The sequence below is a fragment of the Callospermophilus lateralis genome, unplaced genomic scaffold (assembly GCF_048772815.1).
Source record: "Callospermophilus lateralis isolate mCalLat2 unplaced genomic scaffold, mCalLat2.hap1 Scaffold_83, whole genome shotgun sequence".
NCBI lineage: Eukaryota > Metazoa > Chordata > Mammalia > Rodentia > Sciuridae > Callospermophilus > Callospermophilus lateralis.
In genome coordinates, this window is record NW_027516368.1 from 5417270 (window position 1) to 5561448 (window position 144179).

General features: G+C 41.6%; 1 protein-coding gene, 1 non-coding gene and 1 pseudogene across 2 annotated transcripts; 1 reads left to right on the plus strand and 2 right to left on the minus strand.

Moving 5' to 3' along the window:
* The first annotated feature begins 1959 nt into the window (after positions 1-1959).
* On the plus strand, positions 1960-62837 carry LOC143389358 (ankyrin repeat domain-containing protein 50-like). The gene is made up of 4 exons (XM_077108482.1): positions 1960-1965; positions 2008-2552; positions 62319-62487; positions 62766-62837. Exons 1-4 carry the CDS (start codon positions 1960-1962, stop codon positions 62835-62837), a joined length of 792 nt encoding a protein of 263 aa, XP_076964597.1.
* LOC143641061 (small nucleolar RNA U13) lies at positions 60340-60443 on the minus strand. The gene has a single exon (XR_013155223.1). It is a non-coding gene; the product is annotated as a small nucleolar RNA U13 (small nucleolar RNA).
* Positions 62838-89094: 26257 nt separating the features above from the next.
* Positions 89095-128109, minus strand: LOC143641047 (WAS/WASL-interacting protein family member 3-like; annotated as a pseudogene).
* Between the last annotated feature and the right edge of the window lie 16070 nt (positions 128110-144179).

Here is a 144179-nt window from a genome sequence, read left to right on the forward strand (position 1 = left end):
CGGCAGAGGCGGGACCTCGAGGGCGGGCGGGGCCTGGGCGGGCGAAGAAAGGGCGGGGCGGGGCCTAGGGGCGGAGCTTCCGTGGCCCGGCGGAGCAGGAGGATACCAGCTGCCCGAGACAGTCACTGCCCTGGTGGCGGTGGTGGCGGCCGCTGGTAGTTGGCGGTGAGGAGCTGCACGGCCCGGGCTTCTGGGGCAGTGGAGCTGGCCATTGTCGGGAGCCAACATGCGGATTTGCAGCTGGGAGCGCACCCCAGGCCGGCAGAGGAGGCGGCTGCAGCCGGATCCCGGAACTCTGCTTGGCGGTGTGTCGCGCAGCCAGTGCCTGGGGCGGTGGCGGCTGGAGCGAGGCCCTCCCTTGGTCGGCAGCGCGCGGCTGCGGCAGGGCTGGCGGTGACCCGCCTCCCTTTCGCGCCACCTCCGCTCTGGCGCACCCCGCGCCGCGGGCCAAGAGGGTTGGGGGCTCCGCGCTGGACGCCGGCTGCGGCCCTCAAAGGGGCTGTAAGGACCTCGCACCCTCCGGCGGACACACCCCAGGGGCGGGGCGGGCGGCGGCGGGCGTGCCTGACAGGGGGACCGCGGTGCAGGGTGCGGTCTCTGCCAGGCGGCCAGCCGCGGCGGCCCGCGCGTCAGACCCGGACCCTTTGGTCTCCTGGCCGAGCCTGACTTGGGCTGCCCCGCCGGTGCAGCTGCCCCACCCCCGTGCTCGGGAGGAGTTCCCCGCTGCGCGGAGGGGGAGGTGGCGTCGGACCCCGTCCTGCGCTTCACCCTTGGTGCAGCGTGGGGAAGGAGTCACTCTGTAGTGTGTTTGATTCATCATTCATGGAAGGGATCCTCGTTTTCCCTTTTCTGTTAACCAGTTCCCATCCAGCCGCAACCCTGGTGTTCTTTTTCTATATTTTTTCCCAACAAAGAGGTGCGGGAGTCCAGTCGCCCCTGACTGCCGTGCAGGGCCGGCTGAGAGCGCTTCCTTGGAGGCGCTGTTCCACGAAGCTAGCCTCAGAGTCTTCTGGCCAAAATGAAGGGTGTCACTCCATCAAGTGCGTCAAGTCTCTTTCTCTCCCTTTCTAGGGTGAAAAGGTTTCAAAAATCGATATTAAATTATTAAAATCTGGCTGCTTAAGAATTACAGCCATAGAAGAAAATAATGCAAAAGGGAAATAGAACGAGTATCTTTGAGGGGTAAGTGTCCCAACTTCTTGAAAGTGCCAGAGATGAGGTGTATGGATTTTTGAGATTGATGGGTGAACTGTAAATAAGCTTTTACTATATGGCATTTTGCACTAAGATATTTTTGTTTGTTTCGTTTTAGTTACTTATGGAAATTGTGGATTTCCTGGACATCTTAAGACCCAGGAACCCGTTTATTAAGAATCTGCTGTCTTGAAAAATGCATTTTATGAATGCTTTGGATTAAGAAGGTGTAAACAGTGGTTTGTCATGTCTGCCACATAAGAGATAATCTGAATCAGTTCCCTTGCAGTTACCCAGATGCCTAAAACTGGCAAGAACTAGTACTTGGAGTGGTCATCCTTCAACAGGAAATACAGAGCTACCTATGTACTATATAAATGCTATCTCTTTGGTGACGTTTAAGATAGTGGACAGCTTTTCTACATCTGATTTTCATACACACAATTAACACTGGAATTTGGAGAAGCATTGGTTATGTATTGAAAGACTGAGTTTTCTCTTTTTGAGTTTTCCATATTTATTATTTCATCTGTATGCTTTAAATCTCCACAGTCACATAAACTCCAGACATAACAATGGAGCTATATGACCCATCAAGATATACAAAAACTATTGGCAAGCTTTGGAACCAGTTGTTTTTGCATCTGTTCACAATTAATATATTCTCTGCTAATCAAGAATATGGAAGCAACTACAGTCATGCACATTGTATTGATAAATTGTGACTGTTGAATTTTTCTGTAACTGGTTGCTTTTGTCATTCAAATGCAAGTTATGTCCAAATGGATATAAAGACTATGTTGGTGTACCTAGCTCCTAGCCAGTGTGGAAGATAGAAAACCTATTATAACTAATCCTTGGGAAGAAAAAGTCTGCAAAATGGCCCAAACGAGTTTACTGCTCAGGAAGCAGTTTTACTGTAGGGAGTGGGTTTTCCACAAGCTTCAGCATTGCCTCCAGGAGAAATCCAGCTGCTGCAGTAGTGCTGTCAACACACCTTCGCTTGTGATGAATTCTGGGAATAACCCTGGTGCTGTCTCAGGAAAGGCAGCTGCCTGGGGTGTGTTGTTGGTAGGAGGGCCTGGTAGTGGCAAGACAGCCCTGTGTACTGAACTCTTATGGCCAAGTTCACCTACAAGCTTGCAGAGAGGTTTACATCACCAGGCTTTGGCCTTTCATTTCTGCAAAGCCCAGGACTCTGATACTTTGTGTGTTGGAGGGTTCGTTAGAGGTCTGGTTGCCCAGATATGCTACAGTGGACTACTCCAAGGATATGAGGACAAACTACGAGATCCAGACATTCAAAGCCGCGTACAGCCTGGGGAATGTGAGAGGAACCCAGCAGAAGCATCCAAAAGGTAACAGCAAAGAATGTCATAGTGTTTTGGTTTCTGTGCAACAATTAGTGATTTTTAGCTAGTTTGTTTTTTTTTTTTTTTTTGAGGTACTTTTACTAGTTCTGTGCAGTTGGGCTTAATCTGTGGTTGTGAGTACAACTGTTTATTTTAGTATGGGAAGAAACAGAACTTTGTAATGCACAGTATATAGATTAAAAGTAAGTCTTAACTATTGTAGTTTAATAACAGAATGTTCCGTTTCTAACAGTAACTGTCAGTGGTAAGAGGAGTCTGTTCTTATGATAAAGAAGAACAGTTAGCTGCCTGGAAACCAGGCCTCATTTTCAGGGAGGATGAACTATCTATACTGTGAGCTGAAGTAGAAGAACTCTCAGTGTAGAAGCCAGTACCTTTTGTTTATAGTATATTATTTTTTACATGAAAATTTCTCCTTAAAAGGCATTATAGGCATTGAGAATCTGAAGAAAATTTGCTAATGTGTTTTTGGGATTATTTCCATATTAACTTATTGAAAAGTTGAATTATAAGTTTATGTGATATTTATAACGTAGTGAAAATTTTGGGATTATTTTAGTGCTTTTAGTGAGTGGTGCAGAGAACATTTCCCCCCCTAATTTTAGTTAAGCATTTGTTCATGGTGAGTGGACTGATCTAAGCAATTTGCTTTTTGAAGTGACTGCAGATTCAAAATCTGCTCAAGAAAACATAATTTCTTGAGAATATGATTTTTGCCTGTCACTTCCTTAGTCATTGTGAAAGTGGCAATTGGTTATTGTGTGCTGGCTGTTGACTCCCTTCTACTTGAATGACTCATTTTGCCACACAGCTTTTTCTCCCCATATTAACTAGGCTTTAGCAGGTAAAAGTTTGTGCCCCAAGGATTATGGAACACTGTGCACTGGAGGTTTGTATGAGTGTGTCTCCTGGACGATTGGAACAGTTTTAAGTAGCTCTGAAAAGGGGGATGCTTGTTTTTATGGTCTCCTCAAATCTAGTGTCATGAAATCTATAAAGTTTGAAGGCATATTGATAATATTTAGTAATTATAGCAAACAGTATGTTGGTCATTGTTCTAAGAGTTTTATAAATATTAAACCATTTCATCTTCATAATGTTCTGTGAGGTCATTCCCATTTACGTATGAGGAAACTGAGGGGTGGAAAGTGAAGTAAACTGTCCAAGCTAGTTAAATGGCATTTGAAGTATCTCTCTCCATATTTGTAATAATAGGTTTCTTTTAAGGACTTGATAAAAAGAGGAGTGATGTAGAAGTTGGTGTGCAGTGAAGTTGGAGAGTGAGGGCTGGTTCACAGTGTGGCTAAGAATGAGGAATGATAGCGTAGAACTGAACGTTGTAGGGGTTATTAAACTCACAGATGTTAGGGTCTGTAAACAAGTCAGAATGGCGCCTGGCATTTTGCAGAGGGAATGGTTTGTGAAGTAATGCCAGAGAACCATTAAGTGTGGAGATTCCTTATTGGTTGACTGCTGTATCTAGTTTATGTTAATTAAGATATGCTGTGTGGAATGTATATATACCCCTCCTGTCCTACAATAAATGGCTCCTGCTCCTGCTGTATCAATGTACACAAGTTGTTCATCACCCCCCGGTTATTTTACTGCAGCCGAACTGCGGCACACAGAGTTTTGCTTTTGAGAAGTATAGGACTCTTGGGGCCTTTTAATCTGTCAGTGCAGTCCAGTGGAAGTCAGGATGCATCTTTTGGTCATCAGAATCAGGCTTAAAACTGTTACATCATTCACCAGTCTATGAGGATGCCTGAGTTAATGCTTGTGGCACGGATGGGAGATGGCAGGTGTGATGGAGCGGGTCCATTCTGCAGTCACTGTGATTGAGCCAGTGAGGGAGTCTTGAAAATGAAAATTTCCCTTTTAGGAGACAATGATCTCTACACAAAAACATCTTTTATTACTTTTTCTCAAGATAACCATCAATAGTGAAGGCCTGAGTTTTAATCTCTTTGTCATCAGTAAGTTCATGAACTATTTGGATGACACCTAAAACAATTACTTTCAAAGAATTCAAGAATACCCTAATTAATTAAAATTATATAATTTTGTAATTTATTGGAATGCATATATAAATTTCTAACACCTAAATGTTTAAAATCCTGATAACTATATATTTTTGATGTTGTAATACTTAAGCATACCTCTCACTATAGAATCATTGATTTTTCTAAAAGAAATTTTTCTCTTACTCAGTTGTTCCTCATATTTTCTTTTTCTTGTGTAATTTACAGTTATTATCTAATCGAAGGAAGAAAGAAGCATTTAGAGCTATGTGTGAAAACCGCACCAGCACTGCTTTTCTGATTGACAGTAGGTGCTATTCTTGATAGTGGGTGCTAATCACTTTGTCTTTCCATTCTATATTTCCTGTGTCTACACTTGCTTGCCCTTTTACCACATTAACCAGTAAGAATTTCCTCACTGGATGCTGCCCCTCCATCCTGGATTTCTCACCCTCCAGAATGGAGAACTGAATAAACCTCTCTTGTTTATAAATTCCACATTCCCTGATATTTTGTTGCAGAAGCAGAAAATTGACTAAGTCAACTTACTTCTTCAATAGGTCCTTCAAGGAATTTTAATAGGAACATATTCTATCAGGGCATGTATAGTTGTAATTTAATAGCCAGACAGTGGGACAGAGGACCATTGTTTTCAAGGAGTTGTGGTATTTTGATGGAGATAGAAGTAGCTATGTGATGAGATGAAATATAAGCAAAGATACACAAAATCTTTTTTTCACTTTAAACAAAAACAAAATCCAAAACCAGCTTTTATATTGTTATTTTCTTAACATTTAAAATCTGATAATGTTGATAGTTCCACATAGTCATGTGAAACAATTTATTAGTAGTGAGAAATTGATAAAGAAAAAACCCTTATTCTCAGATATACTAAGCTGGGGGAACTTTCAAAGAAGTGATTTAGTAATAGATGCTTTTTTAGCCACTTACTTTTTTTTCAGTTTTTCTTTCTATTTTTCCCTGTATTTTACTCTTAATACTAGGTGAAACACATAATATTGTATGCTGACTTCTTACATGCAATGATATGACTGTGTATTAACATTAAGTACCAACTTGCAGAGTTCCATTTTCCTGAATAACAAAGAGAGGTAAAAGGAATTTCATATTAATCTAGTTCCATACTGTCATGTTCCCTTCTGACTTGGCACAGTATGTCATTTCTTAGATTTAGTTGTCATGAATTTTTTTTTAATATCAATTATTTTTTTAAAATATTTTTAGTTGTAGATGGACATAATTTTATTTTATTTATTTACCTTTTTGTGGTGCTGTGGATCAAACCCAGTCCCTCATATGTGCTAGGTGAGTGCTCTACCACTGAGCCCCAGCCCAAATATTCTTTTAGTTGTTGATGGACCTTTATTTGTTTATATGCAATGCTGAGAATCGAACCCAGGGCCTCACACATGCTAGGCACGTGCTCTACCACTGAGCCACAACTCTAACCCTAATATCATTAATTCTTAACCGAAAATATTGAGAGCAAATGCTGTGTGTTTTTAAGAACAGTTCATAAAAAATTTCATACAATATTATGTGTTTCACCTAGTATTAAGAGTAAAATATAAGGAAAAATAGAAAAACTGAAGAAAAAGTAAATGGCTAAAAAGCATCTCGTACTAAATCAGGTGAGCTGTGTTAGGTTGATTTCTGTGGGAGATCCAGCAGTGAGCAGAGTAGGCAGAGTCCTACCTTCATGGAGCTTGAATTCGTATTTCTGTAGAGCGAAAATAGCTAAGGTAAATAAGACACATTAATTTCTGTTGTTGCTTTTTCATTGTATTTTTAACTAATTTTGGAGTTTGATGATTTTTCCAGTTCTGTTGTTAGTGGAACACGATCACGTTCTTGGACTGGCTTCTTCCATTCCTGCCCCTTCCACTTCTGTTAGGGCCTTGTGTGTCTTGTTGGACGGCCCTTGTCTAGAGTTGGCTTAGAGGGGAGCCCCCTGGTGACCTGGGACTGCAAGACGCCTTCCAGTATCCAGGACCTGGGGAGGGGCTGGAGGGTGCCTGAAGGCTGGGTCTGGTTGGAGCTCCGGGTGAACCTACTCTTGGGCCTTGAACCCTGGCGTCTTCGTGGGAGATGTCTGGCACAGAGCTGGAACTCCCGATCCTCACCCTGGTCATGTCAGAGCCTGTGTTCATTTCAGGCCAACATCTGCAGGACCAGGAGTGAGTCTTCTGTGTGTGGCATGGCTTCCTGGGTTGCCCTGTGGAGTAGGAAGAAAGAGTGTCTCCAGGGCACACCATATGAAGCATAGACAGAATGAAACTGTGATGACAATTTAAGATCAGTTGTCTAGGTTTTGAGAGTTCAGCAGGAAACTCGAGTCCATGGTGGAAGGCAACGTGGCTTGGTAGGACAAGATGGCAAACTGGGAGACCACCCTGACACTTGTTGTTGTGTCAAATAAGAGTCCCTCAATGATGGACTGTTCTTTCCCAGCTTTTTATCTGTTTCTGTAGCATTGATGGTTCTTCACTTTTCTCTCTCTCGACTTCTACCTTCTGTCCTCGCACCCCTTCTGTTAGGCATATGTTGTATCTCGTACCCCTTCTGTTAGGCATATGCTTCTTTATGACATCATTTCTGATGAATTTTTTATATGGACCCTCGTGCTTTGTGCGGCACTTTACATACCATAATGCCAGCTGTCCTCTGAGGGAGAGCAGCACACAATGCTGCTGCCCACCTAGACTGTCGCAGCCTAGCTGAAAGAATGCTCAAACTCTTCATGTGCGCAGCTGTCTTACTTCATGAAGCAGTGCTGTGCTGCTGAGAACATTCTCAAGCATCCTTTTAAACCTGTACTAGGAGTAAAGGAGGGAGAGGTGCTGCAGCCCACTTGCTGGGGGCCAGGTTGCTGGACCGTGGGGTGTGCATTTTCATCTTCCACTCTGCGACATGCCTCCAACTGCCCTTGGAACGTCTGTCCATTTATGGGCTTGTAGTAGTGCGTATTGAATTTTCATTTTCCACTAGGCCACCAGCTTTTGCTTTGTTGTCAGGTTCTGTGTGTTGTGAATTTCTGTTCTGTTTGTGTTGTAATCAGGATAGTAGTGAATGCATCCAGAATCCCTAATGCCTAATAATTATGTTCTTTAGTTCTCTTATGGAATTTTCATTGCTGATTTTTGTAGCTTCCATTTGTTGTTGGAATTCTCCATCTTTCACCCTTTTATATACATCTATTTTCTCCAATATTTTAATCACAGTTATTTTAACCTCTGGGTATTTTCTCAGCCTATATTAATTATCTTTTTTCTCTAGATTACTAATCTCCTATTCTTTGCCTTTTCCTATCTAACAATTTTTTAATTGTATGTCAGATGGTGATAGATGATCATGGTGGCAGAGAAGGCTTTCCCTCTCCCTGCTTGGCCAGGCTGGTGAGGAACTGGTGCAGGTGAGAGCAAGCTGGACTGGGGTCCTTGCTGACCTTGGAAAGGCCTCTGCTTCCTGTCTGTGCTTGGCGTAGTTTGGCTGGTCAGCTCTGCTCAGCTCCGAGGACTTGTTAATTCACTTCCCTGGGAGATGTTAATGTGTGGTGCTTTTGGCCTTGATTCCTTACACATCCTGGAGTTTTGTGTTTAAAGCAAGCATTCTGGCTTAGCAGAATTCTTCTCTCACATGCCGCCAGTGGAGCCCTCAAGGTGGCTTTAGACACACCTGGCCTGGTCTCTCAGGCTTCTAAGCACAGCCCACAGTTTAGCAAAGTCCCTTAGGGAAAATGAACCTTGTGTTCAGGACCCATCACACATGCACTCTGCTCCTTAAAAGGGACACACTGACTCCTACAAACCTTGCTGTCTTTGCTCCCTTGGTAGAATCCCTTAAGGCAGCCCAGTCACAATTCTTAGTATGCACCTGTAGAATTACACGTGTCCCCAAATCAACAAATGACCCCTGAGAAGAAACCAGCAGTCACTTTGTTCCTCACTTTGAAAGAGCTCCTGCTCTGGAGTTCCAGTTCATCTCATTTTCTTGCTTTAGCAACCCCCTCATGTTGGTAAAAATACAGTTGTCATTTTTCTCTCTCAGTTGCCAGTTGCTACAGGGGAGGTTGGTGCTGGGGCCTACTGTGCTTCACCCTGCAGAAGGCCCTTGACTTTCCTTGTTTTACTGGATTTATGCCTCTGCTCATTATGTTATTTCCTTTTTAAAAAGTCAATTTTGCCCCTGCCCTTATTTCTCTGAGCAATACAATTGCATGTTTTAAGCCCTTAGCAATTTTCTGAGTTACTTTAGCTTAGACGCGAGTACACGCTTCTGGGTTTGCTGCCTTCTGCTGAGTGCTGAGTTTCATTCCCCCTCTTGGAACTCTGTTATTCTTACTCCAGGGGTTATTGATCACCTTACCATTCTGTCCCCAGGGTGACCGACTATGAGGGCTGCAAATGGGAAGGTCAAGTTCCTCCTGCAAGCTGCTGACTTCTAGATTCAATATTGACTTGAAGTGGTTACTTGCTGTCTCCACTGCGGCTAGCTCTGTGTGCTCCACTGAGCATACTCCCCACATTTTTAATTTTATCTTTTTTTATTGTTGTATTGGCCCAGCCCGTGTCCCAGCTCTGGTTTCAGCCAGTGAGTCCTAGTCTGGAGGCTGGGGACTCCTAGTTCCTTCACTCCCACCAGCAAGCACCCAGGTACCACCGCAGGCTTTGGGGCAAGCAAGGCTTAACGAATGTGGTTTTTCTGTTTCTGACTCTTCTTCTCTTTGGTTATATCTTTCTTTATGTTTTCATGTTCCATATCTCTGGGCTATGTTTTAGCAAGGACTACACAGTTCAAAAAATGTGAAAGTTGGGCTGGGGATGTGGGATAGCACGCTCGCCTGGCATGCGTGCGGCCCGGGTTCGATCCTCAGCACCACATACAAACAAAGACGTTGTGTCCACCGATAACTAAAAAATGAATATTAAAATTCTCTCTCTCTCTCTCTCTCTCTCTCTCAAAAAATGTGAAAGTATTGTAGTCACTAGGCAGAAATTCAGGGACACATATTATCCCACATTTTGGGCAAACTTTTTCCTGATTTTAATTTTCAAGTACATTTACTAGGTTTTTTTGGTTTTTCTTTTAAACTAATAGGTAATATTCCATCCCAAACTGGTTGAAAGTACTAATGATACTTCTTTTTCTTCTTCTTTTTCCACATGCTTTAGATAATGATTGGGGTAACTTTGTTTCTAAGAAAAGAAGATAGAATCTAAGTTTGTTTTCCAAGAGAATACATGATATATTGATTGAAAATTACTAGTACTTTAATTTTTCTGCTTTACTCTCATCTTCTGTAGGAACTTAATTTTTAAAGTCTGGGTTTTTTAGACAATTTAACAATTTGTTAATGAAGAGATGGTCAATGATTTCAGAAAGTACTCAGTGCTCAGAACTGCTTTTTAGAGCAAGCAGACCTCATGCTCTGGGCAAGTACTCTGCCACTGAGCCCCCTGCACAGCCCCTAGATTTATACTGTTTTGATGCTAAATTTCACCAGATGATAATGGCATTTCAGCTCCAATATTCAAAATAGATAATATGCTAATGCTACTTGGTGTCAGTAAACTTTCACTATAACAAACGTCTGAGCTAATCAACTTTGAAAAGATTTACTTTAGCTCACAGTTTTAGAGGCTCCAGTCCCTGATGAGGTGAACCCATTGCCTTTAGGCCTCGGGTGGGACTGGTGGCAAAGTAGAAGGACTCTTCTCATGGCCTGGTGGTGAAAGAGGACGAGGAAAGGGCAAGGGTTCCACTGTCTCATTCAAAGCCCCCCTTCGTGACCTGAAGACCTCCAAGTAGGTCCCACCTTTTAAGGTTCTGTTACTTCCCAGTAACAACAAGTTGGGGACCTGATGTTTATCACATAGGCCTTTATGGGACATTTATCCAAAACATAGCCTAAGTGTAATCTGATTTTTAAAACTTCTTAAAATCAAGGTAATTGATGATGAATGTAGAAAAAAGTATTGATACTTTAAACAGTGTCTTATCTGAGGGTACTTTGGGTGGGTGCACCTTGGTGACTTTGCAGTAACTAGCATGCAGCAACAAGATGAAACCTGCAACAGCAATCTTTGTGTATTGAAGGCACATTCTGATAAATCACAGAAGATCATTGCTGACACCTTCTTGCTCTGTCCTCATAAGGTAGCAAAAGGATGAGCCAGCTTCTGAGATCTTCTTTACAGGGGCACTAATATCCCATTCCTGAGGGCTGTGCCCCTCTACCCACTCACTGCCTAGAGACCACCCCTGACACGTTGGAGGCTAGGATTAAATCTGTGAATCTTGGGAGGAATGCAGAAATTTGGACCATAGCTAGATGGTTGTTTATGTTCAAGTTTTAGGTGTGTTTGAAGGAGAAAATGAATTAGCATATACACCAAATATATTTGATTTATGAGACAAATACCTTTCATTCCTGTAACCATCACATCCAAGGAGAAAGCCACTGATTAAAAACAGCTGCCAGTTGTATCACTCCTTAGACATACTTTTCAGGGTTTGAATATGATTCCCTGTGTTTATTACTTGAGAATTTTGGTTCTTTATCCACTTTTGGAAGTAGAGCAGCTTGAAATAATACACTGCTTTCAAGTAGATCAGTAATTTTGGTTTGCTATTATTGTATTCAAAATTTTCTCTTCTGTCCCCATTTTATTTCACCAGATGCACACAGTTTTTCAGATAAAATCTATTTTTCCTTCTTACTGCACTATTTAGGAGACTTAGGAAGGGGTAAACAATCACATGACAAATCAAAATCTTTGTATATTTAGAGCAGAATGAGAAATCGCTCCTAAAAACTGTGTTTCAGTAACATTCCATGATTATTGCATCAATATTGCTTTGCTCATAGGCCAGGGAAATAACTGGAATTTTAGCATTCAGGGAGTTAAAGTTTGAAGTATTCTTCTCACTTTTAGAATCACTGGAAGGCACAGTGTGTGTGTGTGCATGCAGGAAACTTGAGGAGTTCTGAGTCCCAAGTGCAGTGCAGTGGGAGAGTTACCTTCCTGTTCAGAGTGTGAGTCCCAGAACCTTTCTCTGCTCCTTTCCATCTGGCTTGTTCTCCTGTCTGAGTCCTGTCTGGTTGCTCCTCCTCGCATTCCTACATCGTGTTCTCCCAAGTCCATAACAAAGAAATGCCTTGTGTTGAGTCAGTGCATTTTGGTGCTATTATTAACAAACATGATTGAAGAGTTTATCTCAGAAAACATGCTGGAGACACACATTTGCTTAGGGTGTGTGGTCTTCAGTGAATTCTTTCTATCTGTATTTCTTTATTGCTTTCACATTCTCTCTCAAAGATCAATGAATTTAATGAAATATAACTTTGCCTTCGATTGAAAATGAGTTCTCTGGTACTATTATTTGAACAAAAATAGTGGACCTAACAGCATTCGAGGATTGGGGAAATGTTGGGAGCCTATGGCAGTTAGTTAAACTGTGACCTTCAATTGAAAAAGTGTTTAAAGAAGTAATGCTGTTTATTTCAAATAGCTGCAAATATTTTTAGTTTTTTTGTATTGTCCAACTTTTTTAGAATTTTTAAATCATTTACTTTGTGTTTTTAGAGGACAAACCCAGAGCCTCACATGGTAGGCCAGGGCTGTACTGAGCCACATTTTGTTCAAGTTTTATTTATCAATATCTATTATTTTTAACTTTTTAGTTGGAAATACATGGTTTGGGGAAATGCTCTTGCTGGCATGAAATAGAACTATTATTGATATTAAAAAATCAGACTTTTCTCAGAAGGTGCACTTCCCTCGATATTACAGTGGGCCAGAGCCAGTGATGGTGAGGTGGTGTGTGGAGGGAGCTCTGCCTTTGAGATTTTTATGGTGACACGCTGACGTACTCACCAGGAGCATGACAGCTAAGGAACTGTGTGACCCCTGCACTCGGAATTGGAATACCGGGTCAGTACAGGATTGTTTCTTTAGAGCACCTCTGAAGTCTAAAGAAAATATTGAGTCCCCAGTATTCCTCTGAAGTGACCACACTAGGTTTTGCCATATTTGAAAAGTAGACCCTTTTCCTAATGATGACACATTTTTTGTTTTGTTTGTTTTTGTGTAGGTTTAGCAGATCTCTGGAGAGCAGTTTAGTTTGTTTCTTCCTAGAACCCAAACCAAAAAGTCACACAGTGGGCCATATTCAGTCCTTGGACACAGTGAAGTGGGGGCAGCACTGCAAAGATGGTAGGAAGCAAAATGGATGCGTTGTGGGTACAAGATACAGAGTGTGCCTAAAAAAGTCCAAGTATGTCAGGAATTTAAGAAAGTAACTAATGTAAGGGAAAAATTTTATAGGAGGTCCTATATTAGAGTTCTCCTGAGAAACCACTAACAAATAGATTTATTATAAGGAATTAGCTGACAGTTATGGAAGGTTAGAAGTTCCAGCTTCTGTCATTAGCAGGCTACAGACCTGGAAAACCAACAGATAGTTCCAATCTGAATTCAGAGGCCTGAGAATCCACAGAGCTGGTAGTTGAAGTGTTAGTCTGAAAGTCAGCATTCTCTAAACCCAAGAAGGACTGAGTTTTTTGAGTCTGAAGACAGGAAAGGCTGGTATCCCATCTCAGGCATCAGGTGGCCACATCAGCTCTCTCTTCTAGGCAGGGCTTCAACTCCCCCCACAAGAGGGGAGCAGTCTGCTCACTGGTCCACTGATTCAGAAACACCCTCATTGACATGCCCAGAGCAATGTTTGACAAGTGCCTGAGCACCCCCCGGCCCAGCCAGATTAACACATGAAATTAACTAAAACAGCTCCCTTGGAGCTGAGTGTGAGCCAGCAATGAACTGTTGAATTTACTTTTAAAAATGTGACACTGGAACGAATGAGCACTGTTCTGGATATCAACACTAAAATAAACCTACTTGTTCATTAATTCAGTCAGTAAGTATTTATCGATCCTCACTTTTTTCAGGGTCCTTTGCTAACTGCTAAAAATCTAATGGTCAGTGATATGTAGGTGGCTCCTTCTTCCCCAGTTCCTTGGTTCCTTAGTTAATTACAGTCGTGATGGACCTTGATGCCTGTTCTAGCAGTACAGATGTTGAGATTCTTACCTGGTAGCTTTAGAGCAGTGTGTCTCAAAGACCTGCGTGGTAAGTGACACCTGGGCTGAGCTCCAGGGAGTGGAGAAGAGGGGTGAACACTGTAGCAGGGAGCAGACAGCTGGGCAGGTCCTACATGTGAAGGGCTCTGTCCCCAGAGCCAGGAGCTCTCCAAGGAGGTGAGTGTGCTCACCAAGAGCTGATGGCTGGTCCTGTCCTAGAAGACAGAGACACAGGGTTTTGACTCAGTGTGCTACTAGGAGCAGATGGCACCTTCCATGGAAATGAGCTGGTCTAAGAGCATTGGAACCTCCAGATACCAACTGAGAAGAAGACATCCCATTAACAAGTTTCTTTTCTAAATGAATTGCTCAGTGGTATACAAATTAAGGATAACGTCAGCCCCTGAGTTCTGACTCGGCTGACTTCTTGCTGCTCCGCAGGGAGCTGCAGGTTTTGTTTTTTCAGAGACAGATTAACAGTAGTAAATTATCAGTTTTATTTGCATTCAGTGAAATTGAATCTGAAAATCTCTGTGGAATACACTTCTGTAAGTTTGACAGATACACAGTCATGAATCCTCCCCAGTGATGATACAGAGCAGCTGTCACCCCCACATTCCCATTTGTTTGTCTTTTGTAGAACCCTGCCCTCATGCCAACCTTTGGAACCACTGACCTGTCCTTATAATTTTGTTTGTCTATGTGTCATATACATGTAGTCTTACATGCAGTCTTCTGAATGTGGGTCCTTTCATTTACAGAATGCATTTAAGATTCATCCATGTTGTATGAAGTATTGGTTTTTTTCCTTTAATGACAGAGTGGCCTTCTCTTGTATGGATACTTAGTTTGTTTACCCATTCACCAGCAGAAGAAAATCTGGGTTGTTCCAAGTTTGGAGGATTATAAATAAAGCTACTATTAGCACTTATGTACATTTGTATGTGTGAGTGTGTGTGGCTGCAAGTTTCAGTTAGTAATACCAGGAAGGGGCATTGCTGAGCCCTGATAGGTGCATGTTAGGAATCTCTAACCTCACAAGTGATTGTGCAGGTGGAGGTGGCTGTGTGCACGCTCTATAGTGGCCCAGATCCTTGATGTTTTCAGGATTCATTCAGCTCAGAGAGTCTATGGTATCTCCTGGTAGTTTTGATTTGAATTTCCCTAATTATAAATTTCCCTAATTAATTAATAATGTTGAACATTTTTATGTTTAAAGATGTAACACTGGAATGAATGAGCACTGTTCTGGATATCAAGTATAAAGTAAACCTAATCTGCCTCTGAAAAACCAAACCTTCAGCTTACTGTGTAGCAAGGAGTCAGCCTCCTCAGAACTCAGGGGAGTGACACTGTCCTTAATTTGTGTAGCACTGAGCGTTCTATGACACCCCTGTATCTTTTCTGAAGTGTCTGTTTCAGTCTTCTTCCTATTTCAAAAAAAGTAGTTTTTTTATTATTGTTTGAGGGTTCTTCATGTATTCTGAATATAAGTCTTCAATCTGAAATATATTCTGTCAGTCTTTTGTTTAACTTTTTATTCTATCAGTGTCAGAAAGTTAATTTTGATACAGATAAAAGTTTTCAATTTATTTTTCTTTTGTGGATCCTACTTTTGGGGTAGGGTCTAAAAACTGTTTACCTAACTCAAAATCACAAAATGATTTTCCTAGATGCTTTAGAGTTCAACACTGAAGGCTTTGATCCATTTTGAGCTGATTTTTGTATGAAGGGTGAGATATGGATCCAGGTTCATCTTTTTTTTTTTTTTTTTTTTTGCATCTGGACATCCAGTTCTTATCATTTGTGGAAAAAACTTCTCCTTATTCAATTGACTACCTTTGCAGCTTTGTATAACATGAGCTTCCTGTGTTAATGCTGACCTATCTCTACAGTCTCTGTGTGTATCTATAGCATATACCAGGCTGTCTTGATCACACTAGATTTATCATACACCTCAAAAATGGGTAGTATACATTCGTCAACTTTGGTCCTCTTTTGCAATAATTTTTATCATTTTAGATTTTTATGATTGCTTGTTGAAAGCAGAATGTGTTATGGAAACAATTGAGGTAGAAGTAAGTCATTCTTGTACCTGCAGGTGAGCCCCTCGTGTTTTCCTGTGGGGCCTTCAGTGTGGGGAGGAAGGGGGAGGTAGGCGATTTGAGGCTTGGTATGGTTGCCGGCTGCCCCTCGGATGATACCTTGTGCGTGGCGTGGGGTGGATTTCCAGGGGGTTTTACTCCTTCTCTGTCTCCTAGCTGCTCTCAAACACTTCTTTCCTCACACCTCCCCTTAGTGCGGTGGTGGAGGGGGGGGCTTCTTTCCCAGCAAGCCAACATTGTACCATTTGTTCTTGAGGGTGGGTGGACTTGGCAGTCCTCCCCACTCCCTTGCTGTGGGCTGCCCCCTATTTGATGGTTCCCTGGGGCAGTAGTGTTTTTCTTCCCCCTTCCCCCTAAGGCTTTTCCCTGGGGTGTGGGTGGGGAAGAGTCTGAGGAGGAATCTCCTTCCCAGTGCTTCCCAGCCAGGACTGTTGCTGTTTAACCAATGAAGACACAGATGAAGCCCGTGGGGTCCCTGGAGAAGGTCAGATGGAGGATTCGAACCCTGCGCCTCCCTTTTATCCGAGGCCCCCGGGGCTCCACTCTGCTCTTCCTCCTCCAGTCTGTACCTCCCCCGATTGCTGTGGTTTCTGCCCCTACGACAAGTGCTGGCTTCTCTGCAGTTGGGTTTTTTTCTGGATTTTGGGCTTCAGGGTGGCCCTGTGACCACAGCGCTCTGATAGATTCAAAAAAGTCTTGAACTTGTGACTTGTCTAGCTTGCTTTGCTGTGAAGCCAGGAGGAACGTCTTTCTAGTTCCCCATACCTGAGGAGGTGACCCAGAGTGTGTGTGGAAACCTGTAGTTCCACAGTGACAGTTTGAACTCCGAGAAGATCATTGTCCTGTCCATCTGAATATGTATCATCTATTAGTATATTCCTTATAATTTATTTCCAGCAGCTTTTGAAAAGCTAATCAGCCGCTTTTTAAAAGGCAGTAAGTAAATTCATCATATCAAGAAAAAAAGAGCAATGAATGTATTTCCTTTCAGAATCTCCCTCTGTGCTTTCGGCTGCTTCAGTCTGGAGTCGCAAGGCACCTATGGGCTGGTCAGCACTCAGACTCAAGGCAGGGAACATCTAACTCAAGCACTTGAAATTGAATGAAAGAAAATATTAAGAATGTAAGGCTGGATATTAATGAAACTAAGAAATGAAAGATACTTAATAAGATATATTCAAAGTAATGAGCTGCTTAATAAGATATTTAATAAGATATATACAAATTCATAAGCTCCATTAAAAGATATTGGATGATATATATATATATTAAGTCAGACCCATTAACATATTGCTGCTGTTAAATATGTTGATTGATATTTTTGTCTCAGTTTGATAACCTACACTGTTGCATTATTTCAAATGGAATATTATATGTATCACACAAACACATATCAACATGTAAAAATCTGTTCTAGACTTTCTAAATTATTCATTATTCATGAATGTGTACTTTGGAGGAGTTTTCTTTTTATAGATTATAAAATATAATTGAATAGAAATGTGGATCTTGTGTTACTTGGTCTAAGTTTTCCCAAATAGATGACTTTGAAATAATGAGAGGGACCTGAACATGGGAATTCTGAGTTTACTAAAGTTTTCATTGAAGGCTTTTTTTTTATTTTTGGGTACCTGGGATTGAACTCAGGGGCACTGGACCACCGAGCCACACCCCCTGCCCTATGTTGTATTTTTTTAGAGAGAGGTCTCACCAAGTTGAGAAGCATTTGGCTGTTCCGGAGGCTGGCTCTGAACTCAGGATCCTCCTGCCTCATCCTTCTAAGCCTCTGGAATCATAGGTGTGTGCCCCCGCACCTGGCACTTACCTAATGCTTTAAAATATTAAAGTAGCATCTTCTCTACTCAGTGCCTTTCATACATGATGCAGATCTACGGTGTCAGTGATTTGTGAAGACCGTTTTGAGCACTGGGAACCTGCCAGTGTACAGCATTGGTTCTCTAGAACCCTCAGGGTCAGGTCCACACTTCATTGAAAAGCTCACAAAGCCCAGTATTTACTCTTTTCCACAGTTCTTTCTTTCACACTTTGCTCAAGGGTATTTCTCCAAGCCCATGCAACTGCTGTTGCCTTAACTAGGTTTTCTTCTCCCTTCCTGTGGGCCCCGACCCTTGACCCTTGCTCTTCCTCCTCACCCCCTCCTGACTTTGACCTCAACAGCCTCAACCTCCACACCCAGTTCCCCTGACCTCGTCCCACACCTATTAGATTTGTAACTTGAAACTTACTTTATGTCATTTTTTTTCTTTAAACTATGTGCATCAAAAGAGCATGTCTGCAACTCCAGCTACCTGGGGAGCCAAGGTAGGAAGGTCATGAGATCAGGTTAGAGCTCAGTGGAGAGCACTCTACTAGCATGCGCAAAGCCCTGGATTCCATCCCCAGTACCACAAAAAATTTACAAGAGCGGGTCAGGACTGAGGCAGTTTTGGTCTTCAGCACACACCCAGAGCTTGGCATGATGCTCACAGTAGGTCCTAAGTCATGATGTTTTGGCAATTTGGGATGGGAGACACATAACTTCAATACCCTGTGCTCATTGATATGATAAACAGTGATAGAATTGCTAACATAGAAAATTAGAGTTGATCATTTCTTATTGACACATTAGTAAGTGCAATGGAAGAAGACTCACTAATGCCATGACAGCATTTAATAAAGATTTGACCATAGAAAGAGACTCAACCTTGAAGACCAAGGAGAAGCCAGGTACATGAGAGAAGGGGTGTGCAGACCAGGCACAGGAGGCTGGGGCAGCTGTCTGGTAAGGATTACCAGGGGAAAGCCACGCATGGCTGGAGTCCCTGGGGAAGGGTGAGTGGCACAATAGAAACTCCCTGGAGGGGACATGGAGGCTGGTGGGCCACCCTGGTAGCTCAGGGGAGAGAGAGTAGGAGTCTGGCACCTAGGCTGTATGTTAGCTATTCTTTATTATGACCACCTCAGTGTGAACCCATGGTGAAGTCATTGTTTCTCACATATTTAGAAGATTCATGAACTGCTTCATCAACCTATTGCATCCAAGGACCCCAGTGAACAGGTACTGTCCTCATGGAGCCCACAGCCTGGGAGGACAGGTCAGTCTGCCAAGGGAGAGTCCAGGTGCATTTAACTCTAGTTCCTCCCACTGAAGTCACAAACCTCAAAGTGCCTTGCAGGGTGAGGTATGGGCTGCAGTTTAATGGGTAAATGCCGCAGTCTGGCTGCAGCAAAATAACCTGGGGGTGACGAGGAACTTGTATAGATTGATACAGCAGGAGTGGGAGCCTTTTATTGTAGGACAGGAGGGGTATTTATACATTCCACACAGCTTATCTAATTAACATAAACTAGATATAGCAGTCAACCAATAAGGAATCTCCACACTTAATGGCTCACTGGCATTACTTTACAAACCACTCCCTCTGGCAAAATGCAAGGCACCATCCAGACTTGTTTACAGACTCTAACAGGTAAATATACCCATATTCACTGCATACAAATTTTAATTTACTACAGTCGAGACTGTAAACAAGTAATTTTGCAAATCCTGGGACAAATATTTAGGGATGTGAGTTCACTCCAGTGTGTTGTTTCAAGCCCTTTTCACTATATTCAGCATCCAGCTGGTAACTGGCTGCATGCTGCTTTTTCCCCACCTGTGGTGAAGTTCAAGTCAATGAGCCACAATGAATATGGCTCAGATGTCCACTCTCAGCACTGTGACAGGTGCTGCAGGGAGTCCAAAGGTGTCTCTGTTCTTTGGGATTTGAGCACATGGAGTGGTCACAAGCATGAGCAGTGAAAGCAATAAAACACAGGACAGGGGAAGGAAAGGGAGGAGGGCCATCAAAACATGTCAATCTGGGCAGGGTCATCAGAGAAAGGGCCTGGTCAGTCAACAAGGTGGTCAGTCAAGGCCTGTGTGCCCTTGAGAGGCTCTGGAACGTTGGTCTTAGGGATTGATTTCAGGGATGGAGAGCGGGCAGTAATGCTGAGGAGTCACTGGAGAAATACTCAAAACCTGCAGGCTCACGGGGGACAGTGACCAATACTGCACAGTGATAGGAACACTGTCTTGGCCAACAGGACTGGCGAGGACACAGGGAATCTTAAAATCATGATATTTACAAACTGTGGGTTATTAAAAGCCTCAAAGCCACAAGAATAAAGGTCCTCCCCTGTGTTGGTGGCATGGATTCTGACTCATGGCCCTGTCTGGCGCCCTTGCGAGGCACCTAGGCATGAGTTGGCTTCAGCAGGAAAGTCAGGACTCCTCTGGGGAGGAAGATAGGCCTCAGGGAAAGTGCCCATTTTCTCACCTGCCGTTGATGCTCTGTTCCTCTATTCCTCTGGGGTTCTGTTCACTGATGTGCAATCCCAGGCCCACGAGGATGAGGTGCAGAGACCCCATGGACAGCAGGGTCTGGGGCAGGACTTGGGCTCAGGTCAGGACTCCACCGTTTAGGTAGACTGTCAACCTGTGCATCCTGAGTGTGACTTTCTGTCCCTGCCCTGACTGACCACAGGCAGATCTGGATCAAGCCTTCTCACTGAGGGACCTTCGCAGCTTTCCTTTCACCCCGCAGTGCTGGGCTGTCCTCTCTCACAGGCCCCTTCTGGACACTGTGCTGCTCTCTAGATTCATGACCCTGGCAGGACCACGGAGGTTTCTTCTCACTGTGATTCCATCACATCCATCAGCTGTCACCATGTTCACTGATCAGCATTCACAGGCACATGGGCACACACACCTGTCATCCCAGGTTCTTGGGAGCCTGAGGCAGGAGGATTTCAAGCTGGAGTCCAGCCTGGGCAACTCAGTGAGACCCTGTGTCAAAGTGAAACTTAAAAAAAGGGAAAGAAATTTGATAAAATAATAAATGGGCACATTATTGTGCCAAGTGTTTGGGGGATTTGGGTGGTTTGATTTTGAGAGGAGAAAAGAACCCTTTTTTACTAAGAGGGATTAAAAAGGTCAAGTTTTCCAAAATGTGTAAGTGGAGAAGCCTTTGGCTCAGGAGCTATGCTGGAGACACACAAGCTTACTGTCCAACCTTTATTACCTGATGGAATATGACTTGCCAAGAATCGATTTGACCTGCATCACTTCTTCTTTGAATGAAGAGCTTGTCAAGTGAAGGAACTTCCATTAACAGAGTTCTAGGCTCCAGGGGAGGATCCAGCTGTTGGGATCAGGTGAAAAGGAAAATAGTCGTTTGTAATGCAAAGAAAAAACAATGTACTTATCTATGTGTGCCCTTGGGTAGACGGGAACAAGTGACTTCAGAGGTGTCAGTGAATGTTTTTTCAGCCATATTCTCAGTTGCAATGGAGCAATACATTAACAAAATTGAGTCCCTCTGTATATTTATGTTATTTCTTAATTTGAGAGAAAGTAGAAGTGTATTCATATTCAGCTGTAAATCTTGTTTTGCAGTGAAACACTGGGAGTGGGATACAAAAACTTCAGTTTTAGAATAAACACATCACTTTACCTAGTTCAGTTGTTTTCCTTTTCATTTTTCCACCTGCATAGCAACATAGCTTATTAAAAAGGAAAATGTTTACCTGACATGCTGGCACACGCCTGTGATCCCAGTGGCTCAGGAGGCTGAGGCAGGAGGATCACAAGTTCAAAGCCAGCCTCAGCATTTAGTAAGATTCTGTCTCAAAATAAAAATAAACAAAAAAGCAAATAAATAAATAAATAAATAAATGTATGTCAGAGAGATGTTGCTCAGGGGTGGAGCCCTCTTGCCACTCTCCAACCTTCAGCCCCCCAGTTCAATTCCCAGGACCAATGGGAAAAAAAAGAAAGAAAAAGCACTGTTTGTTTTTACAATGTGGAGAGCTGGGCTATATTCACTTATATTCACTAGCTATAGTTAGTTAGCAGGAAGGTGTCACATTTGATTTATACATTTCCTGTTGGTAGTTTCCAGAAGACTTTAACCCTTGCTATTAGTTTGATGAATATTCATTTAGGATCTGCTCTGTGTTAGGCTTCTTTCGGGAGATCGGGGATATAATAGTGAGCACAAACCATTGTTATTTCCAGCCTCTCTTAAAACTTGCTTCTTCTTTGGTTACTTTTCTGAATCTTCTTGTTCATTCTCCCCCCACCCCCTACCTTCCCTGTCTTCCCTCCTGGGCTAGATATGATGCAGGATTTCTCAAAGCCCTCTCCCTGAACTCCCTCTGCCTCGCCCTCCACTTTCCACCACCTCATGGCCCTGCAACATTGCACATTTACATCAGTCCCTCTTCAGTCCTCTCCTCTCCTAGGCCTTGTGGTCTGCCATGCACTGGAAATTCAACTTGGAAGTTTAGCTCTCAAAACAAACACACTGTCTACTGACATATCCAATTAGTAAAAATCATTTCAATAAATTATGATGAACGTATGATAAGAAAAAGAAAGAGAATACTTTAAGAAAACACTGGGATGGAACCTAAACTGGACTGTGTAAAGGAGTCACTATGGAAGTGATGTGAAGTTGTGACATGAAGGTTCACTTAACATTAGTTAGACACAGTTCAGTGGTCTGAAGGCCATGTTCCAAGAAGAAAGAAAAGTACATGCAAATGCCCTGGGGTGGGGAATGTGCACTCTGAGTCATAGAAGAAAGAGCAGGAGGAAAAGATTAACATTAAACAGAGACATGAGGTGGGAGGAAAAGGGAGAGAAAAGGGAAATTTCATGGAAATTGAAGGAGACCCTCATTGTTACACAAAATTACATATAAGAGGTTGTGAGGGGAATAGGAAAAGAAAACAAGGAGAGAAATGAATTACAGTAGATGGGGTAGAGAGAGAAGATGGGAGGGGAGGGAGGGGGGATAGTAGAGGATAGGAAAGGTAGCACAATTCAACAGTTACTATTATGGCATTATGTAAAAAGGTGGATGTGTAACTGATGTGATTCTGCAATCTGTATTTGGGGTAAAAATGGGAGTTCATAACCCACTTGAATCTAATGTATGAAATATGATATGTCAAGAGCTTTGTAATGTTTTGAACAACCAATAAAATAAAAAAAATAAAAATTAAAAATAAAAATTAAAAAAAGAAAGAGCAGTGTGTGGGCTCTGGGAGGAGAGAAGTGAGACAAGACCCTGGAGAATCCACCTGGGTGTGAGCAGGGAGCTTCGGAAGTCAGTCACAAGTGTCGCTTCTTATCCTGAGAAGCCATTTTCAGCAAGCTGTTCACTTCACCTCATCTGTGTCCTCAGCAACCTTCTACCTAAACAGAGCCAAGGCCAGGTAGAGGCTAGGGCATCGTGGCCTTGGCAGTTCAGCACTGAGCTATGGTTCTGGGCAGATGGTTGGCAGCGAGGTTGGAGTTGCACGCGTGGCCTTGGGCTGATAGCAGTGGTACTTCTCAGTTGGACAGAGGTGGGGAGGAGGACGGAGGGGACAAAGATGGTGTCCAGGTTTCTGCCTTAAGCAGTCAAGTGAGTGGCCAGTCAGGGCATTAGAAGAGTGGCCATTCCAGGAGACAAGGATGGCTTGGGTCTGTTGAGTGCATATTGCTGTGAGGCTCTCAGTGGAAACGCCCAGCAGGCAGATGGTTATGAGCTCTGGAGCCAAGAGAGTAGTCTTGCTTTGTGGCTCTGAGTGTAGTATTCATCAAGTAGCCTTGAGTGTAGACATGTCATTCACAGATTAAACAGGGTCACCGTAAGCTCAGAACCTCGATTCTGTCCTTGGACCCCTCCCTCTTTCTTCCTGTTTTCATGTCAATCAATTATCTAGTCTTGTCAGTTTTCTCTCTGTGTTCTTTCTTTCTTTTATTTATTTTTTTGGGGTACTGGGTTGAACTCAGAGGCCCTCCACCACTGAGCCACACCCTGCACTATTTCGTATTTTATTTAGAGACAGGGTCTCACTGAGTTCCTTAGTGCCTCGCCATTGCTGAGACTGGCTTTGAACTCATCATCCTCTAGTCTCAGCCTCCCAAGTTGCGAGGATTAGGATCATAGGCATGTGCCACTGCTCCTGGATCTGTGTTCTTTCTTATTCATGTCACCGTTCCTAGTTCCAGTAGTTTTACTGGGTTCTTGTTACTTTTCACCAGAACTATTTCATACTTGAGGGTCATGGGACTGGTTTCCAGAAGATTCATCAACTAGTGCAGGGAGCCAGGAGGGCTATGCCCATTAGCACTATCATTTGTCCGAGAGTCTTGGCCTTGGGGAAAGAAGGAAGGGAGACACCCCTGGGATTTAAGACACAGAACAGGGAGGTGGAAAATCAATATTTGATTAAACTGCTCAGGGAGACATCAGGATTGCCCTTGCATACAGGCAGTCTAGGACATTTTCCTTTTCCTCTTAGCTGCTATTATTCACCAAATGACATTTTTTTCTACCACTCTGCTCTCCATACCTTCAGCTGGCCATAATAATTCTTTCAACTGAAAATTAAACAACTTAGATAGAACTAGGGATGTGTATTTGACAGACATTTTTCTAAATAGTTCACATGTATAAAACCATTTGATACCTATAAATATTCTGTGAGCTCCCTGTATTATCCCATTTTACAGATGAGGAAATGAGGAACATGGATGGTATGGAGTGTCTTTCCCAATGTCACACAATTTATAACCGCTCTGGCTCCACAGTCTGGACCATCCTCCAGGAAAGTGAGGCCCTGGGCATGTTCTGAGCACCTCTTAGTTGTGCTAAGAACAAGGACTCCAGGAGAAATGCATCCAAGCAAATATTTAAACATGCAGAGTTCCAATGTCTGGCAGGGGACAAGAGCACACTAGGCAACTTGTTTTAAAACCAGGCTACCTACATAGCTAAGAAGTCATTTCTTTCTTCAGAGTGGGTTGAGTTCCAGGAGAGATGGCTGGCATGGAAGGCATTTTCTCGAGGGAAACGCCAGGGTGACCTCTGCCATGGTGAGCCCCGTGCCCCTCCACAGTCCCTAAGCTGCACATGAAGAGTGGCTGCAAAGGCAGTGTCCACAAGTTAGGTTGGGTGGTCATCACCAAGGTCACCATCGTTTCCAATCAGGGGAAACATCTGGTGCGTGGCAGCCCGCCTGTCTCATGTACGTAGAGGGGGCCTTGGCGGAGATCGCATTTTCCTACCTGATGGCCTGAAACCCTGAATATGCCAGTCCGGACTCTCCCCGTTCTGTTTCAGATTTTATGGGACTTTCTAAATAGGCCATTTAGTATTTGTTACTCCTTTGGAAATGAGTTTTCTGGAGCCAGTATGAAGTGATAAGCATTTATAGACAGACGCTTTGGACAAGAGCATAGAGGGTCTTGAATTGGCCTTTCACTGTACAGAAGAACTTGAACAGACTCAAATGCAAATCCAGATTTGTAGGGGTTTGTGCAAGTGAAGTGTATGATGGAGCAAGTCATTTTTTCCAGTATCACTTAGTGATTATTAAGGCTGCTTTTTAATCTGACTCACTCAGAGGGGAGTGCCAAAGCATCAGTAGTAAACAATCAGTGTAGTTAAAATGTGAAAAAGACAAAGAAAAGCAAACTGGAGAGATGTTTGAGTAGAATGGGAATTGAGCCAATAAGCCTGACTGGTAGAGTCTTTGGAGGAAAGCCATGAAGTCTGTGATGTTTCTCTAGTTAGAATGAAAAAAAATTAATATATGTATTTTATATATACATGGTATTGGGTAAAAAAAGATGAACTCTTTCCTTTAGATTTGAGATTTTACTGATTCTGAGACTCCAAACGGAATACAAATGAAGATTTTAAAAGGTATGATTAAAAATACCATATGCAAACATGGCATTTGGTCAATAAACATTTTAAACTAACCTTGTCTTTTCCATGACTCTGAATCTTACTTCATGTTTTGCATAAGCACAAAGGTGTTGTTTCTGATTCTGCACCATTTTTTATTTCTATCAGGAGAGTACACTTTTTTAGCCATCGAAAGATTTCTTCAACGTGAAATATTTTTTTAAAATGTATATGATTTTTGTCATACAGTTTTTCCACTAAAAACTTTAGTTCAGAGGCTTCATCAATAAGAATTAGGTTAAAAAATAGCATCCCATGTGGAAACACCTTTTTAAAAAAATAATAATTTTTTTATTGTTTGTTTCTTTACTTTTGACATTTAGATTTTTTTCCTCCTGCTAGTTTTCTCTTCACCCAGGGTTTATTCTTAGGATTTTCATTACTTGAGATGGTTTTACCAGTTGGCGGTTTACTCCAGCTCTTCTCTGCTGCTCTTTATTTGTGTGTGAATAACAATAAAATGTACTAGTGCAGTGGGCTTTTAAATCCTCTAGGAGGCATACAGCAAGTGCTGACTCTGTGGTAGGCATTACACTAGAAGAAAATCTAAATTTTCCTTGTTTGAAACTTCAAAGAGAATCCTTCTAAGTTTGCTGAAATTGAATTTCTGAAAGTAATTAATGCACAGAGCACTTTAAAAAGTTTTTATTCTGTCACATGAGTTAAAGATTTTCTCAGAAGACATTTTACCTTTTAGATCCTATAAAAGTGGTATTCATTAATTTTTATGGATGAACATGTATATATGCATTTTCACATAAATGAAATCTGTTATAGTTTGAGATTTAAAAAAGACCAAAAACTCTACAATGAGATTTTAAAGTTTGACATAGCAGTTTAAAAGTATAAGGGAATAGAAGCGATTTATTAGTCATGTTTTAGTTGCTGTGACCAAAACACCTGTCATAAACAACTTAAGGGAGGAAGGTTTCTATTCTGGCTCATGGTTTCTGAGCTCTCAGTTCTGGGTTCAGGACTTCCCCACCTCTTCATCATTTTCTACTCTTTAGAAAGACACTTAACACAGCCTCTGATTGGTTCTTCTTGGGTCAGATATTCCCACTGGCTGCTAATCTTCGCACTGTGTGGGTCGGGCTCCACGTGCCCTGTTTTGAGTTGGACAGAAAGGACAGGTGACGTGGGAAGTGGGAAGTGGGAAGGGGAGGTTCAGGGCCAGGGAACTTAACTCACAGGTACACCACCGAGGATGTAGATAAACTGTCCCCCCTTGTTGTGACTTTTACTTTAGAGCAGTAATTCATTATCCAAAACACAAAAATCACATAAGATGTTCAGTTAATGAATGCATCACTGTGGCCTGTGTACATGTTAGCTATTGCCTTGATAATATTGTGTAATAAGGAGCCACAATGTCTCAAAGTCCCTCAAGGGAACACATGCATTGAGGTATCACGATCAGGAAGCTCTAGGCTCAGGTGTAACTGGGAAGCTCTGATTTGGGCTGCCAATCTTTCAGCTGGGATTCCTGAACTAAAAACCCATGGTTCTCTTTCTGGAACTAGTGGGCTAGCAGGGCCATATTGTTTTAATGATCATGACAGAGGTACACAGCAAACACATTTCAGGCCTCTACTTTGTCATATTTCTATATCCAAAGCATGTGTCTTGGGTGAATTCCAAGTCAAGAGACAGGGAGGACCCTCCACCTTTAGTGGGAGGCACCCTGCAGGTGCTCCAAGGGAGGGGGCAGACTACGGCCAATAATCCAGTCTATCTCAGCCTGTAGCTCCAGTACAAGTCAAGAAATTCTTCTGTTTTCAGCAGTCTTAATAGAGCTTTCTCTATTTCATCATCTCCAGTATCTATTAAGCGAGGAAAAAAGTGAAGAAAACGTTGATGAACTGAAACTACATAGTCAATAACCTGTATCCTTTCCCACTGTCCATCTCACAGATTCTAACAGATTGAAAGACTGCTATCATGGCTATTTGGATTGGGCTATAGAAAGAACAAAGCAGGAAGTAAAGCAAAGCATGTGGGAAAAAACTCACTTTCAAGTTTTATTTTTAACCCTCCTTTTCTTACTTTTTTCAATTTTGTAATTTTAATAGCTTTTTAAATTATTTCCTTTTTATATTTTTTGGTAAGTTTCCCAGTATTTAACTAAATTAAATATATTTTAAATTTTCCTCTGATTTTATCAGTGTGGGTACTATTACCCCCCTCCCTCCTTTTTTCTTTTAACTATGGGAAGGCAAATTAATCTCATTTGCAAATTTTCTGTCATGCTGCTCTGGTCATATTATTTCCTTGCTCATGGACTTTCATTGGTTCTTTATTGTTTAAAGACTACCTAGCTTGTTAGGAATCTTGTATAAATTAAAGGTAATATGAGATATGATCTATATTGTGGTTCAAGAGGGACCATCATGTCTAGCAGCAATTATGAATTTATTGAGACTTGAATATAAAATTTTCTTTTATGAGACATAATTATATAATTCTAAGATTTATAATCAGGAGAAATGGTTAATACAGACAACAAATACTTTTTTGGTATTCAGCCAAAAAATAATTTTGATCAACTTTGAAAAAATTCAGTAATTTGTCATTGCTAAAAACATGGATCTAACTTTTCAGATCCATGTTATATAAGGATAAGGATCTTTTCTTATAATTAATTGTTCTCTACTATTAATTTTGAAGTTATGAAACACTGGTCATATACTTTTGAATAATGATTTCTCCTGTCTTCTGTGTCAAAGCAAGACATTTGCTGAGTTTTGAAATTTTTCTTCTCTTTTTATATTTGCTTGCTTGGCGTTGGTGCTGTTTATCTCCACAGCTTTTGTTGTTGTTGTTGTAGAGCTGGGTTATTTAAGGTTTTGATTTTGTTTCTGTTTTGATTGGGAATGGAAGGTGATTGTGTTCAATCACTTAAGTGCCTGAGCAACAGGGAAGGGAACCCCCAATTTATTTTGTATTACTCTGCTAGAGAGAACTCCATCAACCTTGGTTGTGAGGGTGTGGGTGGCATTTGTGTTCATAAACTCAGGTCACACTCGAGGTTGATGTCACACTGCTTTCATTTGCTTGTCTCTCAAGGGTTTTTTCTTAGCATAGAGTCAACTGATTATTTCTCTGAGAATATGTATGTATGGTACTTAGGGCAAATGGAGTTGGATTAATATTACATGTGTTCAGGTTGCAGTTTTATCTGGATATTTGTATATTGTATGAATGACTTACTATTGCTACCTTTCTGCATAAAATCTGAGAATGTCTTTATTTCATCTTCATTCCTGAAGGACTTTTTTTTCTGGAAACAGGTTTGTGAGTTGTCAGTCTTTTCTTTCAGGCCTTGATAAATGCACTGCCACTGTTTTTGAGCCTTAATAGTTTCTAAGGAGAAACCCACCCCATTAGAGTTGTTGTTCTTTCATGTGTAATATGTTGTTTCTGTTGGGCTGATTTTAAGATCCTTTCTTTGCCATCAGTTTCTAGAAGTTTATGTATGATGTGCCTTATTATAGATTTCTTTGTGCTTACCCTGTTTGGTGTTTCCTCAGCTTCTGGAATCTGTTGATTTTATCAGATTTTTTTTGTGAATTTTTCTTTTGTCAGATTTGGGAAAGGTTGAGCCTTTATTTCTTGAATCCATCACCCTCTCTTCTTTCCTTACTGAACTCATTGACCAGACAATTAGATCTTTTAATGTTGTCCCACAGGATCGAGAGATTTCTTTTTTTCTCTGTTGTTCAGTTTGAATAATTTCTATTGCTCTCTTTTTTATTTTTCTATATTTTCTTGGTGGGGTTAATTTTTTTTGTCTTTTGGAATTGGGGGTCAAACCGAGGGCTAAGCGAATGTGATGCAGACGCTTTGCCACTGAGCTACATTCAGCCCTCTATTAATCTCTTTTTTAGTTCATTGTTTCTTCTATTACCTACATTTTCCTCTTGAGCACCTCTAATGAGTTTTTAATTTAGGTTATTAAATTTTTCAACTCTAAACTTCTATTTTTTTAATATTTGTGTTTCTTTGATAAGACATTTTATTTTCTCATTTGTTTCAAGCGTATTTGAAGGATCCTTGAAGACTTTTTATACCTTTTGACTTTGTACTTTGAAAGTCTTGTCATATTTTTCCAAAATCTTTGTCTCTCATATTGTCTCTCTACTTTGTCTTTCTTCTGAGTTGAGATTTTCCTGATTCTTGGTTAACATATTATTTTAAGTTAATTGTGCGATCTTTTCAGTATTAGTTTTATTATTGAGGTCTAGTTTCTATTTAAATCTTGTTACTTGTTATTACCTAGGTGAGACAGTGGTTAGGACTCTGTACCTATTCCTACTCTACTCTGCCAGTATCTGCACAATGTTGGGGAAGGACCACTGTTTTCTTTTATGGTTTTTGGCTCTTGTCACAAAGATTGTGTTCATTGGGTTTGTCCTCTCTTTGCCTTTGTATACAGAGAGCAGCCTCATCTTGTTGTTGTTGTTTTTCTATATTTTTTGTTTTGTTTCAGGAGTGAGTACCACTTCATTTAAATTCTGAACTGTAAGCTGCTTTGCCAGTCTGGGATATATAGGCAGCAAAGAAAGCAAAGCCAGCTACTCACTGCCAGTTCTTTTCTTGAGTCCTGAGGTCTTCATATAGTCCTACTTCATTTCCACTTTTTAGAGCTTTCTGATGTCCATTTCATCCATTTTCTCTAGAGTTTTTAGATGTAATAAGCAAGAATAAGATGAAATGTGCCAACTCCATCTGCTCTTGCCATACAGACTAATTGTAAGGTAGTCAAATTTGTCAGCTCCTTTATGGTTTGTACCTTTTTTGTTTTACTATGTTTTCTTGGAATTCCTAGTTTATACCAAGTTTATGAACTCCTATATTTTTCTTCTGATAGATTTAAAGTTTGTTTTCTACATTTCAATCTTAAATCTTTCCCATTTTTTTTTTGTTGAGACCAGGAAGCAAAATTCTGTAAAGTTTTGGGAAACTAGTAGGTAAAACAATAAGGATGGCAAAATAAACATAGAACCCCAACATTTTAATATATTTCAAAATAAAAACTGGGAATTAAAATATTTATCAATTTGATGTTTTATAATTTGTTGTTATAAAGTTAATTTTAATGTTTTTTTTAATCAAGTGACCTGTATTTGCATACATAGCAGATTAGAAACCAGCTTGTCCTCCAGTCCAAGTCTCTTTATGTTACATGTTTTGTCACTAAAGTTGCCATATTTCTGTATTGATTATACTTTGCTCTGGAATATATTGCATTGTTTTATAGCTTACTTACATCTTTAACCCCTTTATCTCTTACCCAGTATTCTTTTTTGTTTTGAAGAATTATAAATAAAAGAAATTTAAATTGATTGTGAAAGTGTGGAATAAAAAAACTAAGACATGAGAAAAGTGATTTGTAGTGTATCTTTCTATCAGTACAGAAAAATACATTTTAACTTATAGATTTTGTGAAAGTCTCAGCCTGTTCCATTATAATGTAAGTTCATCCAGGATAAAACCATTATCTTGCTCAGTACAATATTATATACCTCTTTCATGAATCAGTTATGGATGATGTTTTTTTGAAAGTTTATAGATCACCAAGGTGCTTAAGGGTAAATATAATTGTTAGGGATGAATCTTTTTTTTTTTTTTTTTTTTTTTTTTTTTTGCCATGCTGGGGATTGAACCCAGGTTCTCACATACACTAGGCAAGTGTTCTGCCACTTAACTCCATCCCCAGTCTAGTGGAGATAGAGTTTTTAAAATCCAGTTGAAAAACCCAAAGTCTTAATGATGAAATATCTAAGTATTCTGAGGTATAAGTTTAGTTTAGTAAGTGCCTCATTAACATAATTGTCAGGCATTAGGATTTGTTTTTAATAGTACAAATTTCAGAATCATAATAAAAGATTGTAAGAATATTCTTTTGTATCTCAGTGGTGTGTCTTGACTTTAATTTTTTAAGTAACTGCATAAATATGAATTACTTCTGATATCAGTCATGATTTTCAGTTCTTTATTAATCTAAACATTTTGCATTCTTTACTTTTTTTCTTTTTACATTTCCAATTTTATGTAAGTAAATAAGTAAAAACTAATGTGAAAGTTTTAAACATTATTTTAATTGAGAGTTATCTAAAATTTTGGAATCGAAACTGTGTATAGATTTATCTCCAAGAAGAATGAATCATTTAGAACAGGTCTACTAGGGATTTGTAAATAATGAGTGAAAATCTACCATTTTTAATATTCCCTGATGAAATGTAGATATTACTTGCAAGAACAACTGCTTCCTGCCTTAAAGACATGCTGTTAAGAAATAGTGAGAGTTCTGTTTTTGAAGAATATCTCATTATTTTTATTAATAAATAAGTTGCAAATTATCTGAAACCATCCCCAAATTCTCAGTGTTAGTTATTGACTAATTTTAGTTTTGCAAGATATAATAGCTACTTATATATTAAAATACTTTCAATAAAGAAATAAAGTCCTGTGTATAAATTATTTTTAACCCTTTGTTGTTCTTTGGCTTGGAGGGGGAAGAAAGAACTACTTACTATTTTTGATGTGTAAAAAAGCTGTCAAGTGATCAAATAAAAATCCCAGTGGCTTTCCTCATAGAAATAGAAAAAGCAATAATGAAATTTGTTTGGAAAAATAAGAGACCCAGACTAGCTAAAGCAATCCTTACCAGAAAGAGTGAAGCAGGTTGCATCACTATACCAGACCTTAAATTATACTTCAGAAGAATAGTAACAAAAACATAATGGTATTTGAACCAAAACAGACTGGTAGACCAATGGTACAGAATAGAGGCCACAGATACTAACCCACAAAATTACAGTTATCTTATATTAGACAAAGGTGCCAAAAACATGCACTGGAAAAAAAGATTGCCTCTTCAAAAAATGGTGCTGGGAACACTGAAATCCATGTGCAACAAAATGAAATTAAACCCTTATTTCTCACCATGCACAAAACTCAACTCAAAGTAGATCAGAGACCTAGGAATTAAATCAGGGACCCTGCATCTAATAGAAGAAAAAGTAGGCCCTAATCTTCATCATGTTGCATTAGGCCCCAACATCCTTAATAAAAGATTCCTATAGTGCAAGAATTAAAATCAAGAATCAATGAATGGGATGAATTCAAACTAAAATGTTTCTTTTCAGCAAAAGAAACAATCAGTGAAGTGAATAGACAGCCTCCATCTTTGGAACAAATTTTTATCCCTCACACATCAGATGGAGTATTAATCTCTACGATATATAAAGAACTCAAAAAGCTAAACACCAAAAGAACAAATAACTTAATAAATGGGCCAAGGACCTGAACAGACACTTGTCAGAAGAGGATATACAATCAATAAACATATATGAAAAAATGTTCATCATCTCTAGCAATTAGAAAAATGTAGATCAAAACTACTTTAAAATTTCATTTCACTCTAGTCAGAATGTCAGCTATTATGAAGATAAACAACAATAAGTGATGGCAAATGATGTGGGGGGAAAGGTACACTCATACATTGCTGGTGGGAGTGCAAATTGGTGCAGCCAATATGGAAAGCAATATGGAGATTTCTTGGAAAATTGGGAATGGAACCACCGTTTGACACAGCTATCCCTCTCCTGGGCCTATACCAAAGGACTTAAAAAACAGCATACTACACGGACAAAGCCACATCATGTTTATAGCAGCACAATTCACAATAGCTAAACTGTGGAGCCAACCTAGATGTCCTTCAGTAGATGAATGGATAAAAAAAGTGACATATATATACGCAATGGAATATTACTTAGCAATTAAAAAAACACAATCATGGCATTTGCAGGTAAATGGATGGCATTGGAGAAGATAATACTAAGTGAAATTAGCCAATCCTAAAAAAAAAAATGCTGAATGTTTTCTCTGATTTCAGGAGGCTGATTCATAGTGGGGTAGGGAGAGGGAGCATGGGAGGAATAGATGAACTCTAGATAGAGTAGAGGGGTAGGAGGGGAAGGGAGTGGGCAGGGGGATAGAAAGGATGTTGGAATGTGATGGACATCATTATCCAAAGTACATGTATGAAGACAAGAATTGGTGTGAACATACTTTGTATACATCCAGAGATTGTGCTCCATGTGTGTAATATAAATTGTAATGCATTCTGCTGTCATATGTAAAACATAAATTTAAAAAGAAATCAGATCACAAAAATGCTGTTCAGTGAATGCAAATTATGTATTGTGTTAGTCACCAAAGTTGACATGTTTCTTAGAGTATACTTTGAAGTTATTCAAGAATCTTAATTATTTTGATTTCTTTAAAAAATAAAAAGAATTATTGCTTATTCTGTGAGTATACCTTTGTAGGAAAATATTTTACTTCATAATATTGGAGGATTGGTAATAACCTATTAATTGTTTCTTTTTTATTTTGTTTCATTTAACATGAACATTTAGTTTTTTAGCATATGATTGTTTCATATTCTTATGGACTTTAAGAAAAAGTAGAAAAGTAATTAGATAATTTATTTTAAACAAGTTCAAGAATTTTGCTTACAGTGTTTATGGTGCTAACTTAATAAAAGCTAAGAGCCAACAGAAAGCTTGTTACTTTTTTTCTGAGTAATTATATATCTTTTATGATAGGACTGTTATACAATACACAGAGTTCTTAAGATTTATGCAGTTTTCCTGTAAAAAATGAAGTAAAAATAAAAGTAAATGTCAAATATCTAGTAGTTCCATTTGAAGTCTCCTAGTTATTTATCAAGTTTCAGGAAACCCTTACCACTAGTATATTATAAGACAGAAACTCACTAACCACACATAGTATAGTTTGATTTTGAAAGATTGCTTGTCTGTCTTAGAACTATAACATGTATTCAAAAGTAATAAGTAGGTTATTATCTCTATGGTCTTTTATAATTATAGAATCTGTAAAATATGTAGTTTTTTTTTGCATCTGTTAAATCCTCACAAATATTTTAAATTTTTGAAAAGCTAATGATTGTTGTTGGGTAGTATATCTCAGCTTTAAGCATTTCTTTTATCTGTTTTTGGTTTTTTAATGTTATCCTATAGCTTTCAGTGTTGAACCAATAAAAAGAAGTTTGGTATATAAGTAAGTGAATTGGCAGTGAATGACCTAAAATAGATGATGAAGCTAACCAACTTTAATTTTCTCTAGTTCCATTAACAAGTCTAGTTAGAAAACTGGTCCAAGGGTAATTTGTAACTCTTATTTCTTAATGTTTCCTTTGTGATGTATCATTCTGAATAGGGAGGTTAGTAAAGATAAGGAAAATGTCTACCATGTTTCAGGATAAGAAAGGTTCTGGGGATTTATTTTAGTATGAAGAGTGAGGAAGGGATCCAACTGCTATTTTCCCAACTGAGTAGCCCTAGAACAGATTTTTCTTTTTTTAAATTAAGTTGTTTATTAATATACTAATATAATGTGGTGTTTTGATACAGGTATATGTTGTGGAATGGTTAAATCAGGCTAATTAGCATATCTCACTTCAAATACTTATAATTTATTTGTGATTAAAAATAATGTCCTACGTTTTAGCTATTTTGAGAGAATGGATTATTTCTCAGATGGTTTGAGCCTATTTTGTAGCCCCAGTGGCTGCTGGAAGCATGGGCCCCTAATGATAGCATCTCATTCTTTTTTGCAGAGGAGTTTTTCACAGTTAGGCTAAGGGCAGGTGTAGCACAGTTTCTCTTTGAGTTTTAATCCTATATCAAGGAAGACTGTCAGAAAACAGTGTGGAAGGAAGATATTGTTCAGAACTGTGGAGAATTGCTCTTCTCAAGTTGCATTGTAGGATTATGCCTTCTATTTCTTCTATAGATGCTACCAAAACAGCCTTAGACAACCAGTCCACTGGGTGCATTACCTGAAGGGCTACTTGTAGGGCATTGTTTAACTCAGTAGTCCTTTTTGTTTTTCTTTTACCCCAATCCTTTTCTTCATTCTCTTTTATGTAATCCAGTGAACTTCTGCCCCCCCCCCAACACCACCTTATTGTGTGTTAGCATCCACATATTAAAGAGAACCTTCAGCCTTTATTTTTTTGGGGATTGGCTTTTTTCACTTAGCATGATATCTCCATATCCATCCATTTAAAAGCAAATGCCATAATTCCATTCATTTTATCACTGACTGATATTTTATTGTGTATTTATACCACATTTTATTTATCCATTTATTGGTTGTAGGGCACATAGGTTAGTTCTATAACTGAGCTATTGTTAATTGAGCTGCTATAAACATTGATGTGACTGTGTCAATATAGTATGCTGATTTTAAGTCCTTTGAGTTTGTACTGACAGTGGGATAAGTGGGTGATAGGGTGGTTCCATTCCAAGTTTTCTGAGGAATCTCCATACTGCTTTTCAGAATAATTGCACCAATTTGCATTCCCACCAGAAATGTATGAATGTACCTTTTTTTCCCCACATGCTCTCCAATATTTATCATTAGTTATATTCTTGATAATTGCCATTCTAACTGGAGTGAGATGCAGTCTCAATGTAGTTTTAATTTGCAATTCTGTAATTAGTAGAGATGTTGAAATTTTTTTCACATATTGGTTGGCCATTTATTCTTCTTCTTCTGGGATGTGCCTGTTCAATTCTTTTTGCCCATTTACTGATTGGGTTATTTGGTTTCTTTGCTATTAAGTTCTGGAGTTTTTTATATATACTGGAGATTAATGCTTCAGCAGAAGTACAGGTGTCTTTGAGAGTTTCTCCCATTCTGTAGGCTTCCTCTTCATGTTTTTTTATTGCCTATTTTGCTAAAGAAGATTTTTAGTTTGATATTTTCCTATTTATTGATTCTCGATTTTGCATATTATGCTTCTGGAATCTTGTTGAGGAATTTGGTTCCTTAGCCAATACCATGGAGAGTTGGGCTTACAGTTTCTTATAGTAGGCACAGGGTCTCTGGTCGTGTGCCAGTGCCGTGCCATTTTTGTTACTTTGGCTCTGTAAAGTAGTGTAAGGTCCGGTATTGTGATGCCTCCTGCTTCACTGTTTTTGCTAAGAATTGCTTTGGCTATTCTGGGTCTATTATTTTACCAAGTGAATTTCATGATTTCTTTTTCTTTTTCTATGAAGAATGTCATAGGGAATTTAATAGGAATTGTATTTTGGTCGTATGGCTGTTTTGACAATATTAATTCTGTCTGTACAAGATCATGGGAGATTTTTACATCTTCTAATATATTTTTTAATTTCTTTCTTTAGTGTTCTGTAGTTTTTATTTTATATTTTTATTTTTTTTTAGAGAGAGGATTTTAATATTTATTTTTTAGTTTTTGGTGGACACAACATCTTTGTTTGTATGTGGTGCTGAGGATCGAACCTGGGCCGCACGCATGCCAGGCAAGCGCGCTACCGCTTGAGTCACATCCCCAGCCCTGTAGTTTTTATTATAGAGATTTTTCACCTGTTTTGATAGATTGATTCCAAAGGTGTTTTTTTTTATTAACCTGTTGTGAATTAGGACAGTTTTTATAATTTCTCTTTCGGCTGATTCATCATTGGTTTATAGAAATGCAGTTAATTTATGCATGTTAATTTTATATCTTGGTACTTCACTGGATTTGTTTAAGAGTTCTAAATGTTTTCTGGTGCAATTTTGGGATCTTCTAAATGTAGGATTATTCTTTTTGCAAATAGAGATAGTTTGAGCTCTTCTTTTCCTATTCATATCTATTTAAATTCTTTCTTTACCCTAATACCTCTGGCTATAGTTTTCAGCACTATGTTGAATAGAAGTGATAAAAGAGGACAGCCCATTTATTTAAGTTTTTAGAAGGAATGTTTTCAATTTTTCATCATTTAGAATGATGTTGGCTATGAGTTTAATGTATATAGCTTTTACAGTGTTGAAGTATGTTCCTTCTAAGCCTAATTCTTCTTGTGTTTTGAACATGAATAGTTGCTTTATTTTGTCAAAAGCTTTTTCTGCATCTATTGAGATAATCATGTGTTTCTTGTCTTTTAAGTCTATTGATGTGGTGAATTACATTTATTGGATAAAACAACCTTGCATCCATGGGATTAACCCCACTTGGTCTTGGTGCAATATCTTTTAAGTATATTTTTTGTATATGATTTGCTATTATTTTATTGAAAATTTTACATCTGTATTAATCAGGAATATTGGTCTGAACTTTTGTTTTCTTGATGTGTCATTGTCTGGTTTTGGTATCAGGATGATACTAGTTTCATAGAATGAGTTTGAACGGATTTTCTGCTTCGTGGAATAATTTGAGGAGTTTGGGTGTGAGTTGTTCTTTGTGGGTCTGGTACAAATTGGGTGAGGATCCATTTCGTTCTGGACTTTTCTTTGTTGGGAGGCTTTGGATGGCATCTTCTAATTCATTGCTTGATATTGAGCTGTTTATATTTTCTGTGTCATTCTGAATCAACTTGGATAGGTCATTTGTCTTTAGAAATTTGGTTATGTCTTTAAGATTTTCTATTTAATTGGAGCATAAATTTCAAAATAATTTCTGATCATCCTCTGTGATAAAATACTTACATAAGTATTTTTCATGATAATATTTTCTTTTTCATCACGGATTTTAGTATTTATGTTTTTTACCTCTTTCTCATAGTTGGCTTTGCTAAGGTTTTATCAAATTTATTTTTTTAAAGAACCAACTTTTCAGAGAGTATAATGTGTTGTATTCCTATTCTCATTTACCTCTAAGCATTTTTTAACTTACAACCTTGAATTTTTATGCTATCCATTGGTCATTCATTAACATGGTATTTAGTCTCCAGGTGTTAGTGCAGCTTCTATTTTTTATTTTATCATTCATTTCTAATTTTATTCCATTATGATATGATAAAATATAAGTTATTATTTTCTTTTTATTTGCTAAGAGTTGCTTTGTGGCCTAAGATATGCTCTGTTTAGAAAATGATTCATGTACTGCTGAGAAGAAAGTATAGTAAGTCATTGATGGATGAAATATTCTATATATGTTTCATAAGTTTAAATTATTAATTGTGTTTTTCAGTTCTGTAGCTTCTTTGTTTTGTTTCTGTATGGTAGACATATCTAGTGATGAGAGAGTTGTGTTAATGTTGGTCTGGGGTTGTGGCTCAGTGTTAAGAGTGCTTGCCTGGTATGTGTGAGGCTGCCAACCAGAATATTTCACTGTAACAGTGGGAAATTTTAAGCACTACTTCATTCTCAGTACCACATATAAATAAATAATAAAGTTCCATCAACAACTAAAAAATAAGATACAGACTGGCAGATTGGATTAGTAAACAAGATCCAACAATATGCTGTCTTGAAGAGACCTCATAAGCAGGACATCTACAGACTTAAGGTAAAAGGATGAGAAAAAACTTACCATTCACTGGATAAAGCAACTGTGGTATATATACACAATGGAATATTACTTAGCATTAAAATAGAATAAAATCATGGCATTTGCAAGTAAATGGACGAGTTGAAGAAGATCATGCTAAATGAAGTAAGTCAATCCCCCCCAAAAAACAAAGGTCGAATTTGTCTCTGATAAGTGGATATTGATCCATAATGGGGGTATGGGAGGGAGCATGCAAGTAATGGAGGAACTCAAAATAAGGGTGGGAGGAGAAGGAATGGGGCCTAGGTATACGTGTGAAGACACAAGTGGTGTGACTCTACTTAGTGTACAACCAGAAAAATGAAAAATGGTGCTCCATATGTATACTATGAAATGAATTCTGTTGTCATGTAGAACAAATTAGTTAATTAATTAATTAAAAACTTAGCATTTACATGGATCTTGTAAATAAGCAGGGGTTTCTATCCTCATATCAGATAAAGTGGATTTCAAGCCAACGTTATTCAGAAGGGACAAAGAAGTACACTTCAGACCGCTTAAGGGAATTACACATCTACAAGACATAACAATCATAAATATTTATGCTCCAAACAATGGAGCACCTAAATACATCAAACAAACCCTTCTCAATTTCAGGAATTAAATAGACAACAAAATAATACTGGGTGTGTATTTGGGACTCACAAATAAAAAAAAATTTAAAAAGGGAGAAAGAAAAGAAAAAAGATATAAAAAAAGTGTTTGAATTGGGTTATCAATGATGCAAATACAATATAGCTGATATAAAAAAATTAAAAAGTAAAGAAAGAAAAAAGTGTTTGAATTGGGTAATTGATGATAGAAATACAATATAATTCATCTATTCCTCCCAGATGAATTCCAGATAGGTAAGAGGGGAGAGAGTGAAAGGGAGGAAGCAGAGTTATTAGCAAGGATGGTGGAATGTGATGGACATCATTATCCAAAGTACATGTATGAAGACACGAATTGAGTGTCAACATACTTTATATAGAGAGATATGAAAAATTGTGCTGTATATGTGTAATAAGAATTGTAATGCATTCCGCTGTCATATATTTAAAAAAATAAAATCAATTAAAAAATACAATATGGTTGGTTCAACATGTAACGTTGTTGAGGGCCTGTAATGTGGGGCTTCTATATTTGGATGTCATGGCCCCTATCCTCAGAGAGCTCTTAGAAACAGATAAGGAAATATATTTACAACCAACAAACATGCATTATTCTAGAACACAATGGATGCATTAGTGCTTGTGGATGCTGAATAAACGGCAGTCTTTTATAGAAGTCTTCCTGAAAAAAACAAAAGACATTTTGAATCTGATCTGGAATGACATAAAGAGTAAGCCAAGGGCATTCAGGCCAGGTGCAGGAGTGTGGTGGTGAGGAAAGAGAGTTGTAAAGTCATCTTCATTTGTGAGATGTTAGAAAACAAGAAAAGGACACTTATCTATTATTTCATGAACATCTATTCTGCATGAGACATTGTGTAGAGCTGGGTGTGCAAATAAAAAGACACAGTTCCTGCTTCCATAATGCTTAGTTTCTTTGGAGAGAGGAAGGAGAAAGTAAATATTAATTTTTGGTAAGAAAGCAATTATACAAATTATTCAGATAAAGGGAAAAAACAGTATTCTATGAGACAGTATGGTATAGTGACATAAATTACAGTACATTTGATCTGGTGGTATGTGAAGCTGCAAAAGAAACTAGGCAAATCATTTTGGTGTAAGGAAGCATGGAAAGGAATTCTCAGGAAAAAGTGTGGAGCATGTGCAAAGGCCCCGAGGGTATTGGGGGAACTGGAAAAACGCCTGTGCTCTGGAGTTGTGAGAGTGAGTTTTGATGTTAATTATAAGAGTGGTGGGCAGCCTTTGAAGTATTTTAAGCAGAAATACGTGATTAAATCTTCCTTCTGCAAAGATCTCTTTGGCGGCAATGTGGAGGATGTTTTTGAAGGGAAATAATGGAGGTTTTGCAGCAGCCCCTTAAAAGACTACTGCCTGGTCCAGGCTGGAGATGATGAGATGATGGTGGCCTTGGTGTAGGGTGGTGGCAGTAGAATGGAGGGAAGTAGCTAGTTTCCATAGAGATTTAGGAGACTGAATCTATAGGACTTGGTGACATGTTGGATAATGGAGAAGTAGATGATAGGGATGATTCCTGAATTCCAGATACTCTACTGATGGAGCTGGCCTCTGAGAGGGAAGGTTGCAAGGGCCCCCTTTGGGGGAAGAGGCTGAAATCAGCTTTGGATACCAGGGAGACAGTTGGGTCTATGGTTGGGAGCTCAAATTGAGAACTGAGCTGAAATTCACTGTGTGCACCTCATGGGTGCATAATTAACAAGGAAGCTCTGGGCATGGAAGAATTTTCCTTTGGGGGGTGGGGAAAGCATTAAACAATTATGGAAGGATTAAGAAGTGAGAATGCACAATGGTCATTTAGAAGAGACCTAGCCAGCCCAGGAGTCACTGGAGGGGTAGGAGGGAAAGCAAAGTGTGCTTGAATAATATGTCATTGAGGTAGAGTAATACTATATTTTAAAAGGGGCTGGTGGTCTCTTTCAGTTTTTCTTTAGTTCCATTTTCTGATTTCTGATTCTTGTTAATTCAGTTATTTTTTTGACAGACTGCTGTGTGTGTGTGTGTGTGTGTGTGTGTGTGTGTGTGTTCTGCCAGGAACAATAATCCCCTTTGCTTTCTCCCACGCCACTGCACTTTTGGCTGCCACTTCAGTGTGTGGAGAATCTGAGCTCATTTAATCCCATAGAGCACTAAACAATATCTGGTCTCTGTGACTCTGTGGTTCGACTCCAGGCACCCTACCTTCACGGCCAGCTGGGATCACTTCATGAGCTCACTGCGCACAGTTCCATGGTGAATCTGTTCCCGCTGGTGAAATGCGTTTGCAGAACTCGCCCTTGGAAGGTTCCGTGTCAGGTCCTCTCCTTTTCTCATGGGTGCTTTCTTTTCAGGATGGCGAGAGGTCCTCCAAGTTACTGCTTTGTGGCCTTCCCGCCGCGTGCTAAGGATGGTCTGGTGGTGTTTGGGAAAAATTCAGCCCTGCCCAGGAATGAAGTGCAAGAGGTTGTGTGTTTCTCTGCTGCTGATTAGGAGAGCAAGGTTCAGGTAAGTCATGCGCATGTCTCAGTTCCTCCACGCTGAGGATCCTTCTCTGGCTCTGCCTCCAAACACTGACTTCTTTCTTGGAAGCCTGCTCACCCGTGAGATTGTCATGTTATTTCTGCTGATTTCCATTTTCATTCACGTTGGCTCACAATCTTAAAAATGAGGGTATGTGAAGAATTCTCTGTTCCTTATGATCCTTGTTTTATAATTAAGTAAAATTTTACATGATTCTAAGGTCAAATCTTTATAGGCAAGCACTCTAAAACTGAGCTACATACAACTCCAGCTCTAAAGTCAAATATTTAAAAAAGATATATTCAAAGTACTATGTCTGTCCTTGTCTCTTTTATTCCATTTTCTTTTCTCTACACAGTTAACCATATTTTAGAAGATTTTTTGGTTTATCCTTCTCATTAAAAATGTACACATGTGTAAAAATCATACATACACATATGTACTTTTCCAGGTCCCCTTCCTCCTTTTTTTAAATATTTATTTTTTAGTTTTATTTTATTTTATTTTACATTTACATAGTATTGAGGATGGAACCCAGTGCCTCATGCATGCTAGGCGAGTACTCTACCACTGAGCCACAACCTCAGCCCCCACGTTTTCTCCTTTCTAAGGTTAATAGTAACATGCCACATATACCTCTATCCTTTATTTTTTTTCCAACTAAAATTCTATCTTGCGAATCAGGGCATATGGTATACACAGGAACTCTTCATTCCTTATTTTGAGCTTCAGAGTGTTCCGTTCTACAATGAACCATAGTTTAAGCAGGCCCCAATTGGTCTTCCAATCTTTTGCTATTATAAAGAGTGCTGAAATGAATAATAGCCAATGCATCTACCACAGTATCTAGTCTCGGTTTATTTACGTTTGTCATGTTACAAATTATCAATCAATTCATGTTTTGAGTGCTTTAACAAATATACTTTTTTTTGTCAGTCTTTCTTAGGGATAGATGCCTAGAAGTGGTAATGCTGGGTCACAAGGTAAATAAACATGTAATTTTGTTAAATATTGTCAAACATCCTTCCTTACGTAGTTTACCACTTTGCATTCCCACCAGTAATGTTATGACAGTGCCTGTGTCTGCATATTCCTAGAGTGTTTTGTCACGTTTCCATGATGGATATCTTAATTAATTTACTATTTTATCACATTCTTTTATTAGGTTGTATTCTCTTTTATTATAAATTCTCTTGGGTTTTCCAGGTGTATTGTTAAGAGTCACCACCAAATAATGGGTCTTTGATTCTCTTACATCTCTAATTATTTTCTTGTCTGATTGCTCTGACTCATATCTTATGTGAAGTAACAGTGGAGATAGTAAGTATTTTTGCCTTTGTTTCTGACCTGAGTGGGGTTTCCTCTAGTGCTTCCCTATTGAGTAAGATGATGGCTTTGGGACTAAGATTTATGTTGTTTTATCATGTTAAAAGATCTATATGAATTCTTATATTTAATGTAAACAACAACAACTTGGGAATAGGTATTAAGTTTTGTTGAAGGTCTTTTCATGATTACGGAAATAATCTAATAACCTAGTTTTTTTCTTTCTATTCATCTGGTAATTGAGCCATGATTACATTCATGAAATAAACTTCATGATTATGGTATATTTACTTAGGGTTGTGTATGTGTGCACGCACACAACTAACAAACAAGTGTTTGTTGTATTTTGGAGAAAAATGTTGGAGCTAGTAAATGAACAAAACTCTTTTCTCTCCTCTCCTTTTTAGTGTTTTAAGGCTGTTAAAATAAATGGATTTTTTTTCCTGGTCGTCATGTTTGGTTTTAAATTAGTGCATCAATGTGTACAGTGTTTTTTTGTTGTTGTTTTTGTTTTTTTCTGAATCTTAAATCACTGGTTCTGTTTCTGTCCTTTGAAAGCACAAGTCAGCACCAAAGAGCAACAGAATTCTATGAAGAACTGCTTATTTTGGGTGAATTTGACAAAGACATTGGAACGAACACGCAAAGTTGAGCGTGACTAGACATAGGCTGTCTGTGGATGGAGCAGTGGTGGACTGTGTCCTACAGGGCTTTCACCAGAACCACATGCCTCTTGAGTTAAGCTGCTAATTCAGTCCAAGCCCCTAGACTGCAGTGAGTCTTTGATGTGGGAGAAGAGTGCTAGTTTCTTTGATGAGCATATTTGGTTCAATTGGTTTTCATCAGTGCATGAATATCTGTGTCATTTGGGCCTGAGTATTTCTCTTTTCCTGGAACATGGTAGAGTGGGTGAAGTTTGTTGATTCGAGTGGTTACTGACCTTTCCTGTCTGTGTTCCCTGAATAATTCTATTTTTGCCCCTGAGAGAGCATAAAAATAAACTTTGATTTTCACATGGACAGATTTAATTTCCCCAAATTGGCTGCACCAAATCTCACCTTATATGCACTTCTTACAGTGTGAGGGGCACTCCTCCCAGGGAGAGGGGCAGATGTGCTCTACATCTCTCACCCCTACCATGTACCTTAGTGATTGCTCTGACCTGTGGGGCATGTGAATGGAATGCTATGTGCCTTTCAGGGCTGGGTGGTAAAAGGACATAGCTTCTATCTGTCTGGATCTCTGACTGTAGCCCTAAGAAGCCAGTCATTTATCATGCTGGGAGGAAGCCAAACTTTTCCACATACAGAGACCACAGGGAGGGGCCCACTTGGAGAAGAGCTGAGGTTCGCTAGTCAACAACCTGCATCAACTGCCAGACATGTGAATGAAAGACCTTCCAGATGGTTCCAGATCCCAGTCTCTGGAGTGGAGACACACCATCCCTGCTGTTTGCTGTACACATTCCTGACCTATTAAACATGTGAGCTTAATAAATGGTTACTTTATACCACTAAACTGTGGAATGATTTGTTAAGTAACCCTAGTATCTACAACATTATACATAAGCCATTTATAATCATGTTTGAAATAAGTGTTTCAGAAAAGTTTACTCTTTTTGAGGGAAAAATAGGCTAAATAACTCCTCTTGTTCTACTCTCATGGCTATAGTCATTTTAGGAAATAGACTTACTTTTACCCATTAATTCATGATATATTGTCACTCAGGTGTACCCCAGGTTAAATCTTGTTCTCTTATGTGAATAGGTGCAGTTTTATATTTATGCACTATTAAGGATTGAACCCAGTGCCTCACGTGCTAGAAGAGTGCTTTTCTGCTGAGCTATAGCCCTAGCCCTCTGATATATTCTTGTTCATCCTCGTTTGTCTTTCTCCTGGATCCTTTTTCCTGCAGAGTTACCAGAATTTTTTTTTCCAGGATACAGCTCTGCCCATCTCTCATTGAAAAAGATTCTTATTTGTCATTTAGACTTTTTTTAGGGCACATTTGTGTTTATATATCTATGAAAAGAAAGCGGAGAGTTCCCATATACTCCCTCACTCTGCCTCCCAGTCTCCTCTGTGCCCTGGTGTGGTACACTAGTTATCATTGATGAGCCATTGTTATGCACTGTTATTGACTAAAGCCTAACATTGACTCTTTGTGTCATATATCCTATGGGCTTTGACACACATGTAATGACATGTGCCCATCATTACGGTGTCCTGGAGAATGCTTTTATAGTCCTGGAGACCCTCCATACTCCTGACCAGTTCATACTTTCCCCCAACCCCTGGCAACCCCTCTCTAATGTCTCCATGGAAACGTGTAGTTGGATGGTATGATACGTAACCTCTTAAGCTTGGCATTGGGAAGAGAGGATTTTTGTTTTGTTTTGTTTGTTAATAATTGACCTGTGCTGAGAGACTCTGTGTCTCCAGGTGTCAGTGCCCAAACTCCTATCTTTAGCACATGCTTCTGAGTCTGCTTTCCAAATTTATTGTTTAACTCCCTTATCGTTACACCTGTCTCCATTGTGTCCTTGTCCCAAGGACAAAATGCTGGATTCCTTCTCATATTTGGGTGTATGAGCCACAGTTATTGTCATACAACTTTCATAAAAATGCCATTAGCACACAGATTTTTTTTTAACTCTGAGGAGTAAGAACTTCCCATAAGAACCAATCTATTCCTCATCCATTTCATGATACTCTAAACACATATCCTAAGAATTCCCTTGAAACCTCATACTGGACTGTTGAGATCCCAGGAACTCTCATCCTGAGAATAACCATGTACGAAAAAGTCATCCTGATTACTTATCCACCCACTCATCCTTCCCTCTGGCCCATCCTTCCAGGTGGCTTCACTTCCACCTTGACTACTCACCTGCCCTTCATGCTCTCATCCATCAGTCCTGTCATATACCATATGTCAAACTCATTTTGCTTGTGGCTGGGAGAATAAGCAGTAAGATCCTTCAGCACAGAGTTGCTCAGTTTCTAAAATTACACCATGTGTTTTTATTCAGCTGCAGAGTTGGCAGATTGGAACTTCTTAATTTGATATTCTTTAGACTTTCCCATGTGGATTCTGTTTTTTTAACAGCTTGTCTTCGGCTTTCAAGTAGGATGGATAACTATATATCTAGTTTGAAAGCCTGTCTTCTCTTTCTGAGGATGCTGTACCACCATGCATCACAGAACTCCCCTCAACTTACTCCAATTACAGCTTTTCCCTCTGGATGTGGGGAGGTTGAGGAAGCAGATGAAAACTTCCTGGGTTATGATGTGCTGTGTGTGTGTGTGTGTGTGTGTGTGTGTGTGTGTGTGTGCATGCATATGTGCATACACACACACAGATAGCATAGTTCTATTCTTACATGGTTGCACTTACCATTTAGAAAAACATTGAACTAATATTAGAATATTATTCCAGAAAAACAATGGATTTCAGCTAAAGTATACATTTTTTACACTTGATGCCCAAGAAGCTAATTATATCAGTTTATGGAGACAGAGAGAACTCTTGGTAACAAGGTTAGTTTGGACACATAATTTTTTTGAAGGAGTCTGTTAATATTTGATAATAAATCTCATTTCCATTATTTTCCTCCTTCATTTTTTCCATTCCTTGAAAATTAATTCTAATTTATGTCTGTTTTTCCACTACACAAAGTGCTCTCTGGACTCAGTATTCTCATGATTGGGGTAGGTTTTTTGTTGGTCCTGTCTCTTTACTAGTAAAAATATTTATGAGAAGAAGAGAAAATTTAGAATTTGCAATGGCTTGAGAAAATTGTTAGAAAGATTGTCCAGATGGAGGCTGTGTTTTGTGGTATGTGTGTGAGTGTGTGTGTGTGTGTGTGTGTGTGTGTGTGTGTGTGAGAGAGAGAGAGAGAGAGAGAGAGAGAGAGAGAGAGAGAGAGTGAGTGAGTGTTGGGGGGGAGAATGGGGTAGAGTCCTGAATTTTAGCTCTGGAGGTTATTTCTTCCAATGAGAAATCATAAGACATTCTAGTATCCCAGCAAGCTAAGCAGAGCTCCATGGGCAACCTATATACTTTCCTTCCTGTGTCTGTTTTCTGTCCTTCCACACATGGACCAGTAGCTGTGTGAAACCAGAAGCCTTGCCCTGGCTTCCAGGAGAACACAGCTTGGCAGCAAGTGTCCTTTCCCAAACCTGACCCTGACCTCAGGCCTCTGCTTGGCCCATCTCCAGAGATCTCTTAAAGATTCAGGAAAATCCAAAGCAGTTCTAAAGTGTGGTCAGTGGTGTTGCCCTCTGACCTCCCCACCTTCTTTAGTCAACTATTTATTTAGACTCTTATGAATTTTAAGGATGCACAACCAAATAGTAGGCACACACTGGGATTAAAAATTTAAAGGTAAATGAACAAACCCTCAGTGACCTTGAGCAATGCTGCTTTAGGGTTGCATTCTTCCTAAAATTAAAGCCATTTCTCTGAAGCCTTCAATTTCCCTGCCTGTTCTCTCTCCACCATAAGAAGTTTGGCTGACTCATCAATGCATCCCATAATGTTTTTCACTGGTGGTGCCAGGGTTGTGTTCACCATCTGAGTACAGTAAGAGAGGCACAATGGTTGCATTTCATTAGCTGAACCGCCTATTGTGTGAGAGTCTACTCCCCCTTTCACTGGGCAATGTCCACAAATAGTGTGGCTGGGATGTGGGGCAGGGTAGGCACCAGCAGGAAGCTGATCTTGCTTTTCATTTTTGACACATTCCTGTAGAACAATAAAAGGCTTGCTCTGCAGGATCATTGTTTTTTATCTTTTCTGTAGGGCCTTTTCAAGGCTCATCTTTTCCACCATACAACATGGTAGGGTGTCCCCTGCAGCCACCGAGAGGGGCAGGCTCAGGACAGGATGGTCCTTTAAAATCCCAGAGTTCACAGGAGGTTGAGTCGACATTTGGAAGCAAGCCTTACCATGCTCCCTCGCTGCTCTGAGCATTCTTATATTGTTATGAGGCTCTGACACCCCAAAGTCATACTTGCTGACATATCTGTTTTATGAGAGTCAGGGAGGGAGTAGCCATGGGGCAGCAAGACAAATCACTCATTCCTTTTCACAGTTCACTTGAATGGCTTAATAACCAAAGCTGAGATGGCAGCTACCTCTAAGGATCCATCCAAGGACTGAAACACTTTCCTTTTCTTTTCTAAAAGAAATTTAGCTAAGAATTTTGACTTGAGGCACTCAATTATTTTTTTCTACTCTGAAACAAGATTTCAGGTGCTGGATGGATATTTTCTTCTGTGAAAACCTCCTCTGCCACCTCAAATCCCACTTCTGTGTCAGCCTCATTAATAATGTAGCAGTTGTCAAGATCAGAGAATTTTATTTAAAATAAGAATGAAAGAAGAAAGAAAAGACTGCCTGTGGAGTTTACATTCTACATGGCTGGCTTTACAGAGTTTAGCTAATTACCTCTGGTGTAAATTTCATTATTTTGTGAGTTTTGGTCCTAACCTGGGATTTTAAATCACCCATGCTTATGAGGGTAATGTGTTCATCCCTCCCCTCCCCGGCCCCACTCCCCAGAGGTGGCTGTGATTAGCCACATTTAAAACACAATGGAGCGGGCATGAAGAACTGTCACAGAAGGGCCCTTGTTAGTCCCAGGCTTCCTTGGTCTATGACAAAGAGTCCGCCAGGGGCATGTGTTACAGGCTCCCTGAGGTTCCCAGCACATGAGGGGGATGTGGCCATGTTGGCTTTCAGTTCTAGTGCTTATGAGGGCCTGATCTATCCCATCAGGCTATTTGGGGATCCCCTTCCTTCCTCATTATTCTTAATTTGGCCCAGAAATTGTCAGGTTGGCTGCCTACAGTTTGAACTCCCACAAGGGCCATCTGGTCTTTCTGATTCCATGTGCAACATTTTTGTCAATCCTTATTGAGCCTTTGCAGTTCTGTGCCTCAGTGTTGTCAGAGTGGCTGCCCTCAGATGCATGGTGGGGACCTCCCTGGACCATGACTACACCACAGACATCCCATTTCTGTCTTTTCTTAGGCCCTTTGCTCTCTCCAGATGTATCTTTTTTTTTTTTTTTTTTGTATCGGGCATTGAACCCAGGGTGTTTTACCACTGAGCCATATCCCCAGCCCTTTTTAATTTTTGTTTTAAGACAAGATCTTGCTAAGTTGTTTAGGGCCTTGCTAAGTTGCTTTAGAGCCTTGCTAAGTTGTTGAGACTAATTTGGAACTTGTGATTCTCCTGCCTTGGCTTCCAGAGTTGCTGGAATATCTTGATGTCTGACATGTTTTTTCCAAATCAACTCAAATGTCACCACTTGATAAAACCTCCAGCCACTTACCTGTGTTCCCTCTTTCCTTTGGACCTTTGTTATGCTCCCTTAGATCTTTACCATCCATCTTTCCATTCATTAAAATAAAGCTAATTGGTGCCCACTGTGGACCAGCCTTGATATGTAAATGGACTGAACAACAAAGACTTCCTCCTTTTTTCCTGCGGCTTACATTCCAGCTTTTGGGGAGATAACATAGATGAACTGTGTATATTTTATCAGGTGGTAAGTGGAATGAATGGAATGGAAAATATAAAAAACAGGGCTGATAAGAAGGAAAGGGCAGGATGCCATGAGTATGACATGGACAGGCCTCAGTGACACTCGATTCATGTGGCAGTTACACAATTTATGTGGATAGACCTTCTTCTTTTCCAACCAAGGGACAGAAAACAGCCATCCTCATTGATTTTCTGCCAGCAACACTTGGCACAAAATACTTTGAATGTAGTGGGTGCTCTATAAATAATTGGTAAATGGGTATAAATGTGTAAAAAATGTATTTGAGGACAAATCAATAAAACCATTTTCTATTTCTACTCTTTTCCTGCCTTTAAAAAAATCATGATAAATTTCTTTTAAGAAGCTGATATTCCTTCCCCATTCTTTCTTTTCAAGACAAAATCTGTCACTTGTGTTCAGTGGGGACTGGGCTTTTGGAAAATTTTTGCCAATGCCTGTCTTTGTCAGCTTTTCATTTCAGTAACAGATACTTGAAACACTTAACTTATACAGAGAAAAGGGTTATTTGAGCTCACGGTTTTGGAGGCTCCAGCCCAGGATTGGTTTGCCCTGTTGCTTTGGGACTGGGATGAGGCAGCTCGTCATGGCAGAGGAAAATGACTTAACTTCAAGAGCCAGGGAGCAGAAGAGAAAGAGTAAGAAGCTGGGAGGTCCCACAATCCTCTTCAAGGGCCAGTGACCTAAAGATCACCCATTAGCCCCACCTCTTAAAGGTCCCATCACCTCCCAGTAGCACCACCCTGAGGATCAAGCCTTGAACACCTGGGCCTTTGGGGTTCCCTCAACATCAAAACCATCACAATGCCTGAAAGGCTTCTTGTTTTTTAACACGGAGGAATGCAATTTTAAGGTAGAACCTTCAGTTCAACTTAGAAAAGCACAGGGAACATAGTTGTGATTCCTATTTTGGCTGGCCTTTTGCTCTAGGTGAATTATTTATTAAAATAAATAAATTTTGGGAATGGAATAGAGAAAAACAGTTCAAGAGTATGTTTTATTGTTTATTTGCCATCAAAATCTCAAGGGTTTCTTGGCAACCCCTGGACTTAATTAGCTTGCAGTTTACAAATATGTATCAAGTGAAATAATACCCCCCCACACTGCAGTGCAACCCGTGACGTGGATTGTGCAGACACAGATATCACCCAACCAAACCACTGTGTGTGCTACATACATTTCAGCTTTTGCTTGAGGATCAGAGATTACAGGAAATCAATGCAGAATAGATTTCTGGGTTGTATTCAGTCAATAGAACTGTCTTGAAAAAAAAAAAAAGCCTAGGCTTCAGTAACCCAGGGCTTTCAGCTGCTGATTTAAAATGTAAATGACACTGTGGCTCATAAAATGATTCCCTGGGAGCTCAAGAGCTCTTTGCAATTTAGTGGCCCACACTGCATCCACCACACAGAGAGTGTGTCATAGGAGCCTTGGAGAGCTTTGTGCCCAGCCCAGTCCCCTAATGGGACACAGGGTAGGGAGCTTAAGGGAAAAAAGAAAGCAAGGATATGAGTATGTCCCCACCTGTCCTGGTCCCACACTGCTCATCTTTTTGCCCCAGCTCACTTCGATCAGTTTTATTGTGTTTCCGCTTCTGTGTAAGAGTTTTTATAAAGGAAATGTTTTACAGTTAAAAATACTTTTGGAAGAAATAGTGTGAGCTAAGTTAGCTCCCTGAGGTAAAGACCAGGCAGCCCAGAGAAGGTTAAGACATGCAAGTCTAAGTGGCTTGTACTGTGTTGCTGACAGCAGCTAGAAACACATCTCCATGGATCTGTTTCCTCCTGTGCCTGCCTCACTGCCTTAGAGAATTCTCACTGCCTTAGTGTGAGAATCCAGTGGCCCAGACTGGAAAGCAATGTGTAAGGAGGTGCATGTTGGAATGCCATGGTTCCATGCCAATATCATAACCATTTCTTCCTTTTCTGCCATTACTGAAATCAAATAGGTTGTCAAACTGTGTTCTGGGAAACTCTAGGAATTATTGTTGGGGTCTCAGGGAACCTTCTTTCTTCAGACAAAGCATCTTCCCTTTTAGCTGTGTTCTGTGTCAGGCTTCTGGGTGAGATTTCTTTTGAAGAAAGAGCTCCATACCTTCAGAAAAGTTCAGAAACCCTGATCCATCAGGATTTTTGCAATTGGAAATTAATAGCTATGTTCATTTGAAATGACCATGGTCATCTGTGGCTCTGGAGATGGCCAGATACAGAGTGTTCGGGGCAGAGGTTGGCTGAATACCTGGTGCAAGATGATCCCAGATGTGGAAGCACTATGAACAGATTGGCTTGAACCAAACAGACTGAACTCACCATGGAAAGCTTTGAGCTGCATTGCGACTCCAGGTGTCTTTTAAAGCTGAACGTTCACAAGGCCTTTTGTTTTTTGGCTCTGTGACTGATGTGATGGTCCATTGTGAGAGCCTGGGTGGAAACCAAGAGGTACCCGACAGGTGACGGTGCTTTCTTTCTTGTCTTCATTTTTTCTTGTCTGCACTTACATTTCAATTGACCAAGTTCCGAGGACACATGCCATAGTGATAAGCAGACCCGCCTGGCTTTGGGGGGCAGAAATGGGAGCCAATGAGCACGGTGTGTGCATAGCTGAGGAAGCCGTCAATGTCAGAGAACCGGCTACTGAGACGGAAGCCTTACTGGGGATGGATCTGGTCAGGTACTGCATGGTGGTTCTTTGAAACAACTACCCAGACAGAACAGTCTGGAATGGGGATGAGATTTATTTCCTCCTGAACCTCATATTTGGTAACACAATCCTCCCAAAGATGATGTGTGCCTTTTGATGGAAACTTTCAGATGATGGGGGAAAAAAGAGAATAGGCTGACATGGAATATTTTTCAGTAATAAAAAAGAATCAAGTACCATCATTTGCTACACGATGATGTTGAAAACATTATACCGAGTGAAAGAAGGCAGGCACAATGTCATATACTGTACAATTCCATTTGTATGAAATAATACAGAAGAGGAAAATCCAGAGAGGCAGAAGGTGGATTAGTGGTTGCCTAGGTTCGGGTCAGGGTGAGGAATGGTGAGTGAGTCCTAATGGGTGTGAGGTTTCTATTGGGGACGTTTGAAAATGTTCTATACTTGAATCATGATGATAGTTGTACAACTTTATGAATAGACTAAAACCACTGAGTCTCATAGTTTAAAATGGGTAAATTTTATTGTATTTGAAATATATAACTATGTCAAAGAAATGATACCTAAAACACATAAAATTTTTAAAAAACCACCAGAGCGATGACCACCATCCTTCACCCTCTACCTCTCAGTTGTTTCTTCTTTCTTTTCCTCCTCTCCTAGCCAGCATGTACCAGAAGTAACTGGATGTGGAAGCTTGATGGGACAGGGATCTTTGTCTATTTGGCCCTCTACCCCATTTACAACCCCTAGGACCTGTGGGCCTGGCAAGTAATGGGTGATCACCAACAGAATTTTGAATGAGTGACTAAACTGCCTTCTTTCCTTTGTTTTGCTCTGTCTTCCACAGATGAGAGAAAACATTCAACCTTTGATTTTCTGAGTCTGGCTTATTTCACTTAGCATGGTTTTCTCCATTTCCATCCATTCACCAACAAATGCCATTATTATGATTTTTTTTTTTGAGAGAGAGAGAGAGAGAGAGAGAGAGAGAGAGAGAGAGAGAGAGAATTTTAATATTTTATTTTTTAGTTACCGGCAGACACAACATCTTTGTATGTGGTGCTGAGGATCGAACCTGGGCCACACGCATGCCAGGCGAGTGCACTACCACTTGAGCCACATCCCCAGCCCAAATGCCATTATTTTGAGAATGTTTTTTTCCTTGCATGCTTCAGATTGATCTTTTCAAGATTATCAACCCATAAGCAACAGGGGTTTACTGAATATCTACTTTGTGTTTGACCCTGAGTGCATAAAGAAGCTCAAAGCTTCAGAAAGATTTTAATGTGGTTGCAGGGAGGAGACAGAAAGTTGAGCAATGCAAATTGTATGAACAATAAAGAGATGACAGTAGGAGAGAGGTGACTTAAGGAGATTGGACATCACATGTGTGGCACAGAATTCCAGAATATAAGCACTGAAATAAGTTCTAGAGCACTGGTTCACAAAGTGAGGATGGTCAGCAAGCTCTGCTCTATATTTAGATATTGTCACAGACTGGACACATTTGAGATTCGTTGAGGAGGAGTTTTTGACTTGGATCTATCTGCAAGACTCAGGGATATAGACAGCAAAAATAAATTTGGCACATAATTGGTGTTGTGATAGCTAGCAAGGTCTGGAATAATAACATATGTCAGGAATAGATGACAGGGTAAGGGCTGAACTTATCTTATTTAGTTTTAACTCTTATCCTGGCTAGCTCTGTGTAGCTTCTGCAATAAAAAGGGAGTGAGGAGGACCCTATGACAGGCAGGCTCTTCAGAGTGGGGCCTCTGTTATCTGCACCTTGCATGGATCTTTGAGTTCAGGGTTTGGTCTCAGCTTTAAACTGGGTAGGATCAGTTCAGCCAAGTCTAGTGAAATTCCAAGGGACCATTTCAGAGCAACCAAACTCCCTCTTATGTGCATTTGTAGGAAGCTCTGGGAGATATTAATGATGAGGATTCACAAATTATAGTTTGAGTGATCAGATTCTAGAACACTGTTTCTCAAAGTGTGAATAGTGAGCAAACATGGCCTGGGAACCTGTTAGATATTATCAGTCCCCACCAGGCCTCTGCTGAATCTGGGGGTGGGGCCAGCAATCTGTTTGAACAATCCCTCCAGAAGGTTCTGAGGGGTGACAAAGACAGAATAGCCCTGCTGCAGGGGGAACTTGCCATGGGTTGGTTCCATCCTTTCAATGTCAGACTCAGTATCACTCTAGGTATTGCTGTGTGCTCTCTTGCTTGTCCTCTGTGCTTGGATGCCAGTACTTTCCTGGTCAGCTCCTGTAAAAAGAGGCTGTTTATATTTTATACTCCAAGTATCTGCTAGACTTTAATGGAATATTTAAAAAAAGTACAGCAGTTTTCATAAGTATCCTGGTCCTTTGTGTTTTCCATCCATATGTCAAATATGTCAAATCCAACCTCAGTTCAAAGAGACATAAATGAATGACAGTAGCATTCTAACAGGCACTGGATTTAAAATAAAGGTACAATTCATACGTGTTTCTTAAAGGCTTGTGTGAATGCAAGCATTAGGGCAAGAGCGTCAATACTTCAACTGATGCTGATGCTAAAAGCCAAGCTTTGTTTTTTATGTATTTGTTTAGTTTTTTTTATTTTTACTATCCACAGATCTCTGTGGGACTCTGTCAACCAATTCCCCTCATTCCTATCTTCAACCCCCAGAAAAGGCACATAGACACAGACATTTCTGCATTTCATGAGGCTGGTTCTAAGTGTCAAGTAGCTGACAGGAGCTAACAAAAAGGGGGGAATTTATTAACTAAATGTCAAGGTGTCTCTTACAATCCAGGGTCTGGCTGTCATGATAATGCATGTAGGCTTCAGCACCTATGAGGACTACAAACCTTTTAGGATCCATTAGTCTGCTGTATGCTGGGAAATGTTTAATAATCAACTGGAGGAGGGGCAGCTCTGATTTGTGGACTTTTCTACTCTCACCAGGACAGATTTCATGGCTATCAGTTGCTTAACAATTGGTCCAAAATCCCTGAAATTTAATCCTCTGCTCTCTGAGCTGATGTTACTAGACTCAGCTTTGGAGACTGGACCCATTGAAGAATCATGTCTGTGAGTTTAGTACTGGGGAGAAAGAAAGGCTTTATTCATTGACCAAAGAATGGAAGAGAAAGGGTTTTGCTCACAAATCAGCTTCTCAACTCCAGAGTCAAGGGGTTACAGACACAGGAGAGGAATCATGAGGAGAGAGAGAGGCTAAGGAAGGGGAGAAATAGTCCTGTGTTTTCTGGGAATAGGCAGAGATCTACCAGGAACTCTGGTGTCACCTCTTTTCATTCCTTTCATGATCTGGTACTTCTGGTGCTGGAAGCTGGTAGGTGACTTTAGCCTTGAAGTGGGGAGACTGAGAGCCAAAAGGCAAGTCTGGTAAAGTCAACCCTATATTATACTTTGCAGAAAACATTTCTCCAGTGTTCTCAGCAGGGTTGAGTATAATCAGGCTCAGATGTTGAGGCAACAAAGGAGAGAGACACAGTATGAAGATAAAGATGCCAGCCTTTTTATCCCATCCCATTGCCCATCTGACATCTGTAGGCCCAAGTGAAGAGTCAGTGCTTTCAGCAACAGTGGGCCTCAGGTCCCTGAAGGACCCTAGAGAGCTATTGTCATAACCCACAGGTATCATCTACAGCAAAGCCAGTGGAGGATTAATAATGTTATTGCCTAGCTGTGTGTCCTCCAAAATTACTGTTTTTTTAGTAAGTCAATTAAGAGCAAGTGAAAATAGAGAGTTTATTTAGCATTTTCCTTGATAACACTGGTATGGCTGGCTAGGACAGGTCACCCCATGCCTTCATTGTTCCAAGTCTCTTCTTTGTATAACTGCTTTATTCTTTTCTTTATCTGCAGATTGACTTTTGCTTCTCCTATCTGTGTTTAATGTTGGCACAAAGACCCAGTCACTGTCAGTATTTCAGAACATTTTATAAATCTGGACACATCCTGTTAGCCCCTCAGCATGGCAAGAACATCAATACAAAACTCACTGGAAAGAAGCCAGTGTGAAAATTTGGAAAGCCCTGTAGTTTATCTTTACGTGGTTCACACATGTTGAAACTCACAGGTGATTTGAAGGGAGGCTGATCTCTGTATGAGGAAAGAACTGCCATTAGTTCTAGCTCACTGATCACTCTAGGAAGACATATGTGCATGTATTTCATTCAGCTCTCACAACCAGCCATGACATTGGTCTGTTTGTTTACTTACATTTAGTAGATGAGGAAGCTGTAGTTTAAGGACTTGCCCACAGCACCAAGGCTAGATGGTGGCTGGGCCAGAAATACCAGGATCTGCTAACCTCAGGTGAACCACTAATCTCTGCATTAAATCACAATCCTACTCTAATGAGACAGGAAGCTCCGGATACTGAGAGGTGGAACTGAGCCCAAAGATCACACACCCTGCCTTCTGTCAAAAGTCAAAATGATGGCAAATTTAGTTTGAGGTCAAGATGGCATTTATTTGTGATGCATGAATCAGGGTAGCCTTCATTCTACAAAATAGTGTTCCCCTGAGGCAATAACAGAACAGTGGTTTTATAAAATGGAAACAAGGAAACAGAAGAGCAGGGGGAAAATAAATAGGTTAACATTAGGTTATTTTAGGTTACTTTTTTGGAAGTGTGAAACAGAAGGGACTTCTTTGTTATGCTGACTCAGGCAGACTGGAATCTATTGTTTTAATAAAACATTGGAGTTATTTCTGCTCCCTTAAAGCTTCAGTTCCTCCTACCACTTGGTACCAGGGATTGAACTCAGGGGCGCTTAACTCCGAGCCATATCCCCAGCCCTTTTTTAATTTATTTTTTTAAACTCTTTTTTAAAGTATTTTAGTTGTGGATGACACAATACCTTTATTTTATTTATTTATGTTTATGTGGTGCTGAGGATTGAACCCAGTGCCGCACACATGGGAGTCAAGGGCTCCACCGCTGAGCCACAACCCCAGCCCCTCCCCAGCCCTTTTTCTTTTTTAAAAAAATTTTTTTTAGTTGTACACAATACCTTTATTTTGTGTATTTGTTTTTATGTGGTGCTGAGAATCAAACCCAGGGCCTTGCACATGTCAGGTGAGCACTCTACTGCTGAGCCACAACCCCAGCCCCTCCCCAGCCCTTTTTGAATTTTATTTAGAGACAGGTTCATGCTAAGTTGTTTAGGGCCATACTAAATTACCGAGGCTGGCTTTGAATTTGTGAATCTCTTGCCTCAGCCTCTGGGACTGCTGGGATTATAGACATGTGCCACTGCACCTAGCAAAGCTTTTAGTTTGATTGTGGGACATTTGGCCTGTGCTATTCCCTTTTGGTCTGGTCTGGTCTGGTCTGGTATTTGGAGCTTAGTGCAGAAGTGCAGTCCAAAACTATGTGTTTCCATCAGTTTTAAATGCCCAAACCAATGCAGCACTTAACATCCACTTGTGACCTTTCTTAGTTGATTTGGGCTGCTATGATAAAGGTGCCATAGACTGGAGAGTTTAAACAACAGATGTTTATTTCTCTTCTGGAGGTTGGGAAGTTCAAGATCGGGGTGCCAGCAGATCCAGTGTCTGGTGAGCACCCACTTTCTGGCTTGCAGATACTGCCTGTTCTTTGTGCCCTTTAGTGACAGACTGCAAAAAGAGGACAAGATCTGGTGTCTCTTTCATAAAGACCCTAATCTCATTACAAAGGCTCCATCCTCATGACCTAATCACCTTCCAAAGGCACCTCTAAGTACCATCACATTGAGGGTTGTTCAACATACAAAATTTGGGGGCGGGGGGAAGTGTACGATCAGTTCACAGCCTTACCTTCCTACATCCAGGCCTCTGATTGAAGGCTGGGAATTTTTTAGTTTCCAGAAGGCCATTGTTTTAGTCAGATTTTTAGCTGCTGTCACCAAAAGATCGGACAAGAATAATTAGAGACATAAAAGTTTATTTGGCTCATGGTTTCAGAGGTCTTAGTCCATAAGCGGCCAACTCCATTGCCCTGGGCCCAGGTGAAGCAGAGCATCATGGAGAAAGGTGTGATGGGGGAAGCAGCTCAGGACCTGGGTACCAGAAGCAGAGAAAAGCTCCATTTTCCAGGGACAGAATATAAACCCCAAAGGCACACCCCTGGTGACCCACCTTCTCCAGCCACACCCTTTTGGCCTATAGTTACCACCCAGTTAATCCATATCAGAGCATAGATGCACTGAAGGCTCATGTAACCCAATCATTTCACCTCTGAACTTTCTTGCATTGTCTCACATTAGCTTTTGGGGGGACACCTCATATCTAAGCCATAACAGCTGTTACCCCAAGGGGACTTACAAACTTGTTGATAATGGGAAGAAGGAAGGTAATTGGCAGAGTCCTCTAAGAACACCAGGCTAAGGGGAGGGGTGTCGACTGTTTTCATTTGTTTCCCAGGTACAGCAATTACATATCCCACAGTAAATCTAGTTATAACTTAGTTTTACCTTATTTGGCATACAAAGGGACAAGGTCCCTCTTATCTCTAGAGCCACAGATATTGAAAAGATATGCAGAGTTCTTACAGGGGCTTTAAGTAAATAAAGTGCAGGTGATTCTTTTCTTCCTTGTGAGATGTATAAATCTTTCAGGATTGGGTGGGGCTAGCTTGACATACCTGTGACAAGCCTGTGAACACCAAATAGATATTTTCCCATAAAACTAGGAATTGCATTTAGGAGCAGTTAACTCTCAGGCCCAGAACAACCTAGACAAAGCATACAGTTTGGAAGGATCTGAGTTACACTGAAAGTAGATCTCAGAATGAGACTATAACTTTAGCTCATTTAATTTTATCCCTTTCCCTATCTTGATCTTACTCAGGTTAATGTGTGGTGGTGGGAGGGAAGTGAGGCATGGGGGCCAGAAAAGTGCTGTTCTTATTTGGAACCGCATGAATCTACTCCATCTAGGAGGCAAGGCAGTTGAAAGCAGCATTAAAATAGGCCTCTGGATACTGGGTGTGTCCCAGGATTACCACAGGCCTGGTATCAGTGGCATTTCCTTCACACTCAGTCTCAGAGGAGAGTACAGAACCCTGATGTTCTTTGTGGCCTTGCACTGAGGAGCTTTTGGTCCAGTCTTCATTCTGTGGTTGGGAGACCAGCTGGAGATGGTCATGTGGGTTCACGGAGCCACCCATGGTCCTGGTCTGAGGAGGAGGAGAGTGAAACCACAATTATGTCTGTAGCAGGGTGCTGAGGTCCTGCTGTGCATGTAGGGCATGCAAGTCAGGGCGGAGACAAGTGCACACATTGTGGGTTTCAGTGGAAGGTAAACAGGCTGAATATCCAGAAAACATTAGAGAGATCCCAGCCTCCAAAGATGGGGCTACTGAGCATGGCTACATGTTCACCTGTCCCTACATAGATTTGCATAGGTCATTTGGGGCCCTGCAAAGGCTCTGGGAGCAGAATCTGCTTGAGTGCGTATAGGAGGCATTGTGACCAGGGCCCACCAGGGACCCTAGGAAGGAGGAAGGAGGCCTTCCAGGTGCAGTTCTGGATTCAGGTCTCACAGCACACTGGTTTGCTCCAAATCCTCAAGATAAGATGAGCTCTCACTCTTGCTGCTCCTTTTTAGAGAAGACAACCTCGAGCAGGGAAAAGTCTACTTAATTCTATCTATCTTGCAATAAGCTTGCTCTTTTTTTTTTCTTTTCATGTCAGGTGGGTAATGTGCCAATGTGGTAACAAGGTTTGAGGGAGGTGTCTCCCAGACAACAGTGGGCAAACCCAATCCCCATGCTTGTGAACCACAAAAGGATCAGGATTATTTTTAAAATTTTGTATCACTCTCTTAAGGCATTAGGGTTCAGCTTTGTAGATCAGAGCTTTGTAACCAAGCCTTCTTAAATGAGCTTAGAATGAGAAATTTGAAATGAATCGGTATGTAATAAATCGACTATGAAAATAAGCCTGTTACAGAATAAGTCCATAGCTTGTGGCTACATTACCTTTTCTTCTCCATGACAGCACAGTGGAATGCTCCTTTAGAAAGCACTGAATTGGGTGAATTTTAATAGCTACTGTTTCTTGTGTTGAAAATTCACCAAGAACAGGCTTGTACCACCATCTCAATATCTTTGCTCTAAAATTTTTTGCCAATAGACTTACAATTTGAATGATCAGATGAATAAATGAACTGAATACATATGATGTACCATCTTCTTTCATACCAGCCTGAGGAGGGAGATAGAAATGTTTTTACTTTACCAATAAGAAAATAGAGGTTTCAAAAGAAGACATTACTTAAGATCATACTGCCTGTGAGTAGTTAAACCAGAGTGAGAAGTTAGTTCTTTATTTCTGAATTGCAGATTTCTCTGCCACAGTGTTCTGCCCCCTGAAATCTACTCATCATTTATTTGGTTCTAGGCACTATGCCATTCTTTTTTTTTCTTTTGCAGTGTTGGGGATTGGACCCCAGGGCCTCATGCACTCCAGGAAAATGCTCTACCACTGAGCCATATCCCCAGCTCCAGGCCATCTATTTTCATGTTCATTATCTCATGAAACTCATATCCATTGTAACCCAATGATAGAGGAACTAATTTCATGGATGTCATAAAACTGAAGTTCAAATGTATTATGTAAACTGCCTATGGTCACACAGAGGGCAGTATCTGTGCTCTCTTTAAAAGGTTTATTAATTGGAAGAGCCAGGATGGATGTCTCACTTCAGAAGGAAGGTGTGTTCTTTTGATAACTGAAGCTGTAAGCCACACTAATTGCTGTAGGCTAATAGGTAGAAGGGAAATACATAGAAAAAGTATGGAGCATGTCCTCCTAGAAAAACATTTCTAATGAGATCTCTGAGCAAATTATGTACACAGAGGAGAATGATTGGTAATCAAATACTGTTATTACTAATTGTCTTAGACCATCCAGACTGAGATAACTATAAATAGGATGCTGATAAACAACAGAAACTTATTGCTTATAGTTTGGGAGCTGGGAAGTCCAAGGTCAAGGTGCCAAAGTTTGGTGTCTGGTGTGAACGCATATCTGACTCACAGGTGGTGCCTTCTTGCTGTGTCCTCACATGGTAGATGGGGCAAGGCAGCTCTTGAGGCCTCCTTCATACAAACACTAATCCCATCATAAGGTTCCTCCATTGTTAGTCATTTCCCAAAGGCCCCCTTGCCTAGTATCATTATATTGGGTGATAGGGTTTCATCATATGAATTTTGAAGGGACACAATACGTAGCAATAACCAAAACACCTGTATAGAATGATGGCGAGCAAAGCTGGGCTGGGCAGAGATTTCCTTTTGTCTAGGTAGGAGTCAGGAGGAAGCACAGGGCTTGCTGAGGGCTAGAGCTGAACCAGACAGATTCATGGGAGACGGAGTCAGCACAGAGAAAGAGGGGGCCGACCTTCCTTTCCAGGGGAAAAAGCTGCTGGTTCCTTATTCTGTCTGTGCAGAAGGGGGATGATTTTTGCATTTGTAACTGAATGTGTGATAGAGATATTTTGAGTTGAAAGTATCGTTGATTGGTTTGCATGTTGGTCTGCAAATTGAACATCATACATGCATTGGCGTGCTTCAGGCCTGGGCCTTGTCTTGGTCTTTTGTTGCTATGACAATAATCATGTGGGTTGAAATGACTGAGGAACACTTCTTGTTTCCTGACTTCAGGCTTGGTATAGAAAGAGGGACAACAGATAAAGAAGCCTTAGATGTCATCGTGTCCTTGTTGGAAGAACATGGACAGGGTGGGAATTATTACGAAGATGCAAACTCCTGTCATAGATTCCAAAGTGCATATCTGCTTGTGGATCAAGACGAGGCCTGGGTGCTTGAGACCGTAGGGAAGTACTGGGCTGCTTAGAAAATCACAGGTGAGTGGTTTTGAGCATGTGAAAGACTGAGATGGATGTTGGCTGGACCCACAGCACCAGATCCAGAGAAATCATGATACCGTGCAGCCCCTGTCTGTGCTGGCTCTTCACACCTAAACACACCGTTCACTTCTGGGCATCTGTTTCTGGAGATGCGCCTAGGGTTTTCAGAATCTGGAGTGAAGGGATGCTGGCCCTTGGGAAGCATATTCCTAACATTTCCTATTTTCTGTTTACTTTCCAGGCAGGACCCAATTCTGACTACAGGCTGCTGCATGACTCAAACCGTTACTCTGTTGACCAAGGTGGTCATTGAGAAATTCCTTCAATGGAAACTGTCCTGAGTTTGAAGCAGCTACCGTGCACTTGTAGCTGTTTGTGGTTGGAATGGTCCTCTAAAAGAAGGAGTTTGGGTCTGTGTGAGGATTATTCAGTGCTACTCTAGACCAATCAGGCCATTTCTCTGTGAGGCAATGTTCCTAGAAGGGCATAGAACTTGGTGATCCTCATGGAAGAATTTAGTGCTCATAAAATTGCTGCTCTATGGCCCTGGCTCCTAAGACAGCACAGGGAAGCAAACATTAGAGGTGGGAGTGGTGACCTTGAATCAGTACCTCAGCACTTTCATATTCTAGATGGGATTGGATCCCAGAATGGGTTAAAAGGCTCCCAAGAGTTCTAAGGATTGGCCAGTGACATATTCTTACATTCTTTAGGACAGAATGATAAATGCATAGCACATGCACTGCCACTGTTCCCTCCTGTATCCACAAAGACATGGCCAGTAGATTCCTGAATACTTCTAATTGAGCCTATAGTTGGCCTATGTATTTTTTCAACCTAATTTACCAATGAATCAGAAATGATGTTGGGATGAAACCTGTTTGCCATACAGATCTGACTGGCGCCAGATCTGACCTGAGTTAGAAGCAGATCTGGTTCAGTAATTGGAAGTCATACTTGTTTTCTGTGCACAAAGTCCAGTGATCAGGGCTTCTCTGGATGTTGGGCACATTGAACCCCATACACAGTTAGTTGCCTATGGAGGCAGAGAAATCTGGATAGTGGTTTCCTGGTCAAACTGTGTGAAGGCAGTGCCTGCCTGGCTAACAGAGTGGTGTTTTCTCATTCCCATAAGACTATTGAATGGGCTAGAGGGTCCCTCAACAACCACAGGAATTTCTCCACCCCAGCATGGAACCAGCAGGGCCTGTACCCATTTTGCCCAACTCTTTCGGTATTTATAGGACAAGGGCAACCTGTGTGGCCCATCAGATCTCCATCTCTCCCACAGTGCAGAAACCTCATGCTCCTTTCTTTAATGTTTTTAGTTATAGATGCACACAATACCTTTATTTTGTTTATTTAGTATTTTTTTGTATGTGGTGTTGGGGATTGAACCCAGTGCCTCACACACACTAAGCAAGCACCCTACCACTGAGCCACAACCCCAGCCCTCGAACTCCTTTCCTAAGAGGAAGTGTTGTAGATAGACACAATACCTTTATATTTATTTATTTTTATGTGGTGTCAAGGTTCAAACCCAGGGCCTTGCACATGCTAGGCGAGCGCTGTACCGCTGAGCCACAACCCAGCCCCTGAAGTCTTCCTGTTGAATGGTTCCATTGAAAAGGCTAGTGGGCCATGCTTCAAAGCCTTCATATTGCTTTTAAGTAGAATCAAAGACGTTTTGATCTATAACTTCATTTCAAAAGCCGAGCCCCTTCAAAATATAGCTTAAAAAATCCATCTCCACAAAATGAATGTTGTCTTTCACTAAACATTCAAATTAAAAAAAAACAAAACACACAATCATTTCTTGAGCTTATCGATTTCTTGTCCTGTGATCCAAGCAGTAGTGTGATTGATGGTAGTAGGGTTAATGCTCTCAGTACTCCAAATGGTGATTCCTAAAAGCAAATGTCGACCATAAATCAGCCCTCTAGGAAAGTAACATCTATGGAGCTGTTTATGAGAACTTAAAAAAAAAAAGTATAAATGATATCAAAATCACCAGTTTAGGCTAAAACAATTTTAAAAAATTTTTAAATTGTTTATAATTTGACTCCTGTGGTACGCTCTGAAAAAAATGAATGGAAAAAGACCAATGCCCATCATCCAGGAGTGCTTATTTTGGAAGTGTAAATCAGTGAAGCAAAACATCCTGGGTGCACTTAGCCCAGCACAGAGCCTGCCTCTAGGGACTGGGTTTTAGGAAGTAATGGCTCTATAGCAGCTTATAGTTTAGGCTGACTTGCTTTCTCCCACTTTATTGTTCAAGGATTTGGAAGCTTAACATGTTCCTTGGGAACAACAATTGTGAATGGGCCTTGTGCACTATCCCTGATAGCTTGATGTTTGCACTGTGAACACCATCTCAAGCTTAAAGGCCAAGTTGCTCTCCATGTGTTTGAAGCTCAGCCTGCAAATACAGAAATGGAGGAAACAGGGCTGGAGTTATAGCTCAGTGGCAGAGCACTTGCCTAGCACGTAGAGGCACTGGGCTCAATTCTCAGCACCACATATAAATAAATAAATAAAAGTAATGTGTCCATATTCAACTGAAAAAAAAAGAAAGAAAGAAATTGAAGAAACAGAGTAAGTCTGTCAGCTGAGAGGATTTCTCACCTAATCCTCATTCATTAAGGGAGAGTGTACTCAGAAGGCAGTCCTTTCTGAGTTCATTTAGCTATACATATATTTATAAGGAAAATATTTCCATATATTTTTCACAAATACATCTAGACACACATATATTTATAAGTACATTCTCCCCACTTTTTTTTGTACCAGGGATTGACCCCAGTCCTTTATTGATTTTTTTAAAATTTTGAGGCAGGTCTCACTAGATTGCTTATAGTCTCGCTCAATTGCTGAGGCTGGCTTTGAACCTGAGATCTTCCTGCCTCAGCCTCCTGATCTGCTGGGATTAAAGGCATGTGCCACTGTGTCTGGCCATTCCTTGTTCTGAAATGATTCATTATCATTGCCACGTATTTTTCTAAATGTTGAAAAAATGTTGAACAAAGAAGTATCTGATTTGCATTATAGATTTTGTGTGTGTGTGTGTGTGTGTGTGTGTGTGTGTGTGTGTATTTGGGTGAGTCAGGGTGGTATAAAGTGGGCTTCTAGGTGAAAAAGAGTCAGACTGGGGAGGAGGGACCTGTGGTTGCTATAGAGCATTTCTGTGGAGGAATTTCTAAATCTTGTCAGCACTACCTCTTCCAAAGGACGTTTCATTTCTCTTGTAGGTAGTGCACATTTGGGGTTATTTAGAATGAAGGGCCTGTGTATTTCATTTTGATTGTGAATTTAAGAGCAATAAAGTTATTACACATTTAAAATGTGATGATGCCAGTCAATATTGGTGGAACTAGAAAGGGGACCAAGATTGTGTTTCTTGCTTCAAAATTTGAATTCCTTCCTTCCTATAAAGTCTGTGTTCCAAGGAAGGATTTCCCATGAATTTCCATTTCCTGATTAAGTTTTCCTAAGTGTACTTGCTTTGTACTCTGCAAAGGGAGTAAAGTGCATCTGCAATCAGCTTTCCCTCACTACAAAGATGGTTGTGGAGAACTCTGAACTCAGGACTTACGCTCAGAGTCAAGGCTGGTGGACGGAAGAGGATGAGTTCAATTTTTCCCAGATTTTTTCTCCAGCTGATGACCGCTCAGACAACTGTGCAGGCAAAGACAGCTTAGAAAAGCAAGAAAGTGAGTTGGGCTGTCCTTTAGGATTCTCCTTCTCACACTTTGCTTGTAGCTTTTGCAGAGCACTGGTCTGGATTTGGAAGGATGAAGAGGAGGGGTAGAGAATGGACTTTAGACATAAAGACTCACTTTTACCAAAATTCCCTGGTATCCAGGCAAGGAGACAACTTGTACTTGTTTTTACACAATATTTTCTTACCCATGGAGGTCCCTTGTTTTTACTGATGTTATTTTTTCTTTAAACATTGATGTTATCATGTGTCCTTTGTGATACTTATTGCAAATAAGTATACTCCTTATAGCTCAGTATTTTCTCCATATAGTTTCCTCTTTTCCACTAGTCTGCTGGGCCTTGAGGGTGGGGGTGTTATCTTTTATTCATCTTAAGATCCTCTTGTGATGCTTGCATAGTCCTTTGTTCCATGAACCTTTGTTGAGTAGAAGTGTCTTGAATTCTCTTCATCAACCCTCTCTCTGCCACCCAGTTACTGACTTAATCAGAATCCATATTTAGGTAAGTGTGTTGATTAGATAGTTTACCGTGTTTTGTGCCAGAGAGGAAACTTTTCCAAAACACCCACACTGGTCACATTTTATCTTTGCTAGTTGTATATGTATTTTGTAAGTCAAACTTTTTTTTTTAACTCAGGGGCATTCAATCACTGAGCCACATCCACAGCCCTATTTCCAATTTTGTATTTTATTTAGAGACAGGGTCTGAGTTGTTTAGCACCTGGCTTCTTTTTTTTTTAATATTTTTTTTTTAGTTGTAAGTTGGACACAATATCTTTATTTATTTATTTTTATGTGGTGCTGAGGATTGAACCCAGGGCCTCGCACATGGTAGGTGAGTGCTCTACGGCTGAGCCACAACCCCAGCCCTAATGTCTCGCTTTTTTGCTGAGTTTGGCTTTGAACTCGTAATCCTCTTGCCTCAGCCTCCTGAGCTGCTGGAATTACAAGCATGGTATAAATTAAACTTTTGATCCATTAGAACTGGAGTCAGCAAATTACATCCTGCAGCAGCTGCCCATTTTATAAATAAAATTTAATTGGAACAGACACACTCTGTTGGTCATCTTTTTATCATTGTGACAAAATACCTGAGATAATCAACTTATAAGGAGGAAAGATATATTTTGGCTCCTAGTTTCAATGGTTTCAGTCCATGGTCAGTTGGCTCCATTGCTTTTGGGCGTGTGATATGGTAGCACATCAACAGGAGAACACATGGCAAAGACATAGCTCACCTCATGGCAGCTAGGAAATGCTTGTTTGGGAGGGGTGATGGGGAGGGGCCAGGGTCTCAATATCCTCTTCAAGGGCACGCCCTCAAGGATCTAACTTCCTTCTACTAAGCCCCACCTCCTAAACGTCCACCACCTCCCAGTAGCACTGCAGGGGGGGAAAACCAAGCTGTCAACACAAGGGCCTTTCAGGATGTTCAGAATCCAAGCTGTAGCACTCACCTGTTATTTATGTGTTGTTTATGTCTGTCTTCATGCTGCACTGGTGAATTTGAGCCATTGCAACAGGGAAGTTAAAATGAGACCATATGGTCCAGAGGCAATACAGATTGAAGCAGCTTTCATTAAGATGTTGTGTTTTAGGGAAGGACTTTTTTCCCCAAATACTTTAGCAAAAAGACAGCATTGCACAGTGGCTAAGAACATAGCCTCTGGAATAACTGGTCAGGATTTGGAATCCCATTTCTGTCACCTAGTAGCTGTATAAGCTACTTAGCCTCTCTAAGCTCCCATCCCTATAACTGTGCAGTGGGAATAATACCAGCCCCTACCTTTACACGCTTGTTAGGAGGATCACATGAGATGATCCAGGTAAGTACATGGTAGGCTTAACTATTATGACTAATTAATTAATGATTATTAATTTTTTTGTGTGGTGCTGGGGATAGAGCCCTGAGCCTTGAGCATACGAGGCAAGCACCCTATCCACCGAGCTAAATCCCCATCCCTTAATTATTATTAATGAGGGCTCTCTCTGACCTACCAAGCAGACAGTAACCCCATCTCCTTTAATGTTCAGCTGTGTATACCACAGGTGACATAATCAGTGGCTTAGAGATGACCACTCAATGCCTTCATTCAAAATTATAATAACTACATTCACTATTACAATATCTTGGGGGGGGGGGTTTGGGCCAAGATGCCTTGACCCAAACCTTTTATATCAGAATCTTCAGGTGGACCTTGAATCTGTCAGGTACATCTGATCCTCAGTATGAAAAGCCCTAGAAGACTGCCTACATCAATTGGTTCTCAGGTGTTTTTTCAGGTGTTCCACTGACCACAAACCATTATGATTTTTGAATATCAGTTATTAAACCTTTGAATTCACGACCAAAGAATCTGCAGCTGTTAAATTTCATTCCTTTAGATGCTGAAAATATTTATTCTCCTCTTGATTCAGGAATATGAGACAAGGATTGTTTTTATCAAAGGACTCTTTTTTCCCCCTTCCTTCTGTCTTTCTCTGTCTTAGATGACTCAGGGGGAAAGCCAAGCACTTCTGACCTGATGGCCTCATTTTTAAAACTATTGCCAATATCAGTAGAACTTTCTAACACCATATGAAACTATTGAATTTAGTGTAAACTATTCCTTTTCTTTTAATCTTTATTTTATTTATTTATTTTTATGTGGTGCTGAGGATCAAATCCAGGGCCTCATACATGCTAGGCAAGCACTCTATCACTGAGCCACAACCCCCGCCCAACTATTTTTAACTTTTCATTTACTCAACAAAAACTTACTGCATACCAAATATTGTGCTTGTTCAGTACTAGGGGTGAGGTGTGTGTACAAGAAAGAGGTGGCAGAGATGTTGTGGTACAGGGAAGAACTTTGCAGAGGAGAGGGGAGCGTTGTGGGAGAAGTGAGAGTTTATTAGGTACAAAAAGCAGTAATGGCACTCTAGGTAGAAGAACTGCGTGTACAGAGGCACAGAGGCATGAAGGGGGGAACACAGGTTGATGGGCGAGTTTCCTCTTGTAGATGAGGCTGGGGATCAGGTTTCTATCTATTCCTCCTCCCACCCTCCATAAACAAGCCCAGCCACCCTCACAGGGTCCCTAAAGGCCAGCTTCAACCACTCTGTGGTGTTCTGGGTTCTCCTTCTTTTTGATTCCAGCTGTTTTTTCTTAGGTTGATCTCTCAGTTCTGAACACTTGGTTCCATGGGCCCACCTTCCACCTACAACTTGGTCCCAGATTTAGGGCTCCTACCACCCTCCCTGCTGATGGACTGTAACTTGTTTTCTCCGCTATCAGTGATGTCTTGGAGGTATCTTGTGAGGACTCTGCTGGTCTGTGGGGTACACAGGGCATTTAGGTTCTATTTTGAAGCATCTGGAATGTTCTGCTAAGATATTTGGACATTATTCTTTAGGAAACAGGAGTGGGTTGAACTTAATCAACTCTCTTGTTGAAGTCTCAGATACTTGCTTTAACTCTCCTTAGGATCCAGGGCTTTGTGTTGTCAGGAAACGAATAGAAAGGAATTCTGTTTCCCAGCAAATTCTGTTTCTTAGCATGAAGTTCAGGGCTTAATCTAATTACAGAAATGGGTTGAGAAATAGCCTTCTGATATTTAAAATGGAAAATTTCAAGTAATTCAAAGAGGAAATTTTCATGGTTAAATTAATTGAAAAGACCTTGTAGAAGATTAAGGCCCTTCCGGAAGACATTCATTTTTATCTTCCCTGGTTAAATGGGCTGCGTCTCCTACCGTGATTGTAGAACTGTCATAGGTTATTTTTTTCTTATTCAACATTTCAATGTTTCACTGTAATTGGGCATGCTCAACATCGTGCATTTTGTTAGCAGGAAGCATAATTACTTACTCTCAGTTTTTTGGGTATTAACACTGAGGAGGTCTTAGCTGACTCCTGCCAGTGCTGAAAATGTTAGACATTTTGGGGAGATAGTGTCAAAGTATCTTTAGCGGGTAGGATACTGGGGTTTGATCTCAGGGGTGCTTGACCACTGAGCCACATCCCTAGCCCTATTTTGTTTTTATTTATAGACAGGGTCTCATTGAGTTGCTTAGAGCCTGGCCATTGCTGAGGTTGGCTTTGAACTTGCCATCCTCCTGCCTCAGCCTCCTGAGCAGAGCTGCTGGGATAACAGGCATGTGACACTGTGCCTGAACTCTCCTTCTTCTTCTCATGTACCAATTACCTTGCAAGTTTGAGAGTTGGAAAGAGATAAAAAAAAAAAAAAAAAAAAAAAAAAAACCTCAGAGTTTGAATGATTGAGGAACAGGAAGTCATTTAATTAGCTTTGTGGAGAAGGCAAATTCCATCATATTCATATTCCCTTGGGTCAGCTTGTACCTTGATCACTGATGCAGTGATATTGATAGATTTCAGTGTACTGGTTCTGACCTTTGAAAGCCATTTTAATGGAAGCTAGTAGTCGTCAAAGCTTCTTGATAGGAAGAACTGATAGAGAAAGAATACTTGGAGAGGTGTCTTGCCATTTTGAGACAGGGTAAGATGTAGAGTCTTAGAGAGTGCTCGAGGTAAGGAGAGCTGATCAGGGGTCTCTCTGCCTAACTCCATGTTCTGTGATGCCACTATTGTCTTGAAAAGGGCCACAGAGGGAGTATTTATGCCAAAGAATTCTGCAAATACCATAAATCTGGGCTTATTATTTTTAAAGATGTAGTTGTCAGACCAGTATAGCACCAAGAGGTTCTTATATACTTACCATCAAAGATATAGGATCAGTAAAACAAAAGGGTTAGAGAAGGTAATTTAAGAACCCTGGGTCATGGTGGGTGTCTCTCCTCCCTCTTTTTCTTTCTGAGCTTTCTTTGTTTCATTGTCTTCTCCCAATGCACTACCATTGAGAGGCTAAATTAGATTGGCTAAGACTGTGTCATTTGGATCTTTCAAATCTCAGCTGCGGGGGTTACCTTGTTGTTATTGGAAATCTGGGCATCCTGGGTCAGCCTTGGCAGCCACATCAGTCCTGCCTGCAGATATACAGAGCTGAAAGCCCAAGGCAAATGGCTCCCTCCCCTCCTTTCATTTTGAACTCTTCCCATACTACTTCTCTCCACCCTACACTTTGGACTTTCCAAAACTCCCAAGCTTCTGGATCCGAATCTCCATCCCCAAGGTCATCTTATGCTCCAAAATATTCTCTAAAATTCTCTTCACTGACTGGTTTTGCTCTCAGCCAGGTATGACCCTGACAATATGATTCAGGTGACATATTGTCACACTAGAGCTAGAATGGCCCATAGATGAACCACTCAGAAGGACACCTGCCTTTTGAGGGAAACCAGTTATTATAAATGTCTTTCAGATTGGTTCACGGTGTAGCAGATTTATCTGAGCAGGGGCTTGTGTTTTTCTTTCAGGGACTAATGATCTTCAGTGGATTTGCAGGGATTCTGGGTTACAAGACCAGCCTGGTTTCATTGCTGGGGAATGTCCACATCTTCAGCAAGAACAGAGCCACATTTGTGGCTGGAAATTTGTGGCTGGAATGGTTGACTGGCTTCAGATAATAAAATCCCAAGTCCCAGAAAACAAAAAAAAAGTCCTTATTTTTTGCAATTTCACAATGTATATGAAAAATACCAACAGGTTGGGAAGTAGTGGGGAAAATAGACTTTGGATGTAGAAGGTCTGAGTTTAGTTGTAGGTCCACTGTTGGTTAGGAATGTGACTTTGGACAAAGCACTAGGATTCTGTGAGCCTCAGTCATCTCACCTGTAAAATGGGACAGAAGTTTTGCCCTGTGTATTCACTGCTGCCTTCCTAACATCTGTTGGGCACTGAGTCAGACCCAACATGTATTTGCTGAATGAAGTACAAATGAACATGAGAAGAGCAGAGCCTGGAGATGCAAATACAATCACTAAAATTTGTGCTAGGCTGTAAAACTTTATAGAGATTTTCATGATTATTTTTTTGTTCTTCCAAATGAGAAAACAAATTATGGGAAAACAGATTTCTTTTTTGTTTTTAAAAAATTAGTTTGGTGCACCCACCAGAAGGTTCTGGAAAGAAAAATGGGCAGATAAGGCAAAGTTGCCACCAGTGGAACTGTTTCATGGCTGTGTTCAAAGTGTCATTCAAGGCTAAACTTCCTGCACGTCTATGAGTCAGATCTTGGAAGACCAAGCTGTGCCATGTGTCATGAGGCTGTGTGCCTCAGACCTTAGACCTGTCTCGTTTAGAGCTGAAGGTGGCAAGGATATGGCTCCCTGTAGTGTTGTTCATGGTCTTGTTGTCTTCAGTGTCCCTCAGTAGAGTCTCTTTATTTTATTTGTTTATTTTTATGTGGTGCTGAGGGTCAAACCCAGTGCCTCATGCATGCTAGGCAAGTGCTCTACTACTGATCAACAGCCCAGCCCCCTCAGTAGAGTCTCTTAAAGTACTCTTCTGGCCCTGTGATGCCCTTGGCCATTGGAAGCACTTCCTCCCTTTGGACCTAACATCTTATATTCATGTCATACTGTGGAGCGGCTGAATGACCACAGTGAGTTCTGTCTAGGTGACCTTTCTGAATGTCATCCTCAGAATCCAGCCCTGGACTGTTTGGAGCCTCTCTGCTATCTCCCACTTAGAGCCAACTATAGGACTCACTCTGGGTCACTCCACATACATGATGAAGTGAGCCTCTTCCTGGAAAGGTGGTGGAGAGGAGTGGTCACCACCCAGTTTCAGCTTTGACACTAGTTAGATATGTGACCTTGGTCAAGTCATTTAATATTTCTGGGCTATGAGTTGCCATACATTTCTTCAAGTGGTATTGAAGAGGCTGCCATCTGAGGTTCAAATATGGGAACATGTCAGGGGAGCTCCTTATCCATTTGGATTTTTTAAAAAAAATTATTAATGGTATCTTTTTTTATATAACTTTATTTTACTTGTTTATTTTTTTTATTCAATGCTGAGGATCAAACCCAGTGCCTGGGTGCTAGGCATGTGTTCTACCATTGAGCCGCACCCCCAGCCCATGAATTTAGATTTTTAATGTGTTTTCAATAAGGATTGGTAAGAAGTCACAGTATTTGGAGCCACCGAGTTAGCTAGGTTCCCTATTTTGGGATATAGTACATAGGTACAAATGATCAAACCTGAATTATAGATAATTTCCAAGTTCTCATTTAAATTAATATTAATATTATTGCAGTGTATTATCAACAATTATTATATTCTTTATTCTATAAATAATTTTATTTTAAATTTTTTATTATTTATATAATTTATTGAATCTCAAAACTTCTTCCTTTAAACACCCTGACAAATTTCTGCTTTGTGTTTTTAGCAGTCGAGGATGCTGACTTCCTCACAGAGTATGGAAAGAAGTTTTTGGAACTCTTTGGCTGCTGAAAATATTATGGGCACCTGCTCATATTTTTATTTTTAAGATCAAACTGATAGATGGGAGGTCTGAACATACAGTACCTCTTATTTTAGAAAAGCTGCTAGATGCTGTCATGAGTTAAACTAATCTCCATATTCCAGTGAGATTCGACTGGGTTTGAAGTTATATCAAACAGAGCATTCTTTACTACCAGTGTCCTGTGTTTTGGGTGCAGAAGACTGTGACTGTGGGTTGAAGTGGAGTTACAAGTTCACAGGTCTCAGGACAAAGACATAGAATTGGCAAGATAGCTTTAGAAGCTGGAAGGGACCACTTTAATCCAGGTGAGCCCAAGAAAGAGAAAACATCATCCCCCAGTTGGTCAGAGGCAGAGAGAGTACTCATGCCCCCATTCCCAGTCCCAGTCTGTTCTTTGTCCCACGTGTCACAAGGCAATTCAGCCCAGCAGGTGCTGCCAAGATGTCTCTTTCCAGCCCCTCTGGCAGGCAAGGTTCTCCCTTGGGGTCAGTGTATCAGAAGAGACACCTGGTGAGCAAGGCACTTAGGTTCCAGAAATATAAAGGCAGGTTTCCAATGAGGAGGTAACTCCACTCCAGCTTTAAGTGCTAGAGAACAAAGATGCTGTGTGGGCCTATAAGAAGTAGCAGGTGAACATCATCAAGGCCTGGGGCTGGGAGACGGGCCTCCTCTCCTAGGGCCCCCCTTGTAGCCAGGGTGCAGTGGGCTCTGCTGGAGCCTGCAACTCCCTGGGCTGCTGGTGCTGGGGCCTGCACCAGTCCCACTACAAAGCCTTACACCATGCAGCGCCATGCTGTCACTGCTCTACCCAATGCACAGCCCTGTGACTGAGTGGGTGTGGACTCAGGAGTGGGCTTGGGCCCTCCAGGCCCCTGTCAGCAGAGGGTCTCTATGTTAGTCACGGAGCCTGCCAGCCATTGTATGGCAACTCCTGTATGATGTACACTGGCTTTTGGGAAAACCCTTGGCAGGGCTGGGCTCACTGGCAGAGTGTGTGTCTAGTGAGCCTGAGGCCCTGGGTTCAGTCCCCAGCACTGGGAAAAAATCAGGAACCCCTCAGAACACCCCTGGTGCTATCTGGTCCTGCAGGACCTGATAGGACTCTTGCTGGTTGGGATGTAGTTGTGTCATTGGAGACCAGAGGGACCCAGAGACAGCTCTGTATGTGGTTCTGTGCTGGGCACACTCTTTCTCTCCCACTTCCCAGGTAATAAGAATTGGTTTTTACAGTTTGAAGTTTATATTAATTCATTTTTCATATCCAACAGTCAGTAGAAGGGAAAAGGAACAATCGTTTCCAAGAGGCTGTATGGGGTGGAAGTGTGTCTTCCCTCTGTGTAAGTAGCTTCCCTATGTCTTGGGCGACTTCCTTTGACGGTGGCTAAGGAGGTATATGCCTTGATTCTGCCCAGGTTGGCCCACCTTGTGTTCCCCAGCAGTAGGGCAGAGGAGGGGACCAGTCTCCCATATGAGTGATATGTATCACCTGCAGAGGACAGCAGAGTCCCTGACAGGCATCCTTAATTAGTACCACTCACTCCATCACCATGGGGTGCAAATTCTCATTGCCTTTGACATGCAGGTTAAATTAGATGCTGTGACCAGTGTCAGTGCTCTCTCAAGCCCTTTCCTGTGATCACCTCAGGAAACTATCAGAGAGGTTATTTCCCACTACTGTTCTCTATGACTGTGCTTCTCAGACCCAGATGTAATGAATCCCCCAGGATCTTGTTAAAATGCAGATTCTGCTTCAGCAGGACAGGACAGGGCAGGGATGCTGATGCTGTAAGTCCAAGGACACAGCTAGGGGAGCAAGGGTGACTGATCACCAGTCCTCTTTAGATCATGGTGCACATGAATGTATTTTCAGGGCACAATGGCAAGGTTACTGTGGCTGCCTCACATCTTAACACCTCTAGACTGAAAAAGTCAGCATCCAAGCTCACTTCTAACCCAATGGAGTCTCCTTGGAGTGGGACAGGGTACACCCATGGAAGGGCAAAGTAAAGTCCAAATCTGATAAATTGAAAACACATGAGATGTGCACGTGGCTCACGCTCTCCTATCTTTACTGCAGGTGCTGCCCCACGGCTTGGCTAACATCAGAACGCAGGTCCAGCAGTGCCCATACCTACTAGGAGTGCCCCTCTGCCCAGCAGTGTTTTCTCTGGGTGTGGAGAGGGGAGAATAAGTGTCCTTCCCAGTGTTCATCAGCTGTGACACTGGCCTGGAATGCCAGGCCACAGCTCTTGACATGCATGGCTCTCTTGGGGTGTGTGTGTATGTGTGTGATGATGTGTGCAAGCCACACACAAGGATATTCACACACGCCTGCCTGCCAGACATCAGTCCTGCCAGAAGAGCTGGATCAAAGAATAAAGGGGCATCAGGCCCCTCACTCTGCCCAGCACCTGCTTTCACACAGCCAGATTTCTGCTTCTCTGCAGGTGTCCCCTCTGGGGTCTCTGGGAATTTATGCTTCATCTGTCTTAATCAGTACCCTCCTTGAGGCTGTGAGAGATCTTACAAAGATTTTCCAATGAGAATCTTAAAACCAAAAGACCCTTCTTTTCTAGGATAGAAAGGGGTAGACCTTTCATCTCAAAATTGACCATCCATTCCATCCTTTTCCCAGAACACTATGTGTCTTTTTGCCTCACTTTATACAACTTAAAAGAGTTCTCTCGGATGCTCTTTCCAGGACAGAAAAAGTCTGTTTCAGTGTCTCCTCACTGTAAATAGAAGAATTTGCAGCTTGTAAATGGCTGCTGGTTTTATTAAAATAGCTACTAAAACATGCAGTGTGTTTCTCTTGGCACAAACCCACCTGCCACGAGTTGGCTCTGAAAATGATTGCTGAATAAAGAGACAGTCTCTGGGTGTCCTCGTGCCCTATGCTCAGTCTGACTGTCTTTTATTTCCAGGTCCATATTCAAGCCTTTCATCTTTGTTGATGATGTAAAACTTGTTCCCAAAGCACAGTCTCCCTGTTTTGGGGACGATGACCCTGCTAAAAAGGAGCCTCGGTTCCAGGAGAAACCAGACTGCCAGCATGAGCTGTACAAGTCCCATGAGTGGGCACGTGGTGTCATCGAGAGTGACCAGGTGAGCCTGGGTAAGGGTTCAGGGTGAGTAATGAGGTCCGTGAGGAAGGAGTCAGGGAGTCTGTTAGCCTCCTCTACTCTTGGCCAGTCTCCTCCCGGGCAGCCAGGTTCCACAGTCCTTCCTAGAATGCTGGTGCTCATTTTCCTACCCAATCTCCTGAAATCAAGTAAAACAAAGCCTTTACTTCTCATGTTCTGGAACTCAGTGGGCCAAGCTCTCTCTCATTTACTGTTGACTTAGGAGGAATAGAGATGTGCAGTTCTAGAAGGGAGACCTGCTTCTGTGCTTTCTAAAAATCTTTTGCAACCTTTTAGGGCTAAGAAGCTATACTTGATTGGCAGAGCTTTATTTAAAGATGCATTCATATGCCATTTCCAAAAAGTAATTCTCCAAAAATGCTCTGGATATGGATGGTGGTGGTGGTTGCACAACCACTATGTACCAAATTCTATGTTAAGCATATTTTCCCATACTACCGATATCATTTAGAAAAAGATTCTCACATCCCCAGTTTTTCTTTCTTTCTTTCTTTCTTTCTTTCTTTCTTTCTTTCTTTCTTTCTTTCTTTCTTTCTTTTCTTTTCTTTTCTTTTCTTTTAGAAAAAGATTCTCACATTCCCAGTTTTCCTTCTCTTTTCTTTTTTGTACCAGGGAATGAACCCAGGGGCACTTAACCACTGAACCACATTCCCAGTCCTGGGTCTCACTGAGTTGCTTAAGGGTTCACTAAATTGCTGAGGCTGTCTTTGAACCTGTGATCCTCCTGCTGCAGCCTCCCAAGCCGCTGGGATTACAGGAACATGTGTTTCACCGTGCCTGGCTAAGTTCACATTTTTTTTTTAAGACTGAGTACTTTTTCAACGTCAAACTGCTTCTATGATCGAAGCTTGGTTAATAAAGTTTCTGACAGGGCTTATTTTCTAGGTGTATGACAGAAAGCCCCAGGTAGACTCAAAATGTCACCTACTAGTGTCTGGTTTTGTGGGTATCAAGCAATGAGAATGTAGGCTAGAAAGAGTCCATGGGATCGGTGGGTTTTGAAATTTAGAAATGACTCTAGGGTTGAATCAGGAAGTAGTGGATGACTAAGGAGAGTGGCTTCTCAGTTCTGGGACTAATTGGGTAAATGAAAGCCTTCAGTGTCACCCACTGTAAATGAGCGAGTTCTTCTTGGAGGAAGAGCTCTTACCATCTCCTAAAAAGAGTGCCCAGGAGATAATTATTCATTGATCATTCAGCAAACATCTTTGCCGGACACCTACTATGTCCCAGCCATTGGGTGGCACCATTGCAGTACATCATTGCAGTACACCTACTATGTCCCAGCCATTGGGTGGCAGTTGGGCACAAGTTGCCTAAGTGTTGACGTGGGGAAGGACCCGCTGGAGGGAAGAGTCACTGTACAATGGGGGAAAGTATCATGAGATGGAGGAGTGCAGGTAATTCAGTCTGGCTGAAAATGAGGAAGAGATGAGGCAAGAGGTCAGGCCCACAAGACCTTGCTTCTCATCAGGGCCTTCCATGAATGCCACTCAGGAGTCTGGATTGTATCCTGAAGCAGCCACATTCTAGAATGGTCCTCGTGGTAGTTGTTCGGGAACAGATAAGAGTGGGTGGATGGGACTGTGAGCAGGAAGCCAGCGGAACCCCCGAGGCTCAGTGTCCACAGCCACAATCCCACTGTTCTGCTGACTGTGCAAAGGCCATGTCTTTCCTCAGGAGCAGGGTCACGTGCTGAAGAAGACCATGATGGAGCTGGAGAAGCAAGGCCTGGAAGCCATGTAAGAAATCCTGAGCAGCCCTGAGCCCCCAGACCCCGCCGAGGTGGGGGACCTTTTCTATGACTGTGTCGACACAAAGATTAAGTTCTTTAAGTGAAGTGATCATTCCCTTTCCCCTTCTTATTTAAAACTTCCCACCTGACTAAATGACCAGCAAAACAAACACTCTCCTGTTTGAGTAAAATGAGAAAAGTTATCAGGTGGTCTCCTTTTCTGAAGCCAGATCCAACTGTTACCTTGTGTCTCTAAATGTCCCTTTCTCAGCCGTGTAGGTCCCCTTCCTTTGCTATGTAACACGTATCCCTCTGGCCTCTCGCGTTCAGTTGTGTGACAAATTGTGGATCTGAAGCTGCTATTCTTGTATTTCAGTGACAATGGACACATTAGCCTCTCAGGACTAGAGTTCACGGAGGCTTGAAAGACAGGCTCCGAGGTGTTGAGTTGGTGGGAAAAGCAAGCTCTTTTGAAGTCTTAGTCTTTCAGTACCTGTTTCTTCCAGGTTAACAAAAGGCATTTGTTGGCTCACACAGGCTCCTGTGTGTGTGGAGGGCAGGGGGCACCTCCCCAGTTGCTCTTCACCTGGGCTCATGCGTGTGGGCACTGCAGTTTCTACAGGTGTTCCCTGGGGAACGAAGCCAATGGGAGGGAATAAAGGGTCCTCTCAGCTGCCCCAGCTGTGTCCTGGTGTCCATGATCTCCAAGGAACTGATTTCCATGCGCTGTACTCGTGTGGTGGACCCAACCCTGCTTCATATGCAGGAGAGCTGGGCAGCACTGTTAGCCAGAACCTATACACCTTAGAGATTCAGGGAGCCATGCCAGTGACCTCCCAGGATCGCCAAGTGGGTCTCCCATAAGACACGCTGCTATCCCTACAGAGCAGTGCACTGCCACAGTCTCTGGCTGGGCACAAATCACGAGCCACCACACAGCTTGTAGATTCAAACAGCAATTCTTTATTCCCGAGCTCACACCGGCCGTCTACAAACACGTTCTGGGGGAATCCACGTTCTCTGCCCAAATCCACTCTCTCCCAAATCCACTTCTCCTGGGCTTCTGTCTCCCGAAATATACTGTCTGACCCTAAGAACTCAAGAGGAACTCAGCAGCAGGATACACCCTATTCTAAAGGGGGAACACCCTAATCTCCTATTATGCTAAACCTCCCTATTCTAAAGGGGGAACACCCTAATCTCCTATTATGCTAATCCAGGAACACCCTAAACACGGATTCGCCCTGGTCCTTGAGCAAGGTCACCTTACATGCAATGTCCTGCAAAATGTCCTATTTCCATGAGTCCTTCCACTAAAGAAACATGGGGGTACGCTGGCAAGGAAATTGTCATACCTACTTGGCTGATGGCTCCCAGCAGTGCACCTACCAAGTAGATGGGGCCGTGGGTAGGGATGACTCCTGGTCTAGTGACCAGCATCTAATCTAGGATTCATTCAGTGGCCCTGCAGCATAGTTCCACCCCATGCAACTGTGACTCTCAGCTAATGAGGGAAAGAAAAGGAAAAAAAATCTTGACTTTTTAGATTGCAGTTGAAGTTGCTGGGATTCAAGCAGTCGCTACTTTATCTCAACACAGAGACTCCAGCTGAGCTGATCTGCTTCCAATATCATATCCACATAAAGGATTTGACCCACTAATAGAGCATAAGAAAGTAGGCAAGGAAGACCAGGTGGGCTCCATCTTGGGCATTCAGAGGGCAAGAAGGTGACAGACAGATACAAGAGGACATCTCTGTGGGGTCACAGTCCAACTCCACCCCTCCTACCCAGCCTGTCAGAACCCACACATGGGTGTCTGAAGCAGCAGACCACCTGGATCTTCCCCCTTAGTCCTCATGCCCTACAACTGCTTCCAGACTGGTAGTGGAAGCGGGCGGGAAGTGGTGTCATAGCCCATGAGGGCTGAGGAATACCAAGGATCAGAGATTTTTTAACATTTTTCTTTTTCTTTTTTTTTTTTGTTATTCTGGGGATGAAACCCACAGCCTTGAGTATGCGAGGCAAGCAGTCTCAAATGCTCTCTTCCACTGAGCCTTGTCCCCAGCCTCAGACATTTTATGGGAATGAATATTTTCTTTCTACAACTCTCCTTCAAGAGTGTATGTATAGATTTGCCATGAACTTTCTATTCAGCAGTTTTGTAAATTCTGTATGTAAAATCACTAAGTACAGATGGGAAGACTATTTCAGCTGACAAAGTTTATGGCAGCCAGTAGTGGCAGCCTGTAGTGTAGATTTGACCTGAGCTTTCACTGCTGATGAGTTGAGGGTCTCCTGCTAGATGAAGTGGCCATTCTAAAAGTGTCTATAGCTGCTAAGAGAGAAAAGGATGAAGTTTGAGAATGATGTAGGTACTTACCTTTCAAAGTCTACCTGAGGAGTGGTTATTTAATATTAGGTGTTGCAGAAATTCTGTCTTTCAATGCATGGTCTCACCTGCACAGGTTAGGAAGCATTTTATCACACCTGACCTGTCTGAGATAGTCAGAGTAATACAGGATTTGATCAGAAGTCTAGTGCAAATAAATCACACCAAGGCCTGCTTTTATTACTATGGCCCAAATCACAGATGACTGTTGTATTTACCCAGCCAGTTGTGCAGTGGGAAACACAGTGGCTACTTCTGTTTGTGGACATTGCAGGCAGGAAAGGGCCAACTGTACATCAATCACAGCTGTAATGTTGATGTCTTACCACTAGAGGGTGTGCCTGCCCTCTGTGTGGGCCTAGTGCCTCCCAGATGGCAATAAAGGTGGGGGTCTGTGTACAGTCAACCTGAATAGCAGTGCTCAGGATTCTTTGTGCATTTGGGAAGGGTGAGGAAAGACTACAGAGAGCAAGCAGTCTGCTGATGTGGCTGTACTCATGTTTAGTGACAACAGTCAGAAATATGTTGTTGAATTTTGAGTAGGCTGTTGTAGGGGGAATGTTTGCTTTTAAATGCTCCTAACAGATTTTGCTTTGGAAGAATGCTTATACATGGATAATTTCTTTTTCCAGGGATTGCTTTTCTGAAGGCTATATAGGGAAAATTTATATTCAAGATGAAACATGAAACTAATGTTTAAAGGTCACCATGTGTAAATAGCTTCCTAAATGCCATTTGTATATCTATTAAGAAGGTAGGGTGCCAGTGCATGCTTTGTGCAGAAAGAAGTCATGGCCATAAAGGACAGAATCTCTCCCCCCCCTTCCCTGTAACCTATCATAAGCTAGTTAGTCTTGTCTATTAGGTGGGATTTACCATAAGTGAAAATGGTCCTCAGATCAAGGGCAGACACTCCAGTGAAAGTAAGTTAGCAAAGCAGATATAATAGTGCTTTCATTTTTGGAAGTGGCTTGAACCTTAGGTAGAATAAGGACATAATCAAAATTATGGAGATTCATTAGTGCCCTGTAATGTAAGACCTGATGTTATTATTAGGAGCTACCCTACAAGCTAACAGAGCAGGTATATGCCTCTTAGATCTTAGCAACGAAGTTCCTTTACTATTGGATGAATCATTATGTCTAAAAAGTAATTGTTGACTAAGCAAATTACTATGCATCCTAACAGATGTCATCTCACCTCCATACAGGTGACACATAGCTCTGGCTGATAGCAGGGAAGACAGGTGGGACCCTGTGTCTGTCATGAGGTCTCTAATTGCATTCCTGATTGGAGAACCACCCATCCTTTATTGGAGAGGTCTTCAACTGAGCTCTTAGCTTTAGGAAGCACAGGGAGAAGAAAGCAAGGGGACCCACCTTACTGGGCATGCTCTCTGGGAGGGGGAGGAGTGGCAGGTCACACGCCTGGCTGTCCCAGTTCTACTGTATGCTTCCTGTAGCTGTGGCATTTCATTCCACACAGTCTTAAGTCCCCGTTGCCCTCCTTAGGTTTTTGTCAAAATGTGCTTTATCTGATTGACACCATAAATCTTGAAATGTCACATGCAGAATTCTTGTGGGAACCAATATATATATATATATATATATGTTTGCAATCATGTTGTGAGAGTTTAAATGTATTAGCTGGAAAATGCTACTGGCAGCAAATTATAAAAAAGAAAGTCTTCGTTTCCTGCAGTGGGAACTGACCATGTAGTCTTAACAGTCTTTTGTACAACTATATACAAACCAGGTGATTTCCCTTTATCCAGTTCTTGTCCTTGGGATTGTCTCTAAATGCATCAAGCATACAATAAAAAATACTGAAGTTAATGTCCAGTGGCCTCTTCGGTCTTGTGTTTCATGAAAAAATGCTGGCATCAGTCAGCACACAGGAAATGTGTGGAAGGGGATGTGTTTTCTGCTGGAAATCTTCAAAAAAAACCAATCAACTCAGAAATTTTCTGCATTAGGTACTATTCTTTGGGTAAATTCATTCTTTAAAAGTAAACACAAAACTACAATGAGAAATCTAGTCACATCCATCAGGATTGCAACTTAAAACAAAAAGTAGCCACTGGAATCCTTGTAGACTACTGATGGGAATGTAGATGACACATCCATTGTGCAAAATAGTATGGAGGTTGCTAAAAAAATGTTTTAAAAAAGGGCTACCATGTGACCCAGTGATTCCACTTCTAAGTATCTTTAAAAAAGAGTGGAAAGTAGGGCCCCAAAGATATATTTGTACTTACAGGTTCATAGTAGCATTATTTACAATAGCCAAAATGTGTAGACAAGTATCCATAGATGTATGGATGGATAAACAAAATGTAGTATAAGCATACTGTCAGGGAGCCGCTCTGGAAAGGAGCTAGGTACACACCTTTAAGTCCTGAGTGAGGAGGTACTGAACAGGTATTGCACTGCAATGCGTTTGGACCCTACCTCCACTGATAAGAGAGGTGCAGCTCCAGGAGTGGGTGTCACCCGATGGGGTTGGATCACACCCTTGCCTCATTTGAGTGGCTTCTCCCCAATAAAACTCAAGTTCCAGGAGTGCTCCTCCTCTTTCTTGCCTACCTTGCCCCTCCTGTAGGAGCTGTGGCTGAGGAGCGGTCATTGAACCCAAAAAAGTACTTTCTGTGTCTGTGTCTTTATTTAGTCAGACAAAATTCACTTGGAGTGATGCTGACCGGTTTAGCCATGTTCCATGACACCATACAATAGAATAGTCTTCAGCTTTTAAAAAGAGAAGGAAATTCTGACTCATGCCACCACATGTATGAACATTCAGGGCGTTATGCTAAGTAAAATAAACAAGTTACAGGAGGAAGTGTACAATTCTATTTATGTGAAGTACCCAGAGTTGTCAAATCAAGGAGAAGGAAGAGGAAGAGTGGTTGCCACGGGTTGGGAGGAGGGAGAAATAGAGGATTGTAGTTTTATGGGTACAAAGCTGAAGTTCTACAAGATGAAGAGTTCTGAAGTTGGGTGGTAGTGGTGGCTGCTTAACAGTGAAGATGCCCTCCAGTTACACTGGACACTAAAAACAATCAAGATGGCAAATTTTATGTTGTGTATTTAACCACAATTTTTTAAAAGAAAAAAAGAACTAGAATTGGAAGTCTAGAGTTTAGATCATCAGAATGGCTGATGCTATCTATGCTGAGTCTCCTCCTTCTAAAGGTTTAGCAGCTCCATGACACAAGGATGTCTCTTAAGAAAAAAAGTTCTCTCTGCTCTTATGGCATGCAAAATTGATTGTCTGGTTCAGGAAATAGAACTAAGCCACCTGCAACAAGTGACCTGAGTCAAGATTAGATTAGACGATTGCTCCATTGACATAAGGAATTGCTACTTTAAATTTTATTCCCACCTATTTCTTTTTCATTAAAGTAACACACTCCTGAAAATCTCCAAGAGTAGGTATGAGTTTGTAGGGTTGCTATAACAAAATACCACAGACTAGATGGTATAAGCAGGAGAAATTTATTGTTCCATGGCTTTGGACCCTAGATGTCATGTGTAAGATCATAGTGTCTGTGGGGTTGGTTCCATCTGAGGCTGTGAGAGGCAATCTGTTACATGTCTCCTGACTAGCTTCTGGTGCTTTGCTGGAAATCTTTAGCATCATCCCAACCTCTGCTTTCCTCTTATACCACATTATCCCCGTGTGTATGGCAATACCCAATTTTCCCTTTATATAAGAAAACCAGCCCTATTGAACGTAGGGCCCACTTCAGTATGACTTCATTTAAAAGAATTATATCTTCAGTGATCCTCTTTCCAAATAAGGTACCATCCTGAGATATACTGGAGCTAAGGACTTCTATATATGAATTTTGTGGGGACATAATTCAACCCATGACAGAATGTGTTCATGAAGGATGCCAAAGCTTTTGGGGCATAGTCTGAGATTCTGGAACTCCTAGAAATTCTGGAAGAAAATCTGGAACTCCTGGAAGAGCTTCTGAAATCTACAGCTCTTCTCATGAAGTTGTTCCTCTCACCTCTCCCATTCTTAATTTCCTAATGGGTGCCTCAGTGTAAAGGTCCTTCAATGTATAGCTCAGCTCCTTTACCACCTGCCTGGACTTTAGAATTCATCAACTACTTTGTAGATTATCCTGGGTCCTTGCTCTTCTTCCCCAGTCAGACTGGCCTTTTTTGGTCACTAAAGAGCTTATTGGTACCTCCATCAATATGGCAGCAGGAAAAAAAATTCAGCTTCTTAACTCATTAGGATGCAAAGCATGTAGTAGCTAGCTTTCAAATTAGTTTCTAGATGAGATTTATTTTTGGAACATCTATGAATTTTAATTACCCCTCCTGCTTTGTTATCCCACAGCACTGCTAGCAAAGCGTGGTCCCAGCAGCTCAGCCAGCGACTAAAGGGAGCAACTGGGATGCAGCCAGCAGAGCCCTGTTTGTGACTGAGCATGAAATACGCAAACTGGTGGCTCCTCAGAGGGAGGGGTGTGCCCTTGCCTGATTGAAGTGACCAAAGGGTCAGGGCCTGCTCATGTGACTTCATCTCTATATGCCCAGGTACACATCCATGTAATGCAACTAAAGCACAGGCCAAGTAATTTACTTTCCAAAACTCATACGAGAGGATAGATACTCAAATCTGTATGTGTTTTCTAAGCTCTCATCCTGAGCCAGCTCACCTAGCAGATAAGCCAAATCTCCCCCAGAACAGGCTTCATAGTCTACCTAAAACAGTCTTAATGGAGTCAGAGATGGTTTTGCTTCACACAGGAGGCTCTTTGGAGTGGTGTGCTGAATTAAGGAAGTGGGGGTCCAAGTGCATTTTATGCTGAAAGTTTTTTCCATTTTAATTCAATTTAGCAGAATTTATGAACAATACACTCTGCCCATTCTATATAAATAAAACTAAATAAATATAGTTACCTACTTTATTATTATTATTAGGTACTGGGGATTTAACCCAGGAGCACTTGACCACTGAGCTACATCCCCAGCCTTTTTATTTTTTTTTAAATTTTGAGACAGGGTCTTGCTGAGTTGCTTAAGCCTCACTAAGTTGCTGAGGCTGGCCTTGAACTTGGGATCCTTCTGCCTCAACCTCCCCAGTTGCTGAGATTACAGATATGTATCACCACACTTGGCTAATTTTAGCTACTTTTAAAAACACACCTGAAAAGTACCCCCCAACCCCTAGGCTTGGTTGAACCAAACACTCAGTAAATTAGCTCAAAGAAGAAAGACTCTATTTCCATTACTGTATGTTATAGCAAGCACGAGGTCCATGTAAACATCCATTTTGTTGTGGCCTTCTCAGAAGCCCTTCCGATCCTTAAACTTCTAATCCTTGGCTTTCCTGGGCACAGTGGTGCATGCCTATAATCCCAGCGACTTGGGAGGTTGGGGTAGGAGGTTTGCAAGTTCAAAGCCAGCCTCAGCAAAAGCTAAGCAACTCAGTGAGGCCCTGTCTCTAAATAAAATATAAAATAGGACTGGGAATGTGGCTCAGTGGTTGACTGCTCCTGAGTTCAATCCCTGGTGCCCCCTCCCTAAAATGTTTGGCCTTGGTACTCAAATTTCATCATTATACATTATACATATCAAAATATCACACAGTATCTCATAAATATGATACCATTAAAAAATTGGCTTAGATCAGTACTGGTGACCATAGATGGGTTTTCAACAGGAAATGACCTCAGAAGCATTTCCACTTATTAAAGTTATTTTATTAGGTACAAAGAAATGAACCTGCAGAATAAGGCATCAATAAATATAAAATAAAGGTGAAACAGGGGGAGAGTTACAGACAACAGGGTCAGTGAGGATGTGGGAGGTGGCAGGGATGCCTCTCTGATGAGTCCATGGTCAAGGGGCTCAGCCTGTACACTGCCCAAGCTTGGAGGGTGCGCATTCAGTGACAGGTCTCGAGGACACACGTGATGCCAGATTCCTGAGGTTGCTCCCTATTTGCCATTTTTTGGTTTCTGCTCCTTCCTTCTCTCTGTTCTTGAATGGTTTTATTATAAATTTTCTATCCCAGCAGAACTTCTGAACGCCTCACCAGGACCAGGAGTCCACTCCAAAGTGGAACTTCCAGTGTCTAGGGCCTTCTCCATTATTCAAAGTAAAGCTCTTGTAAATATTTTATGCAACCAGAAGGAAGGCAGAGTGGATACTGTCCCCCACATGAAATCCTGGACTTCTTGGAAAACTTCCAGAACCAATACAATAAATCAATAATGCAAAAGGCCTGCGAAAGCTTCTTTCCCACTGATTTTAGCTGTTACGATTTGGCCTGAGTCATGCCCCAGAGATGCATACTTGATGCTGACTCAGTTTCTCCCATCTGGAATGAGAAAGCACACACTGATGCAGGACACCAGCTTGATGGGCTCCAGACCACAGCGAGGGGTCTGCAGTCACATTGGCCAAACCTGGCTCACTGTGGCTCAATGTCCCGCATCCTCAAGGTTTGAAGAGATGAGTGGGTTGTTCCAAAGCAAACTTTTCTGCTATCCTGCTCTTCTCCCTCTCCGATTTCCTCAGGGATCTCAAATCTGTTTCCTCCTAGTCTCTCTCCTTTATCCATGTCAGCGTTCCCTGTTCACTTCCATGCCCTTGCTGGCTCAAGGAAAAGGTAAGGGACAGCTCCAGCCCAGCTGGACTCTGCATAATCAGGGAGCTGAATGTGCACCTGCCCCCAGGTACCCATTACAGGGAAAGGGGAAGCTGTGGGCCTGTGACATCTTCCCTCAGCTGGGAAGGGGGCTGAGTGTGGCCTATGGTTGGTTTTCAGATTCTCAGGGTGGGCTGTGGCCAGATAGTTGAGACATATATTTCTTCAGACATTTTGTTTTACACGTTTCTCATATTTTCCATGGAAATCTTTGCAACCTCTTTGGGAGATTGGGAGACTTCTGGGATAGAATTATCAGTTCATGATAATCAGAACCAGCATATGTGAAGAGAGAGCACTCCCCGGGCACTGTGTGCTGGCTAGAGCCCACTGGTTTCTCTGGGCACTGCTTTGTGTCTCACTGCAGTGAAAATGATTGAAGATGATCTCCAGAGATCTCAGTGGGATGTCCAATGAGACTTTTAATCCAGCCTTGACTGGACTGTCATGGGCAGAGACAAAAGGCATCAGTCTGGGGTGATTTAGGTTTGTGCCTGTCATGAGACTGGAGACCAGATACTGCATAATGTCCCACCTAGCCTTACCCCGTTGATGGTGAGGAAGGCTCTTCTCAGTGATATATAGTGTTAGGAGCACCAGAGGAAGGTCAGAAGGTCTGGGCATGTGACCTTTGACAAACCCATTAGCCTCTGGAGCCTAGTTTTCTCTTTTGTGTAAATGACCTTGGGGCTGGGATTGTAGCTCTGTGGTCAGGCACTTGCTTAGCCTATGTGAGTCCCTGGGTTTAATCCCCATCACTGAAAAATAAAATGCATTAGAAGTTTCTCTCCAGTTTGATCACAGGGTGATTAAAAGGATCAAATGAGATACCATGTACAAACCAACTAAAAGCTGTAAACAGCCATATAAATATATGAGACTATAATTATGATGATGATTCTATTTTGCTGATCACAAGAGCAATACATTCCTTGTAGAAATTATAGAAGTATACTAGGAAGAAAGTAAAAAGCAGTGATCATCTTCTATGGGCAATGTCTACACTGGACCATTTTGCAGGGCTGCATGGAATGTGCAGGAAGGTGATCCAAGAGGCATGAGATTCCTGAAAGCCAGAGACACGGGGCAGGCGAGGGAGAACAGACTCCCTCAGCTTTTGTTATATGTAAATGTCTTAATTTATTCCTTACTTCTAAAGGACAGTTTTGCCAAATATAGGATTCTAGGTTGACAGTTTTTTTTTTCTTTTTAATACTTTCAATATATTAGCTTACTTGTCCTCTCCAAAGTTCTGATGAGAAATCTGCCAATAACCTTCCTGAGGATACCTGGTATGTGACAAATCAATTCTCTTGTTGCTTTTGAGATCCTCTGTTCTTCAGAAGTTTTGTTACAGAGTGCCTTGATGTTAGTCTCTTTATGTTCATCTTCTTAGAGTTTAGTAAGCTTTTTGAATGTTTTTATTCATGCCTCTAATCAAATTTGTGAAGTTTCTTCAAACATTCTTTCTGTGCCCCCTCTCGTCTCCCTGAAAACACCTGATGCTGTCCCATAGCTCTGACAGGCTCTGTTCACTTTTAATGTTTTTTTCTTCTGGTCTTCAGACTTAATAATTTTGACTGTCCTTTCTTCTAGTTCACTGATTTTGTTTTTCTGCTGGCTCAAGTCTGCCTTTCATTTTCTCTAGTGAATTTTTCATTTTAGTTGTATTTTTTCAGCTTCAGAATTTCTATGTTTTCTTTCTCTTTACTGATATTTCCATTTTGTTCATACATCATTTGCTTGAATTTATCCACATCTTCCTTTACTTTTTTGAGCAACTTTAAGACAGTTGCCTTTTGGGCTGGGGCTGGAGCTCAGGGTAGAGCACTTGCCTAGTATGTGTGAGGCCCTGGGTTCAATCCTCAGCACCACATAAAAATAAAATAAAGGTATTGTGTCCATATACTATTTAAAATAAGCCAGTTGCCATTTATTTATTTATTTACTTACTTTCTGTAGGGGGGATTGAATCTAGGGGCATTTTATCACTGAGCTACATCCCTAACCCTTTTTAATTTTTTTTGTTTTGTTTTTTGAGACAGGTTCTCACTAAGCTGCTTAGAGCATCATTAAGTTGCTGAGGCTGGCTTCGAACTTGCTATCCTTCCATCTTAGCCTCCCAAATTGTTGGGATTACAGGGACATGCCACCATGCCCAGCATGAACATTTTTAAGACTGCTGTTTTAAACTCTTTGTCTAATAGATCTGCCATCAACCTTTTTTCAAAGATACTTTTGTTGTTGTTGTTGTTGTTGAATGGTCTTCACTTTTCTACTTCTTTATGTAATTTGTGATTCTCTTTATTGTTGTTGGGAATGATATCTGAATCAAACAATGCCATAACACTAAAAAGCAGATCCTTTTCCTTCCTCAGAATTTGCTAGAAGTATTTGTTATCATTTTAATTTTATTCTATTCTATTTTTCTTATTTTTTATATGTTATCTCTAGGCCAAGAATCAGCTTGAGGTGTAAATTTAAGGTCTTCTCAGGTCTTTCTGGAGCCTATGCCTTTTCTCTTGAACATTCGTGGTGGTTACTTCCTAATTTCCCCTACATGTGAAGTTGCTTTCAAACAGCTTGGTCTTTAACGTTTGGCTTCCAAAAGTAGAAACAGTAAAATGAAGGGAAGAAAAAAAATTCTCCTGGAGGTTGCTTCAGCCAGAAGGAGAGAGATCTGCAGTGGTGGGAAGAGGTGTAGGGGGGGATGCCACCTCTTTACCTGCACCCATGTTTCCAGAAGCAGCAGTGGGCAATTAAAGCCCAGATCCCCAACGTGTGGAGGATGGGGATATTTTTTTCCCTTTTCCCTTCTTGGCTCCCCCAAACTGTGTGCAAGTTACTCCAAGAACACATGCATAGCTGCCTGCCATGGGGCTGGTTGGGGGGGATGCTCAGCAGCTACTGGTACAAGCTGAAATCGCCTAAAATCAATTCTGATTTATTCTCCAAGCATCCCCTGGGTCTTGCAAGCCTTCAATGGACCCCAGAGTTCTACACAGTTCCATACAAAATACAATAAATGGGTTTTGCCAGTGCAATTGTTGTTCAGGTGGGGAGACAGATTCCTGGTGTGTCTTATCCTATCATCCTCTCAGAATCCCCTCCACCTAGTAACAATTCTGTGCATATTCTTCCTCTCTTCTTTCTTTTTTATGTGCATATGCTTCTTTAACTACAGTTGTATACCTGTTTTGAACCTATGATCATCTGAGAATGGATATTGCTATTCCTGGGTTAGCTGAGGTTAGAGAAGGGAAATGCTTGTTTGCCAGAGGAAGTACCTACCACCTGTCCCAGGGACTATCCTGGCTTTTGGGAATCGAGGCCCTTGCTTCTTAGGTCACTGTGGGATGGCCCAGTGTACCAGCAAGCCAGTCTGTTGTCTCTCACACAGAACCCTGAAACAGGACGAGGCCAGAATAGGACTGTACATGTTTTCAAAGAAACAAAGGACTTTTAAACCTGAGACTTCATTTTGTACAGTGAGAGATGTCACCTCTGCCCAGGTTAGAAGACACTTCTAAGTTGCATGGGGTGCGAGCAAGGGCATTTCTTCCAAGACTGTCTTAGCGCAAAAGCACCCGTGTGGTCTCCCTCTTGGCCTTGTCAATTTCCTGTAGCAAAAGAACTTGGCTTGTGAGTCAATCTGGCCAAAATCAATAATAATATCGATGGAGGAAAAAGCTCTAAGGGCACCAAAAGGAGCCATGTATTCTACAGGTGAGAGAGAACACTGAATTAGATTTTATAAATGCTACAGGGTTTTTCTCACAGGTTTCTTAAACTATGCTACTCAGGGAAAAATGGGCAGGGACTGGGGGTGATGACAGCAGAATGAGTCCAAAGGGGGTTCTGAGTGGCTCAACTTGTTTCTGCATGTTGTAGTGATTCTAGGGGCCCTTTCCATGCTTCAGCTCTTGAATTCTAAGTGTTCCATTCTGGCTTGAAACAAAGCCACACCAAAATGGCTTTCCAAAAAGAAAACGAGTGTGAGGAAGGCTGCCCAGCTGTTGAGCCTTTCCGTGCTCCCCAGGAGAATCTCTTTGAGGGCTATTTCTGAGCATTTCTGCCTTTGATGTCATCCGGGCTCTGTCCAGCTGCCTCTGTCTGGAACGAGGGACCAGGTGTGCGGCCTGAGAGAAACAAAGAAGATCTCATCATTGATTGGACCGGGGAAGGTTGTGCCCACTCCACCAAGAAACCCGCTCAGCCAGCACTTCCACACCAGAAAGGAACCCAGGGCAAGGTGAGCCTGGAAACCTGAGACCACTAGGCTCCTGGCCCTGGACTGTGCTTCCGCCCCACGGTTAAAGCCACAGACCACAGACACAGGGTCGTCATGTCCATGATGCAAGGACAGCATCTTGTGAGGCCCATCATTTTTAAGCTTTTTAACGCTTCCTGACTCATGGCTCACCACAACCTTCAGCTACACCCTTCTACAGTGTACCAGGCACCATGCCAGGGTCAGTTAGATCCATGTCCCAAAGTCCCCAGGACAGTCCAGGTTGCTGTGCTACTTAAAAAACAGCATGAAATAAAGAAACAATGATCACAAATTATTTATAATATTGAAAAACTGATAATAACCTGTGTTCAACCAAAGGTTCTAGGTAATCTAGAGTTCAGTATCATATAATGGTGTATGAAGCAGATGTCTTTTTAAAAAGTCTTGATTTGGAGGAACTAAATAGTATAAAATAGAACAGTGTTGATTATTTTTAAAATTCACTAAAAACACAGTTAATAATTGGAAATGTTTCCTCTTGAGTAGAATTATTATTTTTTAAAATTCCTGTGAATAAATACTTCTGAAGTTTTCTACCATGAGCATATATAAACCATTGGGACAACTTTGTATGGTACAGTTTTAAAAATGAACTATCACTCAGAAGGGTCTCTGAAACTTAACAAAACATTAATAAATGGGCACTGTAACTTTCATTAAAACATTTTTTTAAATTAATGAGTGCACTGAGTTTAGAATAAAGATATTTTGGAGCAAATGATGCAGGGAATCTAGGATTTTTGAGACAGTTTGAGTAAAAGTAAAAAGGTACTGACAGCCCCTGATCTGATTCCCTGTGAGAAGACAGCCTTGGGAATGACTATTTTTAAATTTCAGAAACTCCTGTCCACTACAGAAAAATCTTCTAGGTCTGGGTTTCACAATTCAGGCTTTATTAACATTTTGGGCTCTATGATTCCTTGTGGTGAGGCCATCCTCTGTGCTGTAGGACATTTAACAGCAGAACTGGTCTCTCTGTTACTAGGTGCCAGTCACACTCCTGTCCCAGGCCCATGCCCAATTGTTAACTCAAACCCGGACTCTAGACATGGTTGACTGGTCCCTGGGGGCCAACATCTCCCCATTTGAAGACCATTAGGTAATAAAACAGGCTTCCCCAGGTAAACAGCTTTTCCTAGTTTTGTTACAGATGCCTGGAAACAAGAGCAGAGAGGTTAAAGGATAATCAGTGAGTTCTCCATAAAATAGAAAGGACAACTCTGGCCTTAGTGCAAAGAGAAATTTCACTGGTGCCAGAAGTGAGTGGCGGGGACATCGACAGGGTTAGAGAGAGTGCTTTGGATTTAAAAATGGCTTTGAAGGGATTTCCCCTTTTAAAATGTCACTAGAACCTTCTGGAATTCATCAAATGGGGCCGTTCTGCAGAAACCGTCTATCACACCAGCTATTCCCCTTGGAAAGGTATTTTGCTGGGAGCCATCAGCCAAGTAGGTATGACAATCTCCTTGCCAGCTTACTCCCATGCTGTCTAGTGGAAGGACTTCTGAAAGGTGACCTTGCTCAAGGACCAGGGCGGTTTAGCATAATAGGAGATTAGGGTGTTCCCCCTTTAGAATAGGGCAGTTTAGCATAATAGGAGATTAGGGTGTTCCCCCTTTAGAATAGGGCGTATCCTGCTGCCTGCTTTCCTCTTGAGTTCTTAGGGTCAGACAATATATTTGGGAGACAGAAGCCCAGGAGTAGTGGATTTGGGAGAAGTGGATTTGGGCAGAGAACGTGGATTCCCCCAGAACGTGTTTGTAGATGGGCGGTGTGAGTTCGGGAATAAAGAATTGCTGTTTGAATCTACAAGCTGTGTGGTGGCTCGTGATTTGTGCCCAGCCAGAGACTGCAGCAGTATTTCATATTCATCCAAACTACAGTTTTCAAGCTTTTGGTACAGGAGCTCAGAGTAAGAAATCTTTTTACACCTCTTCCCCATCTCCATCCAGCCCCTACTGCACTGGCAGAGCCCACAGAATGAACGCTGCTGCCTTTGCTGCGATCTCCTGCAAACAGAGGGCTCGGCTTCCCTGCTAATGCAGCTGTGGCCCTGAGGAACACTTGAACATCAGTCCTGGTGCACACTCCTCTGCATTATGAGATTGAAGGAGGAATGTCTATGCTGGGGCTGACAGAGCAGGACCCAGGGCCAAGCTGGCTTTCAGCCTTGTTTTTCTTCATGAGCAAACCAAGCTCACCTTGTATCTTTCTCCAGCCATAGCCACATTTTCATATTAGAAAAAAGAAAATCCATTCTGTAGCTAAGTGACATGAGGATAGATATGTAGGACTTGGAGAGTGTTTAGAAAGGATTTAGAAATTTGGCTGGCCATTAAGGCAGGGCCTCCTGGGGAATTCTTCTACCAGCCTTAGAGTGTAATTCATGGGAGTTGGAAGGTGGGCTTGGGAGAGGCAGACTCATGTGAAGAGCAGACCTAACCATCAGTGCAGGGCCAACAGTCTGCCCAACTTCAGTCCACCATGGCAGGAAAGTGAGGAGGCAGTGGGCCGAGATGCAAAGATCACTCTGGATGTGGAGCAGAGACCTGAACTATCCCTGACCAGAGCAGCAGAGGCAAGCCACTGTACTCTGCCTTGGTTTCTCCAGCTGTACATGAAGCCGGATGACCCACAAAGGACCTTCTCGTAATCTCTAAGTGAAGAGAATGACAGGTTCCATTGGATCTAAACCGTCCATCTGTTTTTTTCTCTCCTTCCACTGTCACTGCCATCATAGAACTGGTGGGCACAGGAGACTCATCATCCCTTTGTGCACATCTCCTCTGGACTAAGCCCAAGCTAAGAGAGGTCACCCTACATGCCATATGCCTCCCTTCCCTCACAGGTACATGGACCTATGGGTGGGCTAATCTTCTTCTCTCTCCCAAAAATTTGCAATCTAAAAGTTTCAATGATTACTAAAAGCAGTATTCATTTACCAAAAGAATTTAGACAACACAGACAAGCACTGAGTGACAATCACTTCATATTTTGGTGTATTTCTAATCTCTTCCTCTAATTGATGAAATTCTCTTTTTCTCCCTCAACACACGAGTTAATTTAATTTAATTTATTTTTAATTTAAATCATAAACAGGACTCAGAGCCACACAATGGTAATCCCAGTAGTTCAGGAGGCTGAGGCAGGAGGATCCCAAGTTCAAAGCCACAGCAATTTAGTGAGGCCCTAAGCAACTCAGAGAGACCCTGTCTCAAAATTAAAAAAAAAAAGGCTGGGGATGTGGCAGCTCAGTAGTTAAGCATCCCTGGGTTTAATCCCAGAACAACAACAACAACAACAAAAAATAAATCGTATTTATTTTTTGTGTACTTTTTTGGTATTATTTTATTCATTCAAGAGGGTGTTGAATTTTCTCAATGTGCTAAATATTTGGTAACATTGTTTTAATGTTTTCATGGTGTTCCATCTTGTGACTCTGCTTTAATTTTTAAACTCCATTGAAGGAGATTTGTGATATTTCCAATTTTTTTTATTCTGTAAATGGTTGAGCAATGTATACATAAGTGAGCCTTTTTATTCAACAAGTATTTACTGAGTGCATGCCTGACTCCATTCTGAGAGCTGGAGATGGGCTAGTGCATAAAATTGGTGCCTTCTCTGCCATTCAAGTCTTACCAAGTATGGGGGAAGACAGACAAGGGGCAGGTAAACACATCACATGTCAGCAGGTGATAAATACCTTGAAGACTATTAAAAAACAGTGTGAAAAGAATAAAAATTGATGGGCCAGAGAAACCTACACTTTTACATCACTCAAGGATTGTCTGATAAGGTACTGCTGTGGACTGAACTGTGTCCCCCCTTCTCAAATTCATATGTGGAAATCTCAATACTAGTGTGATTGTATTGGCAGATGTGCTTTTGGGAGGTGATCAGGGTTATATGAGGTCATGTGGGTGGGTCCCCTGATGGGATTAGTGTCCTCATACTAGAAAGTGGTTCTTCCTCTTTGCCATGTCAGTACAGTGAGAAGGTGGCTCTCAAACTCTTTGACAGAGTTTCCTCTGTCAAAGCAGGAAACTGAATCAGACAGCACCTAATCTTTTCAGCTTCTAGACTGTGAGAAAATACACGTCTGTTAAGCCAGCCAGTCTATGGTATTTTGTTTTGGCAGCCTGAGCTGATAGACAGGTAACATTTGATCCACAGGAAGTAGAGAATGAGTCTGTGGCTATCTGAGGAAAATGTCTCATACCTAAGGAAAAGCAGATGCAAAGAACCCAGAGGCAGAATTGTGCTTTTAATGTTCTAGAAATTGAGGTGGTGTTAGAGCAAGTAAGGTGGCAGGAGAGTGGTTCAAGAGGAGAGGGACAGTTTATGTAGGTCTTATGAACCATGATAAAAATTTCTCATTGATTTGGAGCAAGATGAGAATTTACTGGAGGCTCTGGGGCAGAGGGCAGCTTGGCTGGGCTTGGGCTTTACCCACATCACTTGTGCTACAGTGGGAAGCAGGGAAGCCTATTAACAGGTTCCTGAGGTAATTTGGAAAAGAAATGCTTAGGTCAGGGTTGGGGTGGAAGAAGAGGTGAGAGAGATCAGATTCTAGATGCATTTCACTGGAAGATGCCCTAGAGTTTACTGCTAAGTTGAATGTGGGAGAAGAGAAAGAAGCTGAAGATGATTCTGAGGGTTTTGGTATTAAAATATAATGGAGGAGCCTCAGAGTTCAGGGGAAGTAGAAAGGAGAAGGAGAACTGTTGAAACATCTTAAGTGGGAGAAGAGCTTTGGAAGACGGGGTTGTACACTACCCTGATGCCTCTGATTTGGCAAGGGGGAGTTCCACTGGTGGCCTTGATAGCAGCTCTTGCCATGGTAGGGAGGGGAGAAGGACCGAGAGGACTCAGCAGGAGAGAGAACAGGAGGAGAGGAAGTGAGACAGGGAGACATGCTGGCTCTAAGAAGAGAAGAGAAGGCTCAGGGAAAGAGTAGATTAAGGGACAGATTTTACAGACATCAAAGCACCTTTGCAGATTTAGAGAAATAAAGAAATGCCCAGGAGAGGCAGAAGTTGTGGTGAAGGAGTAGGAGGCTGGAAGACAGTTTATGAATGGCTGTGGTTGACAGTAACTAAAAAAGCTCACTGGGGCAGAGGGTCCTGCCCAACCTCCCACCACAAAGGCAGAAATAATTACTCTCCCCCTGAGGTGTGCTTTTTCTATGAATTCTCTCAGCTTTGGAACATCTCATCCTTTAATTTCCGTGACATGATCCACCCTATACTGCTAAAGTCATTGCAGTGCCTAGCGGAGAAGTTGCACAGCTCCTGGAAATAATGGTGGCCAAGTTTTACTTTAAACATAAAATAATTCTTTTCAAGGAGGAGTTGGACTTCAATGAGATACCACTTTGCACTCACTAGACAGTCTACTATGAAATGAAATTAAAATTTAAAACTGAAAAATCAGGGTTGATAAGGACGGAGAAAAACTGGAACCCTTATGTGCTTTTGGTGAAAATGTAAACTGGTGGAGCTGCTATGGGAACTGGTATGGAGGTTCGTCAACCAATTAAAAATAGAAATTACCATACAACCCAGCCATTCTACTTTAAGATATATACCCTCAGAGAATTTGAAATCAGGTGTTGGGAGCTGCCACATAGGAGCTGAGCACCCCCTAGTGTTGATTGATAGGAATGTAGAGAGATGTGGCAAGTGGCCATGGGCTGTGTGTATGAGCTGTGAGCATTTTCAACACACAAGCAGACTGGACTGACTATGCAGCTCTGTCTGGGCTGTGCACAGATGTGTCCCTTTCACTTGTTCTGCCTTTGATCATCACACAGCACATGAGATAGGTGTGGTCTTTCAAGATGTCAGTCAACCTGTTGACCTGGGAGATGTCGCAAAGCTAGATTAAGCCCCCTGAAACCTGACCCCTTGCTTCATTTGAATGGATTCTTCCCAATAAAACTGGGTTCAAGGTGTGCTCTTTCTCTTTCTTGCCAGCCTTGCCTCCTTTGTGGGAACTAGGTCAGAAGAGTCATCATAAAACCCAAAGAAAAAGGTATTTCTGTGTCATTATTTTATGCCAGCCCAATTCACGTGGAGTGACCCTGACTGGTTTAGTTGTATGCCATGACAATCAGAGTCTTAAGGAGACATTTGTATACCTCTGTTCATAGCAGTTAATATTTTCAGTCGCTAAAATGTGGCAGAACCCAATCATCCAGTGAATAGATAAGTAAAATGTGGTATTTGTGTTTGTATGTGTGTGTATGTATACATACATATATCATGGAACATTACTCTGCCTTAAAAAGGAAGGACATTCTGACATAAATTACATAGATGAAATTTGAGGACATCATGCTAAGTGAAATCAGCCTGTAACAAAAAGCAAATTGTGTATGGTTCTGCTTATAGGAAGTACTTAGAGTATTCAAAATCATAGAGACAGAAAGTAGAATGGTGCTTGCCAGGAGCCAGGGGGAGAGGGAAACATGGAGTTATTAATCCATGGGTGTAGAGTTTTGGTTTTACAAGATGAAAAGTATCCTGGAGTTTGAAACATCTTCACCACCTCAAAAGGAAACTCCACACCCATTAGCCATCATTCCCCATTTTCCAACACTAAGTCCCTGGAATTCCTAATCTAACTTTATGACTCTATGGATTTGCCTATTTTGGACATTTCATATAAATGGTATCCTACAACTGTGATTGTCCTATTTGGTTTCTTTAACTTAGCATGATGTTTTCAAGCATCATTCATGCCCTAGCAGGTCTCTGTACTTCATTCCTTTTTATTGCTAAATCATATCTCATTACAGGATGATCATGCATTGTCCATCAATTCATCAGTAATTTCCACTTTTTGGTGATTGTGAATTATGCCACTATGAATGTTTCTGCACAGCATTCATAGTGTAGTGTTTTGTTTGAAGACTAGCTTAAAATTCTTTTGGGTCTATATCCAGGAGAGGAATTGATGGGTCATGCTATAGGTTGGATCTGGAAAGTCCCCCAAAGGCCCATGTCTTCAAGGCTTGGTCCTCAGTCTGTGGTGCTCTTATGGTTTGGTGGAGACCTTTAAGGGGTAGAATCTAGTGGGAAGTCTTAGGTCATGGGGGTATACACTTAAAGGGGACTATGGACCCTAGTCTTGTTCTCTCTTTTGATCCCTGGCTGCCCCAAGATTTGCTCCACCATCTGCACAACATACTGCCTTACCACGAACCCAAAAGCATGGGCCAGTCAACAACCATGGGCTGAAACCTCTGAAAATGTAAGCCAAATAATCTTTTCTCTCTTTAATGGATTATTTTGGTTATTGTATTACAGTAAAGGAAGAGTGACTAACACAGGTCATATGTTTTATATTTAAATCATTGAAGAACCTAATGCATCACTAAAATATTTAAATAACTAGACAAAATCATCTTAACAATGGGAAAAAATAGTCATTAATTGCAGAACAGAGACAGCAAATACAGCCATTGGAAAAGCTAAATATTAGGGCATTTGTGTACTCTGGTATGTGTGTACTTTAGCATGCATGTGTTCTAGAAGAAAGGGGAGAGAAAACAAGCAGGATGAGACAGAGTGAGCACTGCCACGCCTGAGCATGAGAACCCATGTGTCTCATAGAAACAACACTGACTCCTGGACCATGAAGACTCCCATATCTTGGGGAACCAGTTCAATAGTGAGGAGAGAAAAACTGTATGGAGAAATGTGATCACACAAACATCATTAACAAGGCTCTCCCCTGTGATTCACAAGAATGGCAAGAATATGCTCATTTAATTTTGAGAGAATCTCCTGAAGTATTTCATGTCCACTGATGCCACGTCAATCGAAAATAGTTACCTTATTTTTGAAATTGCGATTTCACTTTCTTGTCTGTAAGATGTCAGTTCATTTAGCAGACTTTTTTTTCTGTTCCTTTCTGAGCAGCAGGGGATTACTTTTGAGGTGGGCACTTATGCAAACATTTCTCTTGCAATGGAGCATAGAGCACAGACTGTCAGCTGTGCCCTGCTGGGCAGGGTGAGTGGGGCTCAGGACTGTAGCTCTCCAATTCTCAGGCACCATGGGCAGTATGAAGTCTACCATTGCCAACTTCCTAAGTCATGCCCAACAAGAAAGGGAATCCCTAAGTCTTCATCTGATACCTTTTTTTCCCCACCAGATTATTATGCTTATTTTACAAATGAGCAAAGGGATATTACTGAGTGACACTTCCCAACTTGTCAACTATGGCAGCCTGTGTAGCCTTACTCAATCAGGCACCTTATGCCTAAAGTACCATGGGGGACTTATGGTTCCTAAATGCACCATGCTATCATGCTCTCTCCTGGGCATATGTAAACAGTGTCCTCTCTCTAGGCCACTGTGACCACACCTTCTACCCCTTCCCCTTAATGCCCCTAACACTCCAGTCATTAAGACATTGTCATGTACAGCGGCTAACTTCTCACTCATCTTTCAGGAGTGTGCATGGCGGAGGGTGATGTGGGGACCTTGCTTCTTACTCTGCAGCCTTTGGTGTCTGCAGGGTGCCTGTTGTGCAAGGGCAGTGTGGACACATTTGCTGAACTTAGCAGGAACATGAGACCAGTGCAGCACCTGCCTCCTCCAACTGCTGGCTCTTCAGTCTTTTTTTTTTTTTTTTTTAAGAGAGAGAGAGAATTTCAATTTTTATTTTTTAGTTTTTTCGGCAGACACAACATCTTTGTTTGTATGTGGTGCTGAGGATCAAACCCGGGCCACACGCATGCCAGGTGAGCCCCTCTTCAGTCTTTTTAAAACCTAAAGGGATGTGATTTCTCCCCCATCCGCCTTTATAACAATCCACTCCCTTTCTCTCAAGTCAGAAAAATGGTATTTACCTGTGATTAAAAGAGGTCACAAGGCCCCTCTCTCTGACAGGCAGTCCCACAGCCAGAAAAGGGAACTCTGTCCTGGCTGGTGCTGAGAGCCCTCTGCCCTGACTAGAGCAGGCTGAGCACCTCTGCTCCTCTGCAGAAGGGACCTCACCAAGGCCCCTCTGAGAGGACAGGGCCACTGAACCTGGTCCCCGATTCCTGGTCTCAAGCTAGCCTTGGACTCTGATGACTTTTCATTAGGGTGCTCAGGTGAGTGGGACAGGGTCCTTACTTAGGCAACAGGGTAGGCACACATCCAACTCTCACCCCATACTGTTGAATCTGCTGCCTCCTGCCACCCCCTCGTCCAGTCCAGCTGGCTCAGCACCACACAAGAATTGGCTCAGTTTAACCAGCAAGCAGCGACAGTGTGGTAGTACCCCACCCTTGCTTTTCTCTCACTTTCCTGCTGTTTCAGCCTCAGTCTCCTCCTCTCTTCTCAAGGTTGAACAGGTGAGCTGAGTTAAAGCCTCTCTTGGAGCCTGACCACACTGTTCAGTCAGCAGGAGGCCTTCTCCTGGCTGAGTCTCAACCTAGACTATACACCAGAATCACCTGACAGCTTTCAAAAATAGTGACATCTGGGTCCCACCCTGGCTATTTTGATGAGAGGCAGCGTGGAGTTCAGGACTTTTAAAAACTCCTAGGTCATTCCAGTAGGTAGCCAGCCATGGTTGAGAACCACTGGCCTAAGGATATTTTCCATTGCATGATTTGTCAGAATTCTGAATTGGGGGGAATTCTATTTCTTTCCAAGTTCAGTCCCTGTATCCCATTTCAGTGTTCTTTGTGGGCGTTCAGCTCTCTAGCCAAAAGTCCCAGGAGGAAAGGGATATGTGGTAAATTTAGGCATCCAAATCTGATGCCAGTTAACCCTGGTGTTGTGCAAAAAATAAAAATAAAAACAAAATCTCCAAATGAACTCTTATGTGCAAAGACAAATACATGTTCTGATTAAGTATAAACACACTGTATCCTTGCAGCAGGACAGTAAAATCATGATGTCACCCTTCAGGCAGTTTCTGGTCAATCAATGCACACTGAGCACCTACTTTAGGAGTGTCAGGAAAAGCCAGAAGTCTTGTCAAGGTAGTACTTACTTCGGGGGACCTTGCTGGGGTAAAACTTCTGGCATGGTTTGTATTCATCCGGAGGGGGAAAATCTTCCACAGAATGGAACATGAATTTAGACTAGAAGTCATCTGCACATGTGGGAAATGGTAAAGTTTAGTTGGGTTATGGCAGGTCCCACGTTGGATCGCTCCAGGAGAACACATGTCACTCTAAGCAAATGCACTGTGTTCTGCTTGCCTGCTCTGTGCAAAGGTGTTGATGGAAGGGCTATTCACCCCAAGACATCCATCCACCTTTCAAGTTTTACTGCTTGGCTGGGAGGAGGGGAAGTAGAGTGAGATCAGCAGTGATTTCCCATCACCCACCAAACTACTCCAACCAACATCTTAAGGAAGCTCCTAAGGGAGCAGAAGTGAGCTCCTGGGGAGAAAAGAGGAGTGGTCCAGTCTCCCTTTCCTGGGCTGACTCCTGTCTTTTGAGCTGGGTCTTATGTCTGACCATAGCCTAGCACACAGAAGGGGGGCAGAGGTGTTGCAGTCACATCCAACTCCAGGTGCCTTTAACTTCCTACCTCCATAGTCCATAGTTTTGCTCCAATTGTCCCCCTACCTCGTGGGCCTTCCACCCACTCCTTGCCCTTATCCAAATCACTCTGGTCTCTCTGGCACTCTGGTCTCTATGGAGAGAGACAGACATAAACACAAAGAGAATTTAAATACTGGTTTTCTTTTGGTTCTCTAGTCTGAGTCAGAAGTCTAAGAGTAGGCCCTGGAACTATCCAGAAAGTGGTGAAAGAAACCCTATTTCACAGGCTCTGTAGGCTGTCCTGTATTTGTGTGAGCCAACAGTTCACTGGGAAGCATGTAAGCTCTCTCCAGGAGCCAGGAGGAATCACCTCCTCACTGGCACAGTCCCCCATGTGTGCACCTGCTTACCAGTGATGTGCATGCTTACATTCCGCAGCTGACCTCCGGGCTGCTGGGTGGGGGTCCAGGCAGGGTTCTTCTGGCTCTTGCTTGAAATCTCTGTGGTGGGTGATCTTGCAGGAGGTGCTGGAGGTGGATTTAGCTTTCCCCCACTGGTCCCTTATGGGGAAGATGACAGGGCATTCAGAGTTAGGAATGGGGACAGTGACGTTATAACTCTATGTGAGAGATTAGATGTTTAGATTTCTGGATATAATATGATATAGTGATTAAAAGGGCAACTGCTTCAGCCAAACTGAGAATGAATCACATTTCTTTCATTGGGACAAATAACAGGTTCTTTGTGCCTTAGTTTTCTTACCCAAAAATGGGAATAATAGGACACATACCTCCTAGGGTTGAGAGGACTAAATGAGTTGATTTCAGTCAAGTGGAATACAGTAAGTGCTTGACAGTTGTGATAATATTAATGATGACCCTCATTAAAAGATGGTATAGCTCTCTGGGCATGGTAGGGCATGCCTGTAATCCCAGTGGCTTGAGAGACTGAGTCAGGAGGATTGTGTGTTCAAAGCCAGCCTCAGGAAAAGCAATATGTTAAGCAACTCAGCAAGACCCTGTTTCTAAATAAAATACAAAATAGGACTGGAGATGTGGCTCAGTGGTTGAGTGCCTCTGAGTTCAATCCCAAGTAACTCCCCCCCAAGAAAGATGGTACAGCTCAAGGAATAGCCCCACTGCAGAGTGATAGGAACAGCAAAGGTAGTTGCTAGGTGAGGGCCCAGAGGGAGGCCAGAGGAATGGGTCGTAGGGCCATGTTCCTTCCCTCAAATTCTGCTCCCACTGAGTTCTGCTCCCACCAGCTCTTCTGCATTGCAATCTGCTTATTCTCCTTCAGTTCCAACTTAGATCCTTCCCGACCACCAAGGCCCAACTCAAATCCAACCTACACCCTCAAGCCTTCCCTGGTCAATGGCCAGAGGCTCCTCCCTCCTCCCCCTGTGCTATTCTGTGTGACCCTTGGCAGTCGACAGCCCAGTGTCCTGGCTCCTCACTACAGGTACCCCACTGCTGCTTATTCCTCAATGACATTGCCTCCATCACTCTGCCGGTACACCACCATTCCCTGTGCTACTTGCTTACAATTACAACTTCTTTCCCTTCTCCCAAGTTGAGCTGAAGTAGAAGTTACCCCTATTTTATATGTGAAATCAAGTTTCACATCCAAAGACACCAAGGGAGAGGCCAGGCAACCCTTCTGGAGCAGGTGGGGGTTCCAGCAGCAGCAGCAGCAGAGTGGTGCCCTCTGAGCTCCTGCTTTCCCTGCAGGGTCTGCCCAAAGAGACTGTCCCAGGCTTCTTTCTCTCACTCTTCTCTTCCTCGGCACCTAGGAGTTATTTGATCACACAAGGAGACTAAAGGGCTAAAGAGACTGCTGATCCTCCTCTTGATGGGAACTTGCCCCTCCTTGTGGGAAAGGAGAAGGAAGGAAGGAAAATACAGGCTCCTGCCCCAGCCACGCACAGGCCCTCACCGCATAGTCACAGCAATGCCCTGTGAAAGGTGCTTTCGTTATTCCTATTTGTCAGAGTAAATTAAAAAAAAAAAAACAAGATAAAACAAAACAAAACAAAAAAGCAAACAAGCAACTGGCATCAGATTACACAGGAGTATGCAGGGAACACAGGATCTGAACTCAAATCTCTCCAAATCCAAAACGTGCTTTTCTTTCCACTCCATCATGGACATTTAAAAACACAGATACCAGAGGTGCTCACCACTCACAATGTCGGGCCTCCTGGTGACCAGTCAGTTGAAAGAAGAATGATTAAAAACTTATCTCTTCTGATCAACAGTCTTAAAAATACCCTTGCCCTCTGTGCTAGGAATTCTCTCTTAGGAACCTATCATTTAAAAAAATATCCAAAGTAGGGCTGGGGTTGTGGCTTAGTGGTAGAGTGCTTGCCTTGCTTGTGTGAACCACTGGCTTTAATCGTCAGCACCACATAAGAAAAAAAATAAATTAATTAAAAAAAATAAAAAAATATCCAAAGTATGGACTAAAATCTCTATAAAAGTATTTCCTACACTGTTATTCATAATAACAAAAACAGGGAATCAAATATATGTACATATTATCATTTTAATTTACTTATACATTTTAATAATTTGACAAAACTGCTTTTAGTATAGTATTAAATAAAAATACAAAACTGTAAATACAAAATGGTATTAAGCATGTCAATGTACATGTATTCAGAAAAAAAAAATGAAAATGACATCCAAATGACAGTTTTCATCTCTAGGTGATATTATTTATATTTGCTCCACAATAAGCTGGCATTGTTTTTAATTTAAGGAAATACATTTAAGAAACTTTCTGCATCAAAAGATTTACTGACAGAACAAAAAATATGTGTATGGATATGTGTGTGGGGGAGTTGTATATGTGTTAAGTGTGTATGTATATGGGTGTGTGTATGGAGTACGCATTTATTAGGGTGTTTGTGTGTAAGGCTGAGAGAGTGCTTGTAATTGTGTTTGAGTTGTGTGTGTAAATGCAGGTGTGTGTGTGGATGTGTGATGGTACCTTTTGTGTGGAAAGGCGTCAACAGTGCATGAAGTTTACCACTACAGGGACCAGTGAAGTAAGTCAGGAGCCATCAACACTCAATTCACAATCCTCTCTGCTCTGTAAGTGAAGAATTATTTTTGCTTTTTGGCTAAAGATACAGGCCCTGTTTTCTTCAGTCAGCTGAGAACCTGCCAAAAGGCAGACTGTGAATCCAATCTGCTGAGGGCCAGTAAAGATTCAGGCTGGGAGCCAGACTGGAATAATTCAGGAGAAGACTAAACCAGAGACCTGGGCTGGGAAACAAGCCCTACCCGAGGAGTAGATCTGGAGACAGAAAGTCCATAGTAAAAACAAAACTCTTCTCTAGAGCTCACTTGCTATTCCCTGTTCTAAGCACATCACGTACATCTTTACAACAACTCCAGGAGGTAGAAATATTGCTGTCCTCATCTTACAGAGAAGGACACACAGACAGTTAAGTGGCTGTCCAGGGTCCCAGCCAGTGATGGCAAGAGGATCATGGCCAGAATCCCTCCCTTACCTTCTGCAGGATCCGGGACAAGTCTCCCAGTTCCCCCTGGCCATTGGTTTGCGTCTCTAAAATGAAAACTTCCAACAATAAAGTCCCATAGTGGGACAAGGTTCTACCCAGAGGCACTGAGTAGCTCTAGACTAAAACAAGATTCTGAGATTGGAGCCATCCCACGGTTTGCACGGGGTTCCGCGGTCTGGGCTGCTTTACCTGGGCCTCTGCAGATCCTCCTCTTCTGCAGGAGCGGCTGAGGTCCCAGAGGGCCAGGTGGTGCGGGCAAGCCCTGCACCCTGGCCTTCTGCTGTTGGGCCTGGAAGTTGGGGGGCAGTTGGGGAGGGTTTTCGCTGCAGTTGTTAGCGCCTGGCAAGGGAGGCGCTGGCACTGAAGCCCTGGGCGAACAGGAAGCATACAGGGGGAGTGGGGGCGACGGAGGTGGCGGTGGCGGCGGGTCGGGGGGCTCTGGCACCTCTTGAGCGGGGCTGGCAGGCTCCTCATTGAGACCTGGATACTCACAGGGTGGGAGGAGAGGGAGAGGGGGCCTGATGGGCGGGAGGTGCAAGGTGGCCAGCTGAGGCCTCACTGCCTTGTCACTGAGTAGGGAGGCCAGGGGCAGAGGGGGTGGGGTGGGAGGAAGCGGCGGAGGTGGAGACGGAGGAGGGCAGGGGACAGTGGGTGCAATGGCAGGAGAGCTCCCTTTGGTCAATAGGCCTGGTTGGGACACCAGTGAGGCCTTGGTGGGGGAAGAAGGTGATAGAGGTGGAGGTAGAGGGTGAGGAGGTGGAGGTGGGGCGGGCACATTGGGGTGAAGAGGGGCTATCCTGACAGCGTCTTGGGCCTCAAAGGCATTGCCTAGCCTAGGAGATGCAGGGGGTTAAGCGGGCCACTAATGGTTTTGGTGGGAAGCCGGGGAGAAGGTGCTCTTGAACCAGAGGCCTGCCCTGTCTTGCCACCTAGAAATGAAACAAATTCTGGGTTAGCTCAACAACAGAGAAAGGAAGAAGCTAAAGCGCGTGGGTGGCACTTGGGACCAGCTGGATGAGCACCAAGGTCTTTCTGAGCATCAAGGAGCTGTCATTCCAGACAAGCCCAGGTCAGACCCTAATCTTACTATTCTGTTCTCACCTGCCAATAGCCTTCTCACGTCCAGCCCAGGACGCAGGACTGCTCTGACCTGTGCCCTTCCTCATCTCAAGACCCCTCACATTCATCCACCTTTACCTGCCAGGTGCAGTTGCCCTTATGCTCTAGTTTGGATCCTTAGGTATACCAAGCCCAAACACCTGGCTAGGGAGGTTTTCCTCACTGCTAGCCTTTTATGAACAAGGACATCCTTTGTTTCTATATTGCAAACATAAAATTCATGATTCCCTGAATACATAAGGGAAATCAGCAGGGAAACACTTGTCCTCCACATTCCAGGTCCAATGATCTTGAACCTCCTAGTTACATGGCCTCTAGAAGTTCAAAGCCCTCTTTCACAAAAACTTACTCTAATTTTCAAAGGGCTGGCTTTTTCCTGATCTCTGAATTTCTCATCCTCTATGTGTCTCCTTCACCACATCATTAAAATATATATATATTAGTTGTAGTTGGATGCAGTAATTTTATTTTATATATTTATTTTCATGTGGTGCCTAGGATCAAACCCAGGGCCTCATACATGCTAGGCAAATGCTCTACCACTGAGCCACAACCCCAGCCCAACCACATCACTGAAATCCATTAACTCTTAAACTCAGGGATAACAACAAATTGCTTGTTTGTATTTGCTGAACTTTATGGAGGACTGGGGTGGATATGGGGTCCTTGGATGGACCTCTGACTCTTGATACAACCTTGCACCACAGTTCTGATTCTCTTCTTCCCCCTCCCTTGCCTCTTGCTAAAAAAGTTCCTCTTCCTGCTTAATGCACTGAAGTTCTGCAATCATTGTTTAAATACGATTTTAAGAGAGGTCACTGTCAGAGGGACTGTCACTGTCCTTTCAGGAGGCATATTCAAATATTTATTCTAAATATAGTCCTCCCTTAAAGGAGTTCTGGGGAACACACTTTCCCCTATTTCACTACCCCTATATGTTATATGGCAATATGTGGAAAACACTTGGAAAAATGCTTGCATCTCACATATACAACTTCCTCAGTGCTGCAGCATAGGGGCAGCTTTTGTTTCAGATTATAAACCCCAGTGTCTATTGAGGGGTTCTGGAGTTTTTCATCCCAGTGTTTCCCCAAACTGGGTACAAATCATTCCTGAAGGACTTCATGTCAAAAGCCAGGCCAAAGGCATATAAGAAGTGCCTCTGGGGGAAGAAGATAAATGGGCAGGAGTATGGTGTCTGGGTTTTCGCATTGGTGGCCCTCTGGCTATGATGTGACAGTCACCTGGGCAAGACTACTACAGCTTGGTTGTATCCCTCTATTGAAGATTTTCTTTGAGGAGATTCTGGAAGACATATCTTTGTCGTCAGGAATTAACATAATTTCAGGGGCCAGAACAGCTGGCTGCCTATGCCCAGGAGTAGAAAGCCCTACCTGGTCTTTCCAGGGACAAGATCTATATTTTATATGATGTCTAGGGCAGGGATCAGCACAGAGAATCCAGCCTAAAAGTTCTGAAACATGTTCCCATAGTACACAGAGATGATGACAGAAAACCCTAAATAAGTCAGCCCAGTTGCCAAGTGAAATTTAAAAGAATTATAAACTTAAAAAGCAGAACAGAGCCTACTCTTGAAAAACCAATCCAAACTTTTTAAATGATTGAAAATATCATGAATCCAAGATTCAAAAACCCTGAAAGTGAGTCTGTTAAGAGTACAAAATCCTCTGCTTCCTGCTCATGTGGTGGAAGATCAGGTACCAGGAATATTTGGAGCTTGACAGTCCCTGGGTCAGTGATATACCTGGAGTTTATTCATCTTGTTGGCTAAAGAGCACAATAGTGGGAAAACACTTCTTTTTTTCTTATGATTGAATTTGAATGCAAAAGTTTTAAAACATCCATTGCCCGCTAAAGCACACATAACTGCAATGGACTGTTTGTAATAATGGCCTCAATTACCCTCTCATGCCTAATTCTCTAATCTTTGAATATGATTGACTATTAACATAACCTTTTAATATGATTGAATATGATATCAAGAGATGAAGTCTATTTCCACATCTTTGTCACATGCTTTGGATGTGATAGGAATTAACACTTCCTAGCCTTCCAAGTTACTTCTCAGTAGCTTCCAAGACTAAGCCTCAAGGGACTTTATACACATCTTCCTTTTATTTTGGAGCCTTGCCACCACCATGATAACAAGCCCTTGAGAAGCCTGCTGGAGACTGAGAGACCACGTGGACCTGAGGTGAGTCAAGCCAGTGGTTACAGCTGAGGCCTCAGAGACAGGAAAAACAGGAGAAATCTAAGATAAAGGAAAGCCACCTACCTAAACTGCAGGTTTGCAGATGCTGAGGGAGTAGAACTGAGATCATTCCACATTGCTAACCCACAGAGTCATAGGCTAAATAATAAATGGTCATTTAAAACTCTTAAGTATCTGTGTTCTGTTACATAGCAATGCCTAATTGATACAATGAATGAAAACCATTACAACTCATGCATCTCTAGTGAGTCCATAGTGATGTCATTATGATGATCTATTATGATTTGAACCTTCTGTCTGGGCAATGCTAAATAATACAAATTGCTCTTCAATTATTAATTGAATTATTTAGTTAGGATGATGATTTGAAAGATTCCTCATGAACAATTCTGTGCTTTAGAAAGTTCCAGTGTTTAACTTTCCAAATACATGATCTCTAATATGACTGTTTATAAAACACATGTCCCTGGGCACATGTGGAACCAACTAGTCACATGTGGATTTCCCAGTTGGTTCCATGAGTTAAGGAGATTTAGACTATGATGTAGCTAGTCCAAATTTTTCCTTACCTGCTACACCCTCTGGCCTGCTGGTCGCAACACAGGAAAGCCACCAGCGAAGAGATCTCCCAGGACTGGGGGTGTGTTTCCTCCTCGGGAGTTGGCAGAGCCTCCTCCTTCTTTGTTGCTTGCTTTTGAACCTTCAAAGAGAAGAGCAAGTGGTGAAGATGTGTGAGCAGAGCTGAGCAGTTCCTTCTCACTCTGGGGTTTGACACCGTCTCAGCAGTGTCCCATTGTCCTCTTTCCCTTGCACTCAGCATCTTCCCCAGGTGCCCTCTGCCTTGTTACTCCGCAGACTCATGTGCCTATATATGTCTGCTGCCCTCTCCAGCCCTGTCAAAGAGCTAACCATTTGTGGCCAACCACCCTGAAAGGCGACCAAACAAAGGAACCTGAATTCTACCCATTTGCTGGATGCTGATGGGGAATCAGCAGTACACTGCAAATTAGAAAACCTGAACACAGCAGGTGTAGAGTTGGTCGTATTCGCAGCTTGGCATTGGGAAAACTAAACAAAGAAAACCTATGGATTTGATTCAGCCCACCATCTTAACTTGCTGTCCACAGGGGGTTGACCAGAACTACAAGCAGGAAGTGATGGTCGGCAATGATTTCTGCTTCAGAATTTTCCTTCCCCTGGGTTCTCAGACACTGGGCCCACCCTATGATTCCCTATAGTCCTTTCTGTAAAACAGGAAGCCTGAAAGCTTGGACATCACTAACTCTAGCCTTTGAGATGTGTGTGATTACCAATTGCAGAACCTGAAAAGATATTCAGCGGAGGCAAAAATCACTGACAGAATGTATTTATAGCCTGAAGCTTTTATGCAGGGAGAAGTTAGGACACAGTGCCCACTGGTGGCTGAAAGTAGACAGATTATTCTGAGTATTAATATACATTAATTACTGGAGTCATTATGAAGTGAGTGTTCCAAAAAAAATGGATTAATTTGTTAATTGAGCATAGCCAAGTAGACAGTGGGTCTAAATGGAAACTAATTTATATTATAATCAATTTTCAAAACCCTTTTTTAACAACATGTCTTTGGCTGGGCGTGGTGCCCCATGCCTGTAATCCCAGCTTCTCAGGAGGCTGAGGCAGGAGGATGGTGTGTTCTAAGCCAGCATCAGCAAAAGTGAGGTACTACACAACTCATTGAGTTTCTGTCTCTAAATAATTAAATACACAATAGGGCTGGAGATGTGGTTTAGTGGTTGAGTGCCCCTGAGTTCAATCCCCAGTACTGCCCCCCTCAAAAAAAGTGTCTTTGTGTGTTATCATATGAGATACAATTATGTTTTTAGGACTAGCTTTAGGACCATCATGCACATCATTGCAAAATATATAAAGACCCAATCTTACATTATTAAATAATTCAATCTTCCATAATCTGAACACTACCCCACCATAGAAAAAAGAGCAGGTATTATTATCTCCTTCATTTTGCAGATGAGCTAACTGAGCCTCAAAGAAGTTCCCTGGGGCTTGGAGTGTATAAGGGTGTAGTCCAGTGGCAGAGCCTGTGTTTCATTCCTAGTACCAAAACAAAAACAAACAACAACAACAACAACAAAACAAGAGGCCCCTTGATTTGCCTGGTGGCAGAAGCAGAATTCAACATGAGTTATCTGACCTGCACACAGGCTCCTATTATGTTCTGGAAGACAGAAGGCTGCAGTCACATGATCCTGTGAGATAGAATTTTGAATACATCTTTTTCCTTGTGAAAAACAAAAACTCCTTTTTTTTAATTTGAGGGCTTTATTATCTATAGTTGAGTTTGAGGACTATGTTGGCACAGGGTAAGGAATCTTTATTTACCCCATGATGGACACACAAAATATGGTACATCCATAAGATGAAACTGTGTGAGAGGGCTGAAGTACTGACACATACTGTATTATGGATGGAGCTTGAAAATGCTGGCCTGAGAGAAGCCAGTCACCAAAAGGCCACAGAGGACATGATTCCATTCCTATGAAATAACTTGAATAAGTACATCCGTAGAGACAGAAAGTAGGCTGGTGGCTGCCAGGGGCTGGGCTGGGAGGAATGGAGTGACTGTTAATGAGTGTGGGATTTTCTTTTTGGGGTAATAAAAATGTTCTGGAACTAGATAGAGGGAATGGTTCCAACAACATTGTGGATATAGTAAATGCCGCTGAAGGTTTTAAAATGGTAAAAATGGTAAATTGTGTTATATGTGTTTTATACAATGAATAAAAATGTCAACCTACCATGGAGTTGTTTTTGTTTTGTTTTGCTTTTTAACTTTTAGCCTTCGAAAAGTGATGGAAGATACACTCTAAACCATCTCTGACTCTCTTACCGAGATTTCTGCCTGTCCACTGAGCAGGTCTGAGATGGCCTGGTGTGTCTTGCGTCACAAATGCAACCCAGCCAGGGGACTGTGGCTGTGCCCTGCCCTTGCCCCTGCCCTGAGCTTGCAGTAGGCCTGATTGAACTGCTTGCTTACTCTAAATTTGTGGGGCACTGCGGTCATTGATCTGTGTGCCTTTTCGCATGCGAGTTCCTTGCTGGATATCGGCCAATAGGACACTCCAACCTTTCGGATCTGGCTTCCTCAAGCCTGAAGTGTCAGTGCTGATCTGTAAAAGAAGAAGAGGTTTGACTATAATTGCATTTAACATTCACAGAGGAGCAGAAGAGCCTGACTCTGGGAGCTCTCCTTCTTCCATACCCCCTCCCCAAAGCTGACCTCGTCCAGGCAGTTACCTGCAGCTATCACTGGAGACTGCCTCAGTCCTGATCACACCTCTCTTCCTGAAGCCTAGAATGGACTCTTTCTTTTAGAGGCCTCAAGCCAAGTGCCCATTTTGTGCATAAAGTCCTGGAGGCCTCAAGGAGCCCTCAACCATAGCCCCTTTCCCCCCTTCCTGGTAAGCTGCACCCACACACTTAGGCTTCCATCTGTGTGTCCCTAATTCCTGCTTCCAGGTTCTGAATGATCACTCTGCCTGGTGTCCCTAGGTTACCCCTGGACCAAATCTTAGACTGTCCCTACCTTGTGGATGAGAGATACTCCTGCTCCATTTGACTCTAGACTACTCTGAGCAGTACTGAGGTGTTGCTCAGTCCTTTGGTGGTCACATCCTTCCAATGTTAGGGCCCAGGTGGCCCATCATGGGCCTGTTATGTCTCTTAACTGAAGCCAATTTGGACTCTGAGAGCCAGTTTTGAGGGAAGTGATAGCAATCTTTATGTGATTTTTGGAGCAGAGAGAAAAACCGTGGGGTTCCACAGAAATTGGGGTCCAGAAGGTTCAGAGAAAGGTGGGGCAGGGCTATAGTGGCTGAGTGACTGCTAGCTCTTTGCCTGGATGTGTAACATCAGTCTTCATGAATCCTTGTGAGTTTCAAGAGACCTTGTCCTCCCCTTCACAGAGGAAGAAACTGAGTCTATGAAATCATCTCTTGGAGGTCACAGGACTGGGATTCAACTCTAAATGGGCTGAATTCTGAAGGCCACATACTTTTTACTTTGCAGCACTAGTGATCAAGGTCACATGCCATTTTGAGTTTATGTGTCCTAGAGACTGCTGAAATGCTTCATAAGTATCTTAGCAAGAACAACTTTGTCCTAATTCTGCAAGTAGTACTGAGATCCAACTACTTTCCTTCCAGATAAAAGGTGTGGGAGGTTGGCAAAAGGGGAGGGAGAGGCTGCACTGGGAGACACAGCCATGGAGATTCGCTGCACTTAGGATGTTAATGCCATGAGACTTTAGAGACCATTAAACACTTTTCAAGGCAAGAAATACTTCCTAGTCCCTACTGAAGAAAAGACTATGTTTCTTTGGGTTTCAGTTTAAATATTATCATTTTGGAGTCTTTTCTGCTCCCAAATTTAAATAAGATCATGAACTCTTCTGTCTTAGAGTGTTATATTTCATTTTCTTCTGTCATATTTATCAGGGCATACAAGTTTATAGTTATCTTTCTATTGTTCTGGCTATGAGTTTTATGTTCATTAACCCCAAGAACTCTCTATTAGTATATCCTCAAAGAGTAGAACAGCACCTGGCCTCAGGTAGGTTCAATAACTATTTTCTGTGCAGATGAATGAATAGAGGCCTGAACTACACTTAGGAGGTGTAAGACATTGTCCTTGCTCTAAAGGGCATGCACATGTGCCAGGGTCATGGACACACAGGGAGTTTAGCCAACCTATTACACGATAAAGCACCCATTGAGTCCCATAGAGAGGAAGACCACAGAGGGTTCAGATATGGCCACATGTATGAGCCCAGCAGTCTTCAGGGAAGATGTGAGATCTAGGAGGGCCCCTGACATGTACGTGGAATTTATAAATCCTTGCTATCACTATTTTCTCTTCAACAAAGGGCAAAGCAGTCTTGCTGACTAGAAACTCAGGGGCCCTGTAGTGTCTCAGACTAGAAGTGAAGGCCACTGTGGTTTGGGCTTAAATATGCTGAGTCGGTATTTTCACTGGCTGAGTAAGCTCAGGTTATGAATCTTATGCTGGCTTTGACAGGTATGAGCTTCACTGTCTGGATCTTATTTTCTACAAACATGATTTTTGAGATGGGCTTATAAATGATGGTCATTAAGGCACCTGTGAGCAAGTGGCCCAACCCTAATTGGTTGGCTAGACTTAGATATACACATAGATATGTATACTATGAATATCTAACTGCACACAGACAGCAGGATATTTCCCATAAAACATGTTCTAAAAATATCCTCTAAAACCATTGATGTCAGAAGTCATTTTGCACTGCAAAGTTTAAGATTTTTAAACTCTTCTTTCATTTTATTTATAAGTAAGGGATCAAGTAAGGGATCAACAGAAATACTAAAACCCTTGCCAAGAGGGTATTAATTTTTTTTTTGGTGTAAATTTGGTATTACAATCTTATGTGTATTATGGTCAGGGACACAGGAGAGGAAGTGCTTCATCAATTTCTTCCTGGGCACAAGATAAACAGCAGTGAGTTATAATGATATTCATGGCCTAACTCAGGTCAGGGTTTATAAGGCACATTTTTCCATTTAAAGAAGCACCTGGAATACAGAGAAAACCCTACCTGTCACTACCACTGGGAGAGGGGTCCCCTCATCCAACTCACCCTCAATTTCCTATTTATTACCACAATGCACCCCACTTCCTGACCTTGCCTATCCCAGGTGTTGCAGGTTAGGGCTGTGAATTACGCTGAGTGGTACCTACTTAGCACATGCATCAATAAATCCCTGATGATGCTATATGACCGATTTGTTAATAAATATGTTCTACATTGTGGCAGGAAATGAGGGTCAGGACACCAAGAACTGGCAGCAACACTTTATTAGTAGCACCAGAGCCCAGAGGGATAATTCCCAAAGTCTGAGCCCTGAGTGCAGCATGGTTTTTAATCTGGTATATAAGCAAGTTTGGTTTCCTTTTTTTTTAATGTGGTGCTGGGGATTAAACCCAGGGCTTCACACATTCTAGACAATGAGCTACAACCTCAGCCCCTTATAAGAAAGTTTGGGGTACATGAAGGCAAGGGAGTTGGTGCAATTCTATTGGAGGGTGCAGTCTACATTTTGAATATGGGTGCAAGCTTGTCAACAGGCTAGGGACTCTTAGCTCATACACTTAGGGACTTTTACTGCACTAAGGGGATTGTTCTGTCCCTGTTGCTTTGTTTCCTGCTTCTGCTGCTGTGGTTTTCTGTGACAGGTACCTGCTAGCCGCTGCAAGCTTCTATGGTTAAATGACACTATGTAGAGCTGGGTCAGCGTGCAAACCACAGCCTGGCAGCTCTTAAACTGCTAAAGTCACCATTTTGCTCCACCACAACATCAGCAGAAGCACATGGCAAGTCACATTACATTTACACCATCAGTTCAGATCTGCCCTAAATTTAACATTCCTTCTCCTTCACTTCTAGTTTTTTCCTGTTGCAGTGTCTGCTTTGGTGATTGTCCTCTAGAGGGCTCCCCCTCACCTGGTATCCTTCCACCCTCTCCTCTCCAGTGAGGCACAGAAGAATTATGAACTGCATAACTAAGGCGTCCATATATATCTGGACTTTATAGGTTTTCTACAAGAGGATGACTTCATTCTCACATTGAAGATCATTGTACCCAATGAGATATGTTCTTACTCCATCCTTAATATTTATACATAATTTCCTTTTCAAAAAAATCTTCTACAACTGTAAGAATTCTTGTTACTGTGGTTACAGGATGCAGTAACAGGAGGGAAGGTTCCTGGCTGTTTTATTCTCTGCAAATCCTGATCACTGGTAACTATACTAAAAATATCATAAAGGGAAAGAAAGCCACGCCTGGACACTTTTCCCACTGCAACTATTTACACCAAAAAACAAAAACAAGCCATCATTTCAAAGATAACTAATGTTAACAACATTATTGAGTATGAAGATCGACTGGTTCCACAGGAAGCTTTGGTTCACTCAGTTTCCCTACAATAAGTTTCAAAAGAAATAGCCCAGGATCTGAAAAGATGCAAAATATGCACATTAGCTCATTCCCTTCGGTGTAAAGATGGAAAGCCTGAAGTGAGCCAGTAAGAAGATTAGAAGCACCGAACTCGAAAGACAGCACTAACAGAGCCAAGGGTCGGATGAAATTGGCAAGGGGCCTTTCTTCTTATCTTGATAAGTTATAAGGTCTTTGCATTTATAAGGGCTTGTCATTCCAACAAATGAGTCAGCCATGATACTGTTTGAAATGCACGTCCCCTGTTATTTGCCACCTTGCCACCATATGCCATTCCTGCATCTGTCTGATCCTGGTTTTTGTGACAAATGCTAATAATAATCTAGCCAGCTGATCCAAATCAAGCAGGTTATTGCTCTCAAAGATGATCTAAACCCAGTCAGCCTAACACGGTTTCAGTCTCGCAGTCTCCATGGTGGCTGTTAAACTAATAGCAGTGCCCGGTTTCCAGGCACAAGGCCTGCTCATCAACCAGCCCTCAGCCTACCCCTTCTCACACTTGACACAGACCCGTGTCAGCAGCCAGGGCACTTGCAATTCATTCCCAAGTCTAAATCACAAGAACATGCCAGAATGGCGGAGTCTCCTGCCTGCTGCTACCATCTTTATGTAGAACACAGGGAACCCAGGATCCAGAATAGAGATTGAAATATTTTCAGAAAAAAAATGAACTCTCTTGTGTTGGACTTGACAGAATGTTCCCTATGTTCCAAATGTGCAGAAATCAAGCTGTTTAAGAATGAGGCATATTGGGATTTGACAGTTCTGTGTCTCATTTTTAGAACTTCAAATTGCAATTCAAATCCATGAACAAAAAGATTGAACCCTTTAACCTCCTTTTCTAAAGCCTAATGTCTTAAACCAAAGTGTCTACAGGCCCGTGAGTAGAGCTACCTCATGCTGTGTTGCTTCTCTTATCTGTAGGTAAAGCAGAATTAGGAGCTTTTCACTGGGGCTGCAGGCTGTAGGTGAGTCTGATCTTGTTCTTTACACCCATAAAAAAAGCCCACCCATTATGTTTATCTCAACCTCTGGCACAACTTGGATTGTTACGTGTGGCACAACCTCCTTGCTATCTCGTTCCCAGGAGCCAGCCCATTCCAAACTCCAGTTCTTTTTTCATGAGTGATTTCTCTGGGTCTGGCCCCTCTTCTCCATCCCCGTGATGCTGCCTTAAGGAAGCCCACCAATTCCTCTGCAGTCCACCACTTGCTCTTCCTGCCTCTTGTCTTGCCCTCCTCCACAGCAGCCAGAGTGATCCTTTTAAGGGTCATATCATTTATTGTGTCACTCTTTGCTGGCTCCCCACTGCTCTGAGGAACTCATTCAAATCCCCTCTGCTGCATAGGCCTTTTGTCCCACACTTTCCATTTTACACTGGAGTTCACCTTCAGAACTTGGCTTGAACAAGCTGTGATCTTTGCTCTTTTCACACTTTTCTCTTGGCAGTCTTCCAAGGAATTGGTGGATCCAAGAAGGCCAGGTAAGAGCCCTGTCTATGCTCTGGGAGGAACTCTTGCCCCCAGCAGAGCATCTGCTCTCTAGGTCATGTCACTCCACTCATGCCCTGCAATGGCTTTCCACCTCACTCAGAATAGCACAAGCAAAGTCCTCCTTAACATCACTGGCTGGACTTGACCCCCATTTCCTCTTGCTACCCTGTGTGTACCTATGAATGATAGCATTTTTAAACTAGTGTTATAAAATAGTGTTATAAAGAATTTGACGATCCTTTTCTAGATACAAACTACACTTATGGTGATAAATTTAATCACTAATTTTTAGCAATTTAAATTCCAATATGAGTTCAAGGTTCCTTCAATAGGGAATAATTAGAAAAGTAGGAGAATAAATGTCAGGGATGAGAAGAGTAGAAATGAAGGAGTGTGGAAAGAGAGGGATTTGAGATGTATATACAAGGCCAGCAAGGTCAGGTTTAGAGGCAGGGATTAGAGATTCAACTTTCGCAGAGCTATAGATTCAGAAAGGCAATGAACATATAGGTGTGGGTTGGATACCAGACAAAAACACATCTTTAAATTCATGTGGTGTTTGTTAGTTTTAAATGATAAAATGAATTTATAAATAGTTCATGGAGACTTTTGGAGAGAGGGGACTTCAATGATGGTTAATAGAAATCAGGAGAAAACTACTTAGTTATTGATGTAACCCAATAATATTTAAGATATGAGTGTTGACTGGGCCAGGGGCCATAGGGGTTGGACTGCCAGGATCTTGTTCTCAGAGAGTATATGTACATGTGTGTGTACAAATGTGTATGTGTGCTATTCCATATGTGTGTGTTTATATGGTATATAGACATATACACATTTATACATATATATATGTTTGTGTGTGTGTGTGTTTTATAATTTATTTTCTAGATCCAAGCTTCTTAGCTGGCCTCTAAAACTAGAATCTCAATCCACCTTTGAGATTACCTTTAGAGGGTCATCTTTAAAGCACTAATCACCTGATTTCCCTTCACAAAATGCCCTTGTGGCACTCCACTCTTAACTGAAAGGAGGAATCCAGTCATACTGCCCCAGGTAGCCTTCCCAGGCTGTGATAGGCCTCCATTCTAGATTGTTCCAGTGTTTCTTGTTTCCTGCTTTGCAGCCTGTGCTCAGGCTCCTGTCTCTTCTGGGAATGCCCTCACCAAAGTCCTGCAATATTTCACAAACCTTTTACCTCCCTTGTAAGCTACACAGCAAGAACAGTTTACAAAGACTTTTTTTTTAACTTCCTCAATTAGACTTTTCCTACTGCCAAAGCACATGATCTGTAACTTTCTATGACACTATTTATATCTTGTCCAATATTACAGCCTTTACATATATTTGTCTCTTGTTTTTGAGAGTAGGATCTAAGCCACTTTCTATTACGAAGGAAGACAGATTTTCTTTTCTTTTCTTTTAACTACATACATAAGCAATCTATCTGTATTTGTTAACTTGAATTCCATGTAGACCTTAACCCTGGATCTTTGGCTCTGACAACCAACGGCTCCCACACAACATGCAGGTGTGGGAGGAGAATCTACTGTCCTGGGAGGGCATCTCACAGCCCAGGTTCTTCCAGAGGGTCCTCTCACTTTCTATTCCTTGGCCACTCTATCCCGCAAGTGAGAATTCAATTTGTCATCACTCTCGTTTTCAATGGTGGCAATGTTCCCAGGTTTTTAAGTCTAAATTTTAAATTATGAGTAAAATTTGGTTTAAAAAAACCCATACTGGACCTGCAAAGAACAACCTCATTAATTCAAAAATTAAAAAATAGATTAAAAAAAAAGCCTGAGGCTAGGAGTCAAGGTACAATATGAGGAAGAGATAATAAATAATTCATAGTTTGAACAGTATCTCAATAACTGGTGAGGTTTCTTTTATATTTTCTTTTTACTTTAGACAAAAAGTGCTACCCCCCTCCACAAAAAAAAAAGAGAAAGAAAAAAGAAAAAGAAAGAAAGAAACGTGCCCAACTCCCAGCTGATTAATTTGCAAATTAATGAAATAACACCACTGTCCTTAATTCCAGCTGATGGCACCAGCATTCCCATTTTTGCTAAATGCCTTCCTCATTCATCCAAGTTTGAACCCTCAAAGATACCTATGGCTCTGTCCCCTCTTTCATTTGAAGTAAAAAAGCTTTTGGGAGGACCCATCTCCTCCTCTACTTTAGTATGCATACAGAGGTAGTTTTGGAGTCTGAGGAAGGGAATTAACAAGGGTCTGTGTTATGAATTGGGTGTGAGGAGTACCCCAAAAGCTCATGTGTGAGAAAGTGCAAGAGGTTTAGAGGAGAAATGCTTGGGTTACAAGAGCCTTAAATTAATGAATTAATGCCATGATGAGATTGACTGAGTGGAAACTGAAAGAGGGTAGGGTGTGGCTAGAGGAGGTAGATCACTGGGGACCTGGCTTTGGGGTATATATTTTGTATCTGGCAAGTGGAGTGTCTCTCTGCTTTCTAATCATCACATGAGCCACTTCCCTTCACCACACTCTTCCACCATGATGTCCCTGCCTCACCTGGAGCCCTGAGGAATGGAATCTGTTGTCTATAGACTGAGACCTCTGAAACTGTAAGCCCCCAAATAAACTTTCCCTCCTCTATAGTTCTCTGGTGGGGTCCTTTAGTCACAGCAACGAGAAAGCTGACTAAACAGGCTGCAACATGCAATGAGGTGACAATAACAACATCACAATAACAAAAAGTAATGGGAAGGCATTTATATGTGCCAGGCCTTGTCTCAAGTAACCTGAGAGAATTAACTCATTACAAGGGCCCTTGAGCAACCCTTGGATGTAGGTCCTGGTTATGAGGATTCTGTCCACTTGACAGATGAGGCACAGAGGTGAAGCAGACCACCTACTGCCAGGAAGTGTAGAGCTGAGAGGTAATCCCAGGTCAGTCTGGCACTCATAACCACTAAGCTGCAAGCCTCTTCCATAATGTCATCACCCAGGAAATGCAGGGCAGGCCTGCAGCTGGGGGTGGGGGTGGGGTGGGGGAAAACTGCCCTCTGGCCTAGAACCAGGATAGATGCTGCTTCACAAGGAACCAGAGCAGGAAGGAGCAGGCAGGGAAAGGGCATCAGAGAAGGAAAAGGAAGGGCTGTGGGGTGTGCGTGCATGTGTGTGTGTGTGTGTGTGTGTGTGTGTGTGTGTGTAAGACAAAAGCTTTCAGAAAAGGCTAGTACTATAGAAGCTAAGTGCTAGGCCTCTGCCAGGACCAGAAAGGATGGCCAAGGTGGAAGAAGAAGAACCGGTTAGTGCATTAAATGTGAGCCAGCAACTGCCTTGGCAAGGGAGGACCAGGGGCATTTCTAGTGGAAACTGCACAGAGTAACCCTACGCTGTGCGGCTGATATCTCAACTGTAAACTACTTGTTCCTGAAACTCCCTTGTCAGGTAACACAGAACCTCTTATGCACCAATCTTACTGCTCCACCTCTTTCTTTCCAGAGTTGAGTCCTAGTTCTCCTTTCATGCCTCTCTACTGACTGAAGGTAAAATGCAGGGTTTTCAGCTAATGGCTTCCTTATGTTGATTCTGAAATAATAGGGATTATGAACACAGCCCACATATAAAAGGAGACAAAAGCAACAAAAATAGCTATGGGAGAAATTTCAAAATTTATGGCAAGTGTGAGATGTTTTCAGAGTATTGCCAGTTACGGATGATAATGTAAGTGGATTTAGACTTCTTTTTCTCACTGTCATTTTTCTAGGCCTTTTGCATGGAGAATTCAATAGGAGTTTCTGAGTCTGGGCTTGGATTGGATCCTAGAAAAACAATGATCTGCAGCTTTGCCTAAGAAGAGCACCCATGGGATTCTCATCCATTTCAAAGTCTGCTTCCAGACCTCTCTGGGCTGGTCCCCTGGAGCAGCAGATCTGGGATGCCTGACATACGTGCTTCAAAATTCTGTCATCACCCTTAGCTCTCCAGTTCTGGACACGGCTGATGAAGAATGGAGGGTTTTCCCACCTAGAAACTCAATACAATCTCCTTCAAAATACCAATGACATTCTTCACAAAACTAGAAAAAAAAAACAGTTCTAAAATTCATTTGAAAGAATAAAGGACCCAGAATAGCCAAAGCAATTCTCAGTCCAAAAAGCAATGCTGGACGCATGACAAAACCTGACTTCAAATTATACTACAGAACTATAGTAACAAAAAACTGCATAAAACAGACACATGGACCAGTGGTTCAGAATAGAAGACACAGAGACAAACCCACACACATCTACAGTCCTCTGATCATTGACAAAGTTGCCAAAAACACACACTGGAAAAAAGACAGCCTATTGAACAACTGTTGGTGCTGGGAAAACTAGTTATCTATATGTGGAAAAATGAATCTAGACCCTTATCTCTTACCCTGCACAAATATCAACTCAAAATTGATCAAAGACTGAGGAATTAGACCAGAAACTATGCAACTCCTAGGAAAAAACATAGGGTCAACACTCCAGCATATAGGCACAGGCAGTGACTTTCTTTGTAGGATACCTAAAGCTCAGAAAATAATGACAAGAGTTAATTAATAGAATGGCATATAATTAAAAAGCTTCTGTTCAGCAAAGGAAACAATTAGGAATGTGAAGAGATAAACCATAGGATGGAGAAAATATTTGCTAGCTATTTTTTTTTCTGACAGAAGATTAATATCCAGAGTATATAAAGAACTAAAAAAACACCCAAAACAACCCTTCAATTAATAACTGGGTTAATGAATTAAACAGACACATCTCAAAAGAAGAAATACAGATGGTCAACAAATATGTGAAAAAATGTTCAGCATCATTAGCATTTAGGGAAATGTAAAATTGAAACTACAGTGACATTTCATCTTACATCAGTCAGAATGGCCGTCATTGAGAATACAAATAATAATAAATACTGGAGAAAAAGAAACTTTTATATCGTTGGTGGATTTGCAAATTAGTACAACCACTATGGAAATCAGTGTGGAGGTTCCTCAAAAGACTAGGCACAGAACTACCACATGACCCAGCTATTTTCCTTGGTATTTATTCTAAAAATTTAAAGTCATTGTAATATAGTGATACATGCAAACCATGTTTATAGTGGCATAATTCACAATAGCCAAACTGTGGGATGTGACGAGGTGTCCACTAATGAATAAATGGATAAAGAAAACGTGGTATACAGACACAATAGAATTTTATTTAGGCATAAAAAAGAATAAAATTGTGTTATTGTTATTTATAGGAAAATGGATGGAACTTGAGAACATTATATTAAAGGTCAAGGTTGTATGTTTTCTCTCATATGTGGAAGGCAGAGTGGAATAAAGAAAAGAAAGGTGACGGGGGATTCAGTTGAAGAAAGAGACCAGGGATGGGAAAACGGGAGACAGGGATAAGTGCTGGGAAGTGATATTGGCCAAATTATATTGTTATATTGTGTGCACGTACGAATATGTAACAACAAATCCCACCATCATGTACAACTATAATGCACCAGTAAAAATATGTGGAAAGACAAGGAAAAAAAAAAGAATGGAGGCTTGCCTTCCTTTCCTATCTGGCCCCAAACCATCCTTTTGTTTTCAGGAGATCCTCCACACCCCTTCAGGTGTCTCTGTGATCCACGCCCTTGCCCTTGACTTCCTCAGTTCTTCCTGAGCCACTGCTTTTGTTGCTGTCTGGGCTGCCAACAACATATTTGCTGGACGGTAGTTAAGCAGGCAGTGTTGTTGTATAGGGGAAGAGCAGAGCCCAGGTCCCTTATTACTATTCTAGCTGAGTTTTCACTTAAGGAAGCAACTGTTTGCCAGTGGCCAAGTGTTCTTGGTAGATTAAGAACTCTTTCTATGGCTGGTGCCACGGTGCATGCCCGTAATCCCAGCAACTCAGGAGGCTGTGGCAACTGGTTCACAAGTTCAAAGCCAGCCTCAGCCATTCAATGAGACCCAAGGCAATTTAGTGAGACCCTATCTCAAAATAAAAAATAAAAAGGGCTGGGGATATGGCTCAGTAGTTAAGCGCCCCTGATTTTAATCACCAGTACCAAAAGGAACTAACAAACAAAAACAACCTTTTCCATCAGTTTTCCATGAGTAAACACAGTCCTTCTTTGCATTGAAAATGTGGGCTCTGGAGTCCCACCATCTTGAATGGGATCCTGGATCTACTATTTATTAGTAGCATAATTTAAGGTAAGTTACCTGACCTCTGGAGGCCTCCATTTTTCTCATCTGTAAAATTGGAAAGAGAATAACAACAGCCACATAAACTGTGGTAAGAAATAAATGAGATAATCTATATATTGAGTTTAAAACAGTGCTTTGCACCTAGTAATTAATAAATGTGTGCTATTAATACCAGCTCTCTCTAATAGTTTCTGACGCACTTCCACCTTTTTCTGTTTTAAAGCTCATATTCCCTGGAATAAAGACAGGGATTTAAAAAAAGAAAAAAGAAATCACTGGATGACAGCTGTGTCACAGGCCTAGGAAACAGCCAGTTCAGATTGGGAAAAAATGGAATAGATTCCAAGCAAGAGATTGTGGATAAAAGATGGATGATATTAGGTATCAAAGGAAAAAAGACTGTCTCCTTTCCTTTCCTCTTCACCCCTATTGAAAACAAAGAGAATCTGTGATTCCATTGAAAAGAGGAAGCTGCCCAGGAAAAGTTTCATATGAATAATATTTTTACTTCGTAATCCTGAAAATATTGTTTTTCAGGAATATTCAACTTTTATAGACAAAGCAAGAAATACTAAACTATGATAGAAGACACATGTTATTATCCTTAATTATAAAGAAGTTGATGGATCTGGGAATATTTAGAAAAAACAATAGACTACAACTAAGTGGGGTTTATTCTGGGAATGCATATAGGAATATCTGGTTCCACAAAGGACAATCAAAAATCTCATTGATTGCATTAACCAATGCAAAAAAAGCATCTGATGAAATTCAACATCCGTTCATAATTAAAAACTCTTACTGAACAAGAAATGGAGGGGAACTTGATCATCCTGATAGAGGGCATTGTCAAAAACACTATAACATCATACTTGAAGGAAGAATATTTTCCTCTTAAAACTAGGAACAAAGCAAGAATGTTCCCTCTCATCAATTTTATTTGACATCATATTGTAAATCCTAGTAAGTGAAATAAGATAATACAAAGAAATAAACAGCATGCAGATTGAAAAGGAAGATATCAACACTGTTTGTGGGCTGGGGTTTTGGCTCAGTGGTAGGGCACTTGCCTCGCATGAGCCAGGCCCTGGATTCGATCCCCAGCATTTCATAAATAAAATAAACAAAATTGAGGTATATGTCCATTTACAGCTAATATATATATATTTAAATAAAAAGCTGCATCAGGGAGCATGGTTTTCTATTTAGGAAACTTCTAGCGAGTTAGTAAGGTCAGAATAGATATAAAGTCAACTAAAAAAATCCATCATATTTCTATATACTAGCAATAAATAACTGGAAATCAAAAAAAATTTTTAAAAGCCCAGACATGGATTTTTAAAACCACAGAATGTCAATGAAAGGAAGAATTTTTAAATATGGTAAAGATGCTAATTCTCCCCAGGTTTATCTATAAATTCAATGCAATTCAATTCAAAATCCCAGATTTTAAAATAGACATAGGTGAATTGATTTTAAAATGTATATGGAAAAGCAAAAAAAAAAAAAAAAAAAGAAGAAGAGTGAAGCTGGAGGACATGGATACCTCATTTTAGGATTAACTATAAACTACAGTAATCAAGATGGTCTGATGCTGTCCAGGGGACACACACACATATCAATGGGATGGATGGATGGATTAGAGAGTTCAGAAATAGGGCCACCTGAGTGTGGTTAATGGATTTTTGAGAAAAATGTGAAGTAGTTTCATGAAAAAAGGATAGACTTTAGAATAAATGTTGGAACAACTGGACACTTGTATGCAAAAAGGTATGAGCCTAAGCCTCATACCTTGTAGAAATTACCCTTAAATGGATCATGATTGATCCACAAGAGGATCATAAAATGTAAAATTGTAGTATTTTTAAGAAGAAAACAAAGGAGAATTCTTTGTGATTTGGAGTTGAACAAAGAGTTCTTAGATAAGACACAAAAACCACATCCAATCAAAAAAAAATTACAAAGTTAGACTCCATAAAACACTTAAATTGTTGTTTTGGGAAAAATTGTTAACAGGATGAAAAGTAAGTTACAGACAAGAAGAAAAAAATTTTGTGCAATAAAGGACTTATATTTAGAATATATAAAGAACTCTCAAAACTCAACAATAAGAAAACAAAAACCCCAGTTAACATAAAGGACAAAAGACTTAAACAGATATTTCACCAAAAAGAATATACACAAGGTAGATAAGAACAGAAGTTACAGACAAGAAGAAAAAAATTTTGTGCAATAAAGGACTTATATTTAGAATATATAAAGAACTCTCAAAACTCAACAATAAGAAAACAAAAACCCCAGTTAACATAAAGGACAAAAGACTTAAACAGATATTTCACCAAAAAGAATATACACAAGGTAGATAAGAACAGGAATAGATGTTTGCTATCATTAGTCAGTAGAGAAATGCAGATTAAATCATGATGGGAGACTACTACACACCTGTACAATGGCTAACCTGCAAAAACCAAACCAACAAGCCAAAACAACAAAGAAACAGAAAAGTACCTACAATATCACATAATGAAAACAACAGAACACAACTGGAACCCTCACACTTCGTTTGTGGGACTGTGAAGCACCACAGTTTGACATTTTTTTATAAAGTCAGACATACACTTAACATATGACCCAGTAATCTCACAGCTAGGTATTTACCCTGGAAAAACAAGGTCTTAGGTTCATTCAAAATCCTATACACAAATATTTATAGCAGCTTTATTCATAATCACCAAAACCTGGAAGTTACCTGAATAAATTGAGCCAGTGAATGGATTAACAAACTGTGGACAATGCCCAGCATTGGAATACTCATGAGAAAATAAAAAGGAAGACAAGTGGCCACCAGGGATTACAGATGGAAGAAGGGTGTGACTTCAAAGGGGTGGCACCAGAGAGCTTTGGGGTTGATGGATCTATACTGTATTCTTACAGTGCACAAATCCATGCATACGTTATAATTCACAGACCCATCACCCTCCCCGAGAATAAAAGTCAATCTTACAATATGAAAATTTGAAAAATGAAAACAAAATTTAAAATACTAAAAAAATTTGGCAAATGAAAGACAGAAAAGAGATGGAGCAAAGAGTAGGGGCACTGGTGACCCCGTTTCATATAAGAGAGGGTCAGAGCACACTGTCAAATGCTGACCACAACCAATGGAGGCTCAAGTGTATTATTTAAAGATCAAAGGCAACCACAAAAGGAAGTCAAAATAGCACAGTAAGAACCAAAAGTAAGGAGGAAGACAGGGAGGAGAAGGTGAGAGGTGATATAAGGGAGTTCAATCCCCATCTCTTATAGCAGCAAGTCAATAAATGATGACTCAGTGTGATAAAGAAAGAAATAACAGTGTTGTCATATTATTTAGAGATTAAAATTTAAACTCACCCCTCGCCCTCTTCAAGTTTATCATCTCTTCTATTCCGAAAGCCAAAAAGAGCAAGCACCTAACTCACTCAACCAGGGCTCACCTACAGACTGTTTTCTCCTTCATTACCACTTTGTGCACTACTTCATTTTTTAAACCATGGCATTTATTTGCCATTCCCACTGGGCCACTCACTAAGTTCTAATCTCCATTCATTTGCAGAACAGTAAAAATATATCTCAGGCCAACAAATGGTCAGGTTCTTCCCATCCCAAGTGACCATGCTTATCGTGTCCCAGGGTCAGGGAGATCCATTATCCAAACATTTCAACATCCAAAACAACAATGCCTCTTATTTTCTTAAGGACAAGGACAGTCTCTCCTGAGGTTTCATCTTGAATTCAAACTCAGTTGTCTAAAGGCCTAGTCTGTGTGCACATGGGACCTTCATGGAATAGGTTAATGGGCAGGAGTTACCACTGGCCAAGAAGCTAATATGAACAGGCTCTGGGAAGAATAAGTCTCCTGGGATTATGTCCCTCAGGGCTGCTGTAGGGTGCCAGGATGACATCTTGTTCCCATCCTGCAACTACTAGACCCTTCAATCACTACATGGCACAATTATTGCAAAACACCTAGATAAATCTTTCATGAATGTCATCAGTCCCTCCTCTGGTTAAGAATGTACAATATCTCTGTCTGGCTCAAATATACCATCTCCATGAAGTGCTTTCTGAAAACTCACCTGCTGATTCTCCCCAAACAACAGCGACATAGTCCTATAATTGCAAACATTTGCAGCTTACAAATCTTTCTGTATATTTATGATATATGGGTTTCACAGCAGCGTGGAGGGGCAAATGTCAGTTACTTTGTTTTCCACTCCAGAAGCCCAGAGACTGCTGCACACCAGGAATTCAGTATATATTTATTTGACTTTCTGGATTTATTAAGCACAACATTTTGTCCTAAAGTTCTCTATAAAAACAGCCTCAAGTTGTTGTTTTTTAGGATGGAAATATCTATAAAAATACACAACAAATGAACAATATCTAAAATAAGCAAATATATGACAAATAGCAGGTAGCACAAACTTATGCTTATAGGTCAAAACAAAAAAAGAAAGGACAACCTGCAGGAAGGCAGGTTTAAGGTTGAAATACCCCCCATCCTTTTTCCTTATGTATGTTTTTCAAACCTATTTTGCAAAGTTGTATTTATTTTCTTAGAAAAATAGTCGGTACATCCATATGCATAAGGACGAAAGGTCAAATGCAAGTAAATACAGTAAATTAGATAGCTTCATGCAGAATTTGCAAGAAAAGTACAAACTCTCCTCTTCCTCTTAGCATTGCCAAACTGAGGTTACTGCTCTCTGAGCATCTTCTTTGGGCAGAGGCAAGAGAAAGGGCAGCCAGACACTTCTGCACACTACTTTCTGGTTAAGGATTGGAAATACATCAGCAGAATAGAAACACCTGAAGTCTACATCCACCATCTTTGGGCCTCAATGGCATTTATGTAACACAGACAGATCATTTCAGAAGGAGCTGAATTTGCAGCTTCTGGGTTTATGTTTCCAACTGGCTGCTGAACATCTCCAAGAAAATGTCCTTAAACTCAACACTTCCAAAATAAACACATTATCTCCACCACACGACCCACCAAACACACATGTATGTGTGCATGCACACATACGCATGCACACACACACACACATGCACACATTCTTGCCACCTGTTATTTTTCTTGTAATATGGATCTAAGCAATATCCCTCAAGTCAACCACACTCGAAACCAAAAACTCCTTCTATCAATAATTCGTCAGTTTTACCTGCTATCAACCCTCTCCAAAACACATCTCCAATTCCTACCGCCCTTTCCAGTCCCACTACAGCTTCTTGTGTTCACACTCTCTCCACTTCTCACCCACACCCCTTAAACCACAGCTCTGATCTCAGTAGGCCACCCTCCAGAGGTGTAGGTAGAAGTGAGAAGGCTGGGAGTCCTGCATTTGAATGTTCTCCTATCCCTGAAATTAAATTTTCATGTTGTTTCTCCAATTTTCTTCTCTAGATCTAGATCAGTCATCCACAGAATTGGGTAAAACTCACTTGGCATAGTGTTTAAGGGCTTCCAGGATCTGATCAGGGCCTAACCGCCCCAACATGCTACATCCCAGCCACACACTCATTCCCTGTGCTGCTCACACACATGGTGCCTCACAGTCAATCCCCTGCACTTCCTCAGTCTAATACAGCCTCCTCTTCCAACTCTGTCTCTTGAAATCACCTGCATCTTCCCAGGCCCGGCTACAGAGGCTCTTTCAGAGACCACAGCAGTAATTCAAGAGTTAGAATTATTTCCTTCTTGGCATCTCCACTCTTATTCTTTTATATTCTTACTTATTTTACGAGTTTAATCCAGTAGAGAAGATGGAGCTGGAATTCCCTGATCCTGAGATGTAGAGAAGACTTGCTCAGAGGCCCTACTGGAAGCTCTCAGGAAGCCCAAATCCTCCAGAGATTTCTGCAAGGTCAAGGAACTTATGTTCCGGGGTTATGTTTGGTTCCAGGTTCCTACTTTCAAACAGCTGTCTTTGTTCTACTCCTTGTGGTCTCACAAACATGGCCTGAGCTGTCAGTGATACTCCCTCACCAAATCAAACACAATGAAACACCTCCCCCGACAAAAAAATCCACATGAAACATAGCAGATTTACTGCTATATGGGTGGAGAAGAGAAAAGCTTTCTATCTCAGGCATCAAAAACAATTTCCCACTGAGTGAGGGGCACCCCTGACCCTCAAATGACCTTTGACCACCATCCCAACACAGAAAAATTTCATTTGGCCCAGCATGCTCTCAGTCACCATCTTCAAACCAGTGTTAGGACTCCTCTCTCTTATTCCCTTCTTCACTATTGTCACCTCTCACGTACATAGAGCCAATTCTTGCCCTTGCCTTAGGAGGTACAGATAAGCTGTCCTTATTATTGCCTGGTCTAGCCAGGTTACAACTGTTCCCTCCTGCAGATTTTATTAAGATATTTCTCCAAAGGCAGCCCCCCCCAAGCTATTCTGTGCAGCTGCAGAGAACATCTATTTCCCATCTTGACATGCATCTGGCTCCCCCAAGTAGGCTCCATAAAGTAGAAATGATGTCTCAATCCATCCTTCCAGTACTCAGCACAATGTCTTGTACATATTAAGCCCTTAAAAACTGACTAAAATGAAACTCATTCTTCAATATGAAAAGTAGAGTGCAAATTAAAAGTAAAAACAAAAATTTTTCCCCCTGAGAATGGCAGGAGTGTGACTCATACAACACACTCTCATCAATGGCACCCCTGGTATATTTTTAATAAAATAGGGCTGGTGCAAACCCTCCCTGGAAAACAGAAGCAGCTGTTCAATTGGATCCAGCAATTCTGAAGGAGAGTAGAAGAAAACTGAAGGTCGAGACATCTGCAGTGACTCAGGATGGGGCTTTCACTGTTCTCCATAACCATGGAATGTCTGCATGCCCACTATAGCAGGGAGAGAACTTGGCTTCCTTGGAACATGCCAAACCTCTGAGGAAGTGGATGGTAACAGGGAAAGGGGGCCTATTTTTAGTTCACTCCTCTCCACTGTATTTTTGTCTTGCACCTCCAAAAATTAGACTTGCTGACTGAGGCTGTATGTAACCAGGGTGGCATGCTGATAAAACCATCACTTCCCCAAAGGAGATCTATCTTCTCTGGCAGTCCTTCCAAAGGCTCTCTGCCTCCTGGATGTCTTGGCGAGCTTAACCCTACCCTGGAAGGAAGAAGGTATAGCCCCGCATGGGCAGAGCATCATTAAAGGCTCTAAAGTCTCAAGACTCTTTATGTATTAGAACATCAGACTCAACATCAACTGCCTTTGATGTGCCAGCTACTATTCTGATCACTAGTATATTTAATTTCAATAACCAAAAATATTTCTACTGGCAGGAAATATGACAGTGTTTTAGAAATGTAAGGCAGTGATTATAGAAAAAGTAACACACACATTTTTTAAAAAACCACATTTTAAAGATCCTAATAATCTTTGATACTTTTGCTGTTCATATGAGTAATAACACCATCAAAAGAATGGTTTTAAAATTGATGAATCTTAAACAAACACAGAATTTACATTTCGATAACAATTCTGATGTTCATAGTGGGGGAGGCTCTGCATGGGTACGGGAGTACATGGGAATTCTGCACTTTATGCTCAATTTTGCTGTCAACTAAAACAGTTCTAAAAATAAAGTCTACCAAAATGAAATCACATGCATACAGGTACATTCTAATGTGTATATGGAAATACTTTAAAGAAAAGTATAACATGAAAGCATTCTGTTACTGAAGTCACTGGGTGGGGGGAATGGTGGAAACCCCAGGTAATACCAATGGCCAAAAGTTGGTCCATGAGAATTGGAAATCTGGAAAGTGTACTTGTCCCTGAACTGATGGATACCTGATTAATGTTATTAAGAAAGTGAATCAGAAACCTTGCAAATCAGGAAATAAAAAGAGGATCTGTACAAGCCATGTACTATGGAAGGGGGTTAGAAAAACTTTGTGGTAGGAGAATTTTAAAGAATAGTAGTCTCAACTTTTTGTGGAATGAGGTTAAACATAACTCAAAAGCAAGAAAAGTGAATCTTCCAAAATGTTGCTATGATTTCTTTTTAAGAGAGGCAATTTAGTTCAGCTTGTGCAATGCTATGTTATAGGGGGCAAAGTTCAACTGTACTATGTCAAGGGTCAAGGGTCAAGGCTGGGTCAAGGTGAAGTGAGGGAAGTGAGGGAGCAAAGTTAAGGAGATGAGTACCCAGAGTGAGTACCCTCATCTTCTTGCTCTGCCCTCTACTCTGGTGAGGAACACAGCCATTTAAACCAGATCCAGAAAGGACTGAAGTCCATTATCACCCAGTTCCCCCTCCTGCTACACTCCATTCTTGACTGTAATGGATATACAATCCTTGGTATTCTTCCCTTTTCATATGTCTAATCTGAGGGTAGAGACTGCAGCCTATCAACATGATCTGCAACAAACCCCAGATATCAGATTAATTTATGCCCATAAATTGACTGGTAGATTTTCAGATTTACTAAGGGAATATAAAGAGAGTGAAAAAAAACATTTATTTCTCAAACTTCTTCAAATTATAGTTTAAAAGAATTTATTAGGGAAATACTCAATAGAGGAAAGAATGCAAAAACTTGAACAAAGGAGATGGGGGAAATGTTTGCAGCCTCCCCATTATAAGAATGAAGGTGGGAGCCAGACATGATGACACACACCTGTAATCCCAGTGACTCAGGACTCTGAGGCAGGAGGATCAAGAGTTCAAAGCCAGCCTCAGCAACTTAGCGAGACCCTGTCTCTAAGTAAAATACCAAAAAGAGTTGGGGATGTGGCTCAGTGGTAGAGTACCCCTAGGTTCAATTCCCAGTACCAAAAACATTTCTAAAACAAACAAACAAAAACCAAAAAGATTGGAGGTGGGGAATGTGTGATAGGTTCCCAGGGAAAGAAGCAGATCTGTGAAGGAGATTGCTCTCCCTCTGTCTCTATAGCTACCTCTACAGACATTCACATAAGAGAAACGCACATGTGGCATATTAAGAGACAGATCAGGTTGCCAGATAAAATATAAGATGTCCAGCTAAATTTGAATTTCAGATGAACAATAAGAATTTTTTTTAGTATGACACATTTGCTCTATACTTATACTCAAATAATTATTTGCTGAAATTCTAATTTAACTGAATGTCCTATATTGTAATTTGCTAGCTCTAGCAACAGGGATAAAGCAATAAAGCAAATCTAGGTAGAGCTAGGAAAGGTGACGAAGACAAAAATAAAAATACAAATGGAAGAAGTGAGACCACTTGCAAAAAGCAGACAGGTTACCCCTCATGTCTCATGTTTTCTGCGGTTGTTCTGTTGCAACTCCAGGTCAGCGCAGAGACCTTCCGAGGCTCACCCTGGCTCTGCCCTTTTCTTCTGGTCATAGTCCAGCCCCATCATGCCAGGAAACATCCATTAGGAACAGGGAGCTCCCAAGAAGAGAGGCAGAGCCACTGTGTGGCAGGTAAGCCAGGCAAATTGCTTTGTGCTTGCTGAAAGATCGTCCTATAATGGATGTTAAAATGATCCAGGGTTGCAAGGAATTGACAGGAGTCTCCAAATAAGCATCTAGAAATAGCAGTTATCTGTCCATTGATTCTGAAATGCATTACTCCTGCAACACACTCAGCATTTCTGTAATCAGAAACAAAGGCCTAAACAGATTTTAGAATTGAAAAGCTCCTTCAAATCAGAGATTCTGCATTTTTCTAGAAAATAAGACAAAACACAACAAAACAGTACAAGGAACTTGGGGTTTTGAACACATAGCAACACAGGACAGTAGAACTAAGCTGCAGCTTCTGTTTTGAGATGGCCACATCTGGAAATGCAGGTGCCCCAGGGGCCTTTCCTCAGGTATGGTGGGAGCAGCTGATGGAGTCAGCAGTACACATGTGTGACACTAAAAGTGCTCTGTATGAGTCTGCTCAAGTGGCTGGGACAAAGCACTATGGACAGTGTGGCTCAAACACCAGGATTTCTTTTTTTTTTTTTTCTCATAGTCCTGGAGGCTAGAAGTCCAAGATCAAGGTGTCAGCCAGGTTAATTCCTTCTGACCTTCTGAGGCTACACTCCAGGGCTTCTGGATGGCCTTCTTCTCTCTGGTCTCATGGGGTTGTCCCTGTGAGTGTGTGTGTGTGTGTGTGTGTGTGTGTGTCTATGTCCCAGTTTACTCTCAAGAAAACCAGTTTTGGTGGTATTGGGCCTCTTCCACCAGCCTTATTTTACCTAAATTACCTCTTCTAAGACCTCATCTCTAAATACATTCCCATTTGGAGGAACTGTGATTAGAACTTCCAGATGTGAATGTGTTGGTGGGAGAAGGCAGTTTTATCCTGTAACACATGAGTCTGGATGTGGTGGTGAGGCTACTGCTACTGGAGCCTCTGATATAGACCAAAAAGAACTTTATAATTGTGAAGAGCAGCTCAGCAGGTCCATCTGCTGCAGTGTGGTCTGTACAACTCACTAGGTCTGAGTTCTTCATCTGTAAAACAGGATTCTTCAATTCGGAACTCACCCATCGTAAAGAGCGTATCAAGGTTCAAAGAGATGTTAAAATCAGTCCACCTCTTACCTCACAGTGTTATCTATAATGAAATATTAATACTGATAATTAATGGCAGATGTTAATAGTGCACATCCAAAAGCTACATCTCACAGTTTAGCTTCCAATTTCATCTCAGTTGGGATTCAAATTGAGCCACAGCTAAAAATTAGTCTGAGGGCTTTAGGAGGGTGTTCTATATATACAGAGAAAATTCTGGGAGGAGTGCAGTTTTGGTGTAACCTCTTAAATTCTTTTTATGCTGGTGACACCAGCAGCAGTGGTGTGGCTATGCTATATCCCCAACAACCCAAGGGAAAGTGTGCTCTTAGTTATCTATTGTTCATCTCCTGAGCAGATCCCACGGCTGGGCACCCGACTCACTCATACTGCTGATGCTGGGAAGGGCAAGGCAAGCATATCCCCCTTCCTCAGGGAGTTTTACCAACACCCGGTGAAGACAGGCAATCAAAAAGTCATCTCAAGTGCAATGGTGTTTAGGCTTGAATGCTGGTGAAGGCTTGAAGGCTTGAAGGCTTGGTGCCTATCACACATGAATGCTGCAATGAAATGTGCACTTTTGTTTTACACATGTTCATATTAATTCCTAAGCCAGAAAAATGTTAGCAAAATGGAAAAGAGCATTCACATGTAAAATATCATCAACAATGAATAATTTTATGGTCCTTGCTTCCTGTTAAGCACTGTACATGCATTAATTTGTCTTGATAGTGACCATATTATATAGAAAACTTTCTAATTAAGGCACAGAAAACTTAAGTAATCTGGCTTTTCAAAGCCACACAGCTTGGATGGAAACATATGCAGTCTGCTCAGAAATCTTAGCCACCATGGCTGAAAGAAGGAGATACATTATCATACAAAGGTCCTATTGGAGCAGCACTATCAGAGAAGGCCATCATGGCCAGCCCTACTCCTAGTTTTAGGGGGTTTCCCAGCCATCTCTGCCACAACTGTAGCCCAGGAGGCAATGAGGTTGAAGGAACAGAACGCAGGTAACGGATCCCTTCTAGCAGCTATGTGACTCTGAGCCAGTACTTAACCTTGCTGTGCCTCAGTTTCTCCCTCTCCGAAACTACCTTGGTGACAAGTATGACTGTGGCAGATGCTATGGGTGCTCCAGGCATAGGTGCTCAGCCTAGCCCCAAGCCTGGCTTCAGAAAATGGCCTTTTGGGCTAACTGCTGTGATCTCTGCCAGAGGAACTCCTAGATGGGGAGATGGACTGCTGGAAGTGCTATGGGAGGAACAAGAATTGGTGGGCAGATCAAGGAAGGCTCTGCATAGTCTCCCAGGGATTCCCAGCAGGGTAGAGGCCCCAAATAATCTACATGCATTCAACTTCTTATCTCAGAATTACCAGTGGGTCTGTGTCAGAAATCCTGAGCTGGGTAACTATACTTGGCAGCAAAGAGAACAAGAGACTTGGTAAGATGCCCTGCCTCCAGGTAAGATGGCTAAATTCCAAAAATTATGGTGGGCCAGAGGGCCCTGTGGGTTAGTGCTCTGGGCATGAATCAAAGCAGCATATCAGGGTGCCCATGCTGAGTTGATTCCTGCTGGTTTGGGTTCTCCTGGCATCTGGACAGTAAAGCAACATGTTTCAGAATAATGTGTCCTGATATCGCTACCACATTTTAGTTAATTTCTCCAAAGAACAAGAGCATGTGTGAACTTGCATGAGTTTTAAAACAGTTCTTCACATAAGCCCTAGGAGCTAGTATCGTGTGGTCACATCTCCACCCCTCATCCGATATCCCTTGATTTTTACATTTGAGAATCCAGCCTTTGAAGAACACATTTACAGCTTTAGAATAGCTTTTGTCTTCAGGCATTATCTAGCAGCAATGAGAATAAAATGGAACCCAAGCAGAATGAAGCAAAAAGAAAACTAACAGTGCCTCTAAGCCTCTGTGCATCTGTCGTACAGTGAGGACCTGAGAGGTGAAGGACAGAGAAGCCCAAGGTGACACAGAGGGCGCTGGTGAGGCCCATGTGAGGAAGCTCAGCTCCTGGGACACCTTACCAGAGGTGGCCCACCTTTCACGCACAAATAGCCATATGGCTGGTCCTGCCAAAATACCGCCAGAAGAAATAACATTAAACTTCACAAAGTCCACAGTGTCTTCCAGGTCTACCACTTGAGTACTGTTCTTATCCAAGCCAAACAGGGAAGACTGGCACTGTTGCCAATGGAAATTTTATGCCTTGAACACAAAACTATATGGTTCATTTGGACATAAGTCAGTGGTGGGCAGGGAATGGTGTTGAATGGTCCTGGTGAGGAAAAGAGCCATGTATTTTCACCATGAGGGTCAGGAATGGATGATTCAACTGAAAACCTGATTAAAAAAAGGAAAAGGAGATTAGGCTAAAGTGAAACCCTCGAAAGTAAAGAGGAACTAGTATGTGAGTTTGCACATGGCTGGAGAAATGAGCAAGATGGAAAATGGCGGGGTGGGTGGGGGGAGCAACTCAGAAGAAAATACAAAATATTTTTCTGATATTGCTTAGCTCCTAAGTAATTATTAAACATTGCCTTAGATTTAATTTCTTAGAAAACTCCCCTAAGAGATCTTAGCATCCATCCTTGCTAAGATCCTTCACCAGCACAATCAGGAACCTTTTTTTTCCTTTAGTGATTGCCACAGGTTCATCTTTAACATTATATATGCAATATATATATATATATATATATATATATATATATATATATATATATATATATACTATATACATTCTCTTTCTCTCTCTCTCTCTCTCTCTCACACACACACACACACACACACAAACACACACACACACACACACACCTCCATAGCACACACTTCTCCTGGCTATCTCTACACCCAGAGGTTTTATCTCACAGTTTGCTTTCCTACTAACAGTCACAAGATACGTTTCGTCAGAGATGAGAGAATGCTGAAGGTGAAAATTCTTCCATATTTGGTGACCTTGGGCTTAAGGGGAGTTGCTGACAGGGAGAACTGCTTTAATGATCATTCCCCATGTCCTTTATGCTTTGTCTGAGGAGAGAACACCAGCTAAGCTAGATGTCCTTGGACCAGCCAGAGAACAGGAAATGCAACAGTTTCACAAAACATTGTTATCTGGGCTTTGCTTGGTCTCAATGTTTATTTGAATACAAACTAGCAAGGGAGGCTGTGATAGGGACCCAGAGCTTCTGGACACTCCTGCTAAAAGTCGCCTTTATGGACTCTCCTTGGGAGGGAAACCACGCCACTATATTTCTCCACCTTGTGGATCAACCCTTCAGCTGTAGGGAGAGCTAAAAACCCTGCTCACGAGTCCCCAGCAAAACAGGAGTCAGACTGAGTGGGGAAGCGGAGGGACCAAATCTCAGTGATGTACAGAATTTCCAGCAGAAAACCTGCACTAACATGGGTCTCATTTTTGTAAAACTGGAAAGCCTATAATAGTTGATCTCAAACACCCTTCTGAATTAGTGAAAGCTTGCTATGAAACTCCCTGGTTCTGTCAAATCACCTATATTTTGAATTAAATGAGTTTGTTAATGTTCATTAAAGTTTTTTTAGCTATAGAAAATTGTTAACATATACAAATGGAGTGAAGTAGAATAACCCCCCAGATATCACCATCCAGCTTCAGTGCTTATCAGCTCATAGCCAATCTATGTCTCCACACCAATCACTTTCCTCCTCCAAATCCCTGCTTGTTCAAAACATATATCCAACATTGTATCTTCCACAGATTTTATTATAAAAGAAAATAACTCTTAAACAATAACAATATTATTAAATAAAATAAGTCATAAAATTAATTTGCTTATATAAACCAAAATAAAGAAAATATCTGTGTTCAAATTTCCCTGATTAATTTAATTTTTTCATAATTTTTTAATTTGTTCTTTTTAGAAATACATTACAGCAGAGTGTACTCTGACATATTATACGAACATGGAGTATAACTTATTCTATTTAGGATCCCATTCTAGTGGTTCACCAGATGTGCAGTTACACAGATGGTGTATTCATATATAAACATAAGAAAGTTGTGTCTGATTCATTCTACTCTCTTTCCTGATGAGTTTTAAATGAATATTTTGCTCAGGTAGTGAAAGACCAAGCCATAGCATTTGAACCTCAGCATCCTGGAACTGCCATGAGACCCAAGCAACTGTGTCCTCTCCTTTAGAGAGGGACAGGGAGCCAGGCAATTTAAAATTCTCACCCAGGCATCACCGTTAAACCTTCCAGGGAAATGTATGTCCTTCCCTTCAGTGACGTGGTCTTCTGCTGCCAAAGCTGCTCATCAAATGACAAATCTAATGGCAGGTGGGAAAGCAAAGCCTCCTCCAAATGCCGTAAATATCTGAACCAATGCAAGTATTTCTCTGAGTGGATGTTAAATGATACCCCCAGATCTCCACGCACACATGGTTGGTCACCCCAGTTGAGATGAGGCCACAGCTGAAGCCATGTGGTTCTGACCTCTGGCTGATTCCATGTAGTTCCTGCAACTCTTGTGGACCCAGGTCCCCTCAGCTTATTCCACAGAATGAAAAAGAAGACAAGCCCTTAACTCCCCAGACAGCCTGCAGGAAAGGGGTACTGGCAAAGTGGGTTTGGATGCCCAGAAAATCTACAAGGTAACTTCTATTCCCCTGTTTGGAGGTTATTTTCAGACTCTCCCTCTGTGGTAACTCAGGCTCCCACCTAGATCTTCATTTCTGGTGTCTGACCTCTGCTTTGCTCTGACCTTTTGACTTGTATGTATCAGTACAGTACAAGTTGTTTTCTGTTCTCTGAAATAGTAGTAGCTACCATTTATTAAGCAGGCACTTTGTAAACAACAGCTGCTATTGTTAGCTTATTGAATCCTTTCAAAACCCCCTTAATTCATTTATTCCACATGTATTTTCAAAGGTCACCATGAGACAGGAGCCATCCAAATTGTTGAGGATGCACTGTGAGCAACACAGACCAAAGTGCCTTCCTTCGGGAGACTTCTGTGCCAAGAGCAACCTTCCCTAGAAGTGGCCATTGTGATTCCCACTAACAGATAAGGAACCTGAAGCTCAGAGTTGTTAAGTAATTCACTTTATATTCTATAGCTAGGAAATAATAGCACACCTGGGATTTGATTTCCAATCGGCATATGTCTAAAATCTATGAATTTTTGTTTTAAACATACTATGCTGCATCATTACATGATCCTGACTAAAACAGTAAGTGCTGACCCATGGGCTGTGGGACACAAACACGCTTTTAGCTTTTACACCTTTGAGTTTTAGACCCTGTACATGGTACAGGTAGAATCCTGCTTCTACCAGCCTGAAAGCACATTTCTACTGCTCTATTATCAGCAGAGCTTATTAAAATGGAAATCTACTGCTACCAGATGGAAATCTATTGCTACCATCTACAAAACAGGTTCACTGTGTACTTTCTGTGAGTTTTTAAATGTCTATTGAAAAGCAAAGGTACAGGATCTACTCTTTTACAGAACAATAGAAAATTGGAATGGTGATGTTATGCCAAAGGATACTTAAGAGCTTTTAAAGTCATGCCCAAATACTAATTGTTGCTGCCCCTAAAGTTACTTCTGATCTAATTGCATTTGCTTTATCAAATGTTCTTACTGAAATTTGAAAGTATTGAACATGCACTGGCTTTCAAGTCTTAGGCAAGGAGAAAATGTAAAGTAGTGATTTTTTGATCATTGCAGGTTTGCCTAGTGACTTACAGGGTCTACAGCAAAGTCTGTAGCTCAGAAAGGCAGTTCCTGCTAGGTGCTGGCCCTGACCTAGGCACACACCTTCTCTTTGAGTCACTCACTTTTTTTTTTTTTTTTTTTTGCTGCTGGGGGTTAGAACATAGGGCCTTGTGAGTCACTCACTATTACCGTGTGACCATGGGCCCCAAGACCCTCTTTCAGCCCTCACCCGACTTGATTGTTCAAGAGACAGCTCAAATGATAGAAGAAGCAAGCATAGGAAGAAGCAATATGACTAATTCAGAGGTAAAGAGTGCTCTTTAAAGATAAGACTTCAAGGAACTCTCAGGTGGGAAATGATGAAGAGGCAATAGAACCTTCAGAATCCTTGTCTGAGAATCCAATTTTCTACTCAACATTTCCATGACTGAGCAGTGATCCATGACAAGCTTAAGGTTCTCTGGATTCAGGTTCTAAACTCTCCTGAGGCACAGACCCAGGAATTCTGTGCAGCCAAAGCCTGATGATGGTCAGTCAAGGTTAAGGACATGGTCTCCTGAAACTGAGCTTAAGTGGCATTGACTGTCCCCACTGTGTGCCCAGCAGCAGAGACCCTATCTTTCTGAGCTTATCCCTAGGCAGTTGTAAGCTAAAGACAAGACAAAACTGAGCTCCTCTGCATTGTGGCCACTTCTGTAATGTTGATTCTCTGCTGCAAACCGTGGGTTTAACTCAAATGGAAACATGCATTTTTTTTTCTATTTAGAGAGGGAAATCAACAGAGCAAGTTGGGGAAAACAATGGATCCACAAAGAAAAAGAAAAGAAAAGAATGGTCATAGGAGCAGGTTAGGCATACAGGAAGAAAATCTGGAAGATGTGTCCAGGGCTTGGAGAATGGGATCCATTGATTTCCTGGTTTTTAGATTCAAATAGGTAGAAGCAACCTTGAGAATTACTTCCCTGAGAATTCCAGTAGACTCAATGCCCTTTGAGTTTACATCAAAGAGCAGCTGGATTACCAGTTCAGAGCAAGGACTGGTGCCGTTTGGCTGGGGTTCAAACCACACCCTGCCCAGTTAATAGCTACGTGCCCCTGGGTGAGTCACTTCTCTCTCTGCCCCAGGTCCATCATTGCAAAACAGCACTATCAGTGTTGACTTCACTGGATTATAAATTTGAATTTAGAATTCATATTACATGCTTAGCATAGTACCTGAGGCACAATAACTATTCAGGTGATGTTTATGATTATTGCTCTACACTTTATCTACTAGAGAACTCCAAAAAGGCTTGCTCTACATGTATTGAGCCCAGATAGCTTTGGGTCACCAGCAAGGTTTAAAAATAGGTCATTCCCCAAATCTCCAATATCATGGGTTTTGGTAAGTTCATTTATTCTGGTGATTCATCCTGTATCATCATATTTAAAATTAATATAAGCTGTTCCTCCGTGGGAGCAATCTCTTTAGGATCCATATGATAACTTGTGTATGTTTCATTCACTTATAAATCGCTCAACACTTCATGATGACTGAATTCTACCATGTGGGGTTGAATTCATCAGGGAAACTTTAATACTTATTCCTATTCTTTCTATATATTTTGTCCCCCACCAGGGGACATTTCACAATACCCAGGGACAATTTTTATTGCCATGTTTGAGGGATTCTACTGACATCTGGTAGGCAGAGGCTAGGGTTGTGGTTAAGTATCCTAAAATGAACAGGGCAGCCCACTCCTCCAATAAGAATTATCTGGTCCCAAATATCAGTGGTGACGAGATTGAGAATCCATGTTCTAAAACAAAATGACCACCCTCTGTGGCCCCTACTTAACCGAAACCAAACTATGAAACCAGGAGAGTGTCCAGTAGCACAAACTGAAACAGAAAGAATTCAGTCTTGTGCAGACAGGGAAGTTTTAGTGATTTATATTTTTCATTGTGGCATTTCACATGACACTTGACTTGCTTGAACATAGAACCAGGGAATGAAGTCCAAGGTATCATTATCTATCACCTTCCCATTTACCACCAGAACTTGATTTTGCAATGCCTCCTCAGCTGTGCACTTTGGCAGGGACTGGCACGTGAGGCTCCCAGTGAGGTGGAAAGACACACAGGGAAAATCAAGGAGCCTGTACCGGGCAGCAGGAGTCAAAGGTAGGTGACACGAACAGTAGAGGTGGGTGCTGTCTAGGAATAGAAGAGACAGATACCTGACCCAGGCTGGTTTGGAATCAGATCCTGAAGCTGTCAGAGCTACCTGAGGTCCACCTGCCACAGTTGAGCTAGGTAGTGGTTGGTTCTGAACATTGAGAATCTTTCCCTATAGTGTAATCCAAGCACCCAAAGCTCCAAAGCAAACCAGACACTAAATAAAACAGGTCTTACCGGAGGTGCTGATGGTGGGGAAGGGGAGGAGCTCCTAGAGGTGGGGGAGGTAGAGGCAGAGGAGGTGGAGGCACTGGCATGGCAGTGTTGGTGTCTCTTGTTTATGAATGGTCCCAAGAGAGGGATTTCTGCTCTGAAAAAGAAAAAGAGGGGTAGTTTTAAACATGGATGTCTTTCTTTATATGCAGGCAGTTCATGTGTTACAGACACATGCATATTGTACACGGTTTCCTTCTTTGGCTTGTTCATTAATTCATTGAATTCATTTATTCACTCGCAGAGCCCAGTGCAAGGCTGGCCTCATGCTAAATGCTGGAAACTGACCAGATTCTAGAGATAATTAGGTGATAAAGCTGATAGAATTCAGCTGTTTTGTTCTCAGCACCACATAAAGTAAATAAAGACATATGTCCACCTAAAACTAAAAAATAAATATTTTAAAAAATCGAGTATATAGAGAAATAGCCACACTTCCTTCTATAAGGATTTTTCCAGATAACTGAAATCCACATTATTAGCATTGAACCTGCAGTTTTATCCTTTTCAATGCATACTGCATAGACTCCCAACTTCCTAAGCAGAGCAAACAGAATGAAATCTAACCTTTTCTGAATGTCACAGGCTTAACATTACTCATGATGCAAGCCTCAAGCAAAGCTTCCAGGGGGCGTTAGTCATTCTCCTGCCTCTTTCTCTCCTGTCAGCTCTGACTTTTCTTGCTGTCCCCATATCATAGTTTCTGCACAACTTCTGGTTGTGGGCATGCACTGCTCCTCTACATAGACTGTAATCTGACATTTGCACACCTAGGGCTTTTAGGCATATTTCTGCAAATAAGGTTCTATTTCAGATATTTCAAATAGTTGATATCTAATCTCCAGATAAATGTACTTGTCTGCAGAGCACACGTGTGTCTGGATGCAGATGAATATCTTAAAACCCATATCAAGTCACACTGTAAGGACTAAAAACCTATATTAAAGAATCCCCACAATTATGACCCTTTTAACCTTCACATAGTCTACTGGATTTTGCTTACTTAATATGTTAGTTCTCTTTATCATTTTACACAGTGCCTATTATGTGACAGGCCAATCACATTAATTTCTACAACAATCCTCTAAGGCCAGTAGTAACATTCTCATTTTTATAGGTGAGCAATATGCCACTCAGAGACATGAAGTTCTTTGCTCAAAGTCATACCCCCTGGTTGATCTTGGACTGGAACTCAGGCTTAAAGTCCCAAAGTCCAGTCTCCTTTCATTGTGATTTTGATTTATTGTGGCAGAATAAAAATAATATAAAATGTATTGTTTTAACTATTTTTAAGTAAACCATTCAGTGGTGTTAAGTATATTAACAAGGCTTTTCAACAATGATATTATCCCTTCCCAAATGTTTTCCACCATCCCAAAGAAAAACTCTACCCATTAAACAATAACTCCTCTTTGATCTCCTCACCACCTGCTCTGTTCTACTTTCTGTATCATGAATTTGCCTCTTGTAAGTACTTCACTTATGTAGGACCATACAATATTTGC

What these genes read in the sequence shown, in the direction of transcription:
- LOC143389358 (XM_077108482.1), top strand. An exon ending in CCAGCAGAAGCATCCAAAAG is followed by an intron (nt 2,553 to 62,318) that starts GTAACAGCAAAG and finishes TCCTGACTTCAG; the next exon opens with GCTTGGTATAGAAAGAGGGA. An exon ending in AGGCCTGGGTGCTTGAGACC is followed by an intron (nt 62,488 to 62,765) that starts GTAGGGAAGTAC and finishes TTTACTTTCCAG; the next exon opens with GCAGGACCCAATTCTGACTA.